Below are 144,179 nucleotides of genomic sequence, written 5' to 3'. Positions count from 1 at the left end.
AGCCCCGTCCGCCCGGGGACTACCCGTCTCCCGGTTCCGAGCCCCGTCCACCCGGGGACTGCCCGTCTCCGGGTTCCGAGCCCCGTCTCCCCGAGGACTGCTCGTCTCCGGGTTCCGAGCCCCGTCCGTCTGAGGACTGCTCGTCTCCGGGTTCCGAGTCGCTTCTGCCCGGAGAACCCCTGTCAACTGTGTGCAAGTATACCTAGAAGAATTGATACTGTTTTGAAGGCAAAGGGTGGTCATACCAAATATTGATTTGATTTAGATTTTTCTTCTGTTCATTCACTTCTTCTGTTCATGCATTTTGTTAATTGCTAAAAATAAACTTAACATTTCAATTTTTGAAGGCATTCTTATTTTACAGCAGTTTCACTCCTGCCTAAACCTTTTGCACAGTAATGTATATCACACTTCCTTCATGTATATATTTCACCAATATTACACCTCCATCAGGTATGTTTAGATTTTGTTTCATGTTCTCATCTGTCTGAGTGCCTCTTCAGAGTTGTACATTGGTTTGCAGTGGGAGTTTAACATCACTGGGTCCAGGGATATAGTTTGCAGTGCGGGGGTCATTCTGGATAAGTCTGCCAAATGCCATTAATGTAATGGCATATCAGGTATATTTCACCTACATTTAATCTCCATCACATATATTTCACCTATATTACACCTCCATCATTCATATATTTCACCTATATTACACCTGCATCAGATATGTTTAGATATTTTCTCATCTGTCTGAGTGTCTCCGTGGGGGTGCATGAGGTGCCCTATTGTTCATGATTTGTGGTGGGAGTGTAACATCACTGGGTCCAGGGTTATAGTTTGCAGTGTGGGGGTGTCAAACTTACCTGTTGGGGCATTCTCTGCCAGGTCAAAACAATCTGTGCGGGTCAAGTCTGTGTGAGGGGGGAGGAGAGCTGCCAAAAGGAGAAAAGCAAAACAGGACGGTAAAGCCCTAAATTAAAAAATAATAATTCCTGTCATTAGATCAACATCAAATAAAGTTGATTAAACCTGTTGGTGGTCCTGTTGCTCCAGATGCATCACTCTGCCTCTCTAAACTGCTCAATATTCTTTCCTTCATTTGGACTTTTCCCTACTTTTCCAGCCTGTTTATTACCCCTATAGCCTGCTTTGTTAATTCCTAAATCGCTTGCGATTTAAAATTGTGGTTTAAAATGTGCCTCATGTGTGTTTATACGTGAGCTGCATCTGATCCAATCTCATATCCTCAACAGTGACTGCAGGAAGATGGCTGTGTCAGATTCAAATATGAGTCTGTACAATCTTCAACATGGCAAAGGGATCAAGCAAGGACAGGCACACACAAAGGAAATGGTTGTAGTCTTCATATTTCAAAGAGGCTATCACATTATGGTACCCCATTTACATGTCATGTGCTGTTGGCAATCATTGAATATCATTCCCCGGTGGCCGGAAAGAGGTCGACGCCTTCTGCAACAGTGTGTCGACACGCCTTCTGCAACAGTGTGTTTTTGCCCACAGAACTGCTGCTCTCTGGATATTTTTAGTTTTTTACACCATGCTCTGCAGAGCCTGTTTTGCATTAAAATCCTAGGAAATGATTAGCTAAAATTATTAAATTATTTCTCAGATAAAACCTAATAAGCAAGTGAGCTAACTTAGCTAAGGCTAAGGTTTGCAACAGAAAACTCAATGGCTAGCAAATATGTTCACATTATCTGTTAACCAAGCTACCTGTGGCCTAAACTGGCAGCTATTCATGAAGAGAAGCGTTATATAGTCCCATTATATAGCTCCAATTGATGGACCTTTGGGGACAGAGCCTTCAGTGTGGCAGCACCACCCTCTGCAACTCTCTCCCCATAGAGATTCGCCAAACCCCAACCCTGGACAGTTTTAAAGCCGCCCCCAAAACCCATTTGTTCACTAAAGCCTGTGTTTAATTGATTGGTTAGCTCGTTAGTTGTTTGGTTGGTTTAGAAGTTGGTTCTTCAGCTAGCTGCTTGGTTTCTGTGTTGTCTCCATTTTGGTGTTCTGTGTCCGTGTCTTTTAATCTAAAGTGTCCTTGGGTTTGTGAAAGGCGCTATATAAATTGAATTTATTATTATTGTTACTACTTGCCGTGTTCAAATTAAAAGACTGCTAAAATAATTTTAAAGTTGATATTTTTACTGCAATCCTCACTGTTGAATGAATCGCTTGCTTTCTTCTAGCTAGCATGGAATTAAGTGTCAGCAGACTCAGCATTGCTGTTTGTTCTGCCATCTTGTTATAGCGGACTTGAGACAGGTGCGTGGGGGTTGGACCCAAAATGCACAACTCAGACAACAGAGAGGTAATAAAGTCATGTCAGGGCTTCATTCAGGGAATGTCCAGTGAGCGTAGTCGAAAAACAGAGTTCATACACATAAAATCTCGAAAAAGTCTCGAAATCGGTACACCATGCAAAAAGTCAAATAACCAGGAAAGCTGTCAGAGGGGCAGTAGTGCAGACGGATGGCAGGCAGGCTCGGAGTTGAAAGCAGTGCAAGAGTCAAGACCGAAGTCCGCGCTGCGGAGCAAAAGTACAAAGACAGCAGGCAAGAGTTTGTGGTACAGGCAGGCAGTGGTCAACAAAACAGAAGTCAATAACTTGGGTCGATAAACAGGCATGGCTCGTAACGGGTAAACAATGGCTTGCCAAACACGCTCAACCGTGCACTGACGAACAAGAGGCAACAATCTAGCAAAGACATGGCACAAACCCTGAACTTATATGAAGGTGTAGACAGGTGCAGACAATTAGCTTGAGAGCAGCATGCGGATGGAAATCAGGTGTGGAGGATAGACAAGTTAACGAGATAATTAGTAATCGTAGGTAATAAACCTATCCTGCCCTAGCATTAGTGAATTAGTAAATGACATGCCCAAGAAACATAAGGTAAACATGAACACAAGGTTAGAATGTTAGTATTACCCAATCCTGATCTAAAGTCAGCAGATTAGTAAGAAGTCAAGGGACAATGAAACAATTAGGGAAGTGTGAGCAACAGAAAGGGAGGGAGAGAGAGAAAGCATGAATGCAAGGTTTGCGGAAAAAGACATGAAAAAGTGTATGCTAATCAATGAACGGGAAAACATAACATGAAACAAACATAAATTGTGACAACAAGTATGCAAACTGTGACATAAATAAACTATAACATGACATAACAACACTAGAAAATACAGCATAACAAGAACTAAACATGAAACGTAACATGACATGAAAATGAAATGTAACAAGAAATAAAACATAAAAACATGGCGAGACTAGACTAACATACGTGACATGACAATAAAATAACTAAGACATTAACTAAACATGAAACATGACGTGACAAGCATAAAACACAACAGCACTGAACCTTTTGTAACAGAGTCTATGTCAAACAGACTGTGTAAGCCTTCTCGTGCATGCACTTTCAACAAGGTATGTCAGTCAGTAAGAGACAAAGTCGAATGTAGGCCAGTCCTTACTGGGTCAGGCAAGGACCCTTATGTCTTCAGTTATACATCTTAGTTTAAGGCTGGCAAAATGCACCCATGAGAGCCATGTAATTGTTGAATAATCTCCTCCTCAAGTCCTCCGAATATTCTATTTCAGAGTGAATTTTGGAAAATTAATTATACATATAATTGTAAAGTAAGTTTAACTGTTAAAGAGTTTGATATATTTGTTTTATATTTAAATATATCAAAAATATATTTGTATCCAAAATGTTCTCTACTTTCCAGTTCTCAATAAATATGTTGTACTTATTTATTGATATATACTATACTAAAATATATCCACATTAATGAATGGATATGCCTAAACAGTCCACCTAAGAGAAAAATCTACAGAACTGCAGAGTCATCCCCTGGGTTAGCTAAGTGCAATTACTTTATAGTACTCATATAAAGACAAACAGCACAAACCTTTGCCTTCATCAGAGACATTCAGAGTGCTTCTCAGAATCAAGAGTCCCACACAGGCCAGCAGTCCAGTATAGAGAACCAGCTTGCACACCAGGACCACCAGCTCCCACATTGTGTCTCTCACACACAGCTCCCATGTTGGAATTAATTTATATTAATAGCAGTGATGTCACTTTACACCCCCAGTGAGAACTTGCTCCAGCTAGAGTGGATGTGTATTCTGCTTTTATCTTTGCACATGACACCATCATATACACTTAAGTATGCATGTATTTATTTGAGGGTGCTGATATAACGATGCCACACAAACAGTATAATCTGAACATTTGAGGCGAGAAATAAGCAATGCAGTCGCTGAATCTTGATTCATATTTGATCTGGAAGTTTGATCCGAGTTCGGTGTGCCAGGTGAGCTGCACTGACATGCACTGCCCGGTCGGGACGTATCGTGAATGTTGTCCCTACCTTAAGTAAAAATCGAAAAAGATAAATTGGTGAAATCACCATTTTAAAGAGATTTAGGGGATTTAAGAACAAATCTATTCATACAGGTGGGTCTTTCATTGCCAAAGCCATCGCCTTGGCTTTCATAATCGGTAGGATATGCCAAATTCTGAGTAAAAATATTGCTTTTAAACGCAAGATGTATGTAATGTAGCAGTCACAGGGCACGATCGACCCCTGAGGGGGGACACAAAGAGATGAGGAAATTACGGATAGCACCGGCATTTTATTTCTCACTAGCCAAAGCTGGAGGGAGGGAGAGTCCACACCTGTACAAAAATAGACAAAAATTTGGGCGTCTCGGTGGCGCAGCCTGTAGAGCACTGACCGCATGCTCTTTGCGAGCCGCAACGTCGGCGGTTCGAATCCGACCGTCTGACATTTGTCGCATGTCTTCCCCTCTCTCTTGCTCCCATTCTTCCTGTCTCTCTATACTATATACTGTCCAATAAAGCTGACAAAGGCCTAAAAAATATCTTAAAAAAAAATAAACAAAAAGTCTTCGCCCTGCCCCGGCTCTGGGCAAAAATAATAAACTAAAATAACAAAGGCAAAGCAAATAACCCGAAAAGCTTCTTGCGGTCTCAGGTCTCTCTCTCCTTTCCAGCAGGTTCCCGGTCTCAGAAAATAGAAGCACATCTTAATGAACTCCTGGACTGATTCATTACGTTACGTAGTCCAATGTGGGATTGCATGCTGGAAGCCTTGTCATTGCATAGGTCAAGTAATGGTCTCTGTGCTTGTCTCTCCCTCAGTTTTTGGGTTGAATTTCCATACCTTTAAAAAAAAGACATTTATTTCAGATTTTTCCCTTTTTCTACCAATTTGGTAGCGAATTGTACCCCATCTAATCCAATTAGAGTTAGTGTTAGATGCACCATTCACACCCCGTCCCATGGTGGCCCGAAGGAGAGTGACACGCCTTCTTCAAGGGAAAATGCAATAGTTAAGGGTGTTTTTGAGGGTTTCTGACATTTCACTTTAGGAAAGCCTTAAGACCCTTTAGGGTTTGTTGTGCAATTCTCTTAAATTTTAGGGAAACTTAAGGGAAATTACGCTTAAGGTGTTTTATGCAACCGGGCACAGAACTTTGTATTTTAAATGATACAATGTCTATGAAGTTCAAGTGCAAACTGTCAGCTTTAATTTGAGGGTATTTCCATCCATATCGGAACTTACGATGGCTGTAGTACAGGCCTGGCAGAGCATCACCAGAGAAGATGCCCAGCGTCTGGTGATTTCTACGGGTCGCAGGCTTCAAACAGTCATTGCATGCAGAGGATAAGCGACAAAGTACTAAACAAGACAACTGTATGATACATAATGTTAATTTGTCCAAATACTTTTAGTACTCTAAAATGTACTTTGAGTACCCTCTGTAGCTGCGCTGTCACAGTATAAGGCAAGCGCTACTTTTACACAGCGCTCTAGATACTGACATCGTATATTAGCCAATCCTCTCACCCCAACCCGCTCTCTGTGCCCAGAAAAAGTAGCCAATTGCTGCCATGGTGTCATCAGCTGTATTCAGCCATTCAATGGGATTAAAACAAGAAAGTCACTTATTTTCATTGTGATTGAGGGTCTGTTTTTTTCATCTACTAATGGTTAAGGTAAGGATTTGTGGAGGGCAATCTGATCCTAGATCCTATGGGGCAACTTCACCCCGAGCGCAACAACATAAAAAAACTTGACAGCTCCATCACAAGATTATTTCGATAGCTGCTGACTACACATGTTAGCTAAATATAAGTTTGCTAGCTAGCTACGTGACCAACCAACAATCGCAGATAAAGTTTGCCTTTACTTTACTGTTCAAACTAGCTAACGTTACAGCATGATCAGAGCCAGTTACTAGGTGGCTCTGCCTGTCTTGCTAGCTATGAATTGCCTTAGCATAGCGGCGGGCAGTGAAAGAGAATGAACAGAGATGTCATGCCTCATGCCAGGATGTGCTAGCTGCTGATAACTGTAAATAGGGTTGCCACCTCAGTCCTGTAAAAATCCTGGACACATATGAAGCTGGCAGACCGAATAAACCGGACTGTCAATCGCTCTCGAGGGAGCGTGAGCCTGAAGGAATGTGGTGCGCAGCTACCTTGTGCTTGGTGCAAATTCCTCTTTCATTACAAAAATAAAAAGTGTAATTTGTGAAGGTAATAACGTCTCTGCACCATTTGTTATATTACATTTAGGAACAAACAGTGGATACGCTGTCTACATTTCATTAAGCAATACAAATGTATGCAACACTCGACAATACTTAGATTCCGGGACATTTCGTTTCATTATTTTTTCCAGGACAGACAACAAAAATATGGGACAGTCCCGGAGAATCCAGGACGGGTGGCAACCCTAGTAGCAAATCTGTAGGTAACATTAAGGCAATGGTGTTTTGTTGGGGTGAGCCAAATATTCCTTTCAGACAAGTACTCGTAATGAGTATTGACTTTTTTCAGAATACGAATGTTGTACAAGTAACTGGATTCATTATCTGTGATCGGCGAATTGGCCTGCTTTATTTTTTTACATTGGCTGCAATAACGTAAGTTAACACTGTTTTGTGATAGGCCAGTTCCTCCCCCTTAGGTCAGTAAAAACTGCTGCCAGCTCTTATTTTCCTCACTTCTCTCTTGTGCATGTCAGGAGACTGTTGCGTTAACTTCCGATCGTAGATTCAACATATTTTAGTATCTTCAGTAAATTTGTATCTTGTCACCGTGTGATCAGGGGTGCATTCAAGATTGCAAATGTTAGCAAACCCTTTTCTGTTACAATTTGAAAAGGGAGTGCGCTGCTAACAGAAAGCTTCAAACAAGCTACGGTACAGAGCTAACTTTAGACATCAATGATCCAGGATTAAAAATGCCTAAATTAATATTATGGATGACGATTTTGTGGACATGGACATTTTCACTTTTAAACACTTTTACTAGCCAGCTAGCTAGGTACTGTGAAGTGTTTGGGCGATGACCGTCTACTTTTTTTTGTTGAGGTTGTTTGTGGTGAAGTTGCTTACGGTGGATTTTCTAGATTGCTGCATTTTTCTGGTCAGATTACCTGTGATCTGAAGTGGTCTGACATATTTTGTGTGAGGACGGCTGAAAATCTGTGTTTGTGATTCACGGTATATTATTTCATAGATTTTTATCCTATTATTTTATTTATGTAACAAACTCTGATCGATGTGTTGTTTAAGAGTATAGTACTTTAGGAAAACGTGGGTGTGCGTTTAAAGAGGCGAGTTTGACATGGATAGTGGTTCTGATACGAACGGGAAGGCGGCTCAGCCAAAAGTATTTATTGTAAAATGGCACATACACACGTCGTTTTATATAGATGGTTTCGGTGTTCAATGAATGTTAAGATTAACCAGGTAAAGATTTAATAGAGATTTACCTTCATCACAGAGTGCAAAACTGTAGTAGTTGTGCTTCAGGTGAAAGTCTTTGTTTCAATGTACTGCAAATCGCAATGTAGTACAGGGGTCTGTTTAAACGACACCACGTCTGGGTTACATCACGCCCACGTCTGAGTACGAGTAATGAGTAATGGATAATTTCATTGGTTTACTCGTGTACGGAAACGGATACGGGTAACGCACGACTCGCTCACCCCGATTAAGGACGTCTTTTTAGACTTCCTATCTGGTGTTTGCTTCCTTGTGGAGTACACTTTACAGTCCAAATGGACTTCCAATGAAGAAGAGACATTTAGCGACTTCTGGGTGAAACCGGTGCAGTCCTTGCAGTGGTTGATCTGTAGTCAAGTGAAGTAAAATGTTATCAATATAGCATAATTCATTACACAGCAGTTCAAAGTACTTTACAGAATTTACAGAACTAAATAAAGTAGGGTACTGAAACTTGAAAATCAAATCAAACCAAATCGCAACACACTCTCATTTTGGTAAGCTCACTAAAATTACCTCACATTAGCTAGATAGCTATGATTAGAAACCATGCATACTAACATTAGTTGGCTGCAGTAATTTTAAGCACACAGTGAAGTAAACTGTTCAGTCGTTTGCTCCTCATTTTAAAGAAGGTAGCTAGCTAGCTAACTATCCATTTGAATCACATAAACACAGATAGAAATTGCATAAACCTTACCTGTACAAAGGCCAGTCATGCATCCTTGAAAGACAGAAAAAGGCTGGTGGATTGTTGAAAAAGCTGGCTGTTTCACCATTATCACAGAGCTCTCCAACAAATGACAACAGAAGACTTTCCAGCTTACAAGGGATTCCGTATGGTGCAGAGATTCCTTGGCCGACCAAGGCTTTCGGTGAGATGGATTTTTACTACTTTTTTGACCGAACGACCAGAAGTCCTGCATTTCAATGGAAAGACAGTTCCTAGCAGCTAGGAGGCTAGCTAGTGATGATAGTTAAAAAATGCATACTATGACTTTGCAACAAAAATTACTTATTGCAAATGCGAGCTTGATATAGTGTTTTTTTTTTATTATTCAACGAGATCACGATCAGGCCTGTAACTATCATTGAGGACACTGAGGTCATTTTTTTGTATGTTTGTATGTGTGTTTGTATGAGGTCATGACCTCAGTATTTTAATATTATATTTATGCCAGATTGATGCATTTAATTGTTGAAATTGTCACAATTTTTACCACTGATCATGATCATCACCTGTAACTCAGGAAAGCTATATCCATCTATAGCTGAAAAAAAAGCATGAGCATTCATGCTTAGGTTGCAGGTAGCAATAGGTTATTTTTACTTCCCCCCAAAAATGTTGCTGGTCATCTCTAGTTAAACATAGCTGGCTTAGGTGTCGTGCGTAGCATGTTAATGAAATGGGCTACATATTCCCGGAAAAATGTACCTATTTTCCTTTACAGGTTTAAATATATATTTAGGTAGTGAAGTAGCTAACTAAGTCACACATTACGTATCCATAAGTTCCATCCATCCATCCATCATCACCCGGTTTTCCGGAGTCGGGTCGCGGGGGCAGTAGGCAAAGCCGGGTATTCCAGGCGTCCCTCTCCCCAGCAACGCATTCTAGCTCCTCCTGGGGGATCCCGAGGTGTTCCCTGGCCAGGAGAGATATATAATCTCTCCAGCGGGCTCTGGGTCTCCCTCGGGGTCTCCGCCCAGTTGGATGAGCCCGGAAAACCTCCAAAGGGAGGCGCCCGGGAGGCATCCTGATCAGATGCCCGAACCACCTCAATTGGCTCCTTTCGACGCGAAGGAGCAGCAGCTCTACTCCGAGCTCCCTCCGGATGTCCAAGCTCCTCACCCTATCTCTAAGGCTGAGCCCGGCCACCCTACGGAGGAAGCTCATTTCGGCCACTTGTATACGCGATCTCGTTCTTTCGGTCACTACCCAAAGCTTGTGACCATAGGTGAGGGTTGGGACGTAGATCGACCAGTAAATCTTCACCACAACGGTCCGGTGCAACGCCCGTATCCATAAGTTGCATAAGTTAATGCGTTATTTTCATAAGAAAACATGGAAGGCTACTTGCTGAACTATGACTCGATAGAGCACTCTGTGAATCTATAAATGCATGCACAATAATGATTGAACTGTAATATAACTGGAAGGGACATGGCCACAGAACAACGGCACTTTTACCCTGGCCCATAGTTTTTTCTCTGATTGGCCAACATGTCACATGAACAAGGTCATTCTGTTCCTTTTGCAGATTTGTACGTTGCAGCTAGCAATAACAGCTAATTTATACCGAATTGGCTAGCTAGCAAGTACTGCAAATTCATGCATACCTTCATCACACTGCTTGGTATGCATTTGGGGCGACATTGGCTGGTGTGTGAATGGGTGAATGAGAAGCATTAATTGTACAGCGTTTTGGATAAATGCGCTGTATAAAATCCCAACCATATACCATTTGTCCTGGATGCTAATAAGGGACAAAAACTCAAGGATAATAACATAAAATTGGAGGCATGTTATTGCAAATCACAAATTTCAGCAGCCTGTCTCAGTTTAAAGCTCACTCACCACGTCAAGGTGCAGACTGAGAGCGGGAACACAAGACCAAATGCTACCCTGATAAGTCACATATTATACAAATCACATAAAGGAGAACATTGTACACATTTATGCAAGCTCAGTGTTACTTGCAACACGCAGCCAGGGGTTTCTGGATGCAGACTTGAACAATAGACACTTTGAGGAGTCTGAGGCGTGCTTTTAGGAGGGAGATCTTTTGTTCTGTGAATTTTCCCCTACAACTTATGCCCCATTTATGCAGGTTCTAAGTGCTGTAGGATGCTGATGGTGGTTGGCAGTATCTGGCCATTTAATTTATTTTCAGCATATAAAATATGTAATCTGACACAAAAGCCCCAAAATATATTATTTTAAAGTATACTAATATGTATAAATATATACTCACTGAGCACTTTTAATGTTAAAAGTAGGAACACCTATTATCATCTAATCAGCAAATCATGTGGCAGCAGTGCAATGCATGAAATCATGCATATACGGGTCAGGAGCTTCAGTTAATGTTCATGTCAACCATCAGAATGGGGAAAAAATGTGATCTCAGTCATTTCAAACGTGGCATGATTGTTGGTGTCTGGTTTGAGTATTTCTGTAACTGCTGATCATCCAGTGAGCAGCAATTCTGCGGCCAGAAATGCCTTCTTAATGAGAGAGGTCAGAGGAAAAGAACATCTCTGAATAGTGGGTAGGTTACAGCAGCAGAAGAGTTAATAAATCTAAAAAATAGGTCTAATAAATACCTAATAAAGTGCCCACTGAGTGAACATGTTAATTTATAATTCAAACAAATTCCAAAAGAGATACATATTTAAAAACATTAACAATTGTATCATATTAGTACACACACACACACACACACAGAAAACAAATAGGATACTAATAAATTAATAAATCACTAATAAACACTAATAAATGAATTTGGTCAATCGTCTGTGGACAATATTTTGTGGAGTTTTCTTTTTCCTTGTTGCCAAGTGATTCAAATGGATTTTACAGAACCATAAAGATGCCATCCTCACCATTACACAGACATGATTTCCTTCGTTGAACATTTCACTCCACTCCTGAAGGTATGGTGTCTAGTCATGAATAATATGTTACAATGCTGTGGGATATATGGGATGCTGGTTTCGAGTTTAACATACCAGCTATGATGAATTGATTACAAAACCATAGACCTCTGACATAAATATCAAAATCAGAGGATTTAAAGAGTCAATCAGAAATGTCTTCATATGAAAAAAAGAACATATTTGATACCTTATCACAATGTCATTACTATGGGTTTGCATTCTTCAATTACTCCTCAATATGCTATGCTTCTTAATACAAAGCCAGCTATGTAACTTATAGATGTTTTATACAGATTCTTTGTATTCTAGCAGCACCTTCATTTGGACAATCTGCATAGTTCTGGTCATCCATGTCTGGGCAACAAATAAATGTATAGAAATAAATAAATAAATAAATACATAACTGACAGAAGGATAACTCAGGGAGAAGCACCTGCATCATTCCCCCCAGAAACCAAACACCCCATGGCGATGACCGCGCAACAAGGGACCTGTGTGTGGAGCCCATCCAGTAAGAGCACGGCACAGACATCGTGGAGTAATGAATGTATGAGTAAAAGACAGACAAATACATGGGTCAGTCTATGTTCATTCAATAAATATTTAAAGAAATATATACAAATAAGTAAATACTTTCATTCTTGAATTAATTCAATAAATAAATAAATACTATTGTGGCTAGGAAAGACCAAGAGGGAAGGTAAAAAAATTAATTAAAGGGACAAAAGGGCATGCCATGCTTCATGTGCTTTATTAACAAAGGGTTACTTGAACCGTGATACACACTAAAAAAAGAGACACACTCCTTCGTGCCTAAAGATTGTGTTGCAAGGCCTCCCACCTTGGCCCCTCCTAGTCCCAAGACACTATATATCATTTGAAAAACTTTATTTATTTATTATTGCTAATCTTATTGCCTGCTGTTGGTGTTGCCTCGAGGATACTGGTGTTATCTCCTATTGCAATAGTTTTTTGGGTTTTTTTTTTTTCCTCATCAGTTGACGTTTGTACACAGACTTACACTGTTCGACTGTATTTAAATCTCCCACGTGATCGAACAGTTGCAAAAAAAAAAGCTTGTGGTGATTCTGGCTTAATTTGTAGGTGAGAAGGTCCCAGCAACAAGGATTCCAGTTCTTGAATGCATTGGCTTCCCACTTCCATCTTTTAACTTCAGCAGATATTCTTCAGCAGTTTCTCCTCACATCCTCCATTATTATTAATCTGAAATGAAAAAAATGACTTGACATGACAATTAACATGTGCAAATGATAACGGTGCATGACAGACATATGAAGACTTCAGAGGCAAATACCTCTATGTCCACCTGACATCGTTTGTTTTAAATTAACCATTTGTATTAGGTTTCTAGGTTCAGGTTCAGTAATTTCACTTTCAATGCAATGAATAGGTTATTCATAACTGAATAAAATGTCTTATTTTCCAAAATGTAACTTTATTCAATGAATTTTCTTAAATCACATTTGTTTGGCTTCTTTTTTTTTTGCAGAATTGTTAATTGCAGAAATACTACCTAAATTTAGTCAGGAAGACCCTGATACTTTCTTTGTGCTGTTTGAACGGCCCAAGAGGCTTACTCTGCTCTTTCCTCAGAACAGACGCAGTCATATTCTGCTGTAAAAGCTGCTGTCCTCAAAGCCTATGAGCTCGTTCCAGAAGCTTACCGTCAAAAGTTTTGCCATTGAAGGCGGGCTGAGAAACAGTCGCATGTGGATTTTGCATGGGAATTATTGATCCAGTTTTCACGTTGGTGTACTGCAACGGGTGCTAACACATTCGAAAAAAAATGATTTGATAACACTGGAACAGTTTAAAAGTTCAGTTCCCGATTCTGTTGCGGTTTATGTTACCATGACAAGCACGTACAGCGTCTGAAGCAGCCGTGTTTGCGGATGAATTTGTGTTGATTCGCAGGGGTGCGTTTGCCGATAGCCGTTTTTGGAACGATGCATTTCAAAATGATTCTCCTCATGCTCGCTCATTTAAGCCCTTTGCTGGGGGTAGGGGTGGTTCAGGAAAAGATGGGGGAGCTTGATCCTACAAAGGTTTGCTCCGCATGTCATCACTGAGGGCACTGGAAATGTGATCGTCCTAATAAGTTTGGTCAGCCTAAAAACGGTAATCGCTCACTGCATACTGGTCAGTTTGTTAAGCCAGTGGGGTTGGCAGCAGCAGCAACATACTGCCATAACCCTAACCTGTCTGAAACCAGTTTCAGTTGACACGAAACCGCAAGAGAAGGTGGCAGACCTATGCACCGTATACTTCTGGTGGTTTGATATGTTTGGTAGGCCAGAGAGCGAAACGACCCATTCAAATGTTGCGTGACACGGGCTCTTCTGTCTCTAATATCCGCAGAGGTTTTACCCTTCGCTGCTGATTCCTTCACTGAGAGCAGCATGCTTATCCACAGTGGTACAGGTCATATAACTGTGCCTTTTCATATAGTCAGCCTCGAGACTGAGTGTGTGCGAGGTAATGTGGTGCTTGGTGTATGCCCTGAGTTACCTGTTGATGGTGTTGCATTACTACTTGGAAATAATTTTACTGGATCTCCAAAGTTGGTTGGCTCACCACCTCCAGTGGTAACTTCAGAACCCCTCATATTTGGAACGGCCGATGAAATGGGGGTAAAGTTCCACGAGGTGTTTGTTTCGTGTGCTGTCACTCACTGAAAGCAGCCATGTCAAACGGGGAGAAGAGTCAGTCATTTTCTTGTTTACATCTTGAGTCTGGTGTACCCACGGTAGTACCTGTGCCTGAGTCAGTTGAGTCTGTCAGTGAGGCCGTCACCCCTATGCTCTCATTGTTGAAGGTCTCACAGGAGGAAGTAATTGAGGAACTGAAGGATGGTAGTCTTAACCGTTTGTTTGATCAAGTGGTCCCTGATGGTAAACTGATGGTTGTCACCCTGTTATTTCCTTCAAGACAACATGCTGTTGAAAATTTGCGTTTTGGAAAGACACGTTTGTTTTGGCGATGACATCGTACAGGTTGCTGTCCCAACAAAATGTAGAAATTAGGTACTGCATGTTGCCCATAATGGTACTGCGGGTCATACTGGTGTGAAAAACACATACATCTGTGTTTTGCAGAATTTGTTCTGGCCCTGGTTTTGCCCAGTATGTAAAAACATGTCATATGTCAGCTCACAGGCAAACCAACCCAAATAATACTGGTTGCTCCCCTGTATCTCATTCCGCCAGTAGCCAGTCCTTTTGAGTCCTGATTGTGGACTGTGTCCACTTCCTCCATCAAAAGCTGGACGTTGCTATTTGCTGACTTGTGTCAGTCCACACGTTATACAGAGGCATATCTGCTGCGTTCGATCACCACAAAGTCTGTACTGAAGGCTTTGACCACTTTTATGTCCACCTTTGATATTCCAGAGGTTATTCAATCTGACCAAGGGTCCAATTTTACGCCTAAGCAATGCACTATGGCTCTTAAACAGCTGAGAACACAACGTAATGTCTTGTGTGCACGCCATCCACAAAGTCAAGACGTTTTACAGCGTTTGTCAAACACTGAAGACACTTTTGCGTTGATATTGCACAGAACTCCGTCATCCCTTGGCTGTTGTTGCCCATTAGAGAGGTTGCCCAAGAAAGCACGGGATTCAGTCCAAATGAGCTTGTGTTTGGTCATGCTGTCCGTGGTCTGGTGGCAGTAATTGCTGATGAGTGGCGGACCAAAGAGCCCCCTGAGAATGTTTTGGATTACGTTAGCGGTTTTCAGCTACGTCTGCATAAAGCTCAGGCTGCAGCCCAGAAAGCACTGGGTTCCGCCCAGTCAAAAGTGAAACGTCTGTTTGACCGGGGTGCAAAAGGTCGAAGTTTTAAATCCAGTAATCAGGTACTGGCCTTGTTACCGATCCTGGGAAGCCCTTTCCAGGCTAAATTTGCAGGCACATATACTGTGGACTGCTGCCTATCAGACTCTAACTATTTGATTCGCACTCCTGACCATAGGAGGAATGTTCAGCTATGTCACATTAATTTGCTGAAGCCCTTTTACAGTGAGGAAGCGTGGAGTTTTTATAAATGGCGAGTGTCGGACACAGTTCTCAATACACAACGGTCACCTGGGTAAGGTGGCTGGGCAGGGGGTGGTTCTTCCAGTTCAAGCTAGTCCAGTCCAGTTCATTGATATTGCAGGTAAAATTCTCAGAGCACCTGTTATTCCCAGGCGGTCTCCCATCCAAGTACTAACCAGGCCCGAAGTGTAACCACCCTTATCCATAAAACGGTAGTCTTGGTCCAACAGCATGAAGTTTGACCTCATGAACAGGCCTCAAATCAAGGCATTTCAAAGGAAATTTAAATAGAGTGGGGAAACAATGAGTGATGTATGCTGACTATGAAATGGAATATAATCATAATAATGTTGACTGAGCACACATGCTCTTTTGCAGCAAAGCCCTGTGAAGTGGCCTAAACCTTGTCTTCAGATTGTGGGAGGAAACCGGAGTGCCCAGTGAAAACTCACACAGACACGGGGAGAACATACCAACTCCGCACAGAACCTTGTTGTGAGGCGACAGTGCTACCCACTGCACCACTGGGCTGCCCAAAATATAAAAACAATTATAATCTGAATGTCTTTGGACTGAGGCGGCACGGATGGTGCAGTGGGTAGCACTGCTGCCTCACAGCAAGGAGGTCCTGGGTTCGAATCCCCATCGGCCGGGGGCCTCTCTGTGTGGAGTTTGCATGTTCTCCCCGTGTCTGCGTGGGTTTCCTCCCACAGTCCAAAGACATGCAGGTTAGGCTGATTGGAGAGTCTAAATGAGTGTAAGGCACTGTGGTGCCTGTTGTTAGTAGTGCTCGATAGAGTGTGGCAGGGTCAGGTAAGTCATGCCCTTGACTCACAAGTTGATCTGCCAGTCTTTTTAACACTCCCCCCACACCATCGGGAGCTCCCTTCCCATGGCTGGCCTCAAAGAAATTCCAGGTGCCACTCTTAAAACCTCGCTTGTACAACTCAGTACAGAGCAAAAATAAATTTCCCTTCTGCCTGTACTGCGTACATGGCCCATCACTAAAGAAGTGTACTACAGACACGGATGGATAATTGGCCTGTATGTAGTCGAATACTGGGTCCAAATGTTGCCAGATTGCTGGTGGACCTTTGTACTTGGATTCGGAGATAGTGCAAAAGCAGACAGGGCTTGCATTTTCACCAACATACAGCACACCGGTATGCATGGTCGCCTGATCTCCCTACTCATTTTGCATATATAATTTTCCGAAAAGTCCACATGCACAATGCATTCATGTGAGGAAAGACCTTTCTTCAGTTCTCTGGAGAATGAGAACTGCTGCTTGATGTTGAATGTGTGCTTCTTGAACTTATGCAGCAGTAGAATGAAATGGTCAATGAGCTCCTCTAAAGAGCTTTCGATTTGTTTTTTAATGGTCACTTTGAATGACATGGCCTCCTTTTGTTGTGCCTTGGTCATCTCTTTCTCCTCCATTCCCCACTGTGTGTATGTTACACGCATAGAGGGATCATAATCACTGGGAAATGAGAAGCTTTTCAGCTTACATAAAGAACACTGTCAGCAAATTTAGTTGATTCAGCCTGTCAACAACAAAGCCAAGGTTCTCGTGGACTTTACACATGCACGTACCTCTGTCCTGAATGGTTGGCTGTATAACCCAGAAGGGACGGAGTCTGCAAAAGAGAGCATAGGACAAGGTCCTGTTTGGATTTTCAGATTTTCAAACTTCTTGTGAAGTGAATCAACAAGAAACCGCTTTTGATTTTAACTCTGTGTCGAGTCATTGTCTGTTTTTTTCCAGTTGTCGCACCACTGACATCATCTCTCTTGTAGAAGGCTCAAGTTCAAGTCGGAGCCTTTTGCTCTCCTTCTTTGATCTTAAACGCCTCTGACGATGTTGCCTGCAACACAATGAAATACTGATTAAATAATCTACTGATTATCATCTTTGTATCCAATCTCTCTCTCTCTCACTCACTCTCTCTCCCACTCACACACACACACACACACACACACACACACTCTCTCTCTTTCTGTCAAACCTCAATTTACTTCATCTAATAAGCCATAACCTCTGTCCTTGAACTCTAACCTTGAGGGCCCTGGAGCTGGCTCTGGGTCTGGCTCTGGGTCTGGACTTAAGGGAGGGGTCATGCACTGCTCTAAGGTAGCTGTAAGTTGTGCTTTGGCTCTTCTGGATGTATACATGTCGCTCTCCTACTGGTCTTCTGGAACGTCATCATCAATGACCACTTTTAGTCAGTCTGAAAAATCTGTCGCGTCTGAATTTTTCAGTGATGGCAGGCATTCTCAGGCGTTTGGACCAGTACATCCTGATTTGTGGGTATGGGACGCAGGACATCAAAATACAGGCACCAAAGAAATGATACATCTCGTCAACTGATGTGTTGAGTAGGTTCCCACTTCTACCCAGTGAGGTAGCATTAGAGCGATCTACAATCATTTGCATCTTATCTATATACTGTTCTACATAGTCCAGTGGGGTCCAACCTTCTCTGTCCTGCTCGGTTTTGTCCTCATGCTCAAACTGGACTAGGTTTGGCGTCAGCGGAGTAGCCCTCCAGCGCATTCTACGTCCTGCGGAACCAGAATCAGAATAAAATTAGGCCTTACTGCAAAGTAAGTTACACAGTTACCCATACAAGGAATTCACTGAGGTGTATTGGTGCATAACATTGTTGTTTCCGAGTGGACGGTTATACGAAATTTGAAAAAATACCATCTAGGCATGCCAAAATAAGAGCAAGTACCTTTCTTGGACTGGGTTGGGCTTGGTCCTGGTGTTGGCTCTTCAGGGCCATCAGCCTCAACGTGCCCAGACCGACGGCGACGTCTGCGAGGGCGTGAACCTGTTGACAGATGTTGTAAATTAGCATCTTGCTACAAACATTGAATGGTGCTGTGTCTATTCATGGGTTTCATTTGTAGTCCAAGATCTGCCATTTTGAGGACCTACACAGGTGTATCATTTGTCTAATTGGCTCTATTGCGTAGCATCATATGCAATCAATTCATTCAAAACACCTGTAGGTCCTCAACATGGCAGATCTTGGGACTACAATGAAACCCATGAATTATGTCCTCCCAAGCCTTCACATAGCCCTGAGGCCCTAATTGCCCACTGATTACTGCATTCCATCTGCAATTAGATCCAGTGAAACAAATATCCACTGGGTCTCGGAGTTGTCTCCATCATTTGCCCCCAGCATCCGCTCTGCTGTTGACAGAGAAATACGCCCTGGAAATGAAAGCATGAGAAAATTCTAATAACAGTACTGTATAAAGAATCCATGTGGATTTATAAAACATGCTTCATCTGTTTGTAGCTATTTGTAGCTATTGTAAAGTATTATTTGCTACCAAAATTGTCCCAAACTGCATTTGTAGTAGGCCCAATATGCTAACCATTTTCAACAAAACTATGTCCCTCTGTACACATATGTGTACATCATGTTTAGCGGCCCAGTAGATCGTTTTTACATCGTAATTCTTGTCAAATTTACATGCCATGACAAACTTACAACACTTGTATGCATATCTGAACAAGAATAAGCCATGAAATCGGATTTGATTTTTTACCTGGTTGACGTTTCGGTCGGGAGCTCCCATCCAAACTTTCCTGCGTGCCGTCATCCATTTTCTCATCACATGTAGTGTGTTGTAATTCCTCCAACACCACTAGATGGCAGTGTAGGTATCCACGTATGTGTACATCGGGCCCCAGTTAAGCAGAATTAAGTATTATGGTTGTACAGCCCAAAATGTGGAGTCCACGCATGTGTACGCCAGGTCTTAGGAGGTTAAAATAAAGACCGCTTATTTACCAAATGATACCAACTAAATTTTTTATGTTTTGTTGTTAATATAGCTTTATGAGGTAGTTTTTGTGTCAGGGACATAAAATGGCACGTTTTCGTAGAATGACCCAACTATAAAAATATATTTTTTTTATATTTCCTATATGTTCATTTACATCTTTTAGATGAAGTCCATAAAAAATTATCATCACCGCAACTAGTGTTGTTTTTTGCGGCCTATTTTACTTTTAGTTTCAGTCTAGTCTTTGTGTCAAGCGGTCATTTTAGTTTTTATTAGTTTTAGTCATGTTCATACTCCTTTTAGTCTAGTCAAGTTTTAGTCGACGAAAAGTCTGAGCATTTTAGTCTAGTTTTAGTCAGAATTGTCCCTGACTATTTTAGTCTAGTTTTAGTCGACAAAAACTGATGACACTTTAGTCTAGTTTTAGTCGACGAAAACTGATGACATTTTAGTCTAGTTTTAGTCAAAGAAAACTGTATTAATCTCTTTTCAATAATGTTATTCTATCTAACCCCGTCAATATAGTATAAGTACCTAGTGGTATAGAGATGAAACCAACATTTTCTTTTAGCTAAACCCAATTGTTAGCTTATAGATTCAAGAATACATCCATTTCAGACACGGAAGATGCTCTGATTTGAATTATTGTGTTCTACAACATATTTATTTTAACAACCAAATATGTTACAAGTACACACACATCCATTTAGCTAAACAAAGCCAAAGGGTTCATCTATTAGTGAATTTACCCCTTCTCATGGGTTAACTCAGCCAGGTTTGCCACTTAACCACCTTCTTGTTGGAATACCCTACATTACACATTTTTGACATCAAATAACCATCAGTCTCAAGTCAACAGCAAATACATAAACTGTAACCTCCTGGAGGTGTTATTTTAAGACTGGTTGTCACAAACAACAACAACAATAGTCCAATACACATTTTTGAAATGAAATCAAATAACCATCAGTCTCAACAGCAACTAAACTGTAACCTCCTGGAGGTGTTATTTTAAGACTGGTTGTCCATGTTCTATGCGTTTGTCTCATCAGAAACAGCTCCAGTCGCTAACGTCTACTAGAGCTAGCGTTAAAATGTGAAACATTAACCAGTCTCGTCAGTTGGCACTTGGCATGAGCTTTCTAAAATATAAACGAACGTTACAGTGATGTCTTGACTTACCTCAATGTCATTATGGAATGGCTTGAGATGTCTCTTAAGATTCGTGGTTTTTCCCTGCAATTTTGTGGCCGCATTTCTCCCCATCTTTTTCCACAACACATTCCGTTTTCTTTTCCACGTCTATGTAACGAAAGTGTGTCCAAATGTCGTTTCTTCTTTTTCTCACAAAGACAACCCCCGGCTGGGCGGCCATTGGTCCCTTTCTCTGTGTCACCTTTATTTATTAAGCTGTGCTTATCAAGTGATAACCCACCGCAGCTGCATCTTCTGAAATGAAATAATACCGCTCGTTGGGATCGAGGAAGTGACGTCGCTCAGGCACAATAATGATAATAAAAAATAAGAGACATTTTAGCATAGTTTTTATTTTGTAAACCACATTTTCGTCTCGTTTTTATTCGTCAACAAAATGGCATTACACATTTTATTACTGTTATCGTCACGTGACCAGCATCTTCGTTGCCTCTCGTCTCGTTTTCGTCACGTGATAATGGTTCGTTGACGAAGATATTTCATCATAATTTTCATTGACGAAAGCAACACTAACCGCAACATAACATTACATTACATATATGGTTAAAAATGTGTGTTTTTGGCCATTATTAAAGTAGACTCTTATTACTCATACTCAAAGCTATGTATGACTCCGGAGAGATTAATTTTTCATATTTATTATTTTTTGTAATTTCCTTATTAACTCTCATTACCGAAACATACGTGATGATTTACAATTTTGTTTATTTAATAGCTTTGCTGAAAGATAATATACACATTTTTTATGTAGTAGGCATTAAATAAGTAGTGTTGTATAATATGTATATACATTTTATCAGATCAGATCAAAATATCAGAATCAAACTATTACTTAATTTGTAAAAAAAAAGAAATCCATGTTGCGGTAATGAGAATGCCATATCAGTAATGAGGATCAATATTTCGGAAATGAGATTCACATGAGATTTAAATTCACTGTACACAATGTACATACCATTTTTAAAAGAATATTTCTTTCATGAACAGCGTTTCATTTTCTCATTTATCAAAATCATCACAGTACAACATACCATCTTATGCTTATCTTATTTATGGAACCAATTCACTGCTGGCCTTTATCTTCTCCTCTGATACTTTGAACAGAGTCACTGATGAATTGGTCTTCAGTTGATCATATAGAGAATCTGCGTTTGGAATACTGGTCCCATAAGACACAATTCTGTCTGCAAGATTCTTCAAAGCCCCACCTACCCCATCTGGTGCACCTTTTCCATGCGATGCCTCAGTGTAATTCCAGGTCACCCATTTAAATCCATGTATGAAGGGCACAGTGGAGGCTAGGTAAAAAGCGGACTTATTCCTATACTGGGAGGTTGGGCCATCTGAAATAAAGTGTAGGTTGCGGGCTTCAGGATACTTGTCCCTAATGTACCTCAACACTGGGTCAAGATGAGCCGATGTTGCTACCGCATCATGCTGTAGGCAGGCTGAGAGGGATGCGAAGGCTTCCACTCTGCCCCTACTTAGATAGAGTACCCCGGTGTGGAGGGTAACCTGATCATTTCCCGAGCCAAAATGGGTGTCCTTGATCTCTTTAGAAAATTTGCAGCTGTAATTTTCACTGTAATCAATATGCACAGCGACAGCATCATCTGTTAGGGTATCTTACATTGCCTTTAATGTCAGATATTGGTGCTTGACATTAAACACGTGAATAGCTAGGTTAGGGGCAACAACCGCTCAATGGATGAGGTCCTATTTTCAAGAAATGTTTTCTTGGTCTCACTTTCCTCTGTAGATCCATTCTTGAGGGTCTTTGTTGCCATGACAGACCTTGTGATCCATTCTTGCCAGATGACAATGTTCCCCTGAGTGAGAGGATCTAAGGATGTGGGAAAGGTCTTTTTGTTGCATTGTTGACATCTGCCATACATGCAGGACATGTTACCTGTGTCACACACACTGGACTGCACAAGATCCTCGGGGCTTGATGTTTCAATGATTCCCAGTTGTTGCAGCCTTTTATTTTTTAGGTTGATGTTCTCGTGCATTTTACTAGCACACGTCTCTCTGTCTGTGACTTTAGGCCTAACAATCCAAAATGGCCTCAATCTAAAAAACTGAGCTTTGGACAGGGTTTGCTCAGGATGTTCAGTAAGGAATCGTCGGTGGAGTTTTGCCAAGGTGTCTGTGAGTGCTCTTTTTCGGTAGATTTGTCCCTTGCGACGAATCCCAGCCTTGCCATTTATGACAGTTGAGGCATCAGCCCGATGTAGGAAGATGATCACAATCTTGCCAAGTTGTTTCCGCTTGCTATTGATCGGCAGTCCCTTTTTAGCCTCTCTGATCCTGACCCTATGTGAAATCTTTGCTGGTAGCCTTGGCATTGTTCTTTTTGGTCTATTGGCCATCAGCCTTCTAATTTTTCTGTTAAGTTTCAGCAGTTCTGCTGTCTTTGCCACACATTTCTCTTCAGCATACCTTAGCTTTGCTCTTAATTTGCCCACAAGCTTTGATGCCCGCTCTCTTTTTTTAATTACTGGCCGTGTTCTCTGGGGGGTGGATGCTTCCATTGGCCCTGTTAGGTCTTAACTTTCTTCTGCTGGTGTTCTGTTCAGATTTTCATTATTTGTGTCCAGTTCCTATCTGTTGGTTTCCTCATTCCGCAAAATTTTCTGCCTCGCTTACTGAAGAATCTGGGGTTAGATCGAGAAGTGCTTGCTCTTGTTTTTTCTTTCTGTAGTATTTTGCTGAATTTTTCCTCCATTGCTTTTTTTTTTCTCTCGTGCTGTCTACTTGTGAGATCCTGAGTAGTCTTAAGTTTACCATTTTCCTTACGTTTCTGATACCTGGAAAAGGGAATGAAAGGTCTAGTAAGCAGCACTGACATAAATACTAACTTTGGACTATGATCAAAATTGCACACAATTGTTCATAGGTGTGTGTGTGTGTATGCATGTGTGTTTGTCTGTGAAAGTGTGTATGTGGATGCCTTCACGTTTGCATGTCAACATCAGTGTGAATGTACACAAGTTTGTGTGTGTGTGTGTGTGTGTGTGTGTATGCATGTCTGTGTGTAGGGTGTACGGTGTTTAAGTGTGTGTCTGTGTGTGTGCACGTGTCTGTGTGAGCGTGTGAGTGCAAGTGTTGGTCAAAACAATGAATCCAAGTTATATTTTTCCCTATTATCACCCTTTCCCCTAACCTCTCTCTCTCTTTTCTTCTGTATTCCTTAAGTAACTCAGGATCGCTGTATATTGCTGCCCTATGCTTTGCCAGCCAGTCTTTCGCTGATGCCCTTTTCTTTTCAACTGATGCTTGCCTGCGACAAAATACCATACTTGAATGTAACATAAGACAGAAATACAGAAAGATAGAAATAGATCGTATTACTGTAAAACTATTTAATCGGACAAATTATAGTAGGTCGCCTTCCCTGCATTCACAGTTTCTTGTGGAAGCACTACATAAAAATGGAAAATTAGTGACCCCTGCTGGCTACATTGTAATAGCTGGGTTGTAACACAATCCGTTCAAAAAGTGTTTAAGATAAATATCATGTTATATATGGAAATGAGCAAGAGTTAAAGTGCATTTCCCTCCTTCATTAGTCTGTTTCTCATGACCGAAACATTGAGTCTCTCCACCGCAACAGGCCCTCAATTGTTGCGGTGAATGATAATGGTGTTGCGGTGGATGAGTGACCTTGTACTTTTTTGCTAACTGTGGAATCACCATGAGGGCTAGCTAAACATTTCTTCACTGTTTGTATTTAGACCATAATAGGGTATATAATAATCAAAAAATAAAAACGGCAACATTTTTTAAAACTTCCACGTTTCGGTAATGAGAACTAAAAAGTTGTGTAGGTACTATGACAAACAAACTTTTAACTGTTATCTGGAGAGATAAAAAATTAACTGCTTACCTGGTAGCCATCTTGAGTGTCACAGTCAATACTGTCCCCTCCAACAAAATTCCTTGAAATTGTAAGTTCCTTGAGGACTTAAACAATGATTGAAAATTGTTGCGGAGAATGAGAAAATTGGTCTTGGACACATTTCTATTCCTTATTATTTTCACTACATTTACCAATGATCACCAAATACCACATTTTTCTTCACTGTAACTGTTTATAGTATAACATGCACTGAAGTTTATTCTTTTTTATCTTTCTTAAATACTAATATTTCCATCTCATAGAACCTAAATCCAGTTATGGACACGTTGCGGTAATGAGAAATTTCCCCTTAAATGTGAAAAAAACAACAAAATGTGTATTTATGATGGTCATTTGAAATCATGAGCAAAATAGTAAATGAAGAGATCTTTATTATGTTATCCTTATTATTTTGATAGCATTAACTTTTATCATAAAAATGCTTCATGACACCTTATTAGTCTAATTTCGCGAGAATCTGTTCTCTCTGGCGATTATGTTCACTCTTCATTTTCTTTCCTGTTCACAGAATACAAGTAACACAGCAAGTAACTTCAAACAGAACATTTAAACCACAATGCCCTTTTAATATGCATTTATAATGCAATACCCTTTACATATTTATTAGTCTCATCAGATAGATTAACTTACCTAAAATGACAGTTAATAGTAGTACTACAAGCACCGCAGGCACAAACCCAGCAACTCTGGGATGAGGATAATTTCTTGGTCCACATTCACTGTCTGATGTGTTTGTTCCAGCTGTAATTTCCTGGAGTCTCAAGGATTGGCAACTGTCAGAAAAGTAAATGCATTAAAAGTTGAAATCTCAAATAATCATCAGGGTTATATTTAGTATCAAACACAATTTATGTAATTTGGGAATAAATGCAGGAAACTTACTCTGTGTGTGGTTTGCAGAATGCAGAAAAATAATTTTCTGAAAATGTTCTGTCAGGACATTCTCCGCATTCAGTATTAGTCTGTGTTGTTCCTGTGCAAGTAAATATTGGACTGTATTTTAAGACATTTACAATCTTCTAAAGAAGTTTCCAGAAAAGTAGAGCGTTAATTTTGGCTATAGTGTGTTGTTTGTTTCTCATCGAGGTGCAGGTGGAGCTTTGTCATGTCATCCGTAAAGGGAATAAGCTTCGGCACATTCCACTTTGCCTCGTTCAGTGTTCTGTAGGAATGAGATGAAATCATTTAATTCCATCTTGTCTTGTAAAGTTCAGTGAAGCTTTTCACAAGCTTGGCTTTGTCGTCTTTTCCGGCTATCGGTGCTTCACATGCCACTGTATTTAAAATTTTTTGAAGACTGTGCCCTAACTTTAATGAGAGCAAGGGAATCTGGAATGAATTTTCCTCTTCGATAAAACTTACAACCCGCTAGACTGCATTCACTAAATGGAAGAAGTTGGAATGATAAATTAATTCTTCCATTTCCTTCAAGGTGGAAATCTTTTGCCCTTCCAGAATATGAGCAGAATGGCTCTAACCTGTTAGAACAGACTGTAACAGTAATGTACATGAACAGAATGGCTCTAGCCTGTTAGAACAGACTGTAACAGTTATGTATATGAGCAGAATGGCTCTAACCTGTTAGAACAGACTGTAACAGTAATGTACATGAACAGAATGGCTCTAGCCTGTTAGAACAGACTGTAACAGTTATGTATATGAGCAGAATGGCTCTAACCTGTTAGAACAGACTGTAACAGTAATGTATATGAGCAGAATGGCTCTAGCCTGTTAGAACAGACTGTAACAGTAATGTATATGAGCAGAATGGCTCTAGCCTGTTAGAACAGACTGTAACAGTTATGTATATGAACAGAATGACTCTAGCCTGTTAGAACAGACTAACAGTAATGTATATGAACAGAATGGCTCTAGCCTGTTAGAACAGACTAACAGTAATGTATATGAACAGAATGGCTCTAACCTGTTAGAGCAGACTGTAACAGTAATGTATGTGAACAGAATGGCTCTACCGTGTTAGAACAGACTGTAACAGTAATGTATGTGAGCAGAATGGCTCTAGCCTGTTAGAACAGACTGTAACAGTAATGTATATGAGCAGAATGGCTCTAACCTGTTAGAACAGACTGTAACAGTAATGTATGTGAGCAGAATGGCTCTAGCCTGTTAGAACAGACTGTAACAGTAATGTATATGAGCAGAATGGCTCTAACCTGTTAGAACAGACTGTAACAGTAATGTATATGAGCAGAATGGCTCTAGCCTGTTAGAACAGACTGTAACAGTTATGTATATGAACAGAATGGCTCTAGCCTGTTAGAACAGACTGTAACAGTAATGTATATGAGCAGAATGGCTCTAGCGTGTTAGAACAGACTGTAACAGTAATGTATATGAGCATAATGGCTCTAACCTGTTAGAACAGACTGTAACAGTAATGTATGTGAACAGAATGGCTCTAGCGTGTTAGAACAGACTGTAACAGTAATGTATATGAGCAGAATGGCTCTAGCCTGTTAGAACAGACTGTAACAGTTATGTATATGAACAGAATGGCTCTAGCCTGTTAGAACAGACTAACAGTAATGTATATGAGCAGAATGGCTCTACCCTTTTAGAACAGACTGTAACAGTAATGTATATGAACAGAATGGCTCTAGCCTGTTAGAACAGACTGTAACAGCTGCAGTACAGGCTGTGCACAACCCATCTAATGGTATTCTTATCAGCTTTGTGATCTCCCCCACAAAGTCATGCACTCCCATACCTTCATCCTGCAGCTGTTCTCTCCGGCGATCACATTCGCTTTCCTGTTCACAGCTCTGATATACAATTAGGGCTTGTGTTACGAGTGGTATGCAGAAGAGCATCTCTGAAAATACAATGCATCAATCCTCTTAAGTGGATAGGCCTATTGCAGCAGACAACCAATAATTCTAAAAGAAATAAATATTGAATTAAAATTAAAAATTGAATGCTCACTGAGTGTATGTGTACAGTACTGAGGCACCTAGATTTTTATACAAATTTGGTATTGGTATTATTTTTTTGGTCTTGTTTATTCTTTTTGTTTTCTGCATGTCAGTACTAAAAATAAAAAAATAATACTGATAGTTTTTTTTTGTATTACATTTAATAAAGTAACATGGATGAGAAAAATTAAAAAATAAAAACTTGATTGAGGCTGTCTAGGATTATGTGGAGAGCAAGATGCAAGTGAGACAGCTAAAGTCTGCAGATGAACTGTGGCAAGTGCTCCAGTATAGCCTGTTTACCAAAGATAATGAATGCAGCTTTAAATGTGAAGGGTGGTCACAACAAATATTGATGAGATTTTTTCACTGATTTACTGATTACTGCCATTTATAGTACATTTTCTGATATTTAGAAACTTCATTTTATTATTTTTGGAAGCAGTTTACAAAATCACTTTCCAAAATACGTTTCACTGTATCTGCAGACTGAAATATGCATGTATAAAATAAAAAATCATATTAATTACATTTAATACTCAGTACAAAGGTTACAAATACATATACATATATACATTACACTATACATATTTACATAAAATATAAATATTTGATCATGTGAATGATATAGTTTTTATTAATGATTGATTATTCATGTAATTCTAAATTTGACTAAAAAAAGCAGTGCTGTAGTTTTCACTGAGAAACAAAGACATAAACTCATAATGCTGAGAAACAAAGACAAACTCATAATGCTGAGAAACAAAGACAAACTCATAATGCTGAGAAACAAAGACATAAACTCGTAATGCTTTCAGGTTTCATCAGTTGAATGAATGCAGATTTGGAGGAATTCACAGCTCTGGGAGTTCTGGCTGATTTAAAAAAATAAATTCATCACTGTTCTGAGCATAGTCAGTTTCCTCTTTTGGAGCACAACACCAAGTTTGTAGGATGTGAAGAAGTCTGTGATTTTATAACCTTTCACTCATACCCAGCACCACTAGGCCTGGATTGTATATTTATTTATCCTACACATCTCTGACTGCTGCAAGCTTGTCTCTTTCAGTTCATGCATGTCTAATATCATGATTATGGAAACAAATCACAATAGAGACGATGTGCAAATATTCTAATGCCACGTTTGCTGGGGAAATTAGCCTTCAATTTTCTGGATTCCATTGACTAGCAATTGTGTCTCCTGATTCTCCTCCAGCTAGTAAGTTGAGTATAATATTCTGATTTGCTAGAGTTAAGAGCTCAAATGCTGATTGTATGTTATGGATTTCAGACGGCACAGCAAGAAGGTCACAGGTTCCAATCCCAGCTCAAATCTTTCTTTCTGGAGTATGTTTCTATGTTTGCTCCATGTCCATGTGGGTTTCCTCTGGATACTTTGGTTTCCTCCCATAGTGAATGGACATGCATATTAGGTTAATTTTCCTAAAGGAATCAGCGGAGGCGGGAATGTTACATGTGCTCTGTAATGGACTGGTAGCCTGTCCATGATGTATTCCTGCCTCTCGCCTGCATGCTGGGATGGGCTCCTGCAGAAATATCTAACCACAAATTTAGTATTTTAATTAATAATTAAAATGACCAATATTAATGATTAAACATACCGATAACCTGAAGGTTGGAAGTTCTTTGAAAGACTGCTTTAACTCAGCTCTCATGTCTATGTGACGCCAAAACAGACACTGGGTTTAATAAAATATATTTATTAAACAAACGTACAAACACAGAACAGATAAACTAACGGGAAGTTAGTAGGGTGTGTGTGTGTGTGTGTGTGTGTGTGTGTGTGTCCCTTGAACAAAGGAAAGTAAAAGTGTGTTAGTTATTGTTAGCTGTGAGAAGAGACTACTTGCATAGTTTACTCTATATATGTGCAAAAGACTGTGAATCAATTCACATACATATATATATATACATATATAGCTAACAAAATACATTCCAATGATAAGACGGCAAATATGGAATCACAGATTCACAAAAACAGTTAAGACTAAACTAAACACTGGCTATGCCTAAATGTTTGTTCTCTTACTGAGTCCATACGCATTGGATCCAAAAGACGTGCTGTCCTTACAGGAGCCGTGATGGTGCTGTGAATGATGTCCTGGAGAGGCGCGCAAAGCCGTGCGTTGTCGTCTGGTCCGCTCGGTTGCTGGAAGGATGTTCGTTGGTCCCTTTTCCGGGTGGAAAAGTTTGTTGCTGTTGTTCGTTGGTGAGCTTTGCAGGGGTAAACTGATGTTGCGTTCCGCGTACACCAGTTTCCATTCGCTACAGGCCACGAAGTTACCGCAAGGTAACTGGGTGTGTCCGTAGGCCTGGTAGTGTGCTGTGCAGCATTCAGCCTTTGTCCGAGTCTCAGAGCAGATGAGCTGAAGCAAATGGCCAAAAAGGGTGCGTTGAAGAAGGGAATGAATCGAAGGAGAAGAGGAAGAAAGATGGGGGATCCCGAGAACATGTTTTGGTCCTATACGGGACAGTTTACTGCTCCCGCCATTCCGGGATTGGCTGAAACGAACTAGACGTCATGCGGGGTGGACGTCGCGGAATTGTCCTTTGTGGGAAATGTGGATCCTACACCGTTCTCCTGCCGCTGGTTTGACACGTTTTCATTTTCTGTTTCCTAAACAAGTGGAGACTTTCTCAGTAAATACAGTATTAACCATAAAAGTATCATTTCATTCATCAACACCAGGAGTGACTCCAGAATTATTGAAACTAACATTATAGCAAGTAGCCAACTCTGCACTTGAAATGTATTTAAAAATGTAGAAAATTTATGTGAAACGTTTCACACATACCATGTTCTTCATTCTCCTCTCTGAAAGCAAAATACTGGTTAATTATTTAGTTTCTTGATTACAAAGTTTACATCTTTCAGAATAACTTTAAAATGTAACATTACTTTTATTTTTTATGTCCTTGTTTAATTCTTTAAAATCTAGTATGCTAACCACTCATATCTCTTGTGTAAATATGAGGATTTCTGTTCACAGAATACAGATAACTCAACTTTAAACTACAACAACCCATCAGATGGATAGGTAAATTATTTAAAATGAGAATGGTTCTTAAAATGATACTTCTAATACAGGCAGCATAGCTGCAGTAACTATGATAACTTATCTTGGTCCACATTCACTGACGTGTTTTTGTTTTGTTCCATTTTTTGGTTTGTCTTTACAGTGGTGTTTCATTGATTAGAGAATACATTAACTGAAACTACCCCTCATTATAATGTATATGAGCAGAATGGCTCTAGACTGCTGGAACAGACTGTAACAGTAATGTCTATGAGCAGAATGGCTCTAACCTGTTAGAACAGACTGTAACAGTAATGTATGTGAACAGAATGGCTCTAGCCTGTTCGAACAGACTGTAACAGTAATGTATGTGAACAGAATGGCTCTAGCCTGTTAGAACAGACTGTAACAGTAATGTATGTGAACAGAATGGCTCTAGCCTGTTAGAACAGACTGTAACAGTAATGTATGTGAACAGAATGGCTCTAGCCTGTTAGAACAGACTGTAACAGTAATGTATGTGAACAGAATGGCTCTAGCCTGTTAGAACAGACTGTAACAGTAATGTATGTGAACAGAATGGCTCTAGCCTGTTAGAACAGACTGTAACAGCTGCAGTACAGGCTGTGCACAGCCCATCTAATGGTATTCTTATCAGCTTTGTGATCTCCCCCACAACGTCATGCACACCCATACCTTCATTCTGCTGTTCTCTCTGGTGATTATGTTCATTCTTCATTATCTTGCCTGTTCACAGAATACAAGTAACACAGCAAGTAACTTCAAACAGAACATTTAAACCACAATGCCCTTTTAATATACATTTAAAATGCAATACCCTTCACATATTTATTAGTCTCATCAGATAGATTAACTTACCTAAAATGACAGTTAATAGAAGTACTACAAGCACCGCAGGCACAAACCCAGCAACTCTGGGATGAGGATAATTTCTTGGTCCACATTCACTGTCTGATGTGTTTGTTCCAGCTGTAATTTCCTGAAGTACCAAGGATTGGCAACTGTCAGAAAAGTAAATACATTAAAAGAAAATCTCAAATAATCATCAGGGTTATATTTAGTATCAAACACAACTTATTTAATTTGGGAATAAATGCAGGAAACTTACTCTGTGTGTGGTTTGCAGAATGCAGAAAAATAATTTTCTGAAAATGTTCTGTCAGGACATTCTCCGCATTCAGTATTAGTCAGTGTTGTTCCTGTGCAAGTACGGTAATTGTCCGGAAGCATAGCGATGGCTGAATTTGCAAAACTTTCAGCTACCATTTGGCTCGTTCCATTGCAATTGGAAGTTGGTTTTAAACCAACTAGTTAGCTAGGTCACTCAGCAAGCGAAAAAAGAGAAGCGATGACAGATGCATGCGCTTTTCTTTCTACTACTTCCTACCCAGGACTAGACCTGCCAACCTTTACGATTTTGCGTAGCAGATACGCATTTAGACACCAAACAACGCTGCTACAATTTGTCACTTCAAAATACGCGAACCTTCTGTGCATTCGCGCACGAGGCAACTCGTCTATGTATGTAAACGCATTGGGCAGCAACCTGTTGGGAAAAGAAGACTTCGACCAATCATAGCGCTAGTTTTAAACTCTTCAAATAGGCTACAAGCGGAGAGCCGTCAAAACGAAAGTAACGAAATTGGTTTTCATCTCTTTCATCTCTCTTGGACTGAAATTAAATTAATACGGTCAATTTCATTGCGCACAGGAATATGCTTTAAAAGAAAGGAAAATCAAGATATGTGGCATTTTTGGATGTGGATGGTGAGAAACAAATATTTAACCTCATTATCTGATTAATACAGCTTTTTGGTCTTATAAATCACATCTTGGTGTGTGATTCTGTCAGCACATGTACAGTATGTTCCTTATTCCAGTTTTGTTTAAACGTCAAATAACAAAACACGTCTTTATTACAATCAGAAGGTAACATCTGTCATTGTCATTGCACAGTTACTACAATGAGCACTTTATTAGACGTATTTTTTAGACTTCTACTGCTGTAGCCTATCCACTGAGAGTAATGATGCATTGTGTGTTCAGAGACGCAGGTGGATCCTCTTAATCCACTAAAGAGGATTGACACGTTTTGTGTTCAGAGATAAAGTAATAATTACTTAATAAAGTGCTCACTGAGTGTATAATTGAAAGCAGAAATAACTAACTTATTTTAGTTTTATTTGTAATATTTCACGTGTTTCAGGTATATCTGTTGCTCCTGTTCTGTGGACTCTCCTATTGCTGTGGAAGTAAAGAATATTTAATTCATGGAGAGTGCTGTCTAAGGTGCTCACCTGGTAAGTCACCGTCTTTTATCAAAATAAAGCTTTTACTGCAGTAGATGTTGGCTTACAGGGATTAGGAAGTGAAATGAAAAGCTTTTTTGTTGTCATGGAATGTCATTTAAAATGTGTACATTTGACCTTTGTCTGTCCCCTTTTAGGGACACATGTTTACAAGCACTGCACACAATACAATAGCACCTGGTGTTTGCCATGTGCTCAAAAATCATTCATCGACCTTCCCAGTAGTCTCCCAGAATGTTTGCCTTGCAATGTGTGTCACCCAGGTGAGATTAATGCTTGGGCATTTGCAACTTGCTTGATTGTCCTTTTAATAATATATAATATTTCTAATCAGATCGTTCAATATTATGTTTTTACTTATTTAAAATGATGGTGAATGATGAACCAGTCTGTTGCTGAAACGCTCACACAATGTGTTAACATGGGTCTTTATTCTCTGTTCAGATTTAGGGTTAAGAACAGTCAGGGAGTGCACTCCCACCTCTGACACAGTGTGTGGGCCTCTGGATCAGCACTACTGCACTGAGACACATAAGAAGGGCTGCAGATTTGCACAGAGACACACCATCTGCAGGCCTGGGCAATTCATCAAACGCAATGGTGGGTTTGTATCATATCTATGGGGGGGTTCAAAACCAAAATAGTCATGATGGTGAAACTGCATCCAACAGTCAAAAAACATGAGCTCCCTGAAATAAACATGAATATTTCCCATGGTTCCTTCCACATGCCTTTCATCGAATCAGATCAGCTGCATGCATGTCTTTAGCCTGAGTAGTTCAGGCATGTCAGCCTGTCAGATAGCTAGCTCATGGGCAAATTGATTCATTCAAGTTAAAGCAGATTGTCCTGTACCCTGTGCTTAGAGCAGCGTGGATTAAGAAAGTATTCAGCCCCCTTCACATTTTGCACACTGTGTTGTACATTTAGTTTTAAATGGATACAAATGCTATTTGCACTCAATAACCCAAAATGACAAAGTGAAAACTTTTTTAGAATTTCTTTGATAATTTATAAAAAAAATTAAAAACTTCAACAAAGGGCGCAAAAAGTCAAGCGGTCTGAATACTTTCTGAAGCTACTGTACATTGGTGCATCAAAGAAGTTGTTTTTCTTTTTTACAATATCTGCTGTGGGTTACAGGTGTAATTTGCTCTCATTTCCGAATGGCTTTTTTTTTTCTCTTTTCTTAATATTCTTATCTGTTTTGTAAAATTAACGCTCTACTTTTCTGAAAACTTCTTTAGAAGATTGTTTTAAAATACAGTCCAATATTTACTTGCACAGGAACAACACTGACTAATACTGAATGCGGAGAATGTCCTGACAGAACTTTTTCAGAAACTTTTTCTGCATTCTGCAAACCACACACAGAGTAAGTTTCCTGCATTTATTCCCAAATTACATAAATTGGGTTTGATACTAAATATAACCCTGATGATTATTTGAGATTTCAACTTTTAATGTATTTACTTTTCTGACAGTTGCCAATCCTTGAGACTTCAGGAAATTACAGCTGGAACAAACACATCAGACAGTGAATGTGGACCGAGAAATTATCCTCGTTCCAGAGTTGCTGGGCTTGTGCCTGCGCTGCTTGTAGTACTACTATTAACAGTCATTTTAAGTAAGTTAATCTATCTGATGAGACTAATAAATATGTAAAGGGTATTGCATTATAAATACATATTAAAAGGGCATTGTGGTTTAAATGTTCTGTTTGAAGTTACTTGCTGTGTTATTTGTATTCTGTGAACAGGAAAGATAATGAAGCGTAAACGTGATCGCCGGAGAGAACAGCAGCAGGATGAAGGTATGGGTGTCCATGACGTTGTGGGGGAGATCACAAAGCTGATAAGAATACCATTAGATGGGCTGTGCACAGCCTGTACTGCAGCTGTTACAGTCTGTTCTAACAGGCTAGAGCCATTCTGCTCACATGCATTACTGTTACAGTCTGTTCTAACAGGCTAGAGCCATTCTGCTCACATACATTACTGTTACAGTCTGTTCTAACAGGCTAGAGCCATTCTGCTCACATACATTACTGTTACAGTCTGTTCTAACAGGCTAGAGCCATTCTGCTCACATACATTACTGTTACAGTCTGTTTGAACAGGCTAGAGCCATTCTGTTCATATACATTACTGTTACAGTCTGTTTGAACAGGCTAGAGCCATTCTGTTCATATACATTACTGTTACAGTCTGTTTGAACAGGCTAGAGCCATTCTGTTCATATACATTACTGTTACAGTCTGTTCTAACAGGCTAGAGCCATTCTGTTCATATACATTACTGTTACAGTCTGTTCTAACAGGCTAGAGCCATTCTGTTCACATACATTACTGTTACAGTCTGTTCGAACAGGCTAGAGCCATTCTGCTCATATACATTACTGTTACAGTCTGTTCTAACAGGCTAGAGCCATTCTGCTCATATACATTACTGTTACAGTCTGTTCTAACAGGTTAGAGCCATTCTGCTCATATACATTACTGTTACAGTCTGTCCTATCAGGTTAGAGCCATTCTGCTCATATACAATATTGTTACAGTCTGCATCTGTTACACTCTGTTCTAACAGGCTGGAGCCATTCTGTTCACATACATTACTGTTACAGTCTGTTCCAGCAGTCTAGAGCCATTCTGCTCATATACATTATAATGAGGGGTAGTTTCAGTTAATGTATTCTCTAATCAATGAAACACCACTGTAAAGACAAACCAAAAAATGGAACAAAACAAAAACACGTCAGTGAATGTGGACCAAGATAAGTTATCATAGTTACTGCAGCTATGCTGCCTGTATTAGAAGTATCATTTTAAGAACCATTCTCATTTTAAATAATTTACCTATCCATCTGATGGGTTATTGTAGTTTAAAGTTGAGTTATCTGTATTCTGTGAACAGAAATCCTCATATTTACACAAGAGATATGAGTGGTTAGCATACTAGATTTTAAAGAATTAAACAAGGACATAAAAAATAAAAGTAATGTTACATTTTGAAGTTATTCTGAAAGATGTAAACTTTGTAATCAAGTAACTAAATAATTAACCAGTATTTTGCTTTCAGAGAGGAGAATGAAGAACATGGTATGTGTGAAACTTTTCACATAAATTTTCTACATTTTTAAATACATTTCAAGTGCAGAGTTGGCTACTTGCTATAATGTTAGTTTCAATAATTCTGGAGTCACTCCTGGTGTTGATGAATGAAATGATACTTTTATGGTTAATACTGTATTTACTGAGAAAGTCTCCACTTGTTTAGGAAACAGAAAATGAAAACGTGTCAAACCAGCTGGAGGAGAAAGGTAAGGGAGAGCATGATGATTTGAGGGAAATGTTGAAAGCTGATAAAAATACATGACTGCCCCTGCTAGTCTGTATGGACTTCTTATAACAACAGGTTAAAGCCATTCTGATGCTGTTCATGTACATATTTTATTGGGGTGCTTTCAATTAATATATTCCTTCATTAATTAAACACCAGTGTGAAAATCCATCCATACATTACTGTTACAGTCTGTTCTAACAGGCTAGAGGCATTCTGCTCATATACATAACTGTTACAGTCTGTTCTAACAGGTTATTGCCATTGTGTTAATTTACATTGCAATGAGGGGTAGTTTCAGTTAATGTATTCTCTAATCAATGAAACACCACTGTAAAGACAAACCAAAAAATGGAACAAAACAAAAACACATCAGTGAATGTGGACCAAGATATGTTATCATAGTTACTGCATAGTTATCATCGTTTCAGCCAATCCCGGAATGGCGGGAGCAGTAAACTGTCCCGTATAGGACCAAAACATGTTCTCGGGATCCCCCATCTTTCTTCCTTGTCTCCTTCTATTCATTCCCTTCTTCAACGCACCCTTTTTGGCCATTTGCTTCAGCTCATCTGCTCTGAGACTCGGACAGAGGCTGAATGCTGCACAGCACACTACCAGGCCTACGGACACACCCAGTTACCTTGCGGTAACTTCGTGGCCTGTAGCGAGTGGAAACTGGTGTACGCGGAACGCAACATCAGTTTACTCCTGCAAAGCTCACCAACGAACAACAGCAACAAACTTTTCCACCCGGAAAAGGGACCAACGAACATCCTTCCAGCAACCGAGCGGACCAGACGACAACGCACGGCTTTGCGCGCCTCTCCAGGACATCATTCACAGCACCATCACGGCTCCTGTAAGGACAGCACGTCTTTTGGATCCAATGCGTATGGACTCAGTAAGACAACAAACATTCAGGCATAGCCAGTGTTTAGTTTAGTCTTAACTGTTTTTGTGAATCTGTGATTCCATATTTGCCGTCTTATCATTGGAATGTATTTTGTTAGCTATATATATATATATATATATATATATATGTACGTGAATTGATTCACAGTCTTTTGCACATATATAGAGTAAACTATGCAAGTAGTCTCTTCTCACAGCTAACAATAACTAACACACTTTTACTTTCCTTTGTTCAAGGGACACACACACACACACACACACACACACACACCCTACTAACTTCCCGTTAGTTTATCTGTTCTGTGTTTGTACGTTTGTTTAATAAATATATTTTATTAAACCCAGTGTCTGTTTTGGCGTCACATAGACATGAGAGCCGAGTTAAAGCAGTCTTTCAAAGAACTTCCAACCTTCAGGTTATCGGTATGTTTAATCATTAATATTGGTCATTTTAATTATTAATTAAAATACTAAATTTGTGGTTAGATATTTCTGATAACAGTAATTTTATGAGACAGTACTTTTTGCAGTTGTACTGCTACATAACGTTAATTGGCGCCCCGGTTTCGTAGAGAGTAAAATCCCTACGTTATTTGGCGGCCCGTGTGCGGACCCTACAACGGTAAGGGAGAGCATGATGACTTAAGGGAAATGATGAAAGCTGAAAAAAATACATGACTGCCCCTGCTAGTCTGTATGGACTTCTTATAACAGGTTAAAGCCATTTTGATGCTGTTTATGTACATATTTTCATTTTATTGGGGTGCTTTCAGTTAATATATTCCTTCATTCATTAAACACCAGTGTGAAAATCCATCCATCCATTATCCATCTTATCTAACCTGACTATTCCTGGTCAGAGTTGCAGGGCGGGCAGGAGCCCATCCCAGCATGCAGGCGAGAGGCAGGAATACATCATGGACAGGCTACCAGTCCATTACAGAGCACATGTAACATTCCCGCCTCCGCTGATTCCTTTAGGAAAATTAACCTAATATGCATGTCCATTCACTATGGGAGGAAACCAAAGTATCCAGAGGAAACCCACATGGACATGGAGCAAACATAGAAACATACTCCAGAAAGAAAGATTTGAGCTGGGATTGGAACCTGTGACCTTCTTGCTGTGCCGTCTGAAATCCATAACATACAATCAGCATTTGAGCTCTTAACTCCAGCAAATCAGAATATTATACTCAACTTACTAGCTGGAGGAGAATCAGGAGACACAATTGCTAGTCAATGGAATCCAGAAAATTGAAGGCTAATTTCCCCAGCAAACGTGGCATTAGAATATTTGCACATCGTCTCTATTGTGATTTGTTTCCATAATCATGATATTAGACATGCATGAACTGAAAGAGACAAGCTTGCAGCAGTCAGAGATGTGTAGGATAAATAAATATACAATCCAGGCCTAGTGGTGCTGGGTATGAGTGAAAGGTTATAAAATCACAGACTTCTTCACATCCTACAAACTTGGTGTTGTGCTCCAAAAGAGGAAACTGACTATGCTCAGAACAGTGATGAATTTATTTTTTTAAATCAGCCAGAACTCCCAGAGCTGTGAATTCCTCCAAATCTGCATTCATTCAACTGATGAAACCTGAAAGCATTACGAGTTTATGTCTTTGTTTCTCAGCATTATGAGTTTGTCTTTGTTTCTCAGCATTATGAGTTTGTCTTTGTTTCTCAGCATTATGAGTTTATGTCTTTGTTTCTCAGTGAAAACTACAGCACTGCTTTTTTTAGTCAAATTTAGAATTACATGAATAATCAATCATTAATAAAAACTATATCATTCACATGATCAAATATTTATATTTTATGTAAATATGTATAGTGTAATGTATATATGTATATGTATTTGTAACCTTTGTACTGAGTATTAAATGTAATTAATATGATTTTTTATTTTATACATGCATATTTCAGTCTGCAGATACAGTGAAACGTATTTTGGAAAGTGATTTTGTAAACTGCTTCCAAAAATAATAAAATGAAGTTTATAAATATCAGAAAATGTACTATAAATGGCAGTAATCAGTAAATCAGTGAAAAAATCTCATCAATATTTGTTGTGACCACCCTTCACATTTAAAGCTGCATTAATTATCTTTGGTAAACAGTTCATCTGCAGACTTTAGCTGTCTCACTTGCATCTTGCTCTCCACATAATCCTAGACAGCCTCAATCAAGCTTTTATTTTTTTATTTTTCTCATCCATGTTACTTTATTAAATGTAATACAAAAAAAAACTGCTGTGAACAGGAAAGCGAATGTGATCGCCGGAGAGAACAGCTGCAGGATGAAGGTATGGGAGTGCATGACTTTGTGGGGGAGATCACAAAGCTGATAAGAATACCATTAGATGGGTTTTGCACAGCCTGTACTGCAGCTGTTACAGTCTGTTCTAACAGGCTAGAGCCATTCTGTTCATATACATAACTGTTACAGTCTGTTCTAACAGGCTAGAGCCATTCTGCTCATATACATTACTGTTACAGTCTGTTCTAACAGGTTAGAGCCATTCTGCTCATATACATTACTGTTACAGTCTGTTATAACAGGCTAGAGCCATTCTGCTCACATACATTACTGTTACAGTCTGTTCTAACACGCTAGAGCCATTCTGTTCACATACATTACTGTTACAGTCTGTTCTAACAGGTTAGAGCCATTCTGTTCATATACATTACTGTTAGTCTGTTCTAACAGGCTAGAGCCATTCTGTTCATATACATTACTGTTAGTCTGTTCTAACAGGCTAGAGTCATTCTGTTCATATACATAACTGTTACAGTCTGTTCTAACAGGCTAGAGCAATTCTGCTCATATACATTACTGTTACAGTCTGTTCTAACAGGCTAGAGCCATTCTGCTCATATACATTACTGTTACAGTCTGTTCTAACAGGTTAGAGCCATTCTGCTCATATACATAACTGTTACAGTCTGTTCTAACAGGCTAGAGCCATTCTGTTCATGTACATTACTGTTACAGTCTGTTCTAACAGGTTAGAGCCATTCTGCTCATATTCTGGAAGGGCAAAAGATTTCCACCTTGAAGGAAATGGAAGAATTCATTTATCATTCCAACTTCTTCCATTTAGTGAATGCAGTCTAGCGGGTTGTAAGTTTTATCGAAGAGGAAAATTCATTCCGGATTCCCTTGCTCTCATTAAAGTTAGGGCACAGTCTTCAAAAAATTTTAAATACAGTGGCATGTGAAGCACCGATAGCCGGAAAAGACGACAAAGCCAAGCTTGTGAAAAGCTTCACTGAACTTTACAAGACAAGATGGAAATAAATTATTTCATCTCATTCCTACAGAACACTGAACGAGGCAAAGTGGAATGTGCCGAAGCTTATTCCCTTTACGGATGACATGACAAAGCTCCACCTGCACCTCGATGAGAAACAAACAACACACTATAGCCAAAATTAACGCTCTACTTTTCTGGAAACTTCTTTAGAAGATTGTAAATGTCTTAAAATACAGTCCAATATTTACTTGCACAGGAACAACACAGACTAATACTGAATGCGGAGAATGTCCTGACAGAACATTTTCAGAAAATTATTTTTCTGCATTCTGCAAACCACACACAGAGTAAGTTTCCTGCATTTATTCCCAAATTACATAAATTGGGGTTGATACTAAATATAACCCTGATGATTATTTGAGATTTCAACTTTTAATGCATTTACTTTTCTGACAGTTGCCAATCCTTGAGACTCCAGGAAATTACAGCTGGAACAAACACATCAGACAGTGAATGTGGACCAAGAAATTATCCTCGTTCCAGAGTTGCTGGGCTTGTGCCTGCGGTGCTTGTAGTACTACTATTAACTGTCATTTTAGGTAAGTTAATCTATCTGATGAGACTAATAAATATGTAAAGGGTATTGCATTTTAAATGCATATTAAAAGGGCATTGTGGTTTAAATGTTCTGTTTGAAGTTACTTGCTGTGTTACTTGTATTCTGTGAACAGGCAAGATAATGAAGAGTGAACATAATCGCCAGAGAGAACAGATTCTCGCGAAATTAGACTAATAAGGTGTCATGAAGCATTTTTATGATAAAAGTTAATGCTATCAAAATAATAAGGATAACATAATAAAGATCTCTTCATTTACTATTTTGCTCATGATTTCAAATGCAAATGATTGCAACGTGAAATATTAGTATTTAAGAAAGATAAAAAAGAATAAACTTCAGTGCATGTTATACTATGAACAGTTACAGTGAAGAAACATGTGGTATTTGGTGATCATTGGTAAATGTAGTGAAAATAATAAGGAATAGAAATGTGTCCAAGACCAATTTTCTCATTCTCCGCAACAATTTTCAATCATTGTTTAAGTCCTCAAGGAACTTACAATTTCAAGGAATTTTGTTGGCGGGGACAGTATTGACTGTGACACTCAAGATGGCTACCAGGTAAGCAGTTAATTTTTTATCTCTCCAGATAACAGTTAAAAGTTTGTTTGTCATAGTACCTACACAACTTTTTAGTTCTCATTACCGAAACGTGGAAGTTTTAAAAAATGTTGCAGTTTTTATTTTTTGATTATTATATACCCTATTATGGTCTAAACACAAACAGTGAAGAAATGTTTAGCTAGCCCTCATGGTGATTCCACAGTTAGCAAAAAAGTACAAGGTCACTCATCCACCGCAACACCATTATCATTCACCGCAACAATTGAGGGCCTGTTGCGGTGGAGAGACTCAATGTTTCGGTCATGAGAAACAGACTAATGAAGGAGGGAAATGCACTTTAACTCTTGCTCATTTCCATATATAACATGATATTTATCTTAAACACTTTTTGAACGGATTGTGTTACAACCCAGCTATTACAATGTAGCCAGCAGGGGTCACTAATTTTTCCATTTTTATGTAGTGCTTCCACAAGAAACTGTGAATGCAGGGAAGGCGCCCTACTATAATTTGTCCGATTAAATAGTTTTACAGTAATACGATCTATTTCTATCTTTCTGTATTTCTGTCTTATGTTACATTCAAGTATGGTATTTTGTCGCAGGCAAGCATCAGTTGAAAAGAAAAGGGCATCAGCAAAAGACTGGCTGGCAAAGCATAGGGCAGCAATATACAGCGATCCTGAGTTACTTGAGGAATACAGAAGAAAAGAGAGAGAGAGAGGTTAGGGGAAAGGGTGATAATAGGGAAAAATATAACTTGGATTCATTGTTTTGACCAACACTTGCACTCACACGCTCACACAGACACGTGCACACACACAGACACACACAAACCTGTGTACATTCACACTGATGTTGACATGCAAACGTGAAGGCATCCACATACACACTTTCACAGACAAACACACATGCGCACACATACACACACACACACACACACACACACACACACCTATGAACAATTGTGTGCAATTTTGATCATAGTCCAAAGTTTGTATTTATGTCAGTGCTGCTGACTAGATTTCACCTTTCATTCACTTTTTCCCTTTTCCAGGTATCAGAAACGTAAGGAAAATGGTAAACTTAAGACTACTCAGGATCTCACAAGTAGACAGCACGAGAGAAAAAAAAAAGCAATGGAGGAAAAATTCACTTCTCGATCTAACCCCAGATTCTTCAGTAAGCGAGGCAGAAAATTTTGCGGAATGAGGAAACCAACAGACAGGAACTGGACACAAATAATGAAAATCTGAACAGAACACCAGCAGAAGAAAGTTTAGACCTAACAGGGCCAATGGAAGCATCCACCCCCCAGAGAACACGGCCAGTAATTAAAAAAAGAGAGCGGGCATCAAAGCTTGTGGGCAAATTAAGAGCAAAGCTAAGGTATGCTGAAGAGAAATGTGTGGCAAAGACAGCAGAACTGCTGAAAATGAGAAGGCTGATGGCCAATAGACCAAAAAGAACAATGCCAAGGCTACCAGCAAAGATTTCACATAGGGTCAGGATCAGAGAGGCTAAAAAGGGACTGCCGATCAATAGCAAGCGGAAACAACTTGGCAAGATTGTGATCATCTTCCTACATCGGGATGATGTCTCAACTGTCATAAATGGCAAGGCTGGAGAGATTCGTTGGAAGGGACAAATCTACCGAAAAAGAGCACTCACAGACACCTTGGTAAAACTCCACCGACGATTCCTTACTGAACATCCTGAGCAAACTGTGTCCAGAGCTCAGTTTTTTAGATTGAGGCCTTTTGGATTGTTAGGCCTAAAGTCACAGACAGAGAGATGTGTGCTTGTAAAATGCACGAGAACATCAACCTAAAAATTAAAAGGCTGCAACAACTGGGAATCATTGAAACATCAAGCCCCGAGGATCTTGTGCAGTCCAGTGTGTGTGACACAGGTAACATGTCCTGCATGTATGGCAGATGTCAACAATGCAACGAAAAGACCTTTCCCACATCCTTAGATCCTCTCACTCAGGGGAACATTGTCATCTGGCAAGAATGGATCACAAGGTCTGTCATGGCAACAAAGACCCTCAAGAATGGATCTACAGAGGAAAGGGAGACCAAGAAAACGTTTCTTGAAAATAGGACCTCATCCATTGAGCGGTTGTTGGCCCTAACTACTGAACACCTTCCATCTTTAAAGGCATTAAAGGCAATGAAAGATACCCTAACAGATGATGCTGTCGCTGTGCATATTGATTACAGTGAAAATTACAGCTGCAAATTTTCTAAAGAGATCAAGAACACCCATTTTGGCTCGGGAAATGATCAGGTTACCCTCCACACCGGGGTACTCTATCTAAGTAGGGGCAGAGTGGAAGCCTTCGCATTCCTCTCAGCCTGCCTACAGCATGATGCGGTAGCAACATGGGCTCATCTTGACCCAGTGTTGAGGTACATTAGGGACAAGTATCCTGAAGTCCGCAACCTACACTATATTTCAGATGGCCCAACTTCCCAGTATAGGAATAAGTCCGCTTTTTACCTATTCTCCACTGTGCCCTTCATACAAGGATTTAAATTGGTGACCTGGAATTACACTGAGGCATCGCATGGAAAAGGTGCACCAGATGGGGTAGGTGGGGCTTTGAAGAATCTTGCAGACAGAATTGTGTCTTATGGGACCAGTATTCCAAACGCAGATTCTCTATATGATCAACTGAAGACCAATTCATCAGTGGAAGATAAAGGCCAGCAGTGAATTGGTTCCATAAATAAGATAAGCATAAGATGGTATGTTGTACTGATGATTTTGATAAATGAGAAAATGAAACGCTGTTCATGAAAGAAATATATTTTAAAAAATGGTATGTGTTTTAAATATGTCAAATACGGTTAGGTATCAGAACCATTGTGTACAGTGAATGTAAATCTCATGTGAATCTCATTTCCGAAATATTGATCCTCATTACTGATATGGCATTCTCATTACCGCAACATGGATTTCTTTTTTTTTACAAATTAAGTAATAGTTTGATTCTGATATTTTGATCTGATCTGATAAAATGTATATACATATTATACAACACTACTGTGTGTGTATTATATTTTAGCAAAGCTATTAAATAAACAAAATTGTAAATCATCACGTATGTTTCGGTAATGTGAGTTAATAAGGAAATTACAAAAAATAATAAATATGAAAAATTAATCTCTCCGGAGTCATACATAGCTTTGAGTATGAGTAATAAGAGTCTACTTTAATAATGGGCAAAAACACACATTTTTAACCATATATGTAATGTAATGTTATGTTGCGGTTAGTGTTGCTTTCGTCAACGAAAATTATGATGAAATATCTTCGTCAACGAACCTTTATCACGTGACGAAAACGAGACGAGACGCAACGAACATGCTGGTCACGTGACGATAACAATAATAAAATGTGTAATGCCATTTTGTTGACGAATAAAAACGAGACGAAAATGTGGTTTACAAAATAAAAACTATGCTAAAATGTCTCTTAGTTTTTATTATCATTATTTTGCCTGAGTGACGTCACTTCCTCGATCCCAACGAGCGGTATTATTTCATTTCAGAAGATGCAGATGATTTCTGACGAGACAAACGCATAGAACATGGACAACCAGTCTTAAAATAACACCTCCAGGAGGTTACAGTTTAGTTGCTGTTGAGACTGATGGTTATTTGATTTCATTTAAAAAATGTGTATTGGACTATTGTTGTTGTTTGTGACAACCAGTCTTAAAATAACACCTCCAGGAGGTTACAGTTTATGTATTTGCTGTTGACTTGAGACTGATGGTTATTTGATGTCAAAAATGTGTAATGTAGGGTATTCCAACAAGAAGGTGGTTAAGTGGCAAACCTGGCTAAGTTAACCCATGAGAAGGGATAAATTCACTAATAGATGAACCCTTTGGCTTTGTTTAGCTAAATGGATGTGTGTGTACTTGTAACATATTTGGTTGTTAAAATAAATATGTTGTAGAACATAATAATTCAAATCAGAGCGTCTTCCGTGTCTGAAATGGATGTATTCTTGAATCTATAAGCTAACAATTGGGTTTGGCTAAAAGAAAATGTTGGTTTCATCTCTATACCACTAGGTACTTATACTATATTGACGGGGTTAGATAGAATAACATTACTGAAAAGAGATTAATACAGTTTTCTTTGACTAAAACTAGACTAAAATGTCATCAGTTTTCGTCGACTAAAACTAGACTAAAATAGTCAGGGACAATTCTGACTAAAACTAGACTAAAATGCTCAGACTTTTCGTCGACTAAAACTTGACTAGACTAAAAGGAGTATGAACATGACTAAAACTAATAAAAACTAAAATGACCGCTTGACACAAAGACTAGACTAAAACTAAAAGTAAAATAGGCCGCCAAAAACAACACTAGTTGCGGTAATGATAATTTTTCATGGACTTCATCTAAAAGATGTAAATGAACATATAGGAAATATTTAAAAAACATTTTTTATAGTTAGTTGGGTCATTCTATGAAAACGTGCCATTTTATGTCCCTGACACAAAAACTACCTCATAAAGCTATATCAACAGCAAAACAGGAAGTTTGGATGGGAGCTCCCGACCGAAACGTCGCCCAGGTAAAAAATCCAATCGGATTTCATGGCTTATTCTTGTTCAGATATGCATACAACTGTTGTAAGTTTGTCATGGCATGTAAATTTGACAAGAATTACGATGTAAAAACGATCTACTGGGCCGCTAAACATGATGTACACATATGTGTACAGAGGGACATAGTTTTGTTGAAAATGGTTAGCATATTAGCAGCAAGCTAACGTAAACAAACAACTGCTAGCTAGCTAGCAACAAAGTCAGGGCCTACTACAAATGTAGTTTGAGACGATTTTGGTAGCAAATAATACTTTACAATAGCTACAAATAGCTACAAACAGATGAAGCATGTTTTATAAATCCACATGGATTCTTTATACAGTACTGTTATTAGAATTTTCTCATGCTTTCATTTCCAGGGCGTATTTCTCTGTCAACAGCAGAGCGGATGCTGGGGGCAAATGATGGAGACAACTCCGAGACCCAGTGGATATTTGTTTCACTGGATCTAATTGCAGATGGAATGCAGTAATCAGTGGGCAATTAGGGCCTCAGGGCTATGTGAAGGCTTGGGAGGACATAATTCATGGGTTTCATTGTAGTCCCAAGATCTGCCATGTTGAGGACCTACAGGTGTTTTGAATGAATTGATTGCATATGATGCTACGCAATAGAGCCAATTAGACAAATGATACACCTGTGTAGGTCCTCAAAATGGCAGATCTTGGACTACAAATGAAACCCATGAATAGACACAGCACCATTCAATGTTTGTAGCAAGATGCTAATTTACAACATCTGTCAACAGGTTCACGCCCTCGCAGACGTCGCCGTCGGTCTGGGCACGTTGAGGCTGATGGCTCAAACGAAGAGCCCTGAAGAGCCAACACCAGGACCAAGAAAGGTACTTGCTCTTATTTTGGCAGGCCTAGATGGTATTTCTTCAAATTTCGTATAACCGTCCACTCGGAAACAACAATGTTATGCACCAATACACCTCAGTGAATTCCTTGTATGGGTAACTGTGTAACTTACTTTGCAGTAAGGCCTAATTTTATTCTGATTCTGGTTCCACAGGACGTAGAATGCGCTGGAGGGCTACTCCTCTGACGCCAAATCTAGTCCAGTTTGAGCATGAGGACGAAACCGAGCAGGACAGAGAAGGTTGGACCCCACTGGACTATGTAGAACAGTATATAGATAAAGACTTGATGCAAATGATTGTAGATCGCTCTAATGCTACCTCACTGGGTAGAAGTGGGAACCTACTCAACACATCAGTTGATGAGATGTATCATTTCCTTGGTGCCTGTATTTTGATGTCCTGCGTCCCATACCCACAAATCAGGATGTACTGGTCCAAACGCCTGAGAATGCCTGCCATCACTGAAAAATTCAGACGCGACAGATTTTTCAGACTGACTAAAAGTGGTCATTGATGATGACGTTCCAGAAGACCAGAAGGAGAGCGACATGTATACATCCAGAAGAGCCAAAGCACAACTTACAGCAACCTTAGAGCAGTGCATGACCCCTCCCTTAAGTCCAGACCCAGAGCCAGCTCCAGGGCCCACAAGGTTAGAGTTCAAGGACAGAGGTTATGCATATTATATGAAGTAAATTGAGGTTTGACAGAAAGAGAGAGAGTGTGAGTGTGTGTGTGTGTGTGTGAGTGGGAGAGAGAGTGAGTGAGAGAGAGAGAGATTGGATACATAGATGATAATCAGTAGATTATTTCATCAGTATTTCATTGTGTTGCAGGCAACGTCGTCAGGGGCGTTTAAGATCAAAGAAGGAGAGAAAAAGGCTCCGACTTGAACTTGAGCCTTCTACAAGAGAGATGATGTCAGTGGTGTGACAGCTGGAAAAAAACAGACAATGACTCGACACAGAGTTAAAATCAAAAGCGGTTTCTTGTTGATTCACTTCACAAGAAGTTTGAAAATCTGAAAATCCAAACAGGACCTTGTCCTATGCTCTCTTTTGCAGACTCCGTCCCTTCTGGGTTATACACCCAACCATTCAGGACAGAGGTACGTGCATGTGTAAAGTCCACGAGAACCTTGGCTTTGTTGTTGACAGGCTGAATCAACTAAATTTGCTGACAGTGTTCTTTATGTAAGCTGAAAAGCTTCCCATTCCCCAGTGATTATGATCCCTCTATGCGTGTAACATACACACAGTGGGGAATGGAGGAGAAAGAGATGACCAAGGCACAACAAAAGGAGGCCATGTCATTCAAAGTGACCATTAAAAAACAAATCGAAAGCTCTTTAGAGGAGCTCATTGACCATTTCACTCTACTGCTGCATAAGTTCAAGAAGCACACATTCAACATCAAGCAGCAGTTCTCATTCTCCAGAGAACTGAAGAAAGGTCTTTCCTCACATGAATGCATTGTGCATGTGGACTTTTCGGAAAATGATGTATGCAAAATGAGTAGGGAGATCCAGGCAGTGCATTTCTCACACCAACAGGCGACCATGCATACCGGTGTGCTGTATGTTGGTGAAAATGCAAGCCCTGTCTGCTTTTGCACTATCTCCGAATCCAAGTACAAAGGTCCACCAGCAATCTGGCAACATTTGGACCCAGTATTCGACTACATACAGGCCAATTATCCATCCGTGTCTGTAGTCCACTTCTTTAGTGATGGGCCATGTACGCAGTACAGGCAGAAGGGAAATTTCTTTTTGCTCTGTACTGAGTTGTACAAGCGAGGTTTTAAGAGTGGCACCTGGAATTTCTTTGAGGCCAGCCATGGGAAGGGAGCTCCCGATGGTGTGGGGGGAGTGTTAAAAAGACTGGCAGATCAACTTGTGAGTCAAGGGCGTGACTTACCTGACCCTGCCACACTCTATCGAGCACTACTAACAACAGGCACCACAGTGCCTTACTCACAGCTCCCTGAGAAATGGTCTGGTGCCTGCTATTTAGCCTATGTGGTACCCGCCATGCGAGTGACCCGTTCGCATCCGATAATTCATAAAGTAAAACGAGATCTATTCCACAGTAAAGAAGTCATCGCCTCTCCTGCTCCTGAATTCTTTTCAGCAGTTAATTCCAGTTCATGGAGTGACCGTCGCCCTCAACGAAATTAGACAAATCACACACGTAAGGGAGATAATCCATATGACAGATGGTTTTACAGAATTGCATGGCCCTAGACATCGCGTTAGCTGATGAAGGTGGTGCTTGTGGAGTTATTCAAGCCCAGTGTTGGAAATAATGGAAATAATGTCATGGCCTATGTAAACGATATATATAACCAAGTAGCCACACTGAAAGAGCCCCCAAGCTGGAATTAAGTGGGTTTCCTCCGGGTACTCCGGTTTCCTCCCACAGTCCAAAGACATCCATCCATCCATCCATCCATTATCCTAACCCGCTTATCCTGAACAGGGTCGCAGGGGGGCTGGAGCCTATCCCAGCATACATTGGGTGAAAGGCAGGAATACACCCTGGACAAGTCGCCAGTCCATCGCAGGGCACACACACCATTCACACACTCATACCTACGGGCAATTTAGACTCTCCAATCAGCCTAACCTGCATGTCTTTGGACTGTGGGAGGAAACCGGAGTACCCGGAGGAAACCCACGCAGACAAGGGGAGAACATGCAAACTCCACACAGAGAGGCCCCCGGCCGACGGGGATTTGAACGCAGGACCTCCTTGCTGTGAGGCGGCAGTGCTACCCACTGCAACATCCGTGCCGCCTCAGTCCAAAGACATTCAGATTATAATTGTTTTTATATTTTGGGCAGCCCAGTGGTGCAGTGGGTAGCACTGTCGCCTCACAACAAGGTTCTGTGCGGAGTTGGTATGTTCTCCCCGTGTCTGTGTGAGTTTTCACTGGGCATTCCGGTTTCCTCCCACAATCTGAAGACAAGGTTTAGGCCACTTCACAGGGCTTTGCTGCAAAAGAGCATGTGTGCTCAGTCAACATTATTATGATTATATTCCATTTCATAGTCACATCACTCATTGTTTCCCCATTCTATTTTGTACATTGTTTGTAATAACTAACTTTTACTTAAATAAATATGAAGGTAGTTAGTTTCTAGGTGTTTGTTCATGAGAGCTCTCGGTGACACCACTGCCATCGCTTACGGCCACACCGCGTTGAAAACAGCGAGATCACATGGCCCTGGAAGCTATTGTGAGAGGTAGTTTGTTACCGTCTCACCAGTTGACCTACAAAAACATCTATAGAAGCCGATCATACCCAGGAACCGCATAAGCTCCTTTTTCTGGTAGGAGTGGGGTCATTTTCAATGGCTGTTACCTTAGCTTGAACTGGAAGAACCACCCCCTGCCCAGCCACCTTACCCAGGTGACCGTTGTGTATTGAGAACTGTGTCCGGCACTCGCCATTTATAAAAACTCCCCGCTTCCTTACTGTAATAGGGCTTCAGCAAATTAACGTGACATAGCTGAACATTCCTCCTATGGTCAGGAGTGCGAATCAAATAGTTAAGAGTCTGATAGACAGCAGTCCACAGTATAAGTACCTTCAAATAATAGCCTGGAAAGGGCTTCCCAGGATCGGTAACAAAGCCAGTACCTGATTACTGGATTTAAAACTTCGACCTTTTGCACCCCGGTCAAACAGACGTTTCATTTTTGACTGGGCGGAACCCAGTGCTTTCTGGGCTGCAGCCTGAGCTTTATACAGACGTAGCTGAAAACCGCTAACGTAATCCAAAATATTGTCAGGGGGCTCTTTGGTCCACCACTCATCAGCAATTACTGCCACCAGACCACGGACAGCATGACACAAGCTAATTTGGACTGAATCCCGTGCTTTCTTGGGCAACCTCTCTAATGGGCAACAACAGCCAAGGGAGGCCTTCTTCCCAGTCACATTACGTTGTGTTCTCAGCTGTTTAAGAGCTATAGCGCACTGCTTAGTAAAATTGGACCCTTGGTCAGATTGAATAACCTCTGGAATATCAAAGGTGGACATAAAAGTGGTCAAAGCCTTCAGTACAGACTTTGTGGTGATCGAACGCAGCAGATATGCCTCTGTATAACGTGTGGACTGACACAAGTCAGCAAATAGCAACGTCCAGCTTTTATCAGTATCATTGCGTCCTTTCTATCTGCCCCGTGAGTTTCCACAGCTTTTCATCACAATTGTGTACATCCATGCTAAAGCAAATGTCACCTCTGCCTCTAGCACTATCTTTGACATAGTGCAAAAGTTGCAGTCAATTTCACCCGAGGCACCAAACTTCATAATGGGCGATTTTAATCAGGTCTCCCTTAAAAAGACACTAAGGAACTTTTATCAATATGTCTCCTGTCCAACCAGGCGGGATAAGACATTAGATCTCTGTTATGGGTCAGTAAAAGATGCCTACAAATCATTCCCACTTCCTCAACTGGGATCGTCTGACCACAACTGCGCGCATCTACTGCCCACATATACAACTGTTTTAAAAAGGGAGAAAGCGCAAACAAAGGAGATAAAGGTTTGGACTGATGAAGCTGTCCTCCGTCTGCAGGAATGCTACGAGTGCACTGACGAGGACTTGTTTAAGGAGTCATGTGATGACTTAGATGAATTTGTGGATGTAACATGCTCATATGCTGCCTTCTGTAGGGATATGATTATTCCCTGTAAACGAGTCAAGATTTACCCCAATAACAAACCTTGGGTGACCAAATCTGTTAAGTCCAATTTACAGAAAAAGAGACTTGCTTTTAAACAGGGAGTAGCCGCTGACCTGCACATAGCTACCAAGGAACTGAAATTGGACATTTTAAGAGCGAAACAAAATTATAAATCTGAACTAGAAAATAAGATGGCCGCAAATAACCTTGGTTCAGCTTGGTCAAGCATGAAAAGCATAGCAGGCCTTAGAGATTCAAAGAGCGGCCGTCAGGCCACACTAGACGGTTTCAATTCTGATATTGAATTTGCTAATGCTCTTAACTGTTTTTATAATCGTTTTGATACTTTTGATTTTAGCAGGGAAATTCAAGAACTGAGACACAAATTGGAGGAGAACCAGCACTTTGCCATAGACCTAAATGATGTACAACAGGCCTTCCTCTCTGTAAGAATAAACAAGAGCCATGGACCTGACAATATCTGTGGTCGTCTAGTTAAATCTTGTGCGAGACAACTGAGCCCTGTATTCCATTATATTTTTAACAGGTCATTACAGGAGCAGCATGTCCCTAAGATTTGGAAGGATGCGGTGGTAGTCCCTGTTCCCAAAACTTGTAGCCCCAAAATTCTTAATGGTTTTAGACCAGTCGCCCTCACATCCATCGTAATGAAAATCTTTGAAAAACTGGTCAAGTCAGAAGTTTTAAAGGAAACTGAGCACGCACTTGACTCCATGCAGTTTGCATATAGGCCACACAGAGGAGTAGAGGATGCCACAGTGACCTTGCTTAACTTGCTGGTTAAACACTTGGAAGGGAATGGGTCTCATGCTAGACTTTTATTTGTGGATTTTTCTAGTGCTTTTAATACCATTCAACCTCACATTTTAATCAGTAGACTTTTAGAACAGTTCAACTTAAGCAACAATCTGGTGGGCTGGATCCTTGATTTTTTAACTAACAGGACACAGAGAGTGAGGGTAAATGAAACCCTATCAGACCAAATCTGCTTATCCACTGGCTCCCCACAAGGGTGCGTGCTTTCACCACTTTTCTTCATTCTCTACACAAATATGTGTCAGAGCACATATGACAACAGGACCATTTTAAAGTACGCAGACGATACGGTCATAGTCAGCCTGCTACAGGATTCTGAAATTGGCCGCGGTCCAGTCATCGATGACTTCGCCAAATGGTGTGAGGAATCTTATCTTCATTTAAACATATCTAAGACTAAAGATATGCAAATTGATTTTAGAAAAAAGGCCCACACACATGAAGTTGCATCCATTAAGAGCCAAACTGTCGAGTGTGTACAATCGTACAAATATCTTGGGACAATTATTGACTCACAATTGAAATTTAAAATGAATTGTGAAGCTGTGTGCAAAAAGGGGCACCAGTGTTTATATTGTTTGAGAAAACTGTCCCGTTCCATATTGACAGAACCATGATGACCCTATTTTATCGTGCTTTTATTGAGTCCGTCATGGTTTGGCAATCTTTCTTTGAAGAACAGAAACTCTTTGAACCAGATTGTGAAATGGTCTAGTAAATTGATCGGGGGGAGCAACAGCTTAATCCTGAGTTTCTATACATCAGGCAGCTACAGCGAATATCCAGCTCAATCGTAAATGATGAGCTCCACCCTCTGCACAGTGAATTCCGGCTTCTCCCTTCTGGGTGTAGACTTGCCGTCCCAAAGTGCAGAACTAAGCGCTATAGAAATAGCTTTGTTCCAGCAGCCATTATTGAGTGGAACAAGTCAGAGCGCTGATAAGCTTTCCACTGTCTGATGCGTCTATTCTACGTTGTATTTACCGATTCACTGGAGGATTGGAACCCCTGAGCACTTTTTGCACCCTGCACTTTATACGCTTGTTGTATTTTATGTGTTTTTAAGTATTGTGTGACTCTCTCTGCAAACAAATTTACCTACGGGTACAAATAAAGTAACTTGAACTTGAACTTGAGTCCACAATCAGATGCTCAAAAGGACTGGCTACTGGCGGAATGAGATACAGGGGAGCAACCAGTATTATTTGGTTTGGTTTGCCTGGGAGCTGACATATGACATGTTTTTACATACTGGGCAAAACCAGGGCCAGAAAAAATTCTGCAAAACACAGTTGTATGTGTTTTTCACACCAGTATGACCTGCAGTACCATTATGGACAACATGCAGTACCTAATTTCTACATTTTGTTGGGACAGCAACCTGTACGATGTCATCGGCAACAAACGTGTCTTTCCGAAACGCAAATTTTCAACAGCATGTTGTCTTGAAGGAAATAACAGGGTGACAACCATCAGTTTACCATCAGGGACCACTTGATCAAACAAACGGTTAAGACTACCATCCTTCAGTTCCTCAATTACTTCCTCCCATGAGACCTTCAACAATGAGAGCATAGGGGTGACAGCCTCACTGACAGACTCAACTGACTCAGGCACAGGTACTACCGTGGGTACACCAGACTCAAGATCTGCGAAAAACATGTAAACAAGAAAATGACTGACTCTTCCCCCCGTTTAACATAGCTGCTTTCAGCCATGGACAGAGTGACAGCACACGAAACAAACACCTCGTGGAACTTTACCCCCATTTCATCGGCCGTTCCAAATATGAGGGGTTCTGAAGTTACCACTGGAGGTGGTGAGTCAACCAACTTTGAAGATCCAGCCAAATTATTTCCAAGTAGTAATGCAACACCATCAACAGGTAACTCAGGGCACCACATTACCTCGCACACACTCAGTCTCGAGGCTGACTATATGAAAAGGCACAGTTATATGACCCGTACCACTGTCGATAAGCACGCTGCTCCCAGTGAAGGAATCAGCAGCGAAGGGTAAAACCTCTGCGGATATTAGAGACTGAAGCGCCCGTGTCACGCATCATTTGAATGGGTCGTTTCGCTCTCTGGCCTACCAAAGATATCAAACCACCAGAAGTATACGGTGCATAGGTCTGCCACCTTCTCTTGCGGTTTAGTATCAACTGAAACTGGTTTCAGACAGGTTAGGGTTATGGCAGTATGTTGCTGCTGCTGCCAAACCCACTGGCTTAACAGACTGACCAGTATGCAGTGAGCGATTACCGTTTTTAGGCTGACCAAACTTATTTGGACAATCGCATTTCCAGTGCCCTCAGTGATGACGTGGAGCAAACCTTTGTAGGATCAAGCTCCCCCATCTTTTCCTGAACCACCCCTACCCCCAGCAAAGGTACACCAACGTGAAAACTGGAGCAATAATTCTCATGCAAAATCCACATGCGACTGTTTCTCAGCCCGCCTTCAATGGCAAAACTTTTAACGGTAAGCTTCTGGAACGAGCTCATAGGCTTTGAGGACAGCAGCTTTTACAGCAGAATATGACTGCGTCTGTCCTGGGGAAAGAGCAGAGTAAGCCTCTTGGGCCTCTTGGGCCGTTCAAACAGCACAAAGAAAGTATCAGGGTCTTCCTGACTAAATTTGGGGAGAAGGCGCAGGCTGTGTGTGAGGTCAGGCTTGGACGGGTCACGTGACATAGAACCATCCTCCATCAACATGGAACCAATCATTGCAATATCCAAGTCTGGCCTTCCCAACAAAGTTGCACTGATTGACCTTGCTCTAGCAATTCTTACCGTTCCATTGCCAAATTTTCAGCTGCAATTTTTAAATTTAAGGCCAATTCCCTTTCTAAAGGTATTTCTAACGCCATTTCTTTCAGGCCAATTCCCTTTCGAATGCAGTTTTTTTTAACGACATGTCACCGGACGGAATGTCTGTACCATCAAACGGTAAATCTACAGCCTCAAATGGAACATCAAATGGCTACTCGCCGAACCAGTTGTTGCAACTCTGCCTCTCAGCCCTTGGGGATTACCATCCCAATATGCCACAAGATGTCTCAGCTCTATCACATTAAAGGACAGAAAAATACTATTAGAAGGTTGCCTCAAAAACGTTTTTACCTTCTCGCTTTCAATTACGTCAAGATGACCAGCCATTGTGACAATTAGATGAACTAAGCTGAACCACGGTTGACTTTTTATTGCCGAAACACCGTACCAAAACAAACGTCTGAAAATGTAAATTTTTTTAGAAGGTTTCTGCATTTTTACAATTCAGTAAAGATACTAAAATACATTAATTAATTGGTAATTGTCTAGTTGTCATAGTCCTTTCTAGTGTAATAGTGAAAAGCCCAGGTACGACGGAAGTGCTGTGTCAGTACTCCTGGATCACAACACTAAATGTCACGCAACTATATTATTTTAAAAGTTTTATTTTTAAAAAGGTGATGTGCAAAAATAATTCAATGAAAGGTCCTAAATAAACATATTTGTAAGGTCGGGGATAGGCGGAGAGCCTATTAGGGTAAACCCTAATAAGCGAACACGTTAGCGTGTTCGCCACAGAATCCCGGACGATAAGGGAACAGGGAGAACACAAATACGGATGGGGACTTCTCCCAGAACAGGGGGAGGAACAGAAAAGAACTCGAAGAATATCTCCGACCAAAATCAGAAAAGCCCAAAAACAGCTATAAGAAAATAAAACGACCCTTAAAAAACAGGGCGAACAACCCAAGCAAAATACGTGCTGAAAGGCGAGCACGGAAAACCCCAGACCGGGAATCTAAATAAAAGTACAACCTAGGAAAAAAACACTAGGCACGAAAATAAAACCTTGAGGCGCAGCTCAGGAAAAAACACAAACCAAAATATAAATACCGGGGACAACGTCCCTCACCCACAGGCTCACATGAGCTTGAAAATAAAAGAGAAAAAAAAACAAAGAACCTTTAGGAAGGCATCAGCAGTGTTGATAGACTGCCAGCCATGGCCTTAAATACCCTCAGGCTGTAGCCGTAGCCGTGGCCGTAGGCTCCCCTGGCACTAATGAGGGTCAGGTGAAAACAATTAGCCCCTGCCCTCTGGTGGCCACAAACGGTCACTACCTACCACCATGACAGTACTATACATTTTACATTACATTTTAGTAATTTGGCAGAATAGTTAAAAACTGAATCAAATCAATTGCATGTTGGAGAACTTGCCACAGTTCTTCTGCAGACTTTGGTTCGCTCCTTGCTTCTGATCTCAGACAGCCTAGAACAAGTTTTTATGTAAAAAGTAGTAAATTGCTTAGAGTAATATGTTACTTTTTTAAATTAAATACAAAAATGTCTCTGTAAAATTAAATCTTTTGGAAAATGAATATTTGGAAATCTCAAATGTGTTCTTTTATACTAACACACACAAAAAATAAACACATATATATAATAAAGTCTACGATGCCTAAGACTTCGGCACAGTACTGTATATGGGGAATACAATGATTTTTCAAATAATGTTAGTGAATAACACATTTTTCTAGATCGTATTCATCATAGAACACAGTGCTTGTCAATTCATTATTCAGATCATTGGCATACTTAATCAAGGAAAATGAATGAAAAAAGGTTGTGATCAATGATCAGTTTAAAAGAAAGGAAAAGTTTGCAGCCGACCATTTTTCAGCTCACAGTTTGTCAACAAACAGCGCCATGAAACGGTCTCCTTGACTGACTTAAGCACATTATCTGAATGTTTTTATTTTGCCACAACAGTTTCTTGAAGCATGCAGTGAATAATTGCAGTGAACCCTGTGTAGGCTTTACATTATGTTACCATGGGAAGAGGCACTTCAGGAGGTCTATTAAAGCAAGGCAGCTATTTGTTAATTTTAGTGAAACAATAAAAGGAAGGTGGATGAAATACCTTGAGCGAATGAAACAGGTTGAGGCTAAATTGCCCGCAGCGACTTCCTCAATTGTGGCTGGAATATAATAGCCTAAGTTTTGTTTCTGAGTGACAGTCGCCTTTTTTCGCCTTCATTGCGGGAAACAGTAATTAAGTAATTAATTAGTAATTAAGTGTGGTAAGTTGGGCGTACAATACGATTGGATAAATTGATTTTTACGTTGTCATCAAGTGTTCCTATTGAATAACAACAATTAACAATTGCTGTAAAGATGACTGAAAATGCGCTAAAATGCTGTTTTGTAGTTATGCCAGCTAGCTAACGTTAGCTAACCGTCAGAGATTAGCCAACTGTCAGTTCGTATGACCTTGTCTGTTTACCTTGTAGTAATATAAAAAAATATACAAAAAGCAGAGACATCTCTCCAGGCTTTGTTCTTTATGTTTTGGTCGTGATAGCCCTTTATGGTAACTAGCTAGCTAAGTCAGCTAACTAACTAACTGTCAGTTAGCATTATCTTAGCACCCACACACTTGTAGCCCTTCTCCTGACAGCGGGATCTTCATTAAGATCCGCCGCTAGAGCAATTGCGAGGATTTTGTTTCTGGTATTCATGTTTACCATTATGTCGTTATGTCGTTATTTTGGTTAGGTTTATTTGTATTAATGACGGAGATGACACGGCGACCGTAACCTAGCAACAAAAAGCGCTCTGAGCGCTCTGGGAATTTTTTGATTTTGATGTCCAAAGCGCTCTGCCAAGAAAAAAACGCTTTCTGTGTACACCGCCCCTAAAGGCAATTTGGACAACACACAAACTGTTTATCAAATGGCTATTAGCTACAGCTAGCTGGCTTGTCTTAAATACAATTCAGAAATATAGGTGGCTAAAAAAGTAACAAAAATACGCAAGGCAGTGTAAAGCAATTTGGACAACACACTAACCGTTTATCAAATCGTTAGCTATAGCTAGCTGTCTCTACCTCCCTGTGAATCTTAATTGTTGTCTCTGTGACTTGCTTTGTGTATCGGTATTTTTAGTTGGCTAGGTAAGCAGTGTTTGGATAGTTAACTTTGATCACTTTTGCTCTGTTTGTTTGTTTGTTTGTTCAAAAAAAAAAAGGTACAGGTAGCAGTTGAAATTGTACTTCCCTCTAGGGTCTTTCAGCGAACTTATCCCTGGTTATGGGTATGCACTTTGTTGTACGTCGCTCTGGATAAGAGCGTCTGCCAAATGCCAATAATGTAATGTAATGTAATCTAAAAGACAACCAAAGTATGCAGAAGAACTGTGGCAAGTTCTCCAACATGCTTGGAACAACCTCCCTGCTGATTGTCTCATAGAACTGCAGGACAGCAGTTCTACAGCATCTCAGAGAAGTGATGCAGTTTTAACACCGAAGGGTGGTCACAAAAAATACAGATTTGATTCAGTTTTTAACCATTCTGTCAAATTACTAAAATGTAATATAAAATGTATAGTACGTTTATTTAGGACCTTTCATTGAATTATTTTTGAAAGAATCTTATCTGTACATCTGTTATACAGGTGCCTAAAACTTTTGCACAGTACTGTACACTCAAAATCAGCTATGAAATAAATGTGCCCAGAACTGCACGAGCATTCATATTTTGAAAATGGAGCCTTAAAGCAATAGTCCACCAAACAATTATCAGCTGATTTCTTATCTCAAAAATAGTCTAATGGAAAAATGAATTCAAACTATATTTGATATTTTCCATACATACATCACCTAGCTCAATCACAAATGAATGGTAAACATAGGAAAGCATTTGGGCTGAAATTAGCTGGTTCATATCTTTTCCATAGATTTTGATATTAAGATCAGTACAGAATATGCAATATATATTAATTTAGCCATTAGGAACAAATGAAAGAGACATTATAATTTTGGGGTGAAATACAAATTTACTTTATTTAACGAGTACCTGTAATGATGGATGGACTTTATCAATAAAGCCTACATATGTCTTATTCAAGACTAGATTAAATTTAATAGTTAGTAGTAAGATATGGAGATATATACTGACTGAAACAAATGGATGTTGATATTCCTCTATCTATTATTTTCATTGTCATACCTTGAATGTGAGTGATTTTTTTCTTCCTTCAGAGCATGAATTACTAGAAAGTAATAATTGGTACATTTTAAGTACCTATAGCATTTAATATTTACCTAATTTATTTCTAGAAATTAATCAATCATTTCTCTGAAAATAATCAATTTGGTTGTTCAGCAGCCTGCTCAGTGGTACATGTTGTTTGAAGTAGACCACCATAGGTACAGTACCCATAGCAGGTATTAATGCATTGTGCGTTGGAAGCCTTATAAGTGCATTAGTCAAGATAATGTTCTTGGTGCTTCTGTGAATTTCCTGGCTTTTTTTGGCTTTTTCCAATCATTATCTGTTCTTAAAACTTAGTTTTTATTATTACTTAAAACAAATTTACTATAGAAATCAGCTATATTGTTTTATATTAATTTCAGATTTCAGAAGAAATTATATGAATTTTTCAAGATTAAATAATATACAATATGTGATGGTGTAAAGTGTAGACACAAATGCAGGAAACAGGCTGAACTACAAAAATATAGAGAAAACAAAGACCACAAGTCAAAGGCAGGGTGAACTCAAGGGTGAGCACTGAGACAGAGCAGAGTATCGCCACTCCTCAGGCTGCTGATATGAGGACATTAGAGACTGGTACCTGAGCTAGCACTCCAATGGCAACATACCTGTGGAGGAGCAATGCAAGGTGCTGTGTGCATTCTCAGCCATGAGTGCCTGGACCATCCAGTCACTGTTAAGAAGTGTTCCAGAAGTGTTCCCCGTCTCTCTCCCCCCTCGGCATTCAAAACGGCAGCGCTTATGACCCAGTTCCTTGGGTTTCCACCCTCGGCCAGACTAAGCATATGAACAGAGGCCTGGAGACGACCCTGGTGTGCATAGTTTCCATCAATCCAGCATGCATAACCATTTTACAGCTTTTTTTGTGTGTTGAGTTCCCTCATTTTGAGATGTGCAAAAGTAAGACTACATAATTTAGCGTAATATTACCTGTGATGGCCGAACCATTCCGCTGGGTCTGCATCCCAGTCACCCTGATGGAGATCCAGGCTAATTAGAGGGGACATGAGTCTCTGTTATTACTCTTGAAAACCATACATTCTACTATGCTGAAACCTACACGATAAGGGACATTGAATAAAAAAAATATTTAAAAAAGATGACTGAATTGAATGGCATGGAATTTTCATTGCAACATGTTTTTTGTCATCTAAGACAGTATTTTTTTTGCCAGGTCTCAGGATGATATACCAATCTTTCTGAATGTGCTATCATAACCAGAGAAATGACTCCAGATAGCAGATATACACTCAATGACCACACCATTAGGTAGGCCTGTACACCAGCTTGTTAATGCAAATATTGAATCAGCCAATCATGTGGCAGCAACTGAATGCATAAAAGCATGAAGTCAAGAGGTTAAGCTGTTTTTCAGACCAAATGTCAGAATGGGGAAGACGTCTGATCTAAGTGACTTTGACCATGGAATGATTGTTGATGCCAGAAAGGCTGATTTGAGTATCTCAGAAACTGCTGATCTCCTGGGATTTTCTCACACAACAGTCTCAAACAGAGTTTGCAGAGAATGATGCAAAAATCCAGTGAGCAGCAGTTCTGTGGGCGGAAACACCTTGTTAATGAGAGCGGTCAGTGGAGAAGGGCCAGACTGGTCAAAGCTGACAGGAAGGTGACAGTAACCCAAATAACAACACATTACAACAGTGGTATGCAGGAGAGTATCTCTGAACACACAAAGTCCTCTTAAGTGGTTAGGCTACAGCAGCAGAAGACCTAATAACTCAAATGAATATCTAATAATCTAATAATCTGCTGAGTGTATATTTCAAAATATCTTTCCTGCCAGCTGAGGATAGACACCCATCTTCCTAAATGTGCAATCATACCCTCAGATAAATTTGGATGGTAGATGTTCAATTGAAAGCAGAACTATCTGTTAACTGAGTTATATTTGTAACATTACACATGCTTCAGGTATATATGTTGCTCCTGTTCTGTGGACTCTCCTATTGCTGTGGAAGTGCAGAATATTTCATTAGTGCTGTCTGATGTGCTCACCTGGTAAGTCACCATCTTTTATCAAAATAAAGTAGTTTACAGGGGTTAAAAAATTAAAATTATGTTGTCATTTTTTTGGTGTCATTGAAATGGTACCTTTCTTTTTCCCCATTAGGGACACGTTTACAAACACTGCACACTATACAATCGGACCTTGTGTGTTCCATGTGCTCAAAACACATTCATGGAGGAGCTCAGTAGTCTTCCTGAATGTTTACTGTGCAAAGTTTGTGACACTGGTGAGAAGAGATTCATATGGGTTCATTAACGCATGGTCATTTGGAACTTGCTTGTCTTTTTAATAATATATAATATATTTCTAATCAGAATTAAAGTTCAATATTATGTTTTTACTTATTCAAAATGATGGTGAATGATGAACCATCTGTTGCTGAAACGCTCACACAATGTGTTAACATGGGTCTTTATTCTCCGTTCAGGTTTAGGGTTAAGAACAGTCAGGGAGTGCACTCCCACCTCTGACCTCTGTATCAGCACTACTGCAGAGACACATAAGAAGGGCTGCAGATTTGCGCAGAGACACACTATCTGCAGGCCTGGGAAATTCATCAAACGCAATGCTGTGTTTGAATTAGTATCTTGAAAAGACAGTTTAGCCCTTTTTTTTTCTCTAACTATTTCAGATTGAGTGTATGTGTTTGACAAAACTTTTTCAGATAAATCCTTTTCTACATTGTGAACATCACACCAGGAGTAAGTTTCCTGCATCTATTCACAAATTACATCATTTTCCAGACCAGTAAATTAGTCTAGGATAAAGCAAAAATGAACAGAACAGGATTTGTTGCTTATTACTATCTCTGTATTGATACAAAGTATAATCCAGATTTATTTTTATTTTATTTTATTTTTGTGACAGTTGCCAATTGTTGGGACTTCAGGAAATGACAGCAGGAACAAACACATCAGACAGTGAATGTGGAAGAAGCTCTTATCCTGTTCTCATACCTGTTACTATCTTGTCTTGCTTGTAGGAGGTCCAATAGTCTGTTTCACTTTAAGTAACTTTCCCTATCTATCAAGTAAGGTTTTACATTTTGTTTGTAATAAACATGTAAAGGGTGATGCCCCCCAGCTCTCCTACAAGGGGAAAATGTAAAAAAATGAAAAAAGGCACCAGTGCAAGGACAACAACCTTGACCAGAACAAAAACAACCTGGATGGGACTGATATGAAGCCAGGTCTGTCCCCTGGATTACTGAGAATAAACTGAAAGAGATGGATTCAAATTGTTTTCAGGAAAGACCAGGTAGACCTTGAAGAGTTAACCACACAAAAGTGGAAAATAGGGTTCCCAAAAGGCAAAAGTCCAAAATACAAAAAATGAAGAGGGAAGCCACTGTATACTGCAAAACAAACTATTTTAATACCTAAAAAATATGCACCATTTTCAGCATTTTCAGCAGCTTACAGAACACACACTGGCTTAATAAATGCAGAACACTATCATTGCAACACGTTTCGAGTTGTGAACTCTTCTGCAGGCAGCAATAGTGAGCTATATCCTGTCCAACATATAGGTAGGGGGGAGGGCTTGATTAGTTCATCCTAAACAGGTGTGGTCAATGATCTAATTGCCTTGATTAAGACTAAACAAAATTTATACAAGCAAACCCAGTCAATGTGGTGCTTATAAAGGATAGTATAAGTCAAAACATTATCATATTATCATTAAGTCAAACACTAATACGTATACACGTATGCAAAAGAGGAAATAGAGAAGCCTATAATTCCAAACATCGAAATCTGTTCACAGTAAACAGGTATGTCTTTTTTTTAACATCCATTACAAATCAAATATTGGTTTCAGTTTGACAACATGCCCTGAACGCGTAGTGTAACCGGATTGTTGCTGGTCATGTTGTCGTGAGCCACGGACCCCTTGCCGAGCTCAGACCTCACGTTCCCACGAGCAGTACCCCACGAGGAGGTGTCTCGGGGACGAACCCAAGTACTCCGAACGTTCTGGAGCCCGGCCCAGCCCAGTCTCGAAGTGAAGGGTGTGATGCAAATCTGGTATACGATGTCCTGTATTCAATGTATTCCTCTAAAAGAATCTTTATCACATATGATTATAGTAAGATATACATACTGATCACATGCAAGTTACATACCCCTTTAGCTCTTTCTAATTTACCTTTCCACCATGATGTTAAAATTCAAGGTACACCCCTCAAATACCCATCCTCTTTGGCCTTAGCCTTATCCTATAGCCCCCCCTTCTGGACGTTTAAAAGAAACTATTCCTAGAATATTATATTTATCTAAACTATAAAAACTTCTCTACATTTTTCTACATTATATAGTACCTTAATGAGTAATAAAAGACATAAAAATAAAAGGAAACTTATAAAGTTGAGCTTCTATTTGCTACTTTTCCTACTTATACAAGTAATATAGATTATAATTACCACTCAAGCTTGATTATAGTTGTTCTGCGTTGCTCTTTCTTCAACAGCTCGTAGATATCTTGTGAAGCAAAATTCTAAGATGCTATCCTAAGGTCTAAAAGCTTATTCCTTATATATCCTTTTTCCGTATAAGAGTGTACCTTTTTTTGATAAGAAATGTCCCCAATATATCGAGTGGGAAGACATTTATCTCTTATGCAACTTTTTAATGACCATATTCATCACTTCTGTTTGTCCCACTGTCATTTTCTCATACCTCAAAAGAAATTTCCCCAATACTTTATCTCATGTGCCCCTCCGGTTGGGAGTTTCCACCATCTCAATATACGAGTGGAAAAACACTAGCTTTTTTGTATTTTTTTAAGGAATCTATTCATCACTGGTGTCTGTTTCAATTTCATAGTCTCTCCTTGACTTCCTCCACACCTTGACCTCATGCAAGCCAGAAGTTAGTGCCTGCCACCATCTCAATACACTGTTCAGGTGCCCCTTTTTGTGGTGCCTTAAGGGATCTACAAAAGAAATCCAGCTAATAGCTGAGTGTAATTCATCATTTAACTCCTCCACTGTTAGTCCTTTGAATCTATCCGATAAATTATTTGTGCTATAATCAGGAAGGCCCTTGAAGCCTCTTAATCTTCTTTCGGTATTGACATCCCTTCCGTTTTCCTTATCTCTCCTACATTTTTCCATCTCCTCATACTCTTTGATCTCCCAATTATCTTCATTGTTTTCCTCATCCTGTTGCTTTAACCAGGCCTTGTGCTCCTCCCCTGTAGGAGCAAGCCCACACGTGTCAACTAAGTATGTTATCACATCTACCATCTCCTTGAACGCCAAACTCCCTGGGTCACCAATTTCCCATTCAGCATGTTCAGCATCTTCCACGGTCATGCTAGAACACATTCTACTCATGTCCTCAGTCAGACCTTTAGCCTTGCTCTCTAAAACCCTAAATCTAAGTCCTCTGACTTCAGACTCCTCAGTGTCCATATACAGTTGTACATTAATCTTGTACCATATACTTCTCCTCTTACGGGAGCTTTTACTCCTACCCCATTGGCGTGTGCGAGGGGTTAACAATGCATTCCTGCCTAACCCATCTTCTGTCAATCTCTCATCAGGCGGGCCTAGGGCCGGGTCCTCGACAATGTGACCGAGTGTCCAAGCCTGGAGGATCCACAAATTCAGACTGACGGACCTGTGTGTTGTTGGCGCTGGACTCAAACTGTTGGACGCACTGTAGCATGGTCCATTATCGTTGATGATGGTTTCGGGGATGCCATGCCTCGCCATGGTTGACTTGAGTTTGGTGATAACGGCTGTGGCAGCACAACTGTATAGCCTCTCCAGTTCAAACAAACGGCTGTAGTAATCCACTACAACCATGTAATCTCTGGAGTTCCATGTCAATAGATCTGTGCCTATCACTTGCCCTGGTCTCTCCGGTATGGCATGTGATAGCAGGGCTTCTTTGGGGTCTGCACTGCTGCGCTCCTGGCATATGCTGCAGGCTTCTACTGCTGCCTCAATCTGTTTCCCCATCCCTGGCCAGAATAGAATGTCTCTAGCTCTGTTTTTGCTCTTTTCTGCACCCATATGGCTAGAATGTATGCGCTCAATCATGTTCTTTCTGAGCTTTTGAGGAATTATGATTCTCACCTTATATGCCATCAATTTCAGCAATCTCATCCCTTGGTTCCAGTACTCTTGGATGCTGGGGGGGCATTGTGAGCTTGACTCAGGCCAGCCTTCTGGGGCTGCCTTTTTCAGGGCAGTGAGCTGGGGATCCTGGCTTGTTGCCTCTCTGATCTCCGTCAGCCTCTGGTCCCTCACAGGAACACTGCTGATGACCGTGTGCACCTGGGCTTCCATTCCTTCATTTGGAGCTCTGTCATCGTACTCTACGGACTTCCCAGGTAGGGCGTCGGCGACTGGAATGTCTTTTCCGGGTCGGTGGATAATGCTGATGGCGTACCTTTGCAACTGCAATATCATTCGCTGCAGCCGTGGTGGGGCTGATGCTAGTGTTTTTTTTAGAATTGATTCTAGTGGCTCATGGTCTGATTCTACGGTCACCTTGCGGCCGTAGGTGTACTCATGGAAACGCTTGCAACCAAACAGTACAGCATAGAGCTCTTTCTCTATCTGTGCATAGTTTTCCTCCGTGCTGTCAAGTGCTTTTGAGGCAACTGGTTTGCCGTCTTGGAGCATAACTGCACCGAGGCCGCTTTTTGAAGCGTCCACTTGGAGTGTTAGCTCTTTCAGGGGGTCGAAGTAAACATTAGATTACATTACATTATTGGCATTTGGCAGACGCTCTTATCCAGAGCGACGTACAACAAAGTGCATACCCATAACCAGGGATAAGTTCGCTGAAAGACCCTAGAGGTAAGTACAATTTCAACTGCTACCTGTACAACAAAGATAAGGACAAGGGCCATTGTTTTTTTGTTTTTTTTTTAAACAAACAAACAAACAGAGAAAGTCACCAAAGTTAACTATCCAAACACTGCTTACCTAGCCAACTAAAATACCGATACACAAAGCAAGTCACAGAGACAACAATTAAGGTTCACAGGGAGGTAGGGAGGGATGGGGAGAGGTGCTGTTTGAAGAGGTGTGTCTTCAGCTTGCGCTTGAAGGTGGGGAGAGATTCTATAGTTCTGACCTCAACGGGGAGTTCGTTCCACCACCGTGGAGCCAGAACAGACAGTAGTCGTGAGCGTGAGGTGGAGGTTCTGAGAGGGGGAGGTGCCAAGCGGCCTGTGGAGGCTGAACGAAGAGGTCTGGCAGGGGTGTAGGGTCTGATGATTTTTTGCAGATAAGCTGGGGAAGACCCTTTAACTGCTTGGAAGGCTAGCACCAATGTTTTGAATTTGATGCGAGCCATGACAGGCAGCCAGTGGAGGGAAGTAAGCAGGGGGGTGACATGTGAGTATTTGGGAAGGTTGAAGACCAGACGAGCTGCTGCATTCTGGATGAGTTGGAGGGGTCTGATGGCGGAAGCTGGGAGGCCAGCCAAGAGGGAATTGCAGTAGTCCAGGCGGGACAGAACCATCGCTTGGACCAGGAGCTGGGTCGAGTAGGGGGTGAGAAAGGGGCGGATTCTCCGTATGTTGTATAGGAAGAACCTGCAAGACCGGGTCACCGCCGCAATGTTCTCGGAAAGGGACAGTCTGCTGTCCATCACCACGCCGAGGTTCCTTGCACTGGGTGACGGCGTGAGTGTGGTATCCCCGAGGGAAATGGAGAGATCCAGATGGGGAGAGGTATTAGCAGGGATGAATATCATTTCAGTTTTACCTGGGTTGAGCTTTAGATGGTGGTTGTCCATCCAGCTCTGGATGTCCCTCAGGCAAGCAGAGATACGGGCTGAAACCTGCGTATCAGACGGCGGGAACGAGACGAAGAGTTGGGTATCGTCCGCATAGCAGTGGTAGGATAGCCCATGTGCAGTGATCACAGGGCCAAGGGAGCGAGTGTAGAGAGAAAAAAGAAGCGGGCCAAGGACTGAGCCCTGGGGAACTCCTGCGGCGAGGGGCCGAGGTGTCGATACCGAACCAGCCCAGGCAACCTGGAAGGAGCGACCAGAGAGGTAGGACTCAATCCAGTCCAGGGCTGTGCCACAGATGCCTGTTGCTGACAGGGCAGACAGGAGGATGGAGTGATCCACAGTGTCGAAGGCAGCAGAGAGATCTAGAAGAATGAGGACAGAGGAGAGGGAGGCTGCTCGTGCGGCATGAAGTGACTCACTGACGGAGAGGAGCGCAGTCTCTGTCGAGTGGCCCGATCTGAAGCCAGACTGATGGGGGTCTAGCAGGTTGTTGTTAGAAAAGAAGGAAGAAAGTTGAGTAGAAGCGGCTCGTTCTATAGTTTTAGAAAGGAAAGGAAGAAGAGATACCGGGCGGTAGTTCTGGATGATGGAGGGATCCAGGGTAGGCTTTTTTAGCAGCGGAGTGATGTGGGCCCTCTTGGAGGATGCCGGAAAACAGCCGGAAGACAGGGAGGAGTTGACAAGGGAGGTGACAAATGGGAGAATGTCAGGTGTGATAGTTTGGAGAAGAGAAGAGGGGATAGGGTCAAGGGCACAGGTTGTAGGGCGGTGGCAGAGCAGGAGTTGAGAAACATCAGAGTCTGTAAGGGGGGAGAAAGTGGAAAAGGAAGGGATGGGCCTAGAGGGGGGGAAGGGCACAGTGAGGGGGGCGGTGGTTGTAAAGGATCTGCGGATGACTGCGACCTTCTCATCGAAGAAATCAGCAAAGTCATCAGCAGCGAAGGAGGACTGAGGAGGAGGAGGCGGTGCGTTGAGGAGAGAGGAGAAAATGGAGAAAAGTTTCCGAGGGTTAGAAGCAGAGTTCTGAATTTGTGTTTGATAGTACTGGGCCTGGTTGTTGTGTTATCAAATCTTTCATTTTCTGGAATGCTCTATCGTGGATAGCATCCCAAACAAAGTCACTGTCTGTTTTTAGCAGCTGTCGCAGTGGTGTAGTAACCTCAGATAGGTGTGGAGCAAACTGTGCCTGGTAAGTGAACATCCCAAGGATAGTTTCTAACTCTTCCTTGTTCTGCGGTGGCTGCATTTCCTGAACTGCTTTTACTTTCTTGGGATCAGGTTTGAGACCTTGGTGTGACAGTGTGTGTCCAAAGTGACTTACCTCTGACATGCAGACGCGACGTTTCTCAGGATTTAGCCGTTCCCCTCTCTCCCTCGTCCGTCTCAGCATGACTCGGACGTTGCGGTCGTGGTCGCGTTTGGTCTTTCCAAACACTAGTATGTCATCCACTATGGCTGCTCCACCCTCGAGGCCTTCGTATGTCTCATCCAGACGCCGCTGGAACTCGTCTAGTGAGGTCTCTGTATTGCTTTGTTAAGGGGTCTTGGGTCTAAACAGACTCTGAGCTTTCCTGATTTTGGTTTCTCTTCGACAACCAGTGCGTTTACCCAGTCTGTGGGTTCAGTGACCTTGCATATGATACCATTTTTCTCCATGCTGTTGAGCTCTTCTTTTAGTCGGCTTCACAGTGTGATAGGGATGCCACGCGGCGGGCAGACTACAGGCGCTGTGTCGGGGTCGACACGGAAATTGCATTCGCCTGGGAATTCTCCTATGCCCTGAATCCAGACACTAATTGAGTATGCTCTGTGAGACAGTGTTTGTTTTTCCTTTTTCCAGTAAAGACAAAATCAAGTTTAGTGACATCTAGTGGTCACCAACAAAGGTTCAACATTGTGACAGGAAGTTTGTGTGTTAGGAATATGTAGTGGGTATGAGTGTAAAAAATTGTGATGAATGTGTGGTGTGTCAACAGCGTTTTGCAGTGTTTGGGTTACATTTTGCACTGACTTGTCATAAGAATAATAAGAAGTACAAATAAAAAATGAAAAAGAAGTAGAGATCACTATGAAGCAGCATCACCATAATTATAACATGATACAAATTCCCTTCTATACACATTTCCTAGGCTAGTTTTAACAGGTAAACAAACAGAAAAAAGGCAGAGACATGTATTAAACATAAAAAGATGGTCTGGTAAAATCAGAGAGAAAGAGAGAGATAGAGACAGATAGGTAGTGTTTGTAGAGTCAGCAGTAAGTGTAACAGTTGTTTTAGGAGACAGCAGGGTGTACATTTAAAGTTCTGTTTTCATGTTGGCGTATGGACTATTGTCTGTTTGGGGTGACTAGAGCCAAGTGGTGATGTTGCGGCGCCGATAGAGGTGTCCGTCAACAGAGCTTGTCCATGTGGCTCATCTTCCCTTCTCCTGGAATTGCTTCATAATTGGAAAACGTTTTTTCCTTCGCTCTTGAATTTCTCTTGGATATTGGTTATTCATACCGTAGTAAGTCCCTTTCAGTTCCCTTCCTTTGCTTTTTATGAGTTGTTTGTAGTGTTCAAATTTCGTGACAATTGCTCTCGGTCTTTTGCTGATATTTTTGTTACTTTCGTTGTTGGTAGTTTCAGGGATGATTGCATAAATTGTTTTATTGATTCTTCTGGGTTATCTAGTGTTTGTGCAAGTATACCGGAGAAAATTAAATTATCGCGCATGCCGCGGCACTGGAGATCCAAGATTTTTTTGTTTTATTTTGTTAACAAGGTTTGCTACTTCGGCAGATAGCATTTTGACTTCCTTTTAGTTCGTTGTTTTCTTGTTGAAGCGATACGATTTCTGACTGTGAGAATTCAAGACTGAATTTCAGGTCGTTGAGGTCCGCGTGTAGTAGTTCTAGTATTGAGAGTTTGTTGTTGATGGATTGGAGCTCAATTTTGGTTGCTTCTTCCTCTGTCTCAGAAGACCAGTCTCTTCTCGGTAGCTTCTTCCTCTGTCTCAGAAGACCAGTCTCTTCTCGGTAGCTTCTTCCTCTGTCTCAGTAGACCAGTCTCTTCTTGGTTGCTTCTTCCTCTGTCTCAGAAGACCAGTCTCTTCTCGGTAGCTTCTTCCTCTGTCTCAGAAGACCAGTCTCTTCTCGGTAGCTTCTTCCTCTGTCTCAGAAGACCAGTCTCTTCTCGGTAGCTTCTTCCTCTGTCTCAGACGACCAGTCTCTTCTCGGTAGCTTCTTCCTCTGTCTCAGAAGACCAGTCTCTTCTCGGTAGCTTCTTCCTCTGTCTCAGAAGACCAGTCTCTTCTCGGTAGCTTCTTCCTCTGTCTCAGAAGACCAGTCTCTTCTCGGTAGCTTCTTCCTCTGTCTCAGACGACCAGTCTCTTCTCGGTTGCTTCTTCCTCTGTCTCAGAAGACCAGTCTCTTCTCGGTAGCTTCTTCCTCTGTCTCAGAAGACCAGTCTCTTCTCGGTAGCTTCTTCCTCTGTCTCAGAAGACCAGTCTCTTCTCGGTTGCTTCTTCCTCTGTCTCAGTAGACCAGTCTCGTCTCGGTTGTTTCTTCCTCTGTCTCAGACGACCAGTCTCTTCTCGGTTGTTTCTTCCTCTGTCTCAGACGACCAGTCTCTTCTCGGTTGCTTCTTCCTCTGTCTCAGAAGACCAGTCTCTTCTCGGTAGCTTCTTCCTCTGTCTCAGACGACCAGTCTCTTCTCGGTTGCTTTTGGCCGGGTACCGCTGCCGTGTCCAGGTTATGAAAGTAGTCGTTAATGAGGGTGAACAAGTTTTCCAGGGTTAAAGAGGTAGATAATCCAATGAATTGGGTTAGCTGGTTAGGTGCTACTGCCCCCGAGTGTCAGCAAGAAGCATTGATGGAAAGGCAGTAGTAAATCCGTTGCGTGTTGGATGTTCGTAAACGGCTTCGGTTCGCGGCTTCTCTCTGTTGGAATGCTTATATTATTAAATACTTAGCCACCAAAAAGTTAACAGCCAAGTGGTGTAGGAGACTGTAATGCCTCCTAAAAGGGAACATCTATTCATGGAGCAAACTCTGAAAGAAATGAACGAACAACTGACAAAACTGACGCAGGAGGTGAGTGAAGTATCGGCTAAACAAACAGAGCTGGTGTCTCTCCTGACTGAAGTTGCGGAGCTTAAAAGAACGGTAAAGGAAAAAGAGGCGAAAATAACTGTTCTTGAAGAAAAAGTGGAAAAGCTACAGAAACTTGAACAAAGAGTCGAAGACCTAGAACTATTCACAAGAAAAGAGGATGTGATCATAAGTGGATTGGAGGTTAAGCCGAGATCCTGGGCAGCAGCGGTTTCGAGGAAGCCGGGTGAGGAAAACCCCACTCTGGAGGAACAACAATCCATCGAAACGCAGGTAGAACATTTTTTGCATTCCAGGGAAATATTCTTCGATAAGCGAAACATCTCTGCCTGTCATATGCTACCACGAAGAGATCAGAAAGCAAAACCTGCAATCATAATGAGATTTGTAAACCGCAAACACAAAACAGACCTACTCCGGCAATGGAAAAAGCTTGTTGATACTCAGGTATTTATCAATGAACATCTCACACCGAAGAATGCAGAGTTAGCCAGAGAGGCACGACAGCTGAGGAAGAAGAATAAAATAAAGTCAACATGGACCAGGGACTGTAAAGTGCTAATACGGTTGAACGGGTCCACACCCGCTGACGAGAAGGTGAGGATGGTAAGAGAGATGGCCGACCTGGACGAATATAAATGATGAAAGTCACTCTTTTTCCCAGCATGTCTGGGGCTCACTGGCAGTCGAAAATGATAAGAATTGCCTTGTTTTGCCTAATCTATCCCTGTTTATTTTTTACACATATTTTGGATGAACTCTTTAGTGGAAGTCACTCAGAGAGGCCCTCTGGACAGGGTGGTAGGCCTCGGCCTAGGCTATATCTCAGGCAGCCTTCTGGATCATCATCTATCCGACTCCAACCTGGTTCTGGCTCTAAAACGCCCAAGATTTGGTATCTGATTTTTTGGCAATTACTTTGCTTTATTTTTTGCTGCTTGCGATGTTATTTTTCCTATTCATTCAGATCTGTCTTTTGCCAAGAAACTGTTGCATGGGGAACACCCGCTCTGACTTTACTCTTTAATAGGCTCAAAGCTGGTAACCTTTTTGCTTGCTGGGTAGTAGGCCTAAGCATGACATTATTTTTTGATGGGTTGCTAGGATTCTGGACTCTTTTTTTGACTGTCTCTCTTCTCTATTTTTGGCTGATCTTTTGGTTCCTGGTGTGCACGTTGCAAGGAATGTTTTGGTGTGCATGCGTGAATGAGTGTGAACCTGTGATTATGAGTGTGAAGTATGAATGGATTTGGTGCTTGATCGGAAGCGTGATATTACTGCAAATCTACTATGGCTTCTGTTGATATAACCAATACAAGGACGACTGTCCCCCCCATGGACTCTCTAGTCTTCAACCCATTTGAGCGAAACATGGACAATGATGGTATTTATGATTTTCATTTTAATCCAGACATCAATCAAATTGACCTACATTCTTTAAAACTGTCTTGTGAGTACTATTCTGAAACTCAAATGAATAATTTGACTCACACTCTCATGGATGCTAACCCAGATCTAAATGCTTTTTCCACCTTCCAGTTGAATATTAGGAGTCTCCCTAAAAACTATGATACATTAAAAACCTATCTGTCTACTTTATCACATTCTTTCTCAGTTATGGCCTTCTCGGAAACATGGTTAACAGATGATAATTACAGCCTATACCCCTTCTCTCAATTTAATGCAGTTCATTCCTGTAGAAATGTCAAAAAAGGAGGAGGAGTCTCACTTTATATATCTAAGATGTACAACTTTATTCCCAGAAAAGAACTTAGTGTTGACCTTGATACTACTACTGTGGAATCAATATTCGTGGAAATACCATCATGTCAGAAACTTCTTGGAAAGAGCATTTTGATCGGTTCCATATATCGACCACCTGATTCGGATATAAATACTTTTATTGATGCACTTCATTCCACACTTGATAGAATCAACAATGAATCCAAACTATGTATTCTACTTGGTGACTTCAATATCAACTTGCTTAAAGGTGATCTCACAACTACAACTGACTTCCTAAATGTATTCTATTCTTATAATTTTTTTCCTTCAATTACTAAACCTTCCCGCATCACAAACTCATCAGCTACACTTATTGACCATATTTTCCTTAATTCAATGGATTTTGAGATCACTTCAGGCCTCTTGATATGCGATGTCTCTGATCATCTCCCTGTTTTTCAAATCATTCATCTTAATGAATCTTCCAGTGATAGTAGGCCTATGGCTCCTTTGAAAATACCAATTAAATACCGTAAATTCTCGAGAAATAACTTTGACGCCTTCAAATCAGCCATTGGCTCCACCTCATGGGATGAGGTTCTCATGATGCAAGATGTCAATAAAGCCTATGAATTATTTATTGAATTATTCAATTTGGCCCTTGATTCATCGTTTCCTTTGATTACGACAACAATCAGAAATAATAACTCTAAAGGAAAACCATGGATAACAGATGAACTAAAGAAGCTATCCCGTAAAAAAAATAACCTCTATAGGAAATCCATTATAACCCCTACCCCCATTAATATTGAAACATACAAGAAATGTAAAAACCGATTCATCACCCTAGTAAGAAAAACAAAGAAAAAATTCTATTCTGATAAATTCACATTAGCATCAAATGACATCAAGACAACTCTCATGGATGCCATAAAATCTGGCGGGTTTCCAGGAAAAGCCCTCTGTGTTAAAAGCATTGAAACATCTCCACAGTCACTTAGTATCTTAGTAACTTAGTAAGGGAGGAGTATCTCCTGACAATTAGCCTGAGTACTTTATGCCAGAAGAACTACCTTGTTAATCCAAAAGTTCACGTCACCCATGAAGCCTTGTTTCCCCGCAAGTGTGCTTTGGCAGTGCTTACTGTGAAAAAAAAAGTTTCTGCTCTTCAAAAACAGTTTCTGAGGACCTTCAGCATTCTTGGCAAACATGATAGCCACTACCTTGCAGAAACTACACAAGTTCAATATTTAATATAAGCTCAGTTATTTTTGCAGCAAAAAGTGCTTCGACACAAAAGGATTGTGCAGTTTTTGTGACTCAGTATAAAAAGCAATTAGTATGATACCTTGCTGGCATGTTGGTTGTGTAGTGCTCATCACGTTAGCCTCATATGCAAAAGGAGGAATATTTGAGTTGTGAAATGGGGATGGGGGTTTTTACTTTACTGTCCCTGTGTCCTCTGGAAATTGAATGAATTTCTTGTTCATTATGTGCTTAAGAAATGAACAGTTAGGGTGACAAATGTGGGACCACAGTATGTGCAAAGGTGCTTCAGGCCGCTAGTGTTACATTGCATTACAAGGCATTTAGCAGACGCTCTTATCCAGAGCGATGTACAATGAAGTGCAGTCCTGTTGTCCATCACCACTCCAAGGTTTCTTGCACTAGGGGATGAGGTCACTGTGGTATCCTCTAGTGAGATGGAAAAAAATCAGAGAATGGAGAGGTTAGAGCAGGGATGAAGTCCCTGGAGGATCAGTAGGCTGCCATCCTCGAGGAACGAGCTGAGTAGAGTGTCAAGCTCATCAAGGAAACTTCCCAGGGGCCCTGGAGAATGATAAACAATGACAATATAAAGTTTAACAGGGTGAGTAATTGAGACAGCATGGTATTCAAAGGTGGATAGGGAAACAGAATTTCCAGGAAGATGGCCGGGGGGGTGTGTGAGAAGGAGAAGGAGGATGAGAGGGCAGCGGGGGTGGCGGTGTTCTCTGGTGTAATCCAGGTCTCGGTGAGGGCGAGGAAAAGGAGGGAGGCATAAGCAGTAATGAAGTCAGCCTTCCGCATGGCAGACTGGCGGTTCCATAGCCCCCCTGCAACTGTGAAGTTGTCACAGGGGGTCAGTGAGGGGTAGCAGAGGTTGGTGGGTTTCCGTCGCCGTGGAGGGCCACGTCGCTGGAAGCGCCTTCTAAAGGGGAGAGAGCAGACTGTAATGGGTTACTGACACACCATACCATTCCAAATGGGAGGGAGCATCGCTCTGAGCACGCCTATATAACCTGCTAATTACCAAATGGAATCTAGCGATCTAATAATTACCCTAACAACTGCAGCCTCCAAAATATCTAACTGATTCTGATCACCTGATCAGAATAACAGCAACGAGCGAAACACACGCTAACTAATAACAAAATGCAACACAGCTGGTCTAACTAACACGGAAATTTGACTAACAAATCTAGCACAGCTGGGAAACTCACAAGGTTTCCTTCATATCTAATGCAAAAAAACAGAAACAATACTTAAGTTCTCTCAACAACTACACGTGCCTAGTGGAAAAAGTGCACTTCTGATAAAACACTGAAATCTAACAAGCACCGTGTTGGCACAGTGGGCTGGGTGCTTCAGGCCGCTCGTGGTGTTGCCAACCTTCTGTCGTTTGAGCAGAAATCAGGCTCTGAACTGCAGGCAAGGGGAGGTGAAAAGGAGAAAGCTACCTCTTGAGGCAGTGCTTCCTTAGGCACTGTAGGGCCATAGTCTGTACAGCTAGACATGGCTGAACTGAGACTTTAGTCTCCAATTTAGCATGGCGCTTCTGTGTTCAGATGTTTTGTTTTTATAAGACCTCTCTCCCTCGCAGCACAATGGCTGGACGTGACTCTTCCCCCGTTTGACATGGCTGCTTTCAGCCATGGACAGAGTGACAGCACACGAAACAAACACCTCAGGGAACTTTACCGCCATTTCATCAGGCATTCTGAATAGGAGGGGCTCTGAAGTTACCACTAGAGGTGGTGAGCCATCCAACGTTGGCGATAGTAAATAGTAAATAGTAATGCAACACCATCAACAGGTAACTCGGGGCATACACCAAGCGCCACATTACCTCGCACACACTCAGTCTCGAGGCTGGCTATATGCAAAGGCATAGTTTTATGACCAACGTGAAAACTGGAGCAATAATTATCATGCAAAATCCACATCCACATTCTCAGCCCGCCTTCAATGGCAATTTTTGACAGTAGGCTTCTGGATTGAGCTCATAGGCTTTGAGGACATCAGCCTTTACAGCAGAATATGACTGCGAGCAGAGTATGCCTCTTGGGCCTTGCCCTTCAGGACAGACTGAAGCATTATTACCTGGTCATCCTCTGGCCACCTATGAGACCTAGCCAACCGTTCAAACAGCACAAAGACAGTATCAGGGTCCTCCTGACTAAATTTGGGGAGTAAGCGCAGGTTGTGTGTGAGGTCAGGCTTGGACAGGCCACGTGACATAGAACCATCCTCCATCAACATGAAACCATTCATTGCAATATCCAAGTCTGGCCTTCCCAACAAAGTTGCACGTGATTGACCTTGCTCTAGCAATTTCTCACGTTCCATTGCCAAATTTTCAGCTCCAATTTTTTCCATTTAAGGCCAATTTGCTTTCTAACCCCATTTCTTTCAAGGTCAATTCCCTTTCTGATGCGGTTTCCTTTAACACCATGTCAATTCCCAGCTTTTGTCACTACAGCCTCAAATGGAACATCATTACAAATTACTACTCGCCAAACCAGTTATTGCAACTCCGCCTTTCTCAGCCCTTGGGGATTACAATCCCAATATGCCAAGATGTCTCAGCTCTATAACATTAAACGACAGAAACATACTATTAGAAGGTGGCGACATGGCTCAGGCAGTAAGAGCAGTCGTCTGGCAGTCGGAGGGTTGCCGGTTCGATCCCCCGCCCGGGCTGTTTCGAGGTGTCCCTGAGCAAGACACTTAACCCTCAAATGCTCCTGACGAGCTGGTCGGTGCCTTGCATGGCAGCCAATCGCCGTCAGTGTGTGAGTGTGTGTATGAATGGGTGAATGGAGAAGCATCCATTGTACAGCGCTTTGGATAAAGGTGCTATATAAATGCCTGCCATTTACCATTTGATACATTAGACTGTTATCATTCCCTGGGATGTTTACCCTATTTATCTCCTTGTCACTCTTGACTAGGTCTGGTTCTGCAGAAATGCAGTATAAAAGTGCAGACAGCCCTGCCTTACTGATCTTTCCAAAGGGAGCTAGTAAACCATTGCTTTATTCTCACGTTGTCACGCCCCCCCTGCTCCATTTCAACGTTTTCCCACTGCTCGTCTCCGGGTTCCGAGCCCCGTCCGCCCGGGGACTGCCCGTCTCCCGGTTCCGAGCCCCGTCTGCCCGAGGACTGCCCGTCTCCCGGTTCCGAGCCCCGTCCGCCCGAGGACTGCTCGTCTCCGGGTTCCGAGCCCCGTCTGCCCGGGGACTGCTCGTCTCCGGGTTCCGAGCTCCGTCCGCCTGAGGACTGCTCGCCTCCGGGTTCCGAGCCCCATCTGCCCGAAGACTGCTCGTCTCCGGGTTCCGAGCCCCGTCCGCCCGAGGACTGCTCGTCTCCGGGTTCCGAGCCCCGTCCGCCCGAGGACTGCTCGTCTCCGGGTTCCGAGCCCCGTCCGGCCGAGGACTGCTCGTCTCCGGGTTCCGAGCCCCGTCCGCCCGGGGACTGCTCGTCTCCGGGTTCCGAGCCCCGTCCGCCCGAAGACTGCTCGTCTCCGGGTTCCGAGCCCCGTCTGCCCGAAGACTGCTCGTCTCCGGGTTCCGAGCTCCGTCTGCCCGAGGACTGCTCGTCTCCGGGTTCCGAGCCCCATCCGCCCGAAGACTGGACTGCTCGTCTCCGGGTTCCGAGCCCTATCCGCCCGAAGACTGCTCGTCTCCGGGTTCCGAGCCCCGTCTGCCCGAGGACTGCTTGTCTCCGGGTTCCGAGCCCCGTCTGCCCGAAGACTGCTCGTCTCCGGTTCCGAACCCCGTCCGCCCGGGGACTGCCCGTCTCCCGTTTCCGAGCCCCGTCCGCCTGAGGACTGCTCGTCTCCGGGTTCCGAGCCCCGTCAGCCCGAGGACTGCTCGTCTCCGGGTTCCGAGCCCCGTCCGCCCGAAGACTGCTCGTCTCCGGGTTCCGAGCCCCGTCCGGCCGAGGACTGCTCGTCTCCGGGTTCCGAGCCCCGTCCGCCCGGGGACTACCCGTCTCCCGGTTCCGAGCCCCGTCCACCCGGGGACTGCTCGTCTCCGGGTTCCGAGCCCCGTCCGTCTGAGGACTGCTCGTCTCTGGGTTCCGAGTCGCTTCTGCCCGGAGAACCCCTGTCAACTGTGTGCAAGTATACCTAGAAGAATTGATACTGTTTTGAAGGCAAAGGGTGGTCATACCAAATATTGATTTGATTTAGATTTTTCTTCTGTTCATTCACTTCTTCTGTTCATGCATTTTGTTAATTGCTAAAAATAAACTTAACATTTCAATTTTTGAAGGCATTCTTATTTTACAGCAGTTTCACTCCTGCCTAAACCTTTTGCACAGTAATGTATATCACACTTCCTTCATGTATATATTTCACCAATATTACACCTCCATCAGGTATGTTTAGATTTTGTTTCATGTTCTCATCTGTCTGAGTGCCTCTTCAGAGTTGTACATTGGTTTGCAGTGGGAGTGTAACATCACTGGGTCCAGGGATATAGTTTGCAGTGCGGGGGTCATTCTGGATAAGTCTGCCAAATGCCATTAATGTAATGGCATATCAGGTATATTTCACCTACATTTAATCTCCATCACATATATTTCACCTATATTACACCTCCATCATTCATATATTTCACCTATATTACACCTGCATCAGATATGTTTAGATATTTTCTCATCTGTCTGAGTGTCTCCGTGGGGGTGCATGAGGTGCCCTATTGTTCATGATTTGTGGTGGGAGTGTAACATCACTGGGTCCAGGGTTATAGTTTGCAGTGTGGGGGTGTCAAACTTACCTGTTGGGGCATTCTCTGCCAGGTCAAAACAATCTGTGCGGGTCAAGTCTGTGTGAGGGGGGAGGAGAGCTGCCAAAAGGAGAAAAGCAAAACAGGACGGTAAAGCCCTAAATTAAAAAATAATAATTCCTGTCATTAGATCAACATCAAATAAAGTTGATTAAACCTGTTGGTGGTCCTGTTGCTCCAGATGCATCACTCTGCCTCTCTAAACTGTTCAATATTCTTTCCTTCATTTGGACTTTTCCCTACTTTTCCAGCCTGTTTATTACCCCTATAGCCTGCTTTGTTAATTCCTAAATCGCTTGCGATTTAAAATTGCGGTTTAAAATGTGCCTCATGTGTGTTTATACGTGAGCTGCATCTGATCCAATCTCATATCCTCAACAGTGACTGCAGGAAGATGGCTGTGTCAGATTCAAATATGAGTCTGTACAATCTTCAACATGGCAAAGGGATCAAGCAAGGACAGGCACACACAAAGGAAATGGTTGTAGTCTTCATATTTCAAAGAGGCTATCACATTATGGTACCCCATTTACATGTCATGTGCTGTTGGCAATCATTGAATATCATTCCCCGGTGGCCGGAAAGAGGTCAACACGCCTTCTGCAACAGTGTGTCGACACGCCTTCTGCAACAGTATGTTTTTGCCCACAGAACTGCTGCTCTCTGGATATTTTTAGTTTTTTACACCATGCTCTGCAGAGCCTGTTTTGCATTAAAATCCTAGGAAATGATTAGCTAAAATTATTAAATTATTTCTCAGATAAAACCTAATAAGCAAGTGAGCTAACTTAGCTAAGGCTAAGGTTTGCAACAGAAAACTCAATGGCTAGCAAATATGTTCACATTATCTGTTAACCAAGCTACCTGTGGCCTAAACTGGCAGCTATTCATGAAGAGAAGCGTTATATAGTCCCATTATATAGCTCCAATTGACGGACCTTTGGGGACAGAGCCTTCAGTGTGGCAGCACCACCCTCTGCAACTCTCTCCCCATAGAGATACGCCAAACCCCAACCCTGGACAGTTTTAAAGCCGCCCTCAAAACCCATTTGTTCACTAAAGCCTGTGTTTAATTGATTGGTTAGCTCGTTAGTTGTTTGGTTGGTTTAGAAGTTGGTTCTTCAGCTAGCTGCTTGGTTTCTGTGTTGTCTCCATTTTGGTGTTCTGTGTCCGTGTCCAAGTGTCCTTGGGTTTGTGAAAGGCGCTATATAAATTGAATTTATTATTATTGTTACTACTTGCCGTGTTCAAATTAAAAGACTGCTAAAATAATTTTAAAGTTGATATTTTTACTGCAATCCTCACTGTTGAATGAATCGCTTGCTTTCTTCTAGCTAGCATGGAATTAAGTGTCAGCAGACTCAGCATTGCTGTTTGTTCTGCCATCTTGTTATAGCGGACTTGAGACAGGTGCGTGGGGGTTGGACCCAAAATGCACAACTCAGACAACAGAGAGGTAATAAAGTCATGTCAGGGCTTCATTCAGGGAATGTCCAGTGAGCGTAGTCGAAAAACAGAGTTCATACACATAAAATCTCGAAAAAGTCTCGAAATCGGTACACCATGCAAAAAGTCAAATAACCAGGAAAGCTGTCAGAGGGGCAGTAGTGCAGACGGATGGCAGGCAGGCTCGGAGTTGAAAGCAGTGCAAGAGTCAAGACCGAAGTCCGCGCTGCGGGGCAAAAGTACAAAGACAGCAGGCAAGAGTTTGTGGTACAGGCAGGCAGTGGTCAACAAAACAGAAGTCAATAACTTGGGTCGATAAACAGGCATGGCTCGTAACGGGTAAACAATGGCTTGCCAAACACGCTCAACCGTGCACTGACGAACAAGAGGCAACAATCTCGCAAAGACATAGCACGACAGGTGCAGACAATTAGATTGAGAGGAGCATGTGGATGGAAATCAGGTGTGGAGGATAGACAAGTTAACGAGATAATTAGTAATCGTAGGTAATAAACCTATCCTGCCCTAGCATTAGTGAATTAGTAAATGACATGCCCAAGAAACATAAGGTAAACATGAACACAAGGTTAGAATGTTAGTATTACCCAATCCTGATCTAAAGTCAGCAGATTAGTAAGAAGTCAAGGGACAATAAAACAATTAGGGAAGTGTGAGCAACAGAAAGGGAGGGAGAGAGAGAAAGCATGAATGCAAGGTTTGCGGAAAAAGACATGAAAAAGTGTATGCTAATCAATGAACGGGAAAACATAACATGAAACAAACATAAATTGTGACAACAAGTATGCAAACTGTGACATAAATAAACTATAACATGACATAACAACACTAGAAAATACAGCATAACAAGAACTAAACATGAAACGTAACATGACATGAAAATGAAATGTAACAAGAAATAAAACATAAAAACATGGCGAGACTAGACTAACATACGTGACATGACAATAAAATAACTAAGACATTAACTAAACATGAAACATGACGTGACAAGCATAAAACACAACAGCACTGAACCTTTTGTAACAGAGTCTATGTCAAACAGACTGTGTAAGCCTTCTCGTGCATGCACTTTCAACAAGGTATGTCAGTCAGTAAAAGACAAAGTCGAATGTAGGCCAGTCCTTACTGGGTCAGGCAAGGACCCTTATGTCTTCAGTTATACATCTTAGTTTAAGGCTGGCAAAATGCACCCATGAGAGCCATGTAATTGTTGAATAATCTCCTCCTCAAGTCCTCCGAATATTCTATTTCAGAGTGAATTTTGGAAAATTAATTATACATATAATTGTAAAGTAAGTTTAACTGTTAAAGAGTTTGATATATTTGTTTTATATTTAAATATATCAAAAATATATTTGTATCCAAAATGTTCTCTACTTTCCAGTTCTCAATAAATATGTTGTACTTATTTATTGATATATACTATACTAAAATATATCCACATTAATGAATGGATATGCCTAAACAGTCCACCTAAGAGAAAAATCTACAGAACTGCAGAGTCATCCCCTGGGTTAGCTAAGTGCAATTACTTTATAGTACTCATATAAAGACAAACAGCACAAACCTTTGCCTTCATCAGAGACATTCAGAGTGCTTCTCAGAATCAAGAGTCCCACACAGGCCAGCAGTCCAGTATAGAGAACCAGCTTGCACACCAGGACCACCAGCTCCCACATTGTGTCTCTCACACACAGCTCCCATGTTGGAATTAATTTATATTAATAGCAGTGATGTCACTTTCCACCCCCAGTGAGAACTTGCTCCAGCTAGAGTGGATGTGTATTCTGCTTTTATCTTTGCACATGACACCATCATATACACTTAAGTATGCATGTATTTATTTGAGGGTGCTGATATAACGATGCCACACAAACAGTATAATCTGAACATTTGAGGCGAGAAATAAGCAATGCAGTCGCTGAATCTTGATTCATATTTGATCTGGAAGTTTGATCCGAGTTCGGTGTGCCAGGTGAGCTGCACTGACATGCACTGCCCGGTCGGGACGTATCGTGAATGTTGTCCCTACCTTAAGTAAAAATCGAAAAAGATAAATTGGTGAAATCACCATTTTAAAGAGATTTAGGGGATTTAAGAACAAATCTATTCATACAGGTGGGTCTTTCATTGCCAAAGCCATCGCCTTGGCTTTCATAATCGGTAGGATATGCCAAATTCTGAGTAAAAATATTGCTTTTAAACGCAAGATGTATGTAATGTAGCAGTCACAGGGCACGATCAACCCCTGAGGGGGGACACAAAGAGATGAGGAAATTACGGATAGCACCGGCATTTTATTTCTCACTAGCCAAAGCTGGAGGGAGGGAGAGTCCACACCTGTACAAAAATAGACAAAAATTTGGGCGTCTCGGTGGCGCAGCCTGTAGAGCACTGACCGCATGCTCTTTGCAAGCCGCAACGTCGGCGGTTCGAATCCGACCATCCGACATTTGTCGCATGTCTTCCCCTCTCTCTCGCTCCCATTCTTCCTGTCTCTCTATACTATATACTGTCCAATAAAGCTGACAAAGGCCTAAAAAATATCTTTAAAAAAAATAAACAAAAAGTCTTCGCCCTGCCCCGGCTCTGGGCAAAAATAATAAACTAAAATAACAAAGGCAAAGCAAATAACCCGAAAAGCTTCTTGCGGTCTCAGGTCTCTCTCTCCTTTCCAGCAGGTTCCCGGTCTCAGAAAATAGAAGCACACCTTAATGAACTCCTGGACTGATTCATTACGTTACGTAGTCCAATGTGGGATTGCATGCTGGAAGCCTTGTCATTGCATAGGTCAAGTAATGGTCTCTGTGCTTGTCTCTCCCTCAGTTTTTGGGTTGAATTTCCATACCTTTAAAAAAAAGACATTTATTTCAGATTTTTCCCTTTTTCTACCAATTTGGTAGCGAATTGTACCCCATCTAATCCAATTAGAGTTAGTGTTAGATGCACCATTCACACCCCGTCCCATGGTGGCCCGAAGGAGAGTGACACGCCTTCTTCAAGGGAAAATGCAATAGTTAAGGGTGTTTTTGAGGGTTTCTGACATTTCACTTTAGGAAAGCCTTAAGACCCTTTAGGGTTTGTTGTGCAATTCTCTTAAATTTTAGGGAAACTTAAGGGAAATTACGCTTAAGGTGTTTTATGCAACCGGGCACAGAACTTTGTATTTTAAATGATACAATGTCTATGAAGTTCAAGTGCAAACTGTCAGCTTTAATTTGAGGGTATTTCCATCCATATCGGAACTTACGATGGCTGTAGTACAGGCCTGGCAGAGCATCACCAGGGAAGATGCCCAGCGTCTGGTGATTTCTACGGGTCGCAGGCTTCAAACAGTCATTGCATGCAGAGGATAAGCGACAAAGTACTAAACAAGACAACTGTATGATACAAAATGTTAATTTGTCCAAATACTTTTAGTACTCTAAAATGTACTTTGAGTACCCTCTGTAGCTGCGCTGTCACAGTATAAGGCAAGCGCTACTTTTACACAGCGCTCTAGATACTGACATCGTATATTAGCCAATCCTCTCACTCCAACCCGCTCTCTGTGCCCAGAAAAAGTAGCCAATTGCTGCCATGGTGTCATCAGCTGTATTCAGCCATTCAATGGGATTAAAACAAGAAAGTGACTTATTTTCATTGTGATTGAGGGTCTGTTTTTTTCATCTACTAATGGTTAAGGTAAGGATTTGTGGAGGGAAATCTGATCATAGATCCTATGGGGCAACTTCACCCCGAGTGCAACAACAGAAAAAAAACATGACAGCTCAAGTGTAGGGACAAATTCACAGAACGAAAGATCTCCCTCCTAAAAGCATGATAACCAATCACAAGTCAAAATCAGACTCCACCTTAGTGAGCAGGCTGGTTCCTCCAAAACTCTCGACGATGTGTGCTAAAAGTTTATCAATATATCTGTATTAAAGTATGATATGTACCCTGTATAGTTTCAAACTGATTAACTGCTAAATTGTGCTAGGATTACACAGTGAGCCCAGCCAGCTGGCAGGGGGGGGGCCGTCTTGAACTGTGTAGACCAAACTGTCAAGGACACGGGCAGAGCAAGATATGACTATACAGCTGATTTCTCCGGGACTCTCGATGTTTTATGCCAGGAGTGTATCTATTTGACCTAGAACATTAATTATAGCTGAGCTTATGAAAACGCAAGAAACCACAGTGAAAACTGTTGAAATGAGAGCAAAGAATGCTACGTACATTTATTCCCTTAGAAGAGAATAATTAATCAAATGTTTAGTATGTCTGTATATTTTCAATGATTACTGCTGCTTAGTTTGTCTTATAAAAGCGAAAGATACAGAATGACGTGTATGGATGACGTTGTCGAGGACCCGGCCCTAGGCCCTCCTGATGAGAGATTGACAGAAGATGGGTTAAGCAGGAATGCATTGTTAACCCCTCGCACACGCCATCGAGGTGGTAGTAAGAACGCCCGTAAGAAGAAAAATATGTGGTTCAGAGAATGAGCAGCCATGCTTGTCAGTAGAGGAGTCTGAAGTCGGGGGACTTAGATTTAGGGTTTTAAGGAGCAAGGTTAAAGTTCTGACTGAGAATACCCCAACCCTACAGGGGAGGGGCACAATGCCTGGCTAAAGAAAAACAAAAATAAGGAAAACGGAAGGGATGTCAATACCGAAAGAAAATTAATGATTAATGGCGGATGATTTACACTCAGCTATTAGCTGGATGTCCTTTGTAGATCCCTTAAGGCGCCACAAAAATGGGCACCTGAAGAGGGTGTTGGGATGGTGGCAGGCTTTAACGTCTGGCTTACATGAAATCAAAGTTTGGAGGAAGTCAAGGAGAGATTATGAAACTGACACAGACACCAGTGATGAATAGGTTCATTAAAAACAACATAAGGGCTAGTGTTTTTCCACTCATATATTAAGATGGGGGAAATTCCCAAACCAGAGGGGCCCATGAAATAAAATATTGGGGACAGTTCTTTGGAGGTATGAGAAAATGACAATTGGAAAAACAGAAATAATTAATATGGTCATTAAAAAACAGGTTATATAAAAGATAAATGTCTTCCCGCTTGACATAATGGGGGCATTTCTTATCAAAAAAGGTACACTTTTGTATGCAAAAAAGATATATAAGGGATAAGTTTTTAGACCTTAGGGCAGGATCCCAGAATTTGGCTTCAGAAGATATCTACGAGCTGTTGAAGAGAGAGCAACGCAAGACAGTCAAGCTGGAGTGGCGCGCTCCCTCTGCGCGCCACTCCAGGATATGGATATGGAGAGAGGAGTGACGTACGCGGTGCGGACTCAGGTGAAGAAAGAGCCACGCAGAACAATTATAACAAAGCTGGAGTGGTAATTATAATCTATATTACTTGTAGAAGTAGGAAAAGTAACATATTATAAGTTTACTTTTATATATCTTTTATTTCTTATTAGGATACTATATAAAGTAGAAAAATGTAGAGAAATTATCATATTTAGATAAATATAATATTATAGGAATAGTTTCTTTTTAAACGTCAAGAAGGGGGAGCTATAGGATAAGGCTAAGGCCAAAGAGGATGGATATAGGAAGGGTGTACCTTGATTTTTAAACATCGTGGTGGAAAGGTAATTTAGAAAGAGCTAAGAGGGGTATATGTAACTTGCATGTGATTAGCAAACTGCAAAAGATGATATGTACACTGTAATCTGTACAACTCTATTCTTTTGATTGATTATAATAAAATATATCTTACTATAATCATATGTGACAAAGAGTCTTTAGAGTAAATACATTGAATACAGGACATCGATTACCAGATTTGCATCACACCCTTCACTTCGAGACTGGGCTGGAAGTTCAGTAGAACTTACCAGGGCTCCAGGACGTTCGGAGTACTTGATTTCGTCCCCGAGACACCTCATGGTGAGGTACTGCTCGTGGGAACGTGAGGTCTGAGCTCGGCAAGGGGTCCGTGGCTCACGACAATTTTGGCGCCCAACGTGGGGCTCGAGCAGCAGAGAATTGCTCACGGCCTATTGAGGCATTGTCCGAGTGGATTCCTACTCGAGGGTCTCGAGTTGATTACTGGCACTGAAGAGAAAGGTGCTGGACACCTAAGTAGTGAAACCGTAAATACTCGAACTCAAAAGGAATCGAAGTAATTTAGAATAAGTTACAATATTAGAAAACTGTATAGGACAGTAGATTCTAATAAAGTAATAGTATACATATCAATTTATAAATAGGTGGGAAAATGGCTGTCAGTGATATGCCAGACCCACATATAGAAGTATATTTCCTAATAAAGAATAGCCCATAGTAGGGACTACTAGGGACTACAAGTCGCGCCTCCGACAGAGGGAGAGGCATTGGTTCGGAAAATACATAAAGAGAATGGATATTTCTCTTTTAATTGTAATTAAGAACTTGAATAGGTTACATATACCCAAGCTGAAAGAGGTAGTGAAGGGAGTAGTTAAGAACTGCTCACAATGCCAGATGATTAATACACCACACGGCCTGTGGAGTGCTGGATTAACTATAAGGTCGGGAGTACCCTGGGGAAGTATTTGCATGGACGTGGCCGGTCCTGTAGTACGATCCACAGGGGGGCACCGATACTTGCTGATAATAGTTGATTCGTGCACTGGGTACACCCTGGTCCATCCTCTGCGGCAAGGTACGGGGAGACAGATTCTAGCCAAGCTAGAAAGCACAGTAATGGCAATAGGAAAACCTAAAGAAATTAGATCAGACAATGGAGCACATTTCAAGGATACCATTATCAATAAATGGTGTATCAAAAACAATATAGAAAGAATATTTTCCCCACCCTATTATCCTCAAGGAAATGAGATAGTAGAGAAAGTGTTAGATAAAAATATGGTAAAATTGAAAAAGGGAGGAATAACCTCAGTGGCACAATGCTGGAAGAAATTAAAGGACCAGGCTGTTGCATCATGTGTTCATGTAATGAATTAAGGCCAGGATATCAGGGACCTGGTGGGGCAAGAGTACCCCCAAAAATAGAGGGGTTACCAGGGGACGCCCTATGGGGAATGACAACCCAGACAGGGCATTCTCCAGTAGTAATGATGCACAGATTAGTGGTCTGTGGACAGTGCAGGATTAGCATTGCGACAAATACCACTTTTCTCATGGCCAGAGAAATAGAGGGGCCTGAGAAGGGGGGGCAGCCTAGGAAAAAATGTAGCTGCCTTGAAACAGCAGAAGGGGAACTTGTGACATGTAATGAGTGCAGAGAACTCACTTTCGAGGGATCAGCTGTAGCAGCGGGCCTCACTCATGCATTAATCCCCTATGATAAAAACGAGACCTCCAAAGGTCAGGAAAAGTCAACATATGCCCAGCCCATTATGGGTAGACAAAGAGACGACCAACTAAGAAATGTTATTGAACAGACATACAACTATGGGCCCACCTGGCTGCTGATGGTTAACCGAAGGGGAGAGACAGATACCAGACCTATGAGGTTTAGGCGAAAAGCCATAAATAGAGAAGGAAGAGTAGTATGGAGATTAACAGATTATAAAGAGGAAGTTAAAAATTGTCTGTACCCACCAGAAGATGCTGAAGTACTAGACATACCTTTTGGGGATCTTAAAACCAGAGCATGGTACAGCAGTGATACAGATTTATTAATGAGAAAGTTCAAAGCTAGAGCACAAAAAGTAGGGCAAGTGGCATACTTCAGGTTACACGCTTTCCCTGTAGAAGGGATATTAAAAGGGGTGAGAAGACAATTGATTGTGTGCGCAGAAGGCCTAATTGATTGTTGATAAAGGGCAAGTGAGAGAAACAATTGTGGTTGAGGAATCTCGGAGGGGAGCCACAGGGCGGATAAACCCTCGCCGCAACCATTCTGATGATAAAGACGAGGCCACAGGGCCTCTTTACACACTAACCATAACAGTCACCACCAGAGTTGGGGTTGGCGAAGGTGTATACTCTGTTTCAGCTAGGCACTCAGTGGAACCCCTGTCTTCAGACGCTGATGAAAAAGCAGCTGAACCTGTAGTTCCAGACCCCGAGCCAGAGTACAAGGACGTCCACGATTTTGCTACTACAATACCACTGAGAAATAACCCGAACGATGGAGGACCTAGAGATGCTTCTCAGCAACGATGCACAAGGAGGCCGAGAATGTCGTGCTTCAGCGGGTGTTTCCGATCAGGAAATGCTGACAGAGTACATGAAAATCCGAAATCAAAAGAAAAATCAACAAATCCTGCACAGTGAGTCTTTGAAGAAGGGACAAAATCGGGAAAAGAAAGGGTTAGCAATACTAGGGTTAATAATTTTTGTAGTAGGAATAGGATTAGGAAATTATATAATGAAATATAGAGTCCCTTACCAATACACATGCGTTACTAAGGAAATAAATGTGATCTGGTGTGAATACAACATGACATCACCAGGAAGTGAAAATAGTACTGAAAATTGCGGTCAGGAAATGAAAAATGAAACATGCTGTCACTATTTGACTCAAGGAGGTCGGAAATCCAGTATGATAGAATGCGATGTCAGCTGTATCAACACAGACGGGAAACAGAAATGTTCAAGAGGCAGGCAAACTCGATATTATCCAAGCTCATTGGGGCATAAAGTAAAGCGGGAGGTCCCGACAAAAAATACTCAAAAGGCAAGGAGATGTGAGCTTAGATACCCCTTGCTTATAAGGAAAGGGTTACCGAGTTACACTGGACTTCGATGGTCACAATTAGAACAACGAGGAATAATATGGGGACCCACAACACCACTACTCACTAGTCTATATATAGGGGACCCGCAACAATATCCCAAAATAGATAAATCAATAAAGATACAAAAGGAACTAGGGTGGACAAATACATATGTATATCAGAATAGAACTTTACTGTGTACATTAGCCTATTGGAGTCAAGATAAATTTCGAAAGGGCATTTGGGCTGCTGATACAATCCAAGCAATGCCATCGTTATTGATTAAGACAGTAATTCCTTCTCGAGAAATAGTAGAGAAGATACTTCAGAAAGAAAGGGAGATGATAGAAGAAATGAGACAGTATGCAATATCAGTATATATAGAAGACGAAAAAGATATAAGGGAAAAATCAATCTCTAAAAACGACATTAAAAAGGGTGTAATGACAATGGCATGCACCTGGGAAGATGATGAATACGTAACCTTCAGATATAGGCCCGTAGAAGAACAACTTAGGAATTGGATAAGTTGGTACTGGAACAAAGTTATGAAAGGAAAAGATCCTAAAACAGATTACAAGGAAGAATGGATTCATTATACGTTAATGAGTGGTTGGTGGGAGGCCTATGCTGGAGATATAGGGAATAATGCACAAAACCAGGACTATTTTAAAAATTATGTCCCTGACCACTTCGTGCCACCGCTCAGAACTAATTACACAGGGAAGCAAGAACATGGAGCTAAGCCTCAACTAATATATTTTAATGACAAATTTGGGAAAAGGTTGTATATAGTAAATCAGACTTCTGGGGCCCTACTTAAAAATATGGGGGTCATAACCCCAGATAACACCTGTAAGAGAGGAAAAGAGTTAATATGGCAACAACCAGCTTGTGACCTTCGAGACGACTTGCGTCTGGTATGGAAAGCTTGGAAGGAGATGATTAATGCAGGACATGTATACGAAGGATATAAGTGGATGAGAAACTTAACTCTTTATAGCAATACAAGTAAACGTATTTTTATAGGGAGAGGAGGGGTCTCTAATGTGATCAGAGCAATCTGGACAGGAGTTAAACAAGGAGTGAATAATGGAGTAAATATGTTTAAAGAAACCACTTCTAATATCATGTCCTGGGGATGGGACACTATTAAATCCCTGTTTGGGCCCTGGGTATGGGTTATAGGAGTTGGAATATTAATCATAGGAATAATATATGTCATTTTTGTATGCTTAAGGTGCAGGCGTCATAGACAACAGTATTCATATCACAAGCTCGAGTCTCAAAAACAAGAGCATGAGCATCAGCGTACTTTTGCTGAAATCTTGACCCGACGACCCCGGCAAGAAATCACTAACTGTTAAGGGAGGCCTAAGATAGACATAAGGAAAAGATAGAGGGGTGAAGGATACTGACCTCAAAAACCAAAATGGCTACCCAAAACACAAACAGATAAGGTATAAAGCCTGGAACAGTCAGAGACACAGGTCACAGCAGAAAAACAACTGAGGCAAGCATATTGGAATAATGGCAACTTGGAACAGTTCCTATGAAACCATGAGCCTAATCGGGAATGTATCAGGGGAAGGAAATCTGGGAGTGCGGGATAACGGTGAAGCAATACCGTTAGCTCTATCCATGGTGAGTTCCCTCCTCCGAGCTCTTGATTTGAATCTTGGTAACATAGTAACAGTAATTAAACTCATTAGGAGTAAAAATTGTTCTAAAATCAAAATATGGTTTTATTTGGAATGCGGATTTCAGGACAAGATTTCAGACAAAGATAACAAATGTAATTTGAATGCTGAATGAGATTTGATTTTTTGTCAATAACAGGCACCTTATGAATACAAATATGGAATTACAAATGTACTAAGTGGCTAGTATTAACACAACATGCATTGGCTATGGGATATCTAAATTCAAATTTTTTTAATAGGCAGGTATTAAGAAATAATATAAATGCTATACCTGATCATGCTTGTGTTCGATGGGTCACAAATAATAACAGTCCTCAGTTGTATGTCCATGGAAATACAAATACTTGTGAATCCAAAATGTAGGGGTAGGAGCCCAAAGAATGATTTATATATCTTGTGTACTTAAAAATCAAAATTGACACCTGAGGCCTAGGGCCTCCAAACAAAGAAGGGGATTCACAGGAATCCGCACACTGAAGTTACAAATTCAAAAATGAACTCCAAAGAGAGATGTCCCGTGTAAGAATAGTTGCATGGCCTCCTGCACCAAACCAGCAAACCGTATACATAAATCTACGCATCCAACAGAGATGTAACTTGATCCGTTGGACGTTTAAGATTGATTGGGAAAATCCTGCTGGTTAATAAATAACCATTCTCACAAGGAAAAGAGAAATCTTGTAGTGTATATCCATAAAAAAAAAGTAATAATAATAATAAACCCCTAAATTATTCACCGGGCCTAATCGAAACCGTGTAAATATATAAAAGAATTAAGTTCCTAGGGAATATAGATAAACAAAAGCGCATGGAAAAACTTATATATTCTAGTAGAGGTAGGATGGAAAAATAATATAAAATAAAGAAAAATTGTATTTGATCTCTTACAGAATAAAACCGGGAAATGGATTGTGGAAAAAGAACAAGTGGAAGCCAGTGAATCACAATTCCCAGTGACAGCCCTAAAAGAGGGGTTCGCAAATGAAACAGATACACCCAGAAATCCCATAGAATTAGGAGGGTATCGTAATCATATAGTGAATACTTTGTTTGCTTTTGGAGATAAGAAAAGGTTATTTAACACCTGCAACCTCAAATACCCCCCACTAGATTCCTGTCTGAACTGTGAGAAAACTGTGAGGTTTAGGAGGGGGGCCAGGGGCCTATACGGTAGTCTCTGCACCCCATGCTTTATCTTGAACAAGAATGAATGCATCAATATTATCAACCTAGACAATCACAGAGAAAAATTTGAAATTTTAGAGAATACAATGACTGTATATACAGACATTCCAAATTACCCATTGTCAGAGGGATTATTCACACCCATAACATGTATCAGCATGATTAAATTCTATCCTTATAATGAGGAAAAACAAGGTATTGTGACAATACGCAGAAATATATTTCCGTATATCTACGAAGACCTTGAAGGGAAACAACAAACTAAATATATAATCAAGAGTAAAAAAGTACCCTCTCGACAGCTGTAAAAACACTCGAACGGGGAGAACTATGTGGGGAAGGGGTTTGTATTATCTATATATTATTTTATTTTTAAAGACAGTTTGGGGTATACCTCTGAAGGAGAAGTACCAACCAAGGACCGGAGGTGGTGATGTGTACAGAAAGGCTTTCCTGGAACAACAAGCCTTCCTCGATGGAAGGAACAGTTTCCAGATTACACGCTGTATCCCTGAACCTGAAGGAGGAAAGATCCCAAGGAGTCGGTGCATCATCTGCTTTGAGGATGTGAGAGACATTGCCCATTTCACGCTGCGAGGAGGCATGCGGGGATGCCTGGAATGCATCTGCTTCAACCTGAAGACAACGCTCAGGAATGAACAGGACTTTGGATATGAAGCCACTATTGAGGAGTGGCTGTATGACTTTGTGGACATGGGGGTGTTAGGAGAAAAAACTAGAGTACCTGGACAAATATTGTGCGATTTTATGTTGCCTACGAGAAAAAGAGTGTCGATAATTAAAACAAAAGGGGGACCCATGTTAGATATTGTTACACAAAGACTGACAGATGGGAGCCCAGTCAGTACTTGGTACTCCTTACCATTTGATCCCTGGATGATAAAGCTATGTGAGTTAATTGAGAAGCACTTACAGGCTAGGATTGGCTTAGTGCGAGGGGTTGAAGGGGGTGTCGAGGACCCGGCCCTAGGCCCTCCTGATGAGAGATTGACAGAAGATGGGTTAAGCAGGAATGCATTGTTAACCCCTCGCACACGCCATCGAGGTGGTAGTAAGAACGCCCGTAAGAAGAAAAATATGTGGTTCAGAGAATGAGCAGCCATGCTTGTCAGTAGAGGAGTCTGAAGTCGGGGGACTTAGATTTAGGGTTTTAAGGAGCAAGGTTAAAGTTCTGACTGAGAATACCCCAACCCTACAGGGGAGGGGCACAATGCCTGGCTAAAGAAAAACAAAAATAAGGAAAACGGAAGGGATGTCAATACCGAAAGAAAATTAATGATTAATGGCGGATGATTTACACTCAGCTATTAGCTGGATGTCCTTTGTAGATCCCTTAAGGCGCCACAAAAAGGGGCACCTGAAGAGGGTGTTGGGATGGTGGCAGGCTTTAACGTCTGGCTTACATGAAATCAAAGTTTGGAGGAAGTCAAGGAGAGATTATGAAACTGACACAGACACCAGTGATGAATAGGTTCATTAAAAACAACATAAGGGCTAGTGTTTTTCCACTCATATATTAAGATGGGGGAAATTCCCAAACCAGAGGGGCCCATGAAATAAAATATTGGGGACAGTTCTTTGGAGGTATGAGAAAATGACAATTGGAAAAACAGAAATAATTAATATGGTCATTAAAAAACAGGTTATATAAAAGATAAATGTCTTCCCGCTTGACATAATGGGGGCATTTCTTATCAAAAAAGGTACACTTTTGTATGCAAAAAAGATATATAAGGGATAAGTTTTTAGACCTTAGGGCAGGATCCCAGAATTTGGCTTCAGAAGATATCTACGAGCTGTTGAAGAGAGAGCAACGCAAGACAGTCAAGCTGGAGTGGCGCGCTCCCTCTGCGCGCCACTCCAGGATATGGATATGGAGAGAGGAGTGACGTACGCGGTGCGGACTCAGGTGAAGAAAGAGCCACGCAGAACAATTATAACAAAGCTGGAGTGGTAATTATAATCTATATTACTTGTAGAAGTAGGAAAAGTAACATATTATAAGTTTACTTTTATATATCTTTTATTTCTTATTAGGATACTATATAAAGTAGAAAAATGTAGAGAAATTATCATATTTAGATAAATATAATATTATAGGAATAGTTTCTTTTTAAACGTCAAGAAGGGGGAGCTATAGGATAAGGCTAAGGCCAAAGAGGATGGATATAGGAAGGGTGCACCTTGATTTTTAAACATCGTGGTGGAAAGGTAATTTAGAAAGAGCTAAGAGGGGTATATGTAACTTGCATGTGATTAGCAAACTGCAAAAGATGATATGTACACTGTAATCTGTACAACTCTATTCTTTTGATTGATTATAATAAAATATATCTTACTATAATCATATGTGACAAAGAGTCTTTAGAGTAAATACATTGAATACAGGACATCGATTACCAGATTTGCATCACACCCTTCACTTCGAGACTGGGCTGGAAGTTCAGTAGAACTTACCAGGGCTCCAGGACGTTCGGAGTACTTGATTTCGTCCCCGAGACACCTCATGGTGAGGTACTGCTCGTGGGAACGTGAGGTCTGAGCTCGGCAAGGGGTCCGTGGCTCACGACAACGTGTTAGAGGGAGGGCATCCAGAACTTTATGAGGTCTGGTAGTTTGCCAAGAGCAGGTGCGGGGTGAAGTGAGGACACGTAGTTGGCAGAATGCCCTGAACTTTGTACAGAGTTGGCAGAGCATAAGGACCGTTGGCAATTTGCCACAATGACGTTGTGGGAGGAGCGTTGGGAGGAGTTACGATAAGAAAAGTGTGGGTGATTTGCCAGAATGAGGTTTGAGGAGGAGTTGTAGGTGGAGTAACTGTGTATAAAATGGGTGTACAAATGCCAGTCGGGGTTCAGTTCTGGAGAGCTGATCCGGCTTTATGCACGTGTGCTAATAAAGTCTGATTTTCCTGAAGATCTTGCTGCCTGGTGTCGTCTTTTCCCTCGCGAAGATGTTTTTCGACAAATTGAAGATTTGGACTCTGTCGTTTCCTAGACACGACACAAGATCATTTCGATAGCTGCACATTTAGCTACACATGTTAGCTAAATATAAGTTTGCTAGCTAGCTACGTGACCAACCAACAATCGCAGATAAAGTTTGCCTTTACTTTACTGTTCAAACTAGCTATCGTTACAGCATGATCAGAGCCAGTTATTCTGCCTGTCTTGCTAGCTATGAATTGCCTTAGCATAGCGGCGGGCAGTGAAAGAGAATGAACAGAGATGTCATGCCTCATGCCAGGATGTGCTAGCTGCTGATAACTGTAAATAGGGTTGCCACCTCAGTCCTGTAAAAATCCTGGACACATATGAAGCTGGCAGACCGAATAAACCGGACTGTCAATCGCTCTCGAGGGAGCGTGAGCCTGAAGGAATGTGGTGCGCAGCTACCTTGTGCTTGGTGCCAATTCCTCTTTCATTACAAAAATAAAAAGTGTAATTTGTGAAGGTAATAACGTCTCTGCACCATTTGTTATATTACATTTAGGAACAAACACTGGATACGCTGTCTACATTTCATTAAGCAATACAAATGTATGCAACACTCAACAATACTTAGATTCCGGGACATTTCGTTTCATTATTTTTTCCAGGACAGACAACAAAAATATGGGACAGTCCCGGAGAATCCAGGACGGGTGGCAACCCTAGTAGCAAATCTGTAGGTAACATTAAGGCAATGGTGTTTTGTTGGGGTGAGCCAAATATTCCTTTCAGACAAGTACTCGTAATGAGTATTGACTTTTTTCAGAATACGAATGTTGTACAAGTAACTGGACTCATTATCTGTGATCGGCGAATTGGCCTGCTTTATTTTTTTACATTGGCTGCAATAACGTAAGTTAACACTGTTTTGTGATAGGCCAGTTCCTCCCCCTTAGGTCAGTAAAAACTGCTGCCAGCTCTTATTTTCCTCACTTCTCTCTTGTGCATGTCAGGAGACTGTTGCGTTAACTTCCGATCGTAGATTCAACATATTTTAGTATCTTCAGTTAATTTGTATCTTGTCACCGTGTGATCAGGGGTGCATTCAAGATTGCAAATGTTAGCAAACCCTTTTCTGTTACAATTTGAAAAGGGGGTGCGCTGCTAACAGAAAGCTTCAAACAAGCTACGGTACAGAGCTAACTTTAGACATCAATGATCCAGGATTAAAAATGCCTAAATTAATATTATGGATGACGATTTTGTGGACATGGACATTTTCACTTTTAAACACTTTTACTAGCCAGCTAGCTAGGTACTGTGAAGTGTTTGGGCGATGACCGTCTACTTTTTTTTGTTGAGGTTGTTTGTGGTGAAGTTGCTTACGGTGGATTTTCTAGATTGCTGCAATGTTAATGTAGCTGGCTTGCTTGTTATGTCCTACCCATTTTTCTGGTCAGATTACCTGTGATCTGAAGTGGTCTGACATATTTTGTGTGAGGACGGCTGAAAATCCGTGTTTGTGATTCACGGTATATTATTTCATTGATTTTTATCCTATTATTTTATTTATGTAACAAACTCTGATCGATGTGTTGTTTAAGAGTATAGTACTTTAGGAAAACGTGGGTGTGCGTTTAAAGAGGCGAGTTTGACATGGATAGTGGTTCTGATACGAACGGGAAGGCGGCTCAGCCAAAAGTATTTATTGTAAAATGGCACATACACACGTCGTTTTATATAGATGGTTTCGGTGTTCAATGAATGTTAAGATTAACCAGGTAAAGATTTAATTGAGATTTACCTTCATCACAGAGTGCAAAACTGTAGTAGTTGTGCTTCAGGTGAAAGTCTTGGTTTCAATGTACTGCAAATCGCAATGTAGTACAGGGGTCTGTTTAAACGACACCACGTCTGGGTTACATCACGCCCACTTCTGAGTACCAGTAATGAGTAATGGATAATTTCATTGGTTTACTCGTGTACGGAAACGGATACGGGTAACGCACGACTCGCTCACCCCGATTAAGGACTTCCTGTCTGGTGTTTGCTTCCTTGTGGAGTACACTTTACAGTCCAAATGGACTTCCAATGAAGAAGAGACATTTAGCGACTTCTGGGTGAAACCGGTGCAGTCCTTGCAGTGGTTGATCTGTAGTCAAGTGAAGTAAAATGTTATCAATATAGCATAATTCATTACACAGCAGTTCAAAGTACTTTACAGAATTTACAGAACTAAATAAAGTAGGGTACTGAAACTTGAATGCACTATAACTTAAGCCAGTTCCAATACAACCGGTACCAGCCGGCCCAAATCGCAACACACTCTCATTTTGGTAAGCTCACTAAAATTACCTCACATTAGCTAGATAGCTATGATTAGGAACCATGCATACTAACATTAGTTGGCTGCAGTAATTTTAAGCACACAGTGAAGTAAACTGTTCAGTCGTTTGCTCCTCATTTTAAAGAAGGTAGCTAGCTAGCTAACTATCCATTTGAATCACATAAACACAGACAGAAATTGCATAAACCTTACCTGTACAAAGGCCAGTCATGCATCCTTGAAAGACAGAAAAGGGCTGGTGGATTGTTGAAAAAGCTGGCTGTTTCACCATTATCCCAGAGCTCTCCAACAAATGACAACAGAAGACTTTCCAGCTTACAAGGGATTCAGTATGGTGCAGAGATTCCTTGGCCGACCAAGGCTTGGGGTGAGATGGATTTTTACTACTTTTTTGACCGAACGACCAGAAGTCCTGCATTTCAATGGAAAGACAGTTCCTAGCAGCTAGCTAGTGATGATAGTTAAAAAATGCATACTATGACTTCGCAACAAAAATTACTAATTGCAAATGTGAGCTTGATATAGTGTTTTTTTATTATTCAACGTGATCACGATCAGGCCTGTAACTATCATTGAGGACACTGAGGTCATTTTTTTGTCTGTTTGTGTATGTGTTTGTATGAGGTCATGACCTCAGTATTTTAATAATATATTTATGCCCGATTGATGCATTTAATTGTTGAAATTGTCACAATTTTTACCACTGATCACGATCATCACCTGTACCTCGCTAGCTATCGTTACCTAGCTAACTCAGGAAAGCTATATCCATCTATCGCTGAAAAAAAGCATGAGCATTCATGCTTAGGTTGCAGGTAGCAATAGGTTATTTTTACTTCCCCCCCCAAAATGTTGCTGGTCATCTCTAGTTAAACATAGCTGGCTTAGGTGTCGTGCGTAGCATGTTAATGAAATGGGCTACATATTCCCGGAAAAATGTACCTATTTTCCTTTACAGGTTTAAATATATATTTAGATAGTGAAGTAGCTAACTAGCTCACACATTACGTATCCATTATACGTTAATGCGTTATTTTCATAAGAAAACATGGAAGGCTACTTGCTGAACTATGACTCGATAGAGCACTCTGTGAATCTATAAATGCATGCACAATAATGATTGAACTGTAATATAACTGGAAGGGACAACGGCACTTTTACCCTGGCCCATAGTTTTTTCTCTGATTGGCCAACATGTCACATGAACAAGGTCATTCTGTTCCTTTTGCAGATTGTAATGGCGGCCTTTGTACGTTGCAGCTAGCAATGACAGCTAATTTATACCAAATTGGCTAGCTAGCAAGTACTGCAAATTCATGCATACCTTCATCACACTGCTTGGTATGCATTTGGGGCGACATTGGCTGGTGTGTGAATGGGTGAATGAGAAGCATTAATTGTACAGCGTTTTGGATAAATGCGCTGTATAAAATCCCAACCATATACCATTTGTCCTGGATGCTAATAAGGGACAAAAACTCAAGGATAATAACAAATAAAATAAATAATAATAAAATTGGAGGCATGTTATTGCAAATCACAAATTTCAGCAGCCTGTCTCAGTTTAAAGCTCACTCACCTTGTCAAGGTGCAGACTGAGAGCAGGAACACAAGACCAAATGCTACCCTGATAAGTCACATATTATACAAATCACATAAAGGAGAACATTGTACACATTTATGCAAGCTCAGTGTTACTTGCAACACGCAGCCAGGGGTTTCTGTATGCAGACTTGAACAATAGACACTTTGAGGAGTCTGAGGCGTGCTTTTAGGAGGGAGATCTTTTGTTCTGTGAATTTCCCCCTACAACTTATGCCCCATTTATGCAGGTTCTAAGTGCTGTAGGATGCTGATGGTGGTTGGCAGTATCTGGCCATTTAATTTATTTTCAGCATATAAAATGTGTAATCTGACACAAAAGCCCCAAAATATATTATTTTAAAGTATACTAATATGTATAAATATATACTCACTGAGCACTTTTAATGTTAAAAGTAGGAACACCTGTTATCATCTAATCAGCAAATCATGTGGCAGCAGTGCAATGCATGAAATCATGCATATACGGGTCAGGAGCTTCAGTTAATGTTCATGTCAACCATCAGAATGGGGAAAAAATGTGATCTCAGTCATTTCAAACGTGGCATGATTGTTGGTGTCTGGTTTGAGTATTTCTGTAACTGCTGATCATCCAGTGAGCAGCAATTCTGCGGCCAGAAATGCCTTCTTAATGAGAGAGGTCAGAGGAAAAGAACATCTCTGAATAGTGGGTAGGTTACAGCAGCAGAAGAGTTAATAAATCTAAAAAATAGGTCTAATAAATACCTAATAAAGTGCCCACTGAGTGAACATGTTCATTTATAATTCAAACAAATTCCAAAAGAGATACATATTTAAAAACATTAACAATTGTATCATATTAGTACACACACACACACACACAGAAAACAAATAGGATACTAATAAATTAATAAATCACTAATAAACACTAATAAATGAATTTGTCAATCGTCTGTGGACAATATTTCGTGGAGTTTTCTTTTTCCTTGTTGCCAAGTGATTCAAATGGATTTTACAGAACCATAAAGATGCCATCCTCACCATTACACATACATGATTTACTTAGTTGAACATTTCACTCCACTCCTGAAGGTATGGTGTCTAGTCATGAATAATATGTTACAATGCTGTGGGATATATGGGATGCTGGTTTCGAGTTTAACATACCAGCTATGATGAATTGATTACAAAACCATAGACCTCTGACATAAATATCAAAATCAGAGGATTTAAAGAGTCAATCAGAAATGTCTTCATATGAAAAAAAGAACATATTTGATACCTTATCACAATGTCATTACTATGGGTTTGCATTCTTCAATTACTCCTCAATATGCTATGCTTCTTAATACAAAGCCAGCTATGTAACTTATAGATGTTTTATACAGATTCTTTGTATTCTAGCAGCACCTTCATTTGGACAATCTGCATAGTTCTGGTCATCCATGTCTGGGCAACAAATAAATGTATAGAAATAAATAAATAAATAAATTAATAAATACATAACTGACAGAAGGATAACTCAGGGAGAAGCACCTGCATCATTCCCCCCAGAAACCAAACACCCCATGGCGATGACCGCGCAACAAGGGACCTGTGTGTGGAGCCCATCCAGTAAGAGCACGGCACAGACATCGTGGAGTAATGAATGCATGAGTAAAAGACAGACAAATACATGGGTCAGTCTATGTTATTTCAATAAATATATACATATAAGTAAATACTTTAATTCTTGAATTAATTCAATAAATAAATAAATACAATTATAGCTAGGAAAGACCAAGAGGGTAGGTAAAAAAATTAATTAAAGGGACAAAAGGGCACGCCATGCTTCATGTGCTTTATTAACAAAGGGTTACTCGAACCGTGATACACACTAAAAAAAGAGACACACTCCTTCGTGCCTAAAGATTGTGTTGCAAGGCCTCCCACCTTGGCCCCTCCTAGTCCCAAGACACTATATATCATTTGAAAAACTTTATTTATTTATTATTGCTAATCTTATTGCCTGCTGTTGGTGTTGCCTCGAGGATACTGGTGTTATCTCCTATTGCAATAGTTTTTTGGGGTTTTTTTTTTTCCTCATCAGTTGACGTTTGTACACAGACTTACACTGTTCGACTGTATTTAAATCTCCCACGTGATTGAACAGTTGCAAAAAAAAAAGCTTGTGGTGATTCTGGCTTAATTTGTAGGTGAGAAGGTCCCAGCAACAAGGATTCCAGTTCTTGAATGCATTGGCTTCCCACTTCCATCTTTTAACTTCAGCAGATATTCTTCAGCAGTTTCTCCTCACATCCTCCATTATTATTAATCTGAAATGAAAAAAATGACTTGACATGACAATTAACATGTGCAAATGATAACGGTGCATGACAGACATATGAAGACTTCAGAGGCAAATACCTCTATGTCCACCTGACATCGTTTGTTTTAAAATAGCCATTTGTATTAGGTTTCTAGGTTCAGGTTCAGTAATTTCACTTTCAATGCAATGAATAGGTTATTCATAACTGAATGAAATGTCTTATTTTCCAAAATGTAACTTTATTCAATGAATTTTCTTAAATCACATTTGTTTGGCTTCTTTTTTTTTTTGCAGAATTGTTAATTGCAGAAATACTACCTAAATTTAGTCAGGAAGACCCTGATACTTTCTTTGTGCTGTTTGAACGGCCCAAGAGGCTTACTCTGCTCTTTCCCCAGAACAGACGCAGTCATATTCTGCTGTAAAAGCTGCTGTCCTCAAAGCCTATGAGCTCGTTCCAGAAGCTTACCGTCAAAAGTTTTGCCATTGAAGGCGGGCTGAGAAACAGTCGCATGTGGATTTTGCATGGGAATTATTGATCCAGTTTTCACGTTGGTGTACTGCAACGGGTGCTAACACATTCGAAAAACTGATTTGATAACACTGGAACAGTTTAAAAGTTCAGTTCCCGATTCTGTTGCGGTTTATGTTACCGAATGACAAGCACGTACAGCGTCTGAAGCAGCCGTGTTTGCGGATGAATTTGTGTTGATTCGCAGGGGTGTGTTTGCCGATAGCCGTTTTTGGAACGATGCATTTCAAAATGATTCTCCTCATGCTCGCTCATTTAAGCCCTTTGCTGGGGGTAGGGGTGGTTCAGGAAAAGATGGGGGAGCTTGATCCTACAAAGGTTTGCTCCGCATGTCATCACTGAGGGCACTGGAAATGTGATCGTCCTAATAAGTTTGGTCAGCCTAAAAACGGTAATCGCTCACTGCATACTGGTCAGTTTGTTAAGCCAGTGGGGTTGGCAGCAGCAGCAACATACTGCCATAACCCTAACCTGTCTGAAACCAGTTTCAGTTGACACGAAACCGCAAGAGAAGGTGGCAGACCTATGCACCGTATACTTCTGGTGGTTTGATATCTTTGGTAGGCCAGAGAGCGAAACAACCCATTCAAATTTAGCATGACACGGGTGCTTCACAGTCTGAAATTACCCTTCGCTGCTGATTTCTTCACTGAGAGCAGCATGCTTATCCACAGTGGTACAGGTCATATAACTGTGCCTTTTCATATAGTCAGCCTCGAGACTGAGTGTGTGCGAGGTAATTTGGTGCTTGGTGTATGCCCTGAGTTACCTGTTGATGGTGTTGCATTACTACTTGGAAATAATTTGGCAGGATCTCCAAAGTTGGTTGGCTCACCACCTCCAGTGGTAACTTCAGAACCCCTCATATTTGGAACGGCCGATGAAATGGGGGTAAAGTTCCACGAGGTGTTTGTTTCGTGTGCTGTCACTCACTGAAAGCAGCCATGTCAAACGGGGAGAAGAGTCAGTCATTTTCTTGTTTACATCTTGAGTCTGGTGTACCCACGGTAGTACCTGTGCCTGAGTCAGTTGAGTCTGTCAGTGAGGCCGTCACCCCTATGCTCTCATTGTTGAAGGTCTCACAGGAGGAAGTAATTGAGGAACTGAAGGATGGTAGTCTTAACCGTTTGTTTGATCAAGTGGTCCCTGTTGGTAAACTGATGGTTGTCACCCTGTTATTTCCTTCAAGACAACATGCTGTTGAAAATTTGCGTTTTGGAAAGACACGTTTGTTTTGGCGATGACATCGTACAGGTTGCTGTCCCAACAAAATGTAGAAATTAGGTACTGCATGTTGCCCATAATGGTACTGCGGGTCATACTGGTGTGAAAAACACATACAACTGTGTTTTGCAGAATTTTTTCTGTCCCTGGTTTTGCCCAGTATGTAAAAACATGTCATATGTCAGCTCACAGGCAAACCAACCCAAATAATACTGGTTGCTCCCCTGTATCTCATTCCGCCAGTAGCCAGTCCTTTTGAGTCCTGATTGTGGACTGTGTCCACTTCCTCCATCAAAAGCTGGACGTTGCTATTTGCTGACTTGTGTCAGTCCACACGTTATACAGAGGCATATCTGCTGCGTTCGATCACCACAAAGTCTGTACTGAAGGCTTTGACCACTTTTATGTCCACCTTTGATATTCCAGAGGTTATTCAATCTGACCAAGGGTCCAATTTTACGCCTAAGCAATGCACTATGGCTCTTAAACAGCTGAGAACACAACGTAATGTCTTGTGTGCACGCCATCCACAAAGTCAAGACGTTTTACAGCGTTTGTCAAACACTGAAGACACTTTTGCGTTGATATTGCACAGAACTCCGTCATGACTGGGAAGAAGGCCTCCCTTGGCTGTTGTTGCCCATTAGAGAGGTTGCCCAAGAAAGCACGGGATTCAGTCCAAATGAGCTTGTGTTTGGTCATGCTGTCCGTGGTCTGGTGGCAGTAATTGCTGATGAGTGGTGGACCAAAGAGCCCCCTGAGAATGTTTTGGATTACGTTAGCGGTTTTCAGCTACGTCTGTATAAAGCTCAGGCTGCAGCCCAGAAAGCACTGGGTTCCGCCCAGTCAAAAGTGAAACGTCTGTTTGACCGGGGTGCAAAAGGTCGAAGTTTTAAATCCAGTAATCAGGTACTGGCCTTGTTACCGATCCTGGGAAGCCCTTTCCAGGCTAAATTTGCAGGTACTTATACTGTGGACTGCTGCCTATCAGACTCTAACTATTTGATTTGCACTCCTGACCATAGGAGGAATGTTCAGCTATGTCACATTAATTTGCTGAAGCCCTTTTACAGTGAGGAAGCTTGGAGTTTTTATAAATGGCGAGTGCCAGACACAATTCTCAATACACAACGGTCACCTCTCTGGGTAAGGTGGCTGGGCAGGGGGTGGTTCTTCCAGTTCAAGCTAGTCCAGTCCAGTTCATTGATATTGCAGGTAAAATTCTCAGAGCACCTGTTATTCCCAGGCGGTCTCCCATCCAAGTACTAACCAGCCCCGAAGTGTAACCACCCTTATCCATAAAACGGTAGTCTTGGTCCAACAGCATGAAGTTTGACCTCATGAACAGGCCTCAAATCAAGGCATTTCAAAGGAAATTTAAATAGAGTGGGGAAACAATGAGTGATGTATGCTGACTATGAAATGGAATATAATCATAATAATGTTGACTGAGCACACATGCTCTTTTGTAGCAAAGCCCTGTGAAGTGGCCTAAACCTTGTCTTCAGATTGTGGGAGGAAACCGGAGTGCCCAGTGAAAACTCACGCAGACATGGGGAGAACATACCAACTCCGCACAGGACCTTGTTGTGAGGCGACAGTGCTACCCACTGCACCACCGGGCTGCCCGAAATATAAAAACAATTATAATCTGAATGTCTTTGGACTGTGGGAGGAAACTGGAGTACCCGAAGGAAACCCACTTAATTCCAGCTTGGGGGCTCTTTCAGAGTGGCCACTTGCTTATATATATCGTTTACATAGGCCATGACATTATTTCCAACATTTGGTATGTACGTACAACACTGGGCTTGAATAACTCCACAAGCACCACCTTCATCAGCTAACGCGATGTCTAGGGCCATGCGATTCTGTAAAACCATCTGTCATATGGATTATCTCCCTTACGTGTGTGATTTGTCTAATTTCGTTGAGGGCGACGGTCACTCCATGAACTGGAATTAACTGCTGAAAAGAATTGTTGAGCAGGAGAGGCGACGACTTCTTTACTATGGAATAGATCTCGTTTTACTTTATGAATTATCGGATGCAAACGGGTCACTCGCATGGCGGGTACCACATAGGCCAAATAGCAGGCACCAGACCATTTCTCAGGGAGCTGTGAGTTAGCGTACTTGCCACAAACGAACCTGGTTCCGTTCATTGCAGCGCGTACATGGTTCGGCAGAATCAAGGTTTCATTGTTATTATGCCACGTGATTGTTGTACTTATTTGTCCTATGGATACATAAAAATCACATACACTTTGTCCTAAAACTACAGGATCGAGTACTGGGTTACTGACCCAACATAATAATCCCTTAGGTGCATAACTAATCTTCACCTGTTCCGGTGAGTTGTCAATTATTTGTCTCTCGTACAAAGTGATATTATCTTCTCATTGGCCTCCACTGGCTTCCTATTGCCGCAAGCATCCGTTTCAAGGCCCTAGTGTTGGCATTTCAGGCTGCTAAGGGGACTGCCCCACCTTACATACAATCCCTGATCACTCCCTACTCCCCAGCTAGACCACTCCGGTCTGCCAGCTCTGGTCGCCTTATGGTTCCCTCTCTACGTGCACCTGGCGGTCGAGCTGCACGTTCACGCCTGTTTTCCGTTCTGGTTCCTCAGTGGTGGAATGACTTGCCTACCACTGTCAGAACAGCAGAATCCCTCCCCCTATTTCGACGCAGACTCAAAACCCACCTTTTCAAACTCTACCTTAGTCCTCCCTCCTGATTTCCCCTGCCCCTCCTTTCTGATATCCCTATCCTTGTCTAACCCCCCCCCCCAAAAAAAAAAAAAAAAATGCACTTATGATGACAACTATGTTTAGAACAGCATTTCATGTGTATTTTGCTAGTTTCTGGATGTGATGCTTTGACTTATGTTAGAACCTATGCACTTGTAAATCGCTTTGGATTAAAAGCGTCTGCCAAATGACTAAAATGTAAATGTAAATGTAAATATTATCTCGATAAAAACGGCTAATGCGATTATTGAATTGTTACAACCCTGGCTCAGGGAATATAATATAGTGGAAACAGACACAGTTACAATATTTGAAAAGAACTACATTTATTGTAACACAGGAACTATGAACTGCTCAAAACAAAATGGTGGAGGTTGAAGGCCCTGCTGCCGCGGAGCTGGCTGCCAAGACAAAGAGAGAGTGAGAGAGAGCATGTGGAGGAAGGGGAGGAGTTTATAGACTCCAGCCTATGGCAGGTGTGGCGGGTTAGTAATCAGTGCAGGGTTCACCTCCTGGCTCCACCTGCAGGACGAGACTGGAACCACACATACCCCCATACATAACAGTATGCAATGACATAATCAATCAGGGTGAACGGAATCGGCATGTGTGGTAGGTTTCTGATGAAACGGGTTACAGACCACAAACCGAACATGAGTTGTAACCCTTTGCCTGAGCAAAGGCAGCAGCTGTAGCTAGAAATGTGTTATTCCCCGGGCTCATCATTGTGGCTATCATATGATGCCTGGGCCCCTAGAAAACCTGCTAATAAAAACATAAACATTACGCTGGTAACTGAATTGGGGTAGTCAGTGGGTTATGCTTGTGAGTTAAACTTGGGGTGTGTAGTTTGTATTAGTGTGTGTCTGTGATTGTCTCGGTCTCTGGTCCCATTCACGGCAAGAATTTGTTGTTATTGTCGGGGCTCTGGCGATGAATGTTCCTTTCTTGGAGGCCTCGTTGTCTTGCCGCAGGGTAGTCGACTGCTTTGACATCAGTGTCGGGGATGTCTGGTCGTCTCCAATCTGAATCAGACAAGAGAGAAAAGAATGTGGCAGTATCGAAGAAAACTTAACTCATGCATAGGATATATACAACGTGGTATTTCAAAATACACATGAGCAGGAATGGCTATGACTTTGTTGCGTCACTAGGGGGCTCAGTAAGTTTGCAAAAGCTAGCATGAACCCATCTATTCTTGCCTTGTAGTTTAACTGCTGTGTCAGTCGTCAACAGAACCTGAAATGGCCCATCCCACTTCGTCTCTAATGTTACGCGTTGTGGTTTGTGCACCATTACCCATTGCCCTGGAACAATGAAGTTATACATTATAATGTAAATGAACAGAATGGCTCTAACCTGCTGGAACAGACTGTAACAGATGCAGACAGTAACAGTAATGTATATGAACAGAATGGCTCTAGCCTGTTAGAACAGACTGTAACAGTAATGTATATGAGCAGAATGGCTCTAACCTGTTAGAACAGACTGTAACAGTAATGTATGTGAACAGAATGGCTCTAGCCTGTTAGAACAGACTGTAACAGTAATGTATATGAGCAGAATGGCTCTAGCCTGTTAGAACAGACTGTAACAGTAATGTATGTGAACAGAATGGCTCTAGCCTATTATAACAGACTAACAGTAATGTATATGAGCAGAATGTTTCTACCCTTTTAGAACAGACTGTAACAGTAATGTATGTGAACAGAATGGCTCTAGCCATTTTTTTAATTCTTTAAAATCTAGTATGCTAACCACTCATATCTCTTGTGTAAATATGATGATTTCTGTTCACAGAATACAGATAACTCAACTTTAAACTATACAACCCATCAGATGGATAGGTAAATTATTTTAAATGAGAATGGTTCTTAAAATGATACTTCTAATACAGGCAGCATAGCTGCAGTAACTATGATAACATATCTTGGTCCACATTCACTGATGTGTTTTTGTTTTGTTCCATTTTTTGGTTTGTCTTTACAGTGGAGTTTCATTGATTAGAGAATACATTAACTGAAACTACCCCTCATTGAAATGTAAATTAACACAATGGCAATAACCTGTTAGAACAGACTGTAACAGTTATGTATATGAGCAGAATGGCTCTAACCTGTTAGAACAGACTGTAACAGTAATGTATGGATGGATTTTCACACTGGTGTTTAATTAATGAAGGAATATATTCACTGAAAGCACCCCGATAAAATATGTACATGAACAGCATCAGAATGGCTTTAACCTGTTATAAGAAGTCCATACAGACTAGCAGGTGCAGTCATGTATTTTTATCAGCTTTCAGTACAGGCTGTGCACAGCGCATCTAATGGTATTCTTATCAGCTTTGTGATCTCCCCCACAAAGTCATGCACTCCCATACCTTCATTCTGCTGTTCTCTCTGGCGATTATGTTCACTCTTCATTATCTTGCCTGTTCACAGAATACAAGTAACACAGCAAGTAACTTCAAACAGAACATTTAAACCACAATGCCTTTTTAATATGCATTTAAAATGCAATACCCTTTACATATTTATTAGTCTCATCAGATAGATTAACTTACCTAAAATGACAGTTAATAGAAGTACTACAAGCACCGCAGGCACAAACCCAGCAACTCTGGACCGAGGATAATTTCTTGGTCCACATTCACTGTCTGATGTGTTTGTTCCAGCTGTAATTTCCTGAAGTACCAAGGATTGGCAACTGTCAGAAAAGTAAATACATTAAAAGAAAATCTCAAAAAAATCATCAGGGTTATATTTAGTATCAAACACAATTTATGTAATTTGGGAATAAATGCAGGAAACTTACTCTGTGTGTGGTTTGCAGAATGCAGAAAAATAATTTTCTGAAAATGTTCTGTCAGGACATTCTCCGCATTCAGTATTAGTCAGTGTTGTTCCTGTGCAAGTAAATATTGGACTGTATTTTAAGACATTTATAATCTCCTCCCATTCGGAAATGAGAGGAAATTACACCTGTAACCTACAGCAGATATTGTAAAAAAGAAAAACTACTTTGAGTGGCTTCAGAAAGTATTCAGACCGCTTGAGTTTGCCTACTTTGTTTAAGTTTTCTTTTTTAATAAATTCTCAAAGAAATTCTAAATTCTAAAATTTTGGGTTATTGAGTGTATATTGTAAATCTACAACACTGTGCAAAATGTGAAGGGGGCTGAATACTTTCTGAATCTAAGCACAGGGTACAGGACAGGGTACAGGACGATCTGCTTTAACTTGATTAAAAAAAAAGAATCAGTTTGTCCAACTTGCCCATGAGCTAGCTATCTGATTGGCTGACACATGCCTGAACTACTCAGGCTAAAGACATGCATGCAGCTGATCTGATTCGATGAAAGGCATGTGGAAGGAACCATGGGAAATATTTTTTTAAATAATAAAACCAAAATAAATTATTAATTCATGTTTATTTCAGGGAGCTCATGTTTTTTGACTGTTGGATGCAGTTTCACCATCATGACTATTTTGGTTTTGAACCCCCCCATAGATATGATACAAACCCACCATTGCGTTTGATGAATTGCCCAGGCCTGCAGATGGTGTGTCTCTGTGCAAATCTGCAGCCCTTCTTATGTGTCTCAGTGCAGTAGTGCTGATCCAGAGGCCCACACACTGTGTCAGAGGTGGGAGTGCACTCCCTGACTGTTCTTAACCCTAAATCTGAACAGAGAATAAAGACCCATGTTAATACATTATGTGAGCGTTTCCGCAACAGACTGGTTCATCATTCACCATCATTTAAAAAAAGTAAAAACATAATATTGAACGATCTGATTAGAAATATTATATATTATTAAAAGGACAATCAAGCAAGTTGCAAATGCCCAAGCATTAATCTTACCTGGATGACACGCATTGCAAGGCAAACATTCTGGGAGACTACTGGGAAGGTCGATGAATGATTTTTGAGCACATGGCGAACACCAGGTGCTATTGTATTGTGTGCAGTGTTTGTAAACATATGTCCCTAAAAGGGGAAAACAGACAAAGGTCAAATGTACACATTTTAAATGACATTCCATGACAACAAAAAAGCTTTTCATTTCACTTCCTAATCCCTGTAAGCCAACATCTACTGCAGTAAAAGCTTTATTTTGATAAAAGACGGTGACTTACCAGGTGAGCACCTTAGACAGCACTCTCCATGAATTAAATATTCTTTACTTCCACAGCAATAGGAGAGTCCACAGAACAGGAGCAACAGATATACCTGAAACACGTGAAATATTACAAATAAAACTAAAATAAGTTAGTTATTTCTGCTTTCAATTATACACTCAGTGAGCACTTTATTAAGTAATTATTACTTTATCTCTGAACACAAAACGTGTCAATCCTCTTTAGTGGATTAAGAGGATCCACCTGCGTCTCTGAACACACAATGCATCATTACTCTCAGTGGATAGGCTACAGCAGTAGAAGTCTAAAAAATACGTCTAATAAAGTGCTCATTGTAGTAACTGTGCAATGACAATGACAGATGTTACCTTCTGATTGTAATAAAGACGTGTATTGTTATTTGACGTTTAAACAAAACTGGAATAAGGAACATACTGTACATGTGCTGACAGAATCACACACCAAGATGTGATTTATAAGACCAAAAAGCTGTATTAATCAGATAATGAGGTTAAATATTTGTTTCTCACCATCCACATCCAAAAAGGCCACATATCTTGATTTTCCTTTCTTTTAAAGCATATTCCTGTGCGCAATTAAATTGACCGTATTAATTTAATTTCAGTCCAAGAGAGATGAAAGAGATGAAAACCAATTTCGTTACTTTCGTTTTGACGGCTCTCCGCTTGTAGCCTATTTGAAGAGTTTAAAACTAGCGCTATGATTGGTCGAAGTCTTCTTTTCCCAACAGGTTGCTGCCCAATGCGTTTACATACATAGACGAGTTGCCTCGTGCGCGAATGCACAGAAAGTTCGCGTATTTTGAAGTGACAAATTGTAGCAGCGTTGTTTGGTGTCTAAATGCGTATCTGCTACGCAAAATCGTAAAGGTTGGCAGGTCTGGTCCTGGGTAGGAAGTAGTAGAAAGAAAAGCGCATGCATCTGTCATCGCTTCTCTTTTTGCGCTTGCTGAGTGACCTAGCTAACTAGTTGGTTTAAAACCAACTTCCAATTGCAATGGAACGAGCCAAATGGTAGCTGAAAGTTTTGCAAATTCAGCCATCGCTTCCGGACAATTACCGTACTTGCACAGGAACAACACTGACTAATACTGAATGCGGAGAATGTCCTGACAGAACATTTTCAGAAAATTATTTTTCTGCATTCTGCAAACCACACACAGAGTAAGTTTCCTGCATTTATTCCCAAATTAAATAAGTTGTGTTTGATACTAAATATAACCCTGATGATTATTTGAGATTTTCTTTTAATGTACTTACTTTTCTGACAGTTGCCAATCCTTGGTACTTCAGGAAATTACAGCTGGAACAAACACATCAGACAGTGAATGTGGACCAAGAAATTATCCTCATCCCAGAGTTGCTGGGCTTGTGCCTGCGGTGCTTGTAGTACTTCTATTAACTGTCATTTTAGGTAAGTTAATCTATCTGATGAGACTAATAAATATGTGAAGGGTATTGCATTTTAAATGCATATTAAAAAGGCATTGTGGTTTAAATGTTCTGTTTGAAGTTACGTGCTGTGTTACTTGTATTCTGTGAACAGGCAAGATAATGAAGAGTGAACATAATCGCCAGAGAGAACAGCAGAATGAAGGTATGGGTGTGCATGACGTTGTGGGGGAGATCACAAAGCTGATAAGAAAACCATTAGATGGGCTGTGCACAGCCTGTACTGCAGCTGTTACAGTCTGTTCTAACAGACTAGAGCCATTCTGTTCACATACATTACTGTTACAGTCTGTTCTAACAGGCTAGAGTCATTCTGTTCATATACATTACTGTTACAGTCTGTTCTAACAGGCTAGAGCCATTCTGTTCACATACATTACTGTTACAGTCTGTTCTAACAGGCTAGAGCCATTCTGTTCACATACATTACTGTTACAGTCTGTTCTAACAGGCTAGAGCCATTCTGCTCACATACATTACTGTTACAGTCCGTTCTAACAGGCTAGAGTCATTCTGTTCACATACATTACTGTTACAGTCTGTTCTAACAGGCTAGAGCCATTCTGTTCACATACATTACTGTTACAGTCTCTTCTAACAGGCTAGAGTCATTCTGTTCACATACATTACTGTTACAGTCTGTTCTAACAGGCTAGAGCCATTCTGCTCATATACATTACTGTTACAGTCTGTTCGAACAGGCTAGAGCCATTCTGTTCACATACATTACTGTTACAGTCTGTTCTAACAGGCTAGAGTCATTCTGCTCACATACATTACTGTTACAGTCTGTTGTAACAGGCTAGAGTCATTCTGCTCACATACATTACTGTTACAGTCTGTTCTAACAGGCTAGAGTCATTCTGCTCACATACATTACTGTTACAGTCTGTTCTAACAGGCTAGAGTCATTCTGCTCACATACATTACTGTTACAGTCTGTTCTAACAGGCTAGAGTCATTCTGCTCACATACATTACTGTTACAGTCTGTTCTAACAGACTAGAGCCATTCTGCTCACATACATTACTGTTACAGTCCGTTCTAACAGGCTAGAGTCATTCTGTTCACATACATTACTGTTACAGTCTGTTCTAACAGGCTAGAGCCATTCTGTTCACATACATTACTGTTACAGTCTCTTCTAACAGGCTAGAGTCATTCTGTTCACATACATTACTGTTACAGTCTGTTCTAACAGGCTAGAGCCATTCTGCTCATATACATTACTGTTACAGTCTGTTCGAACAGGCTAGAGCCATTCTGTTCACATACATTACTGTTACAGTCTGTTCTAACAGGCTAGAGTCATTCTGCTCACATACATTACTGTTACAGTCTGTTCTAACAGGCTAGAGTCATTCTGCTCACATACATTACTGTTACAGTCTGTTCTAACAGGCTAGAGCCATTCTGTTCACATACATTACTGTTACAGTCTGTTCTAACAGGCTAGAGCCATTCTGTTCACATACATTACTGTTACAGTCTGTTCGAACAGGCTAGAGCCATTCTGTTCACATACATTACTGTTACAGTCTGTTCGAACAGGCTAGAGCCATTCTGTTCACATACATTACTGTTACAGTCTGTTCGAACAGGCTAGAGCCATTCTGTTCACATACATTACTGTTACAGTCTGTTCTAACAGGCTAGAGCCATTCTGCTCATATACATTACTGTTACAGTCTGTTCTAACACGCTAGAGCCATTCTGTTCACATACATTACTGTTACAGTCTGTTCTAACAGGCTAGAGCCATTCTGCTCATATACATTACTGTTACAGTCTGTTCTAACAGGCTAGAGCCATTCTGTTCATATACATTACTGTTACAGTCTGTTCTAACAGGTTAGAGCCATTATGCTCATTTACATTACTGTTACAGTCTGTTCTAACAGGCTAGAGCCATTCTGTTCACATACTTTACTGTTACAGTCTGTTCGAACAGGCTAGAGCCATTCTGTTCACATACATTACTGTTACAGTCTGTTCTAACAGGCTAGAGCCATTCTGCTCATATACATTACTGTTACAGTCTGTTCTAAAAGGCTAGAGCCATTCTGCTCATATACATTACTGTTACAGTCTGTTCTAACAGGTTAGAGCCATTATGCTCATTTACATTACTGTTACAGTCTGTTCTAACAGGCTAGAGCCATTCTGTTCACATACTTTACTGTTACAGTCTGTTCTAACAGGTTAGAGCCATTCTGCTCATATACATTACTGTTACAGTCTGTTCTAACAGGCTAGAGCCATTCTGTTCATATACATTACTGTTACTGTCTGCATCTGTTACAGTCTGTTCCAGCAGGTTAGAGCCATTCTGTTCATTTACATTATAATGTATAACTTCATTGTTCCAGGGCATATGCTCATATACATTACTGTTACAGTCTGTTCTAACAGGTTAGAGCCATTCTGCTCATATACATTACTGTTACAGTCTGTTCTAACAGGCTGGAGCCATTCTGTTCACATACATTACTGTTACAGTCTGTTCCAGCAGTCTAGAGCCATTCTGCTCATATACATTATAATGAGGGGTAGTTTCAGTTAATGTATTCTCTAATCAATGAAACACCACTGTAAAGACAAACCAAAAAATGGAACAAAACAAAAACACGTCAGTGAATGTGGACCAAGATAAGTCATCATAGTTACTGCAGCTATGCTGCCTGTATTAGAAGTATCATTTTAAGAACCATTCTCATTTTAAATAATTTACCTATCCATCTGATGGGTTGTTGTAGTTTAAAGTTGAGTTATCTGTATTCTGTGAACAGAAATCCTCATATTTACACAAGAGATATGAGTGGTTAGCATACTAGATTTTAAAGAATTAAACAAGGACATAAAAAATAAAAGTAATGTTACATTTTAAAGTTATTCTGAAAGATGTAAACTTTGTAATCAAGTAACTAAATAATTAACCAGTATTTTGCTTTCAGAGAGGAGAATGAAGAACATGGTATGTGTGAAACGTTTCACATAAATTTTCTACATTTTTAAATACATTTCAAGTGCAGAGTTGGCTACTTGCTATAATGTTAGTTTCAATAATTCTGGAGTCACTCCTGGTGTTGATGAATGAAATTATACTTTTATGGTTAATACTGTATTTACTGAGAAAGTCTCCACTTGTTTAGGAAACAGAAAATGAAAACGTGTCAAACCAGCGGCAGGAGAACGGTGTAGGATCCACATTTCCCACAAAGGACAATTCCGCGTCGTCCACCCCGCATGACGTCTAGTTCGTTTCAGCCAATCCCGGAATGGCGGGAGCAGTAAACTGTCCCGTATAGGACCAAAACATGTTCTCGGGATCCCCCATCTTTCTTCCTCTTCTCCTTCGATTCATTCCCTTCTTCAACGCACCCTTTTTGGCCATTTGCTTCAGCTCATCTGCTCTGAGACTCGGACAAAGGCTGAATGCTGCACAGCACACTACCAGGCCTACGGACACACCCAGTTACCTTGCGGTAACTTTGTGGCCTATAGCGAGTGGAAACTGGTGTACGTGGAACGCAACATCAGTTTACCCCTGCAAAGCTCACCAACGAACAACAGCAACAAACTTTTCCACCCGGAAAAGGGACCAACGAACATCCTTCCAGCAACCGAGCGGACCAGACGACAACGCACGGCTTTGCGCGCCTCTCCAGGACATCATTCACAGCACCATCACGGCTCCTGTAAGGACAGCACGTCTTTTGGATCCAATGCGTATGGACTCAGTAAGAGAACAAACATTTAGGCATAGCCAGTGTTTAGTTTAGTCTTAACTGTTTTTGTGAATCTGTGATTCCATATTTGCCGTCTTATCATTGGAATGTATTTTGTTAGCTATATATGTATATATATATATATGTATGTGAATTGATTCACAGTCTTTTGCACATATATAGAGTAAACTATGCAAGTAGTCTCTTCTCACAGCTACAACTCTCTTCAACAACTAACACACTTTTACTTTCCTTTGTTCAAGGGACACACACACACACACACACACACACACACACCCTACTAACTTCCCGTTAGTTTATCTGTTCTGTGTTTGTACGTTTGTTTAATAAATATATTTTATTAAACCCAGTGTCTGTTTTGGCGTCACATAGACATGAGAGCTGAGTTAAAGCAGTCTTTCAAAGAACTTCCAACCTTCAGGTTATCGGTATGTTTAATCATTAATATTGGTCATTTTAATTATTAATTAAAATACTAAATTTGTGGTTAGATATTTCTGATAACAGTAATTTTATGAGACAGTACTTTTTGCAGTTGTACTGCTACATAACGTTAATTGGCGCCCCGGTTTCGTAGAGAGTAAAATCCCTACGTTATTTGGCGGCCCGTGCGCGGACCCTACAACGGTAAGGGAGAGTATGATGACTTGAGGGAATTGATGAAAGCTGATAAAAATACATGACTGCCCCTGCTAGTCTGTATGGACTTCTTTTAACAGGTTAAAGCCATTTTGATGCTGTTTATGTACATATTTTATTGGGATGCTTTCAGTTAATATATTCCTTCATTCATTAAACACCAGTGTGAAAATCCATCCATCCATTATCCATCTTATCTAACCTGACTATTCCTGGTCAGTGTTGCAGGGCGGGCAGGAGCCCATCCCAGCATGCAGGCGAGAGGCAGGAATACATCATGGACAGGCTACCAGTCCATTACAGAGCACATGTAACATTCACGCCTCCGCTGATTCCTTTAGGAAAATTAACCTAATATGCATGTCCATTCACTATGGGAGGAAACCAAAGTATCCAGAGGAAACCCACATGGACATGGAGCAAACAGAAACATACTCCAGAAAGAAAGATTTGAGCTGGGATTGGAACCTGTGACCTTCTTGCTGTGCCGTCTGAAATCATACAATCAGCATTTGAGCTCTTAACTCCAGCAAATCAGAATATTATACTCAACTTACTAGCTGGAGGAGTATCAGGAGACACAATTGCTAGTCAATGGAATCCAGAAAATTGAAGGCTAATTTCCCCAGCAAACGTGGCATTAGAATATTTGCACATCGTCTCTATTGTGATTTGTTTCAATAATCATGATGTTAGACATGCATGAACTGAAAGAGACAAGCTTGCAGCAGTCAGAGATGTGTAGGATAAATAAATATACAATCCAAGCCTAGTGGTGCTGGGTATAAGTGAAAGGTTATAAAATCACAGACTTCTTCACATCCTACAAACTTGGTGTTGTGCTCCAAAAGAGGAAACTGACCATGCTCAGAACAGTGATGGAAAAAAAATTAAACAGCCAGAACTCCCCAAAGAGCTTCAGAGCTCAGAGCTGTGAATTCCTCCAAATCTGCATTAATTTAACTGATGAAACCTGAAAGCATTACGAGTTTATGTCTTTGTTTCTCAGCATTACGAGTTTATGTCTTTGTAAACTGCAGCACTGCTTTTTTTTGGACACATTTAGAATTACATAAATAATCAATCATTAATAAAAACTCTATCATTCACATGATCAAATATTTATATTTTATGTAAATATGTATAGTGTATTTGTAACCTTTATACTGAGTACTAAATGTAATTTAGTACCTATCTATCAAAAAAAAAAAAAAAAATTCCCTCAGGATGAATAAAGTATCTATCTAATTAAGATTTTTTATTTTATACATGCATATTTCTGTCTGCAGATACAGTGTAATGTATTTTGTAAAGTGTAGAACAATGACATTGCCAGGAACCGTTGATTTTCGGAATGCGGATGTGCATCTGACAGACACTATGATTTCATATTGCGAACAATTGACTGAAGCAGTCAAGTCTGCTGCACAGCAAGTGTCCAACGCATGGGTAGAACCACCGGAGGGAGGTCACTTCATTGTTCCAGGGCAATGGGTAATGGTGCACAACGTGTAACATTAGAGGCGAAGTGGGATGGGCCATTTCAGGTTCTGCTGACGACTGACACAGCAGTTAAACTACAAGGCAAAAATAGATGGGTTCATGCAAGCTTTTGCAAACTTACTGAGCCCCCTAGTGACGCAACAAATTCCTAGCCATTCCTGCTCATGTGTATTTTGAAATACCACATTGTATATAGCCTATGCATGAGTTAAGTTAAGTTTTCTTCGATACTGCCACATTCTTTTCTCTCCTGTCCGATTCAGATTGGAGATGACCAGACATCCCCGACACTGATGTCAAAGCAGTCGACTACCCTGCGGCAAGACAACGAGGCCTCCAAGAAAGGAACATTCATCAGAGTCTTGGAGCCCCAAGAATAACAACAAATTCTTGCCGTGAATGGGACCAGAGACCGAGACAATCACAGACGCATACTAATACAAACTACACACCCCAAGTTTAACTCACAAGCATAATCCACTAACTGCCCCAATTCAGTTACCAGCGTAATGTTTATGTTTTTATTAGCAGGTTTTCTAGGGGCCCAGGCATCATATGATAGCCTTAACGATGAGCCCGGGGATAACACATTTTAGCTACAGCTGCTGCCTTCGCTCAGGCAAAGGGTTACAACTCATGTTGGGTTTGTGGTCTGTTACCCGTTTCATCAGAAACCTACCACACATGCCGATTCTGTTCACCCTGATTGATTATGTCATTGCATACAATAATCACATTCGTCATTTTTATCGAGATAATATCACTTTGTACTTTTTACCTGCAATATCAATGTAAATAATAGTATTTTGTACATTGTTTGTATTAACGAACTTTTACTTAAATAAATATGAAGGTAGTTAGAGAGTGCTCTGTGACACCACTGTCATCGCTTACAGCCACAGGGCGCTGAGAACAGCGAGATCACGTGGCCCTGGAAGCTATTGTGAGAGGTAGTTTGTTACCGTCTCACCGGTTGACCTACAAAAACATCATACCCAAGAACCGCATGAGCTCCTTTTTCTGGTAGGAGTGGGGTAATTTTCAATGGCTGTTACCTTAGCTTGAACTGGAAGAACCACCCCCTGCCCAGCCACCTTACCCAGGTGACCGTTGTGTATTGAGAATTGTCTTTTTAAAATTTTTATTAAAGATATTTTTTAGGCCTTTTTCAGCGTTTATTGGACAGTATAGTATAGAGAGACAGGAAGAATGGGAGCGAGAGAGGGGAAGACGTGCGACAAATTGTCAGACGGTCGGATTTGAACCGCCGACATCACGGCTCGCAATGAGCATGCGGTCAGTGCTCTACAGGCTGCGCCACCGAGACACCCCGAGAATTGTCATTTATAAAAACTCCACGCTTCCTCACTGTAATAGGGCTTCAGCAAATTAACGTGACATAGCTGAACATTCCTCCTATGGTCAGGAGTGTCAATCAAATAGTTAGAGTCCGATAGACTGATGATGTCATCGCCAACAAACGTGTCTTTCCGAAACGCCCATTTTCAACAGCATGTTGTCTTGAAGGAAATAACGGTGATAACAAACAAACGGTTAAGACTACTGTAGGGGGAAATTCACAGAACAAAAGATCTCCCTCCTAAAAGCATGGTAAACAATCACAAGTCAAAATTTCAAGCCGGCTCACCAGTGGAGGGACGTGCAGACCACATCCACTGGTTGGATCCAGCAGACCACCTGTTACAGGGACTACGGCGATTCCTCGTGCTACAAATCAACGTGTTAACAAAATACAGCTGTGATACGGCTATGGCCAGTCAAATTACGCGGGATGCACTTGTGCAGAGAGTGTTGGAGGAACCATGGAAACGCCATTATATTGAGGAGTCTGAGGCAATTGGATGCTGCTATAGCAGCAGGGGATGTGCAGGAACCCAACTTAATATGGTGCATTGGCCAAGGGAGATATTCGGGGCCATAGGTTTTGACCCCGAAAGGGGGGAATGTAGGGGAAAATTCACAGAACAAAAGATCTCCCTCCTAAAAGCATGGTAAACAATCACAAGTCAAAATCAGACTCCACCTTAGTGAGCAGGCTGGTTCCTCCAAAACTGTCGACGATGTGTGCTAAAAGTTTATCAATATATCTTTATTGAAGTATGATATGTACCCTGTATAGTTTCAAACTGATTAACTGCTAAATTGTGCTAGAATTACACAGCAGCCAGCTGGCAGGGGGGGGCCCCGTCTTGAACTGTGTAGATCAAACTGTCAAGGACACGGGCAGAGCAAGATATGACTGTACAGCTGATTTCTCCGGGACTCTCAATGTTTTATGCCAGGAGTGTATCTATTTGACCTAGAACATTAATTATAGCTGAGCTTATGAAAACGCAAGAAACCACAGTGAAAACTGTTGAAATGAGAGCAAAGAATGCAACGTACATTTACTCCCTTAGACAAGAATAATTAATCAAATATTTAGTATGTCTTTATATTAGAAAAGCATATTAGAAGTGAATATTAAATCAAATGTTTAGTATGTCTGTATATTTTCAAAGATTACTGCTGCTTAGTTCGTCTTATAAAAGCAAAAGATACAGAGTGACGTGTATGGATGACGTGTGTGTTAGAGGGGGGGCATCCAGAACTTCATGAGGTCTGGTAGTTTGCCAAGAGCAGGTGCGGGGTGAAGTGAGGACAGGGGGAGTCCTGAACTTTGTTCGTAGTTGGCAGAATGCCCTGAACTTTGTACAGAGTTGGCAGAGCATAAGGACCGTTGGCAATTTGCCACAATAACGTTGTGGGAGGAGCGTTGGGAGGAGTTACGATAAGAACAGTGTGGGTGATTTGCCAGAATGAGGTTTGAGGAGGAGTTGTAGGTGGAGTAAGTGTGTATAAAATGGGTGTAAAAATGACAGTCGGGGTTCAGTTCTGGAGAACTGATCTGGCTTTATGCACGTGTGTAAATAAAGTCTGATTTTCCTGAAGATCTTGCTGCCGTGGTGTCGTCTTTTCCCTCGCGAAGATGTTTTTCGACAAATTGAAGATTTGGACTCTGTCGTTCCCTGGACACGACACTACCATCCTTCAGTTCCTCTCCCCAAGATGAGAAAATGACTGACTCTTCCCCGCGTTTGACATGGCTGCTTTCAGCCATGGACCGAGTGACAGCACACGAAAAACAAACACCTCGGGGAACTTTACCCCCATTTCATCGGCCGTTCCAAATACGAGGGGTTCTGAAGTTACCACTGGAGGTGGTGAGCCAACCAACTTTGGAGATCCAGTCAAATTATTTCCAAGTAGTAATGCAACACCATCAACAGGTAACTCAGGGCATACACCGAGCACCACATTACCTCGCACACACTCAGTCTCGAGGCTGACTATATGAAAAGGCACAGTTATATGACCTGTACCACTGTGGATAAGCATTCTGCTCCCAGTGAAGGAATCAGCAGCGAAGGGTAAAACCTCTGCGGATATTAGAGACTGAAGCGCCCGTGTCACGCAACATTTGAATGGGTCGTTTCGCTCTCTGGCCTACCAAACATATCAAACCACCAGAAGTATACGGTGCATAGGTCTGCCACCTTCTCTTGCGGTTTAGTATCAACTGAAACTGGTTTCAGACAGGTTAGGGTTATGGCAGTATGTTGCTGCTGCTGCCAAACCCACTGGCTTAACAGACTGACCAGTATGCAGTGAGCGATTACTGTTTTTAGGCTGACCAAACTTATTAGGACAATCACATTTCCAGTGCCCTCAGTGATGAAATGCGGAGCAAACCTTCGTAGGATCAAGCTCCCCCATCTTTTCCTGAACCACCCCTACCCCCAGCAAAGGGCTTAAATGAGCGAGCGTGAGGAGAATCAATTTGAAATGCATCGTTCCAAAAACGGCTATCGGCAAACGCACCCCTGTGAATCAACACAAATTCATCCGCAAACACGGCTGCTTCAGACACTGTATGTGCTTGTCATTCGGTAACATAAACCGCAACAGAATCGGGAACTGAACTTTTAAACTGTTCCAGTGTTATCAAAACAGTTTTTCTAATGTGTTAGCACCCGTTGCAGTACACCAACGTGAAAACTGGAGCAATAATTCTGCGACTGTTTCTCAGCCCGCCTTCAATGGCGAAACATTTGACGGTAAGCTTCTGGAATGAGCTCATAGGCTTTGAGGGTAGCAGCTTTTACAGCAGAATATGACTGCGTCTGTTCTGAGGAAAGAGCAGAGTAAGCCTCTTGGGCCGTTCAAACAGCACAAAGAAAGTATCTGACTAAATTTGGGGAGTAAGCGCAGGTTGTGTGTGAGGTCAGGCTCGGACGGGCCATGTGACATAGAACTATCCTCCATCAACATGGAACCAATCATTGCAATATCCAAGTCTGGCCTTCCCAACAAAGTTGCACTGATTGACTGTGCTCTAGCAATTCTTCCTGTTCCATTGCCAAATTTTCAGCTGCAATCTTTTAATGTAAGGCCAATTCCGTTTCTAAAGGTATTTCTAATGCCATTTCTTTCAGGCCAATTCCCTTTCTAATGCGGTTTCTTTTAACGACATGTCACCGGACGGAATGTCTGTGCCATCAAACGGTAAATCTACAGCTTCAAATGGAACATTATTACAAATGACTACTCGCCGAACCAGTTGTTGCAACTCTGCCCTCAGCCCTTGGGGATTACCATCCCAATATGCCACAAGATGCCTAAGCTCTATAACATTAAAGGACAGAAAAATACTAATAGAAGGTTGCCTCAAAAACGTTTTTACCTTCTCGCTTTCAATTACGTCAAGATCACCAGCCATTGTGACAATTACACAAACTAAGCTAAACCACGGTTTACTTTTTATTGCTGAAACACCGTACCAAAACAAATGTAGTAATCTCCTTTTATACGCAGAACGTGGACAAGCGTAAAACACGGAGGAGCCAACCCCAAACTAAACTGCTAGTAATCAAGCGAAGTATTTCGCTCAACCCTAGTCTTTGTGTAAAGTTGCAGCGGGATAATTTAATCACATAACCCAATAGCACATCGCACAGTTCAATTGATAAACCGTGTTCCACACTACGGAAGTGAACCCAGGACAAATGCCGTTAATTGCACGATCACACAAAAACTACAAACAATTTACCAATTTGCTCGACGATACCCCAAAACAGGATACGTCGCTACAACCTAACAGGGGTTTATAAACACAGCTCCAAAACAATTTGCATGTCAACACACACAGGACACTCACAATCACATGGATGGGAGACCACCTGGGAATACCAGGTTCTGTGAGCATTTTACCTGCAGTATCAATAATAAATAATAATATTTAAATAAATAATAGTAAATAATAGTATTTTGTACATTGTTTGTAATAACTAACTTTTACTTACTTACTTAAATAAATATGACGTTAGTTAGTTTCTGGGTGTTTATTCATGAGAGCGCTCGGTGACACCACTGCCATCGCTTACGTGTGAGTGTGTGTGTGTCTGTAATTACAGCAGTGTGAATGTGTGTGTGTCTGTAATTACAGCAGTGTGAATGTGTGTGTGTCTGTATTTACAGCAGTGTGAATGTGTGTGTGTCTGTAATTACAGCAGTGTGAATGTGTGTGTGTCTGTAATTACAGCAGTGTGAGTGTGTGTGTGTCTGTAATTACAGCAGCGTGAATGTGTGTGTGTCTGTAATTACAGCAGTGTGAGTGTGTGTGTGTGTCTGTAATTACAGCAGTGTGAGTGTGTGTGTGTGTGTGTCTGTAATTACAGCAGTGTGAATGTGTGTGTGTCTGTAATTACAGCAGTGTGAATTTGTGTGTGTCTGTAATTACAGCAGTGTGAATGTGTGTGTGTCTGTAATTACAGCAGTGTGAATGTGTGTGTGTCTGTAATTACAGCAGTGTGAGTGTGTGTGTGTGTCTGTAATTACAGCAGTGTGAATGTGTGTGTCTGTAATTACAGCAGTGAGTGTGTGTGTGTGTGTCTGTAATTACAGCAGTGTGAATGTGTGTGTGTCTGTAATTACAGCAGTGTGAGTGTGTGTGTGTGTGTCTGTAATTACAGCAGTGTGAATGTGTGTGTGTCTGTAATTACAGCAGTGTGAATGTGTGTCTGTAATTACAGCAGTGTGAATGTGTGTGTGTCTGTAATTACAGCAGTGTGAATGTGTGTGTCTGTAATTACAGCAGTGTGTGTGTGTGTGTCTGTAATTACAGCAGTGTGAATGTGTGTGTGTCTGTAATTACAGCAGTGTGAATGTGTGTGTGTCTGTAATTACAGCAGTGTGAATGTGTGTGTGTCTGTAATTACAGCAGTGTGAGTGTGTGTGTGTCTGTAATTACAGCAGTGTGAATGTGTGTGTGTCTGTAATTACAGCAGTGTGAGTGTGTGTGTCTGTAATTACAGCAGTGTGAATGTGTGTGTGTCTGTAATTACAGCAGTGTGAATGTGTGTGTCTGTAATTACAGCAGTGTGAATGTGTGTGTGTCTGTAATTACTGCAGTGTGAATGTGTGTGTGTCTGTCATTACAGCAGTGTGAATGTGTGTCTGTAATTACAGCAGTGTGAATGTGTGTGTGAATGTGTGCTCTTGTATTTCTAACCATGTGGGGGCATGGACCTGTATGCACACCAAACAAATGGGGACTTGGGGAGGACTGGGGACCTAAACCATGGTCCTCAGAAAGATAATCATTGGAATCAATCATTGGAAAAATCTAGAAAAATTGCTGAAGTTAGATGGTGTGTGTATAGGGGGTAAGTGTGTATCGGTTTTGAAAAGTGGACTGCAAGTGTGTATTTTATTTAATGACGTTCCACCAACTTGTGAATAACGTGACTGCACATTCACATTCAGGGGCACTGTTAAAACTATTTTTTAAAGCGCAGTGCCCGATGCATCGATATTTACCATACCTAATAGAAAATAACTAAAACCAGACTCAATTTCAGCAAATCATTGCAATAATCATACAAAACTATGGCATTACTGTATCAAAAATAATTAGATTTATTAGCCAACTGGTATCGTTTCATACAGAACATACGCAAAATGATTTACATACACAAACGCATGTATAAGAGAGTCAAATAAATACCTTATGCCATTCGAATGTATCTGCAATCTTAAAATTCCGACAGTCAATTCCCCACGTGGACCCGAAACGCAAGAGTGGGCCCCGCAGCGCGTCATTTAAACAGCAAGGCACAGAGGAGAAGAGGAGACGAGTATCAAGAGACCCGTAGTCTACCTTGTAAAGGATAAAAGGTTTATGGCAGCAATTTCAAACTTTATTTGAACTTAAGAGTGTGAAAAAGATTTTTACAAATCATTTCTGCATGTAAAAAATAAATTTAAAAAATCAGGTAAACCGCATTGCCTCTTGCAGTAAATCATTTGGATGTTTTTTTTCCCCCCACACACCGTGGTCGTCAGCAGCACCTCGCCAGGTGTGTGTTCCTCCTCCCCCTCATCCTTCATTTCCTCTGTGCAGGCGCCATTAAGATCCAACTCGTTCTCAGCAAATGATACGTTGCAATGCAAGTTTAACGGTAAACATTCTCACTCCCAATTTGCTGTCTGACCCGGCTTCTAATTGAGACCGGCGTTGTAAAACCCCACAGCTAACCCAATGACGGAATTTAGCGGGGGCCGAAGGGGATTTTGCGTGCTTGTCCTTCTGGCGTTGCTGGGAGAACATTAGTTGGGTTAATTATTATCCTCCATACAAGAACAGAGCACAATTATGTTTAAGAATATACTGGGTCCGTTGCCATGGGTCGGATATGGATTGACCTGCCCCATATCCCGCTTATAGCTGGCCAGAAACGGATCAGTACAATTCTTAATATTCTCCGTTCTCAAACGGGGCCGTTTTGTACGCTTAGTGGTTACTATAGTTTTACTCGTTTATCTGACTCCATTTACAATATAATTTAGAAATTTGGGTTTGCAACTTACGCGGACCTCGGGAGTGATTACATTCGACTTGTACCTGCGCCACCATTACTCAATAGATGCTCCCGGGATTAGCATTACTGCTGAAATCTCAGTTCGGTGGAGAACTCAGAGGCTGAGGGTCCAATCAACACAATACATGCAAACCTGCCATGATATTTGCGAGCCCAGGTCGGCGTAGCATTGTCTGGGCTCCTTAGAGCTAATTTGGTAGGAACCGGCGTAACGCCCATGGGTTCCCTTCGCACCAGATTACAAGAGCCTTGCGTCGCCCGACCCTTTAAGGGACAGAAATTGCTGGCCTCACAACTTAGAACTATCACAGGTGTACCGCCCCGCCGATCGGTCGGTCTTTTGGCCACCATTTCCCCCTGAGTATTTCAGTTGTAATTTAGGCTGAAAAGGTACAAGATGAATTAGAGTCATGGAGATCACGCAAGTTACAAACAAAATAGTTTATTCGCAGACAGGTAGGTTATTAGCTTTAGAATATCACAATCAAGTATAAAATATACAAATTAAGAATAGAGATAGAGTAAATAATCATACCTAGCCTGCTTGGACTACACACAAACACAGAGTATAGAATATGCCGTATGGAAAGTCGAATACGATCTTCCTGATACTTACATACATACATACATACATACACAAGACATGTTGTGTGGGAAGTCGAATACGATCTTCCCGATACTTACATACACGCATACCTACATAAGACTTAATGTGTGGGAAGTCGAATACGATCTTCCCAGATTGGTCTGTCTCCCTTGCTTTTATGCCAAATCATACGTTTGGAACCAGGCGGCAGTGCCATAAATCAACCCGGAGGGGTGGTCAAATCTGGAATTTAGACCCCCACCCTTGGGGGTTGTTGAGTAGGGAAAATGAGATGATTACCAGGAGAGGACGTGTATGTTTTCCCTTGGGATACTGAAACTATAGTTTATTAAATTCCATTTGGTATGAAATGTATCTCATCCGATTCCTTGATTTTATCCGATCACATCCATACCAAACAGATTACCCTTATGTTTTATTATGTTGCAGTTATCATGAAACTTCCCTCCTGATTATCCATTTTACATGCAATTCCTGTTACCATTACATAAGACTTAATGCAATAATACAAGGATCACATGGGCAATGTTTTCAAGGTGTTACCGGGTCTATTTACTATCTTAATAGCAGTTTTGAATATTTAATCTAAGAGAACAGTCACCGGTGTAATGGCAGCAGTGCCCAAATGAGGGCACTGTGGCATTGTCCGGAGTCTTCTCCCTTGGAAGTGACCAGGTATGGGGTCACAGGGAGGTCACCAATGTTCGGGAGGATTCTTTTCCCATGACCCAACTGGCCTTGGACCACTCATACATCTTAACTCCCCAACAGGTAGTCTAAACAACATTGAAACCCCAGCTCTCAGACCCCTCACACATGGCAGCCCTTCCTGACCTTAACCACCATGCTACAGGCCGCCCCATCATATCTATGAATGCTGTAGTTGGGAGTTTTCATGATAACTGCATTATGCTGTAAATATGTCTTTGTGCCTCTCATGGTAATATACCTTTGGGATAAACCTGATTTGGGTGAATGAAAGGAAAGGAGACATCCCAGACTGTTTGGTTTCTTCTCCTTATCTCCAAACCGTAAAAGTGAGTCACCCATCTATAATTTACAGCCAGGCCCACTAGGCAGGGGGCTAAAACACATGGCTTCTACAGAGACAGCTCTTGCCCAGTTTCCCCTCGGCTCCTGAATGGTTGTGATATCAAAGGTAGACTGTTACAAAAACTAGACCATTACACCAGTCGCACTGAACCAATCAGAATAACACCAAACATCACTATATTCTGACCTGGGATTATCATGAAACATCTTTATACCATATCCAGTACTCCTGTACTCAAATCCTGTAGGAATGTGAGAAAAGGGGGCCCCCAGGGCCCAAGAAGGCGCCTCTAAGAATCCTTCTCTAGCTCTCCCCCACAGGCATGCGTGCCAACGGTGGGGGCTAACAATGTATGCTCCAGGAGAGGGAAGTCAGCAAGCTGACCAGCGCATGAGACCAAATGTTACTTATGACTGGCTTACAGATTCTCCCCTATGGCCCCGAGGGACAAACAACACAGTTCCAAGGGGTCACTGTGAAAGCCGTGGCTGTACATGTAATTCCCTGCGGATGCTTGGGGTCTCAATCCCGACAGTGTTGGCACCTGCAGGGGGCTGAGCACCGAAACAGCAGGGGTAGAAGATTTTAGGGAGTGGAATGAGGCTGGTGATGACGGACCCTCAGAATACCCAGTCTCACCAGTCCCACCATATGTAGGCATCCAGGGCAGAGCTGGTAGAGGAGCTAGCCCTGGACGACCCGTTGCACCAGGTCCATTAGGTCAGTCAGAGACCACGCACACTGTCCAGAAATAGTGTCCTTCCACCACAGAGAGACGTCCACCTCCAGCGGAATTCTCCTCAGAACGCAGATCTGACCCATTACGAAGTCCTCAATCACTTCCAGTCGATCAAGTGACTCGCTGGAGAGGTCAGACCTTCATGCGTGAAGGAGCTCATCTCGCTGATGACGTACTACTGTGGGTGAGACCCTTGGACGATCTCAGCATGGCCAGACAAAAACTGAACACCAATACATTTGGCACAAAATGGGAAAATATTATTAGACATATAATAATGACAAGATGTTTCATGACAACCAGTGCGAGTAGTCAATATGGTCTTCATGTCCCTTATAGAGATATGCACCAATACGGTGATCTAATTTAAATACCTGATTCTTCACTCCTACGCAGGTTGAGCGTATGGTAGTGGAATTTAGATAGACCTGTCTTAGGTGAATCAAAGGAAAAGAAACCAAGAATCCAATATAGACAGTACAATTATTTATAGTAAACATACAAACAATACATAGACACATTAATGAGGTGGATAAAGAATATTTATCTTTGTTCTGACACAATCCACCTATGCCAGCCTAAGGCCTCAATGAATTCCCTTACGACATAACAAGGGTTCTAGTGCATACAAAGGTCCAGAATCTCTTGCTGGTGTAAGGCCGAAATCTGGCATTATCACTCAGGGCTGGTCAGCTTGCTGGCTTCCTCTGGTATTGTGGAATATGTGGCTGTAAAGTAATTTAGGAGCATGCATCATGAACCCCCCCCTTATCTCCACACCCATACGGGCAGGAGCCTGTGGGGGAAGACTCAGGTCTCCAGTCGTAAAACTCTTACGACAGGGCAACATTCTTTACGGCACTGGAAGGTTTCAGAGGGCACGGCCTGTTAGGCCCTGACCTTCTCCTGAACCCCCCTTCATTGTTCTCTCCCTCTTTACTCAGTCACTAAATGATGTGTACAGCATTGGATGTTTCATGACAAAGTCAGTTTAGATAATATTCATGTTTGGTATTATTCTGATTGTTTCAGTGCGACTGGTGCAATGGTTTTATTTCTGCAACAGCAAACCCTGTACATCATAACCAACCAGGAGAAGCTGTGTGGAGCTCTGCCCCAGTGAAAGCCATGTGCCTCAACCCCCCTGCGCTTCCTGGGGAGGCGTGGCTCCAAATTACAGATGGGTGACTCATTTCTAGGGTGAACATCAAAGGCCAGATTTTGGATTTAAGGACAGCAAACTAAGCAATCTGGGAGAATGCAATCAGCCTCCCGTGCACTCCGTGCACGTAGTTTCTACGTACAGGGTATCTGTAGCCAGACTCCCGTATGTAGCTTTTATTACCAGGTATGACGTTTAAGACTCCGTAATTTGGTTTGCATTGTAATGTTTTTATTTGGAACTAGTATGCAATTACGTGTATGTAACCTGCCTGGTAAAATAAAATTGTTAAAACTTGATCTGTTTGGTTTTCCTTACTGACACTTAATGTTACACAGGGAATGCGTGGTTTACCCCCTCGAACTGGTCTAGGGAGGATGATTATTTCCACTTACTGTATCACGGCGTATAGCACCCGTAGACCTATGTTGGTAAATCCCTCGCCTCCGCTTGGTAGTTCATTCATGTCGAGCACAGCCGTAGCTATGTTGGTCTGCTTGGGTCCCTAGGCTGTAAACAGATATACCCGAGAGTAGCTATTCCTGCGACCTCTGTAATGACTACAGATAGCTAGTCAGTTCGTGAGACGTGCACATTACGCGCGATGTGACATGCGGTGGTACCAGCAGAGGATTGTTCAGCGAGTTCTTCTCAGTACAGGATTCCTATAGCGATCAAGTCAAAATTATAAATACGACATCCACTAATGTGGATAACTAATCTAAATTATTATTCTAAAATGGAGTCAGATAAACGAAGGTGAATCTATTGGCCCTATTGTGGAGATTCTGGGTCAGCCCCGGACCAGTAAAGAGCGGAAGGCAGAGTGGTACTACTGCCTTTGTATCGTGGTTTGTTTATTGGCTGATCTAGACTGTCTGCATAGGGGCCACTACTTTTTAACCCTATTAGTATTCTTTCAGCAACACCAGAAGGACGAGCACGCTGATACCTTCAGCCCTCGCTAAATTCCGTCGTTGGGTTAGCGTTGGGTTTTACAGTTGGTGACCCCGACGTGATTTAATTCCATTCATGTCAGATTCGTCTGCCGACGTGATCTGCTTTCATCCAGTGTAAGATTTGAGCCTTACAAGGGGTGAGGTGTCTGAAGTTTGCTCCTTCTGGTGGTGTTGTGCAACCCGGCATGATACCCGTTACCCCGGGTGTGTGGTTTTCCTTCCATCTGGTTTTGCGATCCTTGGTGTGGTGAGTAGCATGGTTTCTTTGTATCAGTAATGTTAGGGAAAGTTGTGTTATTTTGCTGCATGAATACTGTGTAGGGGATCGACATATCCCGGACAGGACTGGGACCGTAGAAACCAGCCATATTTGCAGGTTACTACCCCTCAGGGTACGTAGCGCGATCATAGTAGAGGGCAGAGAGAGAGAAATGGTGGTATGCATGTTTTTGTAACTGTGCTGTGTGACTGTGGCTATTAGCTTAAACAGCAAATAGGCTACAGTAGGAACGGTTTTAGAAACAAGCATGTCGCAATTGGAAGTATATAAGTATTATTTTTGATGGCTGCCCGTAGATGTGCAATATGACAACATGCACATATATATAATATTAATTGTGGAGTAAGTTTGAGCTCTGTTAAAGGTGGCAAGCTTCTCCATCTTATTTAAGTATATAATTATAAGTTGCGACTGACTGCTGAGTCAGGAGCATAGCCTAGGTTTTAAGTTCCAGCTCTAGAAACAGAGTTTGGGAGGCCTGTACCAGTGGTCACTATACCTCTGTGTACTGGGCCTGATGTTACGTCACAGGGCCGCTGGGTGCCACAGCAGATACAAGTCTCCACCCCTCTGATGCGCTGCTACAAGGTTGGGGAATCAGCTGCATGTGGGGCCTATGCGAGACCTCTGAGACTGGTGTCGGGTGTCGCCTCACAGAATTTCTGTCTTTCTGAGCTGCTGGAAACTGAGTCCTCTGGCCTGTGCTACCTGTGTCAGTAACAGTTGTATACTTATAATTAAATACATAGGCTATAGTTTGTGAGACATTTGTTATAGACATGTGTAAATTAAATCTACCAAATGTTCTATAATAGATGTCACATAGGATTTGCCCTAGTGGGGATACATCTGTTGTAAAACAGGATGAAATCCCTGATTATATAATTTGTCCTATTGGATAAATTTAATTATATATAGGCATAGGCCAAACGTATAGTGCATCTTGGTGCACCATATTGTTTCCTCTGTTTCACTTTGTGTGATTTAACTCCACCACTGTGAATGCAGAGGATTTATATTATAATACGGTATACTGCACGTCTTTGCATGCCATTTAGGAAATGTTAGGAAAACTAACATACTTACTTGGTTGCCAGTTAGATTAACTGAGGCATGTGTGTACCTAAATCTAATTGTATGTTTGTGTGGTTTCTCCCACTAACACAAAATATATATATTAAAATATTTCCTAGACCACAGATAAACCAGTCAATGACAAAAATTAACCCTTAAAGTTTACTGACCTAACAGTGGCCAGCATTATCTGTCACTGCTGGGGAAGACGTTTACGACCAGAGAGGTATTTATAACCTAGGGGAAATAAATTGGCTTATATTTTGGAAGAAGGTGTTCCAAATGGAAAATGCTTAAGCAAATTTAAAAATAATGAGTAGAAGCAATTTCTTCTCTTGTTTTATTCCCGGGGCATTAAAACTTCATAAGGGGGGTCATTTTTGGCAAAGACTGGCTTATGGGTCATTCCCTCCTAGCTCTCCACTGTTGTCTCCTTGATTGTTGTTTTTCCTCCCCCACTTTGTCTGTCACCTATTATGTCACTTGTCTTTAGAACAGTGAACCTGCACTCTCAATGAAGTGTGTAATTTGTTATGTTTTGATCTCTTTGTTTAGGATCAATTCTTGATTGGATATCTGGATTAATGCAGATATTCACCCCGAATAAATGTTTATTTTTAAAAGTAAAATAACTGAATTATAAATCTTGTAATGGTGCATGTGAGCTATATACTTTCCAGTGTTCTGTTAGCATGTTGTATGCAACATACTGCAGTGTTGTACAAACGTATGCATGGCTATAGGCACGGCTCGATGATTTAGTTTCTGAATATTTAGACTTATCGTCCAAATATTTATAGGATAATTGATAATCCTAATTTTCAGCATGTTTGGTAAACCAGCTGATCACTGGTTTCAAACATAATCAATTGTCAATAAAAATATATTCCAATCAGTAAGAATTGGAGCGCAGGCGCTTCAATTCTATCAGCCATTTCCTTTTTCATCAGACTCGTACCATCGAGCGTGACTTAGCCTGCAGAACATATGCTGAGGATTTGCTTACTGCTATCATACAAGATATTCTGGACCTTTGTCTGCACACGTCTCCTAGTCATGTTGTAAGGGAGCTCATTGAAGCCTTAGACTGGCATAGGTAAATTGTGTCAGAACAAAGGGAAAATATTCATTACCCACAGCATTTATGTATGTATGTAATGTTTATATGTTTGTTGTAAATAACTACCGGTTGTATCGGATTCTTAGTTTTCTTTCTTTTGATTTACCCAAACCTGGTCTATCCAAATTCCACTACCATATGCTCAACTCGCATAGTAGTGCAGAATCAGGTATATAAATTAAATCACCATATTGGTGGATATCACTATAAGGGGCATAGAAGCCATATTCACCACTCGCACTGATTGTCATGAAACATCCTGCTATGATCTATATGCGTAACCATCTTTTTCCCATTATGACACCAGAGGTATTAGTGTTCAGTTTTTGGATGGCCATGCTGAAATCATCCAGGTGTCTCACCCACAGTAGTACGTCACCAGCGAGATGAGTTCCTTCACAGGTGGAGGTCTGACCTGTCCAGCAAGTCACTTCACCAACTGGAAGTGATTGAGGACTTCACAAGGGGTCAGATCTGCGTTCTGAGGAGAATTCCGCTGGAGGTGGACGTCTCTCTGTGGTGGAAAGACACTCTTTTGGACAGTGTGCGTGGTCTCTGACTGACCTAACGGACCTGGTGCAACAGGTCGTCCAGGGCTGGCTCCTCGACCAGCTCTGCTCAGGACGCCTACACATGGTGGGACTGGTGGGACTGGGTGTTCTGAGGGTCCGTCATCACCAAAATTATCATCCTCCTATTAAGCTCCTTTACCCATGCTGCTTTGGTGCTCAGCCCCTGCAGCTGCCGACAATGTTGGGACTGAGACCCCAAGCCGCAGGGAATTATATACACAGCCACGGCCTTCATAGTGACCCCTTGGGAGTGTGTTATGTTTGCCCCATGGGGTCAAGAGAGGAATCTGTAAGGCCGAAATCTGGCATTATCACTCAGGGCTGGTCAGCTTGCTGGCTTCCTCTGGTATTGTGGAATATGTGGCTGTAAAGTAATTTAGGAGCATGCATCATGAACCCCCCCCTTATCTCCACACCCATACGGGCAGGAGCCTGTGGGGGAAGACTCAGGTCTCCAGTCGTAAAACTCTTACGACAGGGCAACATTCTTTACGGCACTGGAAGGTTTCAGAGGGCACGGCCTGTTAGGCCCTGACCTTCTCCTGAACCCCCCTTCATTGTTCTCTCCCTCTTTACTCAGTCACTAAATGATGTGTACAGCATTGGATGTTTCATGACAAAGTCAGTTTAGATAATATTCATGTTTGGTATTATTCTGATTGTTTCAGTGCGACTGGTGCAATGGTTTTATTTCTGCAACAGCAAACCCTGTACATCATAACCAACCAGGAGAAGCTGTGTGGAGCTCTGCCCCAGTGAAAGCCATGTGCCTCAACCCCCCTGCGCTTCCTGGGGAGGCGTGGCTCCAAATTACAGATGGGTGACTCATTTCTAGGGTGAACATCAAAGGCCAGATTTTGGATTTAAGGACAGCAAACTAAGCAATCTGGGAGAATGCAATCAGCCTCCCGTGCACTCCGTGCACGTAGTTTCTACGTACAGGGTATCTGTAGCCAGACTCCCGTATGTAGCTTTTATTACCAGGTATGACGTTTAAGACTCCGTAATTTGGTTTGCATTGTAATGTTTTTATTTGGAACTAGTATGCAATTACGTGTATGTAACCTGCCTGGTAAAATAAAATTGTTAAAACTTGATCTGTTTGGTTTTCCTTACTGACACTTAATGTTACACAGGGAATGCGTGGTTTACCCCCTCGAACTGGTCTAGGGAGGATGATTATTTCCACTTACTGTATCACGGCGTATAGCACCCGTAGACCTATGTTGGTAAATCCCTCGCCTCCGCTTGGTAGTTCATTCATGTCGAGCACAGCCGTAGCTATGTTGGTCTGCTTGGGTCCCTAGGCTGTAAACAGATATACCCGAGAGTAGCTATTCCTGCGACCTCTGTAATGACTACAGATAGCTAGTCAGTTCGTGAGACGTGCACATTACGCGCGATGTGACATGCGGTGGTACCAGCAGAGGATTGTTCAGCGAGTTCTTCTCAGTACAGGATTCCTATAGCGATCAAGTCAAAATTATAAATACGACATCCACTAATGTGGATAACTAATCTAAATTATTATTCTAAAATGGAGTCAGATAAACGAAGGTGAATCTATTGGCCCTATTGTGGAGATTCTGGGTCAGCCCCGGACCAGTAAAGAGCGGAAGGCAGAGTGGTACTACTGCCTTTGTATCGTGGTTTGTTTATTGGCTGATCTAGACTGTCTGCATAGGGGCCACTACTTTTTAACCCTATTAGTATTCTTTCAGCAACACCAGAAGGACGAGCACGCTGATACCTTCAGCCCTCGCTAAATTCCGTCGTTGGGTTAGCGTTGGGTTTTACACTGGCAGCAGCAAACCAACCCTTGGCATATGTTCTGCAGGCTAAGACACGCTCGATGGTATGGGTCTGATGGACAAGTGAACGGCTAATAGAATGGAGCGCCTGCGCTTCAGATCTAACAGCCGTGAATATATTTTTTGTAAACTATGAATGATATGTTTGAGACCAGTGATCATCTGGTTTACCAAACTTGATGAAATTTAGGATAATGAATTATCCTATAAGTATTTGGGTGGCACGTCTGCCTAAGAATTCAGGAACTAAATTATCGAGCTGTGCCTGTAGCCATGCATACTACTATGTTGCAGTATATCGCATGCAGAACAGAATGCTGGGACGGTTAAAACTAACATATACCAAACACAAGATGTATAACGCAGCTATTTGCTTCAAAATATAAACATTTATGCAGGGTGAATGTCTGCACAAATCCATACGTCCAATCAAAGAATGATTAAAAACAATAAAAATATACACATTTATGCAGGGTGAATATCTGCATAAATCCATACGTCAAATTAAAGAATGATTGAAAACAATAAAAATATACACATTTATGCAGGGTGAATGTCTGCATAAATCCATACGTCCAATCAAAGAATGATTAAAAACAATAAAAATATACACATTTATGCAGGGTGAATATCTGCATAAATCCATACGTCAAATTAAAGAATGATTGAAAACAATAAAAATATACACATTTATGCAGGGTGAATGTCTGCATAAATCCGTAATCAAATTAAATAATTAATCAAAAACAATAAAAATATATACATTTATGCAGGGTGAATGTCTGCATAAATCTGTAATCAAATTAAAGAATTGATCAAAAACAACATCAAAACAAAACAATTCATACACTCTCTCAAGATAAACCATTGAGAGTGCAGGTTCACTGCTCTTACAACAAGAAACACCACACGTGACAAACACTTAGGGAAGAAGAGACAAGACGCATAAAGGGAGCAGTGAGAGCTGTGAGGGGGGGCAGTGAGGAACTGAGAAGTTTGAAACTGTGGGGGGAGTAGAATGACCCATAAATCAGTCCTTGCCAGAAAATGACCCCCCTTGTTAGGTTTTATGCCCAGAGATGTAAATAAGAGGAGGAATTGCTTCTTCTCTTTTACTCTGAAATTTGCTTAAACATTTTTCATTTGGAACACCTTCCAAAATATAAGCCAATTCAGTGTTACTGGGCTATAAAGACCTCTCCTGTGGTACACACCTCACCATATAGGCACAGATGCCACAGGTCACTGTAAATCAGTGAAAACTTTAAAGGGTTCATTTCATGGCATTAACTAGTTTATCTAAGGTCTAGAAAATATTCTAATATATATATTTTGTGTTAGTGGGAGAAACCACACAAACATACAATTAGATTTAGGTACACACATACCTCAGTTAATCTAACTGGCATCCAAGTAAGTATATTAGTATTATTAACTAACAATTCTTAAATGATATGCACAGACATGCAGTATACCATATATAACAATATAAATTATCTGCATTCACAGTGGTGCAACTAGAGCACACAAAGTGAAGCAGAGGAAACTAATATGGTACACCAAGATGCACTATACATTTGGCCTATGCCTAAATAATTTAATTTATCCTAATAGGATAAATTATATAATCAGGGATTTCATCCTGTTTTACAACAGATGTATCCCCACTAGGGCAAAGCCTATGTGACATCTATTATAGAACATTTAGTAGATTTAATTTTACATATGTCTATAACAAATATTTCACAAACTATTGCCTATGCATTTAATTATAAGTATACAACTGTTGCCAATACAGGTAGCACATGCCAGAGGACTCAGTTTCCAGCAGCTCAGAAAGACAGAAATTCTGTGAGGCCACACCCGACCCCAGTCTCAGAGGTCTAGACATAGGCACCACGTGCAGAATATTCCCCAACCTTGTAGCAGCGCATCAGAGGGGTGGAGACTTATATCTGCTGTGGCACCCAGCGGCCCTATGACGTAACATCGGGCCTAGTATACAGAGATATCGCAACCACCGATACAGGCCTCAATCACTGAGACTTAAAACTGCTGTTCCCTACGGGCGGATCCCCGATAGTCTCAAGTCTTGTTATAAACACCACACTTGTTATAACCACTACAATCAAAGGGCTTGAGACGTATACCCGCCGTGGAACACAGACAACCTTGGAACCTAGAACCTAGGCTATGCCCCTGATTCAGCACCCAGTTGCAACTTATAACAATTTCTGCAATTATAATGGAGAAACTTGCCATCGTTAACGGAGCTCAAGCTTACTCCAAAATTAATATTATATATGCGCATCCTAACAGATCGCACACATATATGTATTATTAATCAACTTTCAAAGCTTACCAGCTCATAAACCACTCATCCCTACATACAGATCTAAACACTTTTACCTTCTCTGTGACATGCTTGTTTGCAAACATGTTGCTACCGGAGCCTACTTGCTCTCTAAGCTAATAGCCACAGCAACACAGCGCCGTTACAAAACATGCACATCAACATTTCTCTCTCTTTGCCTTCTCCAATAATTACGTTACATACCCTGAGAGGTAGTAACCGGCAAATATGACTGGATTCTACGGTCCCAGCCCTGTACAGGATATGTCGATTCCCTAAACAGTGTACATGCAGTAAAATAACACAACTCTCCCAAACATATGCCGATATGAAAGAAATTATGCTACTCACCACACCAAGGACAGCAAAACCAGATGGAAGAAAAACCACACACCCGTGGTAACGGGTATCATGCCGGAATGCAACAACACCACCAGAAGGAGCAAACTTCAGACACCTCACCCATTGTAAGCCTCAGCAGACGAATCTCACATGGATGAAAGCTGTTCAAGTCGAGCTTACCAACTGTAAAACTCCAGATTCCACACACATGCATGAAATTTGATCACATCGGCAGACAAATCTTAAATGAATGAAAATTTGATAACGTAATGAAATTTGATCACGTCGGACAAATCAGATATGAATGAAAATTTCCATCACGTCGGACAAATCAGATATGAATGAAAATTTGATCACGTCGGACAAATCAGATATGAATGAAAATTTGATCACGTCGGGGTCACCAACTGTAAAACCCCACAGCTAACCCAATGACGGAATTTAGCGGGGGCCGAAGGGGATTTTGCGTGCTTGTCCTTCTGGCGTTGCTGGGAGAACATTAGTTGGGTTAATTATTATCCTCCATACAAGAACAGAGCACAATTATGTTTAAGAATATACTGGGTCCGTTGCCATGGGTCGGATATGGATTGACCTGCCCCATATCCCGCTTATAGCTGGCCAGAAACGGATCAGTACAATTCTTAATATTCTCCGTTCTCAAACGGGGCCGTTTTGTACGCTTAGTGGTTACTATAGTTTTACTCGTTTATCTGACTCCATTTACAATATAATTTAGAAATTTGGGTTTGCAACTTACGCGGACCTCGGGAGTGATTACATTCGACTTGTACCTGCGCCACCATTACTCAATAGATGCTCCCGGGATTAGCATTACTGCTGAAATCTCAGTTCGGTGGAGAACTCAGAGGCTGAGGGTCCAATCAACACAATACATGCAAACCTGCCATGATATTTGCGAGCCCAGGTCGGCGTAGCATTGTCTGGGCTCCTTAGAGCTAATTTGGTAGGAACCGGCGTAACGCCCATGGGTTCCCTTCGCACCAGATTACAAGAGCCTTGCGTCGCCCGACCCTTTAAGGGACAGAAATTGCTGGCCTCACAACTTAGAACTATCACAGGTGTACCGCCCCGCCGATCGGTCGGTCTTTTGGCCACCATTTCCCCCTGAGTATTTCAGTTGTAATTTAGGCTGAAAAGGTACAAGATGAATTAGAGTCATGGAGATCACGCAAGTTACAAACAAAATAGTTTATTCGCAGACAGGTAGGTTATTAGCTTTAGAATATCACAATCAAGTATAAAATATACAAATTAAGAATAGAGATAGAGTAAATAATCATACCTAGCCTGCTTGGACTACACACAAACACAGAGTATAGAATATGCCGTATGGAAAGTCGAATACGATCTTCCTGATACTTACATACATACATACATACATACACAAGACATGTTGTGTGGGAAGTCGAATACGATCTTCCCGATACTTACATACACGCATACCTACATAAGACTTAATGTGTGGGAAGTCGAATACGATCTTCCCAGATTGGTCTGTCTCCCTTGCTTTTATGCCAAATCATACGTTTGGAACCAGGCGGCAGTGCCATAAATCAACCCGGAGGGGTGGTCAAATCTGGAATTTAGACCCCCACCCTTGGGGGTTGTTGAGTAGGGAAAATGAGATGATTACCAGGAGAGGACGTGTATGTTTTCCCTTGGGATACTGAAACTATAGTTTATTAAATTCCATTTGGTATGAAATGTATCTCATCCGATTCCTTGATTTTATCCGATCACATCCATACCAAACAGATTACCCTTATGTTTTATTATGTTGCAGTTATCATGAAACTTCCCTCCTGATTATCCATTTTACATGCAATTCCTGTTACCATTACATAAGACTTAATGCAATAATACAAGGATCACATGGGCAATGTTTTCAAGGTGTTACCGGGTCTATTTACTATCTTAATAGCAGTTTTGAATATTTAATCTAAGAGAACAGTCACCGGTGTAATGGCAGCAGTACCCAAATGAGGGCACTGTGGCATTGTCCGGAGTCTTCTCCCTTGGAAGTGACCAGGTATGGGGTCACAGGGAGGTCACCAATGTTCGGGAGGATTCTTTTCCCATGACCCAACTGGCCTTGGACCACTCATACATCTTAACTCCCCAACAGGTAGTCTAAACAACATTGAAACCCCAGCTCTCAGACCCCTCACACATGGCAGCCCTTCCTGACCTTAACCACCATGCTACAGGCCGCCCCATCATATCTATGAATGCTGTAGTTGGGAGTTTTCATGATAACTGCATTATACTGTAAATATGTCTTTGTGCCTCTCATGGTAATATACCTTTGGGATAAACCTGATTTGGGTGAATGAAAGGAAAGGAGACATCCCAGACTGTTTGGTTTCTTCTCCTTATCTCCAAACCGTAAAAGTGAGTCACCCATCTATAATTTACAGCCAGGCCCACTAGGCAGGGGGCTAAAACACATGGCTTCTACAGAGACAGCTCTTGCCCAGTTTCCCCTCGGCTCCTGAATGGTTGTGATATCAAAGGTAGACTGTTACAAAAACTAGACCATTACACCAGTCGCACTGAACCAATCAGAATAACACCAAACATCACTATATTCTGACCTGGGATTATCATGAAACATCTTTATACCATATCCAGTACTCCTGTACTCAAATCCTGTAGAAATGTGAGAAAAGGGGGGCCCCCAGGGCCTAAGAAGGTGCCTCTAAGAATCCTTCTCTAGCTCTCCCCCACAGGCATGCGTGCCAACGGTGGGGGCTAACAATGTATGCTCCAGGAGAGGGAAGTCAGCAAGCTGACCAGCGCATGAGACCAAATGTTACTTATGACTGGCTTACAGCGTTTATTTGACAAAACGTTAACGCCGTACCCTGCTTATATTTGGGACAGACGTCTATATGGGACTTTTTACGGTAATACGAGTCCCTCACACTCTGCCCAAAGCGGTTTTTTCATGGTTATGATCACTGTCATGTTATTAATACTGATGCAATTATTCCATTTTTGATTTTTCAACAATATTGTTAAATCCAAAATAGTTCCCTGTAAATCTGAAAGTAATTTTTTTACAATTCAGTAAAGATAGTAAAATACATTAATTGGTAATTGCCTAGTTGTTATAGTTCTTTCTAGTGTAAAAGGGAAAAGCCCAGGTATGACGGAAGTGCTATGTCAGTACCCCTTGATCACAACACTAAATGTCACACAATTATATTATTTAAAAAGTTATATTTTTAAAAAGGTGATGTGCAAAAGTCTTAGGCACCTATATAACATTCTGTAGATAGCATTCTTGCAAAAATAATTCAATGAAAGGTGCTCGATAAACGTACTTGTAAGGTCGGGGATAGGCGGAGAGCCTATTAGGGTAAACCCTCATAAGTGAACACGCTAACGTGTTCGCCACAGAATCCCGGACAATAAGGGAACAGGGAGAACACAAATGCAGATGGGGACTTCTCCCGTAACTGGGGGAGGAACAGAAAAGAACTTGGAGAATATCTCCGACCAAAATCAGAAGAAAAGCCCAAAAACGGCTATAAGAAAATAAAACGACCCTTAAAAAACAGGGTGAAGAACCCAACCAAAATACGTGCTGAAAGGCGAGCACGGAAAACCCCAGACCCCAGGAATCAAAATAAAAGTACAACCAAGGAAAAAACACTAGGCACAAAAATAAAACCTTGAGGCGCAGCTCAGGAAAAAACACAAACCAAAATACAAATACAGCCACAGGCTCACACGAGCTTGAAAATAAGAGAAAAAAAACAAATAACCTTTAGGAAGGCGTCAGCAGTGTTCACAACACTAGCGAACTGAACACCTTCCTTACCTTTTTCTTTTAAATGTGTCAGAGACCCAAACCAGCACAATACCCACCTCTTTATGTCACTGAGTCTACCGTGTGCTTACTGGCTTTGTGCAATAGCAAACAGCTCTCAACTCCCCAGCAACAACAGAATGAACCCTAGGCTCTGTCTCTTAACCCCCAGAGTCCCATGCAGAGTTTCACCGGACACAGCTGTAGACAATTAGTCTATTATTGCTCTCCACCCCCCACCAATGCTTCCTCCCACACCCGGTTTATCACAATATAATAAAGTCTACGGTGCCTAAGACTTCTGCACAGTACTGTATATGGGGAATACAATGATTTTTCAAATAATGTTAGTGAATAACACATTTTTCTAGATCATATTCATCATAGAACACGGTGCTTGTCAATTCATTATTCAGATCATTGGCATACTTAATTAAGGAAAATGAATGAATGTGATCAATGATCAGTTTAAAAGAAAGGAAAAGTTTGCGGCTGACCATTTTTCAGCTCACAGTTCGTCAACAAACAGCGTCATGAAACGGTCTCCTTGACTTACTTAAAGCACATTATCTGAATGTTTTTATTTTGGCCACAACAGTTTCTCGAAGCATGCAGTGAATAATTGCAGTGAACCCTGTGTAGGCTTTACATTATGTTACCATGGGAAGAGGCACTTCAGGAGGTCTTTTTATTTTATTTTTTTTAAATAATTTTTATCTGATTTTTTCCCTTTTTCTCCCAATTTGGTAGCCAATTGGACCCCGTCTGATTCAATTAGAGCCAGTATTAGATACACCGCACACACCCCGTCCCTCGGAGGCCAACAGGAGAGCTACACGCCTTCTTCAAGCCGTCTCGCCTCCCAAGCTGTAACCGTGATTCCCAGGCGCCCGAGGTGCTTGTTTCGTGCGGCGATCTACTAACCCTGCCAAGTCCCTCCCTCTGGAGCAGCGAGCCAATTATTGCTGCTCCACGTGAGCCGGCCGAACTTGGCTTTTTGACACTTCAGGAGGTCTATTAAAGCAAGGCAGTGTAGGCTTTACATTATGTTACCATGGGAAGAGGCACTTCAGGTGGTCTATTAAAGCAAGGCAGTGTAGGCTTTACATTATGTTACCATGGGAAGAGGCACTTCAGGTGGTCTATTAAAGCAAGGCAGTGTAAGGCAATTTGGGCAACACACAAACCGTTTATCAAATCGTTAGCTATAGCTAGCTGGCTCACGTAAAAAGGAATTAGGGGAATAAGGTGGCCAAAGAAACTAACAAAGACACCCACGTTGTGCTCCATAATCCCATTTTGTTCAACCTCACAAAGAGTAGTTATGGTAGCCACTTCCAAAATTGCAAGTCTTGGCAGGCATTTTTCAGTTTCTTGTGCTCCTTTTTTGATTGGTCTTATGTAATATTCTAATATTTTAAGATAATCATTAAGATGAAAACAAAAGTTTCACTTTTTGAATTAAAAAGCTTTTCCACGATATTCTAATTTGTTGAGATGTGCAAGGAAGGGCAATGATCGTTCAGCGTGAAAATATCCGCAAGACGCTACAGGAACTGGGAAGCTTGCTTCTGAAAGGGCGAAAGATTTCCACCTTGAAGAAAAAGGAAGACTTCATCTATCCTTCCAACTTCTTCCATTTAGTGAATGCAGTCTAGCGGGTTGTAATTTTTATCGAAGAGGAACATTTTTTCCGGATTCCCTCGCTCGCATTAAAGCTAGGGCACAGTCAAATATAGTAGCATGTGAAGCACTGATAGCCGGAAAAGACGACAAAGCCAAGCTTGTGAAAAGCTTCACTGAACTTTACAAGACAAGATGGAATTAAATGATTTCATCTCATTCCTACAGAACACTGAACGAGGCAAAGTGGAATGTGCCGAAGCTTATTCCCTTTACGGATGAAGTGACAAAGCTCCACCTGCACCTCGATGAGAAACAAACAACATACTATAGCCAACTGTCTGCTGACGCCAACTCAAAGAACTGGAACAACCATGCCAAAGGGTTGCTGGCACAAATGATAATTTTTCAATGTACAAGAAAATGGGGGAGGTGTCAAAGATTTTGTTTTCTGCCTTCTCCTCAAGTGAGTCCGGTATTTTACACAAATGGGGAAGGAAGGTCTCAGTGCTTCTAGCACCATCCATGATGAAATCTTTAGACCTGCTTACACAGGAACGCACGTCTTGCGGTATCCTTAAAGAGAACGTGTGCCTCTTTTCCCGGCCTGGAAACAAGACTCATCTCAGGGGATCTGACTGAATCCGTTCTTTTGCCAAATAGTGTGGGGCACAACACCCAGAGCCACTCTCATCTACAAAACTGCGTGAACAGGTAGCCACCCTGCCCAAGGTTTTGAATTAAATCCAGAAACTGGAAATGGATCAGTTTGCGGAATTCCTTGGACATGACATTCCGGTACACGAACATATTATCGACTGCCAGAGGAGACATTGCAACGAGCGAAGATTCACAAGATTCTTCTGGCCTCTGAGCAGGGAAGACTCACTGAATTCAAAGAGAAAAGCCTGGAGGACATCACTATTGACCCCACTGGTCATAATTATGTTCACCATTTTTAACTGTTACCGGTAATAAATTATGAGTTCAGAATATATTCAGGTGATTTCTTTAGCCATCATGTGTTATTTTATTGCTTTTTTTCAGAACCAGTGGTGCCTGAAGGTGCTGAGGAACAGACATCTGATGGTGAAGAACCAGCAAAACACAGCAGACAGGTCATCATTTAAGATCAAACACAGACAGGTCATCATTTAAGATCAAACACAGACAGGTCATCATTTAAGATCAATTAAAAATAGGTTGTGCTTCTAATCTAAGTCTGCAGATAAAATGAG

General features: G+C 41.3%; 1 protein-coding gene and 1 long non-coding RNA gene across 2 annotated transcripts; one reads left to right on the top strand and one right to left on the bottom strand.

Annotated features, from left to right (window-relative positions):
- Positions 1 to 29,242: 29,242 nt before the first annotated feature.
- On the bottom strand, positions 29,243 to 110,372 carry LOC133109493 (tumor necrosis factor receptor superfamily member 14-like). The gene is made up of 8 exons (XM_061218816.1): positions 110,348 to 110,372; positions 109,827 to 109,952; positions 109,490 to 109,645; positions 108,777 to 108,867; positions 108,526 to 108,668; positions 108,343 to 108,393; positions 30,257 to 30,276; positions 29,243 to 30,078 (listed from the first exon to the last, which is right to left on the bottom strand). Exons 1-8 carry the CDS (start codon positions 110,370 to 110,372, stop codon positions 29,974 to 29,976), a joined length of 717 nt encoding a protein of 238 aa, XP_061074800.1. The 3' UTR covers positions 29,243 to 29,973.
- A 562-nt stretch (positions 110,373 to 110,934) lies between these two features.
- Positions 110,935 to 115,290, top strand: LOC133110324 (uncharacterized). Its single transcript, XR_009704844.1, has 5 exons — positions 110,935 to 111,288; positions 111,396 to 111,538; positions 111,671 to 111,721; positions 114,531 to 114,550; positions 114,729 to 115,290. It is a non-coding gene; the product is annotated as an uncharacterized LOC133110324 (long non-coding RNA).
- The last annotated feature ends 28,889 nt before the right edge of the window (positions 115,291 to 144,179 follow it).

Source organism: Conger conger, chromosome 14, assembly GCF_963514075.1.
Source record: "Conger conger chromosome 14, fConCon1.1, whole genome shotgun sequence".
Lineage (NCBI taxonomy): Eukaryota > Metazoa > Chordata > Actinopteri > Anguilliformes > Congridae > Conger > Conger conger.
Note: the sequence above shows the minus strand (reverse complement) of the source record. Positions and strands in the feature narration are given on the sequence as shown.

Coding starts and splice junctions, on each gene's coding strand:
- LOC133109493 (XM_061218816.1), bottom strand. CDS start 110,372: ATGCATTGTGTGTTCAGAGACGCAG. Junction 109,953..110,347: donor TTGTGTGTTCAGAGACGCAG/GTGGATCCTCTT, acceptor TTCCCCTTTTAG/GGACATATGTTTACAAACAC. Junction 109,646..109,826: donor TTGCAATGCGTGTCATCCAG/GTAAGATTAATG, acceptor TTCTCTGTTCAG/ATTTAGGGTTAAGAACAGTC.